This window comes from Delphinapterus leucas, chromosome 15 (assembly GCF_059928025.1).
Source record: "Delphinapterus leucas isolate spDelLeu-1000000601 "Yukka" chromosome 15, BTC_Dleu_Yukka2, whole genome shotgun sequence".
NCBI lineage: Eukaryota > Metazoa > Chordata > Mammalia > Artiodactyla > Monodontidae > Delphinapterus > Delphinapterus leucas.
Window position 1 is genome coordinate 54,503,347 of NC_143143.1, and position 144,179 is coordinate 54,647,525.

The window sequence follows — 144,179 nt, forward strand, 5'->3', positions numbered from 1 at the left end:
AATGTTACCTGAACCACTAAGCAATGTTACTTCCCCCAAAATGTGGTAATCCTTTTCCTTTCCCCTTCAGGCAAAAAGAAAAATATTTCCTTTGAAAGATGAAGTGCTAAGTAAACTCCCATCCTAAGATTTCTACTCTATCTCTGTGAATCCTGCTAAAAGCAAGCATTTGCATATATATACACATATATGTGGGCACAGCTTAAGTTTCAATATAAATGGCACACACATATATTCAGTGCTCCACAGGGGACAACTGTCAGGTGCCCACTGGCCAGGAGTGTTAGAGCAGATCTGGGTGGTAGGTCCTTCCTTGCCCAGAACATCTGCATCTCCCCCAGAGCAGGAGGAGAAGGTGGATGTTTCCCAGGCAGATGGAGAAAAGCCAGCCTTTGATCAGAAGAGGCCTGTAGATAGAGTGTAACTCCTGTTGCTCATGATGCTCAGATTATAACTGAGAACATGTACAAGAGGCCAGGAGACTCCAGGAGTTGAGACAGTTGAGGCCAAACGCTCAGTGAGGCTCTGGGCAGAAAACGCAGAAAACCAGGAGAGGACCTGCCATTGCTAGGTGTGGTACATTGTTTGCAAAAATGGCCCTGGTAATTCCTCCCATCCCTGTAGACACACCCCTTAGCAATGTACTTTACAGCTCCTCCCATCAGGAAGTAGAGTCTGTTCTCTACCCCTTGAAGCTGGGCGTGGCCATGTGACTTCTTTAGGCCAGAGGGACATTAGCAAATGTTATATAAGCAGAGACAAAAGCAGATGAGCAAGTTGGGGCTCGCCCTCTCTTGCTGGTGGGGACTGGTCCACCACCATGTGCACAAGCCTGAGCTAGCCTCCTGGGTGATGAGAGACACATGGAGAGTGGTCCCGGCAAACCCAGCTGAGGCTCCATATATGGGAGGCCATCCTAGATCTTTCAGGCCCAGCTGAGCTGGCCCAGACCATAAAAATCACTGAGTCAACCCACAGAATCATGAAAAAGAATAAATATTTATTATTTTAAGCTAAGTTAGCAAGCACTAACTGATACACTTCAGTGAGGCATCTTCCAAAGGACTGGTATTGAGTGCCATCAGATGCAGTTCAACTGCAATAGTATACGTTCAAGAGTGTTCTCACTGGGCTTCCCTGGTGGGGCAGTGGGTAAGAGTCCGCCTGCCGAGGCAGGGGACGTGGGTTCGTGCCCGGGAAGATCCCACATGCCGCGGAGCGGCTGGGCGCATGAGCCATGGCCGCTGAGTCTGCACGTCTAGAGCCTGTGCTCCGCAACAGGAGAGGCCACAACAGTGAAAGGCCCTCGTACCACAAAAAAAAAAAAAAAGTGCTCTCACTAATTAAGAACTTCTGCCATTTCTTGTGACTGGTCTATGATAACAATATCTTACTTTTTAAAAAAAAAACATTTTATTTTATTACTTATTTATTTTGGCTGTGTTGGGTCTTTGTTGCTGTGGGCGGGCTTTCTCTAGTTGCGGCCGGCAGGGCTGCTTTTCCTTGCAGTGTGTGGGCTTCTCATTGTGGTGGCTTCTCTTGTTGTGGAGCACGGGCTCTAGAGCACAGGCTCAGTAGTTGTGGCGCACGGGCTTAGTTACTCTGCAGCATGTGGGATCTCCTTGGACCAGGGCTCGAACCCGTGTCCCCTGCATTGGCAGGCAGATTCTTAACCACTGTGCCACCAGGGAAATTCAACAATATCTTACTTGTGTAGAGATTTATATTTATAAACACTTTCATCATCACAGACTCTTTTTGATATAACCAGCAGGGAGGATTGTCTCCATTTGTTATGAGGGGTGATACTGACTGGGTTAGGTTTTATATCCCTACAGATGAAAAAAAAAAAAATCCAAGGTTATTAAGAGTTTGCTCAAAGCAATATCATCTAGCACCTAACAGAATGGATTTCCCATAACACCACCGTGGCTCTCTGGGTATAGTTTTGACCTGACTGTAAAAGACTGACTTAATAGATTTTTGTGCATTTCAGCTGCAACTTGAGTTCCTTCCCTCCTTGGAACCTGCATTCCTCCCAGGTCCTGTCCATCAACCTCTTTGGTAATCCCCTCACTTGCAGCTGTGAGTTGTCCTGGCTCCTCATGGATGCAAAGAGGATTGTCCTAAACAGGTAACACATTTACAAAGCAGATGACTGAGGGGTGAGGGCCTGCCCTCCGGAGCTGAAGTTCTCACAGTTCATATCTTGCTCACGTAACCATGCTGGACAGGTTGGCAGTGCTGGGTGGGGCGGCCATTCCCCGTGTAGTCACACTCAAGAACCCAGGACAAAGAGGCTCTACTTCCCTTCCCGTCAGCCAGAGGGGCAGAGAGCGTGGAGGACCCCCGACTCAGGAGGTTTTAATGGGCCAGGCCAGGAGGTGGAGCTCACTACCGTCACTCACATCCCATTGGCCAGATGTCTCTTAGCAGGTCACGCCTACTACAAGGGAGGCTGGGAAATGTAGTCTAGCTGTGTGCCCGCTAGGAAAAGAAAGGCGAAGTAAAGAGCTAGCTTGTCTCTGCTAAAGCGGAGTTATCATTGCTTATTTTACAAACGAGCGAATTGGGGCCCAAGGAAGAGAGGTACTTGCTTAGATTCACGTAGCCGCTGGGTGGAGGAGGCAGGATCTATACCGTCTTCCAAAACTGTGCTCTTAACCACTGGGCCCCACTGAGTCCCCAAAACGGGGCCTGGCCTCTAAGTCCAGGGCCAGTGGGCTTATAGAGCTCTCTCGTGAGACAGGAGAAAAAGAATTCCTATGGAGACTTCCCACTGGCTGCTGGCTGGAAGAGTTGTTTTGCAGTGGGGAGCCACGCCCAGGCTGGCCACCAGGAGAGGATGGGGGCTAGGGACACCTCTGGTCTTGAGCACCCTCAAACCACCTCCACCAGCTAATCTGTTCTCCTTGCAGCTCACTTTGAGAGCCCTGTCCTGTGGGGTTCTCTTCTCACCTCTCACACAAGCCTGGATATCAAGTGGGGCTCAGTCTGCCCCCCTGACCCCTTCATGTTGCCTCTGGCACCCAGGCCCTTTGCAGTGACGGGTCTTGCTCTGGTATGAATGAAAAGGTTGAGAGTACTTACTACTGTTGATTTTGGCTGTTACTTAACCTCTTTGTGTTTCTACCTCCTCATCTGTAAAATGGGGATAATAGTGCCTACCTCATGAGGTAGTGCAGACTAGATTGGTTTATACAGTGAAGTGTTAGCAATAGTCCCTAGCATGCAGCAAGCACTCAAAAAATGTTAGCTAGTATGAGTATTGTTACTAGTACTCACCACTAGGAAGCAGACAGGTGAGAATAAAATGGCAGACCACACTTAGAGCATCTGGACTGCCCTTCACCGGGCTCACCCTGGGTTTTGGCTCTGCGTTTACTAGCTTGGGCAGTTAGTCCCTCTTTCTGAGTTCCCATTTTCTTCTCTGCACAATGGGAGTGATGAGGGGAGCCTCCTACACAGGTTGCCCTGAAGGTCACTGGCATGACCCACGTTGCATGTGTACCACATGGTACCTTTCAGATGTGTCACAAGGCTTAGGAGAGGGATTATCTGCACTGGGGACTCAAAGCCCAGCACAGAAGCAGCCCTGATGCCAAATACCTTCTAACCAATTGGCCTCCCCTCTAGGGCAGCAGACACTGTGTGCACACCAGCTGCAGGATCCAGTGGCACCTTCTCAGCCCCTCTTTTGCTGTCCCAGCTGCCAAGTGTGTGCCATTCGGACCAAAACACCACCTTCCTTGATTCCAACCCACCCTCCTCAGTCTTCTCCACCCACACACCATCTACACAGGGTCCCTCCACCCTGCGGAGAACAGTCCCCTCTACCCAATCTGCGGGAGGCCGACAGAGTGTCACCAAGGTGCCCTCCCTCCCTGTGGATTCCCCCACACGAGCGGCGGGGCCACGGCACAGCCTTGCCGAGGACGGGGCCGTTCCCTCCACTACTGTCTCTCCAGCAGGTTCCAGCAACTCTGGCAACCCACCTAGGGCTGCGAGCACAGCTGGGACAGAGCACCAAGAAGAACATGCTGCTCGGCTTGTCCTGGAACCTACTGTCTCAGCTGCCTCCACCCCATGGGCCAGCAAACACCCTGGTCTCTCCCCTACCTCCCGGAACCCAGGGAGCACGCCTCAGCCCGCCCGGGGGACACGGGCCACCCCGCGGGCTCCCCACCCGCCTCCTTCCGAGGGCGGGATTCCGGTCCTGCTGCTGGAAGACTCCAGTGAAGAGGAGGAAGAGAGCGGGAAGGAGGAGGTGGGGGCGCCGGCCCGGGATGAGCCCTGCGATTACCACCCCTGCAGGCACCTCCAGACGCCGTGCGCAGAGCTGCAGCGGCGCTGGCGGTGCCGGTGCCCCGGCCTCAGCGGGGAAGACACCCTCCCGGACCCCCCCAAGCTGCAGGCGGTGGCCGAGACCACTGACACGTCGGCGCTAGTGCGCTGGTGCGCCCCCAACTCGGTGGTGCGCGCCTACCAGATTCGCTACGCGCCCGAGGGCCGGCCAGGGAACCAGTCGGTGGTGGGGGACGTCTGCGCCACCGCGCGCCAGCACGCCCTGCACGGACTGTCGCCGGCCACCGCCTATCGCGTGTGCGTCCTGGCGGCCAACGGCGCGGGCCTGAGCCGGCGCGGGGCGTGCGCCGCCTTCAGCACCGGGCGCAGCCCAGCGCTCCTCGTGGCCGGGCTGGGTGCCGCGGGCGGCCTGCTGCTAGTCAGCACCGCGCTGCTGGCCGCCGGCCTCTGCCGCCGGGGCCGGACGCCACGCTCTCCGAACCGCCGCACGCAGCTGCTGGCCTACCGCAACCCCGCCTTCGCCGCCGAACCCGCGCCGCCGACCCCGGCCTCGCTCCCGCGGGCGCGCGATCGCTGAGCACCCGCCGCGTGCGCGAGGAGAAGGCGGTACCCGGTCCCGAATGGCCGGTCGGTCCCGAATGGCCGGTTGGCCCCGAGCGTCTCTCCCTCGGGCGAGACCCGCACTCCTCAGGCACACGTGGCACTCCCCGCGCTGAGTTCCTCATTCCCGGGAACCTCTCTGCCTTCCCTTCCTGCTGCTTCTCTCTGTTCCCAGAAACGTGATGGTTCATGCTGCCGGGCATCCCTGTGTGTGGCTTTATTGGGGTTTTTCAGCAGTCAGTGCCCCTCAACGTCCGGTAGAATAATTAGAATTGTGCGTGGAAGTAGGAAGAGAGAAAACAAATGGCGCAATGCGGCCGCTTTTCTCATATTGGAAGCGACATCCTCAGGTCATTTCAGAGAAGTTCCCTCATGGTCAAGCTCTGGCTAAGGGTCCTGTTATTAAAGGGAACGACTCCAGTGGATTCTCAACCTGAGAACCGGTTATGTTCCCTGAGGCTTTGCGGGTTCATTAGTTCATTTCAGGGTACAGTAGCAGGTGTGCTTCTAGCTTTAAACTGCAGTCTTTAGGGAACATCTGTGAAACACGGGGAAGGCTGGCCTTTCAAACTCGGTTTTTGCTGCATTTCACCTATGTGAACTCCTTTTTTAAGGAAGCATAATTAATAAGCTCACTTTCAGGAAACTTTTTTTTTTTTTTTTCCGGTACGCAGGCCTCTCACTGTTGTGGCCTCTCCAGTTGCGGAGCACCGGCTCCGGACGCGCAGGCTCAGCGGCCATGGCTCACGGGCCTAGCCGCTCCGCGGCATGTGGGATCTTCCGGGGCAGGAACCCCCGTCCCCTGCATCGGCAGGCGGACTCTCAACCACTGCGCCACCAGGGAAGCCCCAGGAAACTTTTTTTTTTTAAGAGAGAGAAGAAATAAAAGGAAAACCTCAAGGCTCTGGCAAGAGGCCAAAGCATTTCTCTGCTCAAATTGCATCAAACCTTTTTTGTATGATTCGTATCTGACTGGGCTATGTCTCACTACACCTTTTTTTTTACTTCTATACAAACTTAGGGGGGAAAGTGACTTTATTAAATTAAAATGGGGGTCATATACCTAGATTTTAATTTTCTACGTTAGCATTATGTCAGAAATCCGCAGTCAAGGTATTAGCAGGGTTGGTTCCTTCTGGAGACTGAGGGAGAACTATTCCACGCCGGCCCCCCTCCCCCCACTGCCCCCACCCCTCCGCCCGTGTCTGGTGGAAGCCAGCAATCCTTGGGTTCCTGGGCTTACAGGTGCATCACTCATCCATGCCTCCTTGTCTTGTGACAGTCTCTGTCTCATGTGTCTAAACACCTCCCCGCTTTTTCCATTCTTTTCTCCAGGCTTATTGAGATATAACTGACATATAACATTGTTTAAGGTATACAATGCAATGATTTGATACTCCTATATATCGAGAAATAATTAAAATAAGGTTAGTGAACACGTCTGTCACCTCATATAGTTATCTTGTGTGTGTATATGAGTGTATGTGTGGTGAGAACTTTTAAGATCTTAGCTACTTTCTAATAGTACGGTATTGTTAACTGTAGTTATCATGAACTTGTAACTGGAAGTTTGTACCATTTGACCACCTTCACCCATTCCCCACCCCACCTCCCACCCTTAGGGACCACCAATCAACTCTGAGTTGCGTTTTTTAGATTTCACATATGAGATCCTACTGAATTTGTCTTTCTCTTTTTTCCATTAGTATAATGCCCTCAGGGTCCATCCATGTTGTTCCAAATTGCAAGATCTCTTTCTTTTTTATGGTTGAATAATATTCCATTGTATATTTATTTTTTCTTTATCCATTCATCCAGTGACACTTAGGTTGTTTCCATGTCTTGATTACTGTAAATAATGCTACAATGAACATGGAGGTGAAAATATCTCTTCAAGATAATGATCTTATTTCCTTTGGATATGTACCCAGAAGTCAAATTTCCCTCTTCATATAAGGACACTAGGCAGTGGCTTAAGGCTCACCCAAATCCAGTATGACCATCCTAACTTGATTACGTCTGCAAAAACCCTATATCCAAATAAGGTCACATTCACAGGTATTGGGGTTAGAACTCGAGCAATATCTTTGAGGCACAATTCAACCCACAACAGCATTTTACTTCTATTCCAAGAAAAAAAATCAAGTTTGATTCCCATGTATCTTTTGTTTCCATGACATGCTGCAGCACAAAAACCATGCTGCAGAAACTAAGCATATCCCAAGTTTGACCTGAATAACTGAACTGTATTTCTAGGTGAAGTTTTGAAAAGGCTTCCCAAAATTCTGAGGTGGATCCCTAGTTTCATCAAATATGTAACCAAGAGAAATAAGACTGATTTAAAAGATACCTACCAGCTCCAAATTTAAAATTGCAAGGCAGAAGTCCTAAATGTGACTAACATAAAAGCCCTCAGGAATGTAATTAAATTATCCCAATGCCTTTTTTAGTTTAATATCAAGATTGAGGGACCTTCCCTGGTGGTCCAGTGGTTAAGACTCCACACTCCCAATGCAGGGGGCCCAGGTTCGATCCCTGGTCAGCGAACTATGATCCCACATACCGCAACTAAGCCCGCATGCCGCAACTTCTGAGCCCATGCGCTCTAGTTGCCTGAGTACTGCAACTAGAGAAGCCTGCGAGCCGCATCCAGAGAGCCTGTGCACCGCAAGGAAGACCAAAAACAGACTTAATTAATTAATTAATTTAAACAATATTCCTTAAAAAAAAAAAGATTGAGTCTGTTATGTGGAGGCATCAAAATGAATTTGTCTTGCTTGGAGTCTGTATGCATGAATATACACTCAAACATACCTAATACAATTTCAATGTTTTATAGACCAGCAGAATTTATGTCTTATAGCAATTCAGTATCCAAAAACATACAGGTTGACGTGGAAAAAGTCTATTAACCAGAACCAGATTAAGACTTTGATACTAAAGAGACTAGGGACCCAACCCGTAAGTCACTCCAAATAGTATCAACACTAGACCATAAATAAGCATAACAAGACACAAAATTCTAATTTTTCCCCTACTTTATTTCAAGTTCTCCCTTTTTTAAACATCATTTTTGTGTGCTCATACTTTGCTAGTGCTGAGACATGGTCAACGTGCCTCTTGGGTGGTCCAGCAATGGGACTTCCACCTCAAGCCTCACTGCACCCCAGGCCGTTATGAGACATTACAGGAGGTTCCCAAAGGGGAGAATGGCCAGCCTCACACCACCCTTCTCTCACCCCCTTCCACTGGATTCCTTAGCAGTGTCCCTGGCCGCAGGCTTCAGTGTTTTCCAAGCCAAGGATGGCTCAGCAGCTAATCTGGGAACAAGGAAGCCAGGACCAGCAGGCAACAAGGGGCACACCGATCCAAGGATGTCACAACCAAGAGGCATGAATTTTGCTTATAACTTCTCATTTTAACACAGCTCAATAGGCTATGTTTAGATAATCTCACTGTATGAGTCCATGTTACACTTAGGTTAGACCTCAGGACAATGAGCAGCAACAGGCTTCCACTGTTGAAAGGAGGCAACCGGCACCAGCCACTTGTCTTCCTCTCCCCTCTCCCTGCATCTTGCATTCTCTTAAACATGACAGTGTAGCAAGAATAGGGCTTTTAAGTCAGATGATCACAAACCAATTATTTTTACAATGTTAAGTGCAAGTGATATATCTGAATGGACTTTATGAATCAGAAAACTTCCACAACAGCAGACGACCGTGGAACACAGACAACCCAAATTGAAGGTCACTTTTTCCCAGCTCTTTTATTCCTTTAACATCTTAACAAAAGAAGATTCCCCAAAGCTTAAAAAAACCTTTGAAAAATATAATTTCATATTATTTACATAACATATGAGTACAGGTCCCAATATCATACAAACATTGTTATGTTAGAGATACAGTGGGAAGGCATGATGTAACTCACTGCCTCTTGGATGGCTAGGGTAACAGACATATTTTCATTTTCCAACGACCTTTGTCACTTATTATCCTGATGCATAAACTATTAGGCACCTGAGAGGTTGGAAGACTTCTGAACATGAACTTCAGTACCTTCTATTTTGATCTTATTTATTATTTTCAAAATTTACTGCATTTTAAATCTCTTTACAAGTTTAATTCATCCACAACTAAGCTACCTTTATAGTCATTATCCTAAACAATTAAATATTAACCACATGTACTGTTAATGTGTGCACAGATCTAAAAGTCAAACAAACAACTGTGCAGCCAAGTTGTACAGGATGTATATTTAAACCCAGGAAATTCCCTAGTGCTTTGTGAGCAATCTAAATTCTATTAAAGTGACAACTCTTCAGTTTCCATGCTCTAGATTGTTTTTTGTTTTACATATCAAAAAATGACTGACAATAATTGCTACTTATAAATTAATCAAGAAACCTAAGATAAAAAAATTCTAAATTATAGTTTTATTTGTATTTAAAAATACATTGGAAATTCTGCATATGCCCATGATCAAGCTTATTTTCAATGCACATTACTTAAATTTTGATGACATGGTTTGTTCTGACAAGTCCTTTTTCAAGCTGAACACCAAAAAAGGAAACTCCCTTAGATTTCCACTGGCCCTGCCGCCGATGATGTATATTGCTTCCTTGCTAATGATGATGGATGACTTTCATCTGCCTTTTATCACCTGAACAGTTTTCCGACCATAATGATAATAACTGTAAGCTGATGCAGCTGTGGTAAAAGCTGTAAGACACCTTTTATGGAAGGAAAGAAAGAAAATTTAGTCTAAACTCTAAAAAATGCTAACTGTAAGAACCATAAAGAATACATTTAAAAGAGTTGTTTCAAAGTAAAAATGCCTGTGTCGGTGTAATTTTTTTTTAACAAGAATTTAAATATACTGCTTTTCTTTAAGACTTCATTTGAATCAGTAATGTCAAACAATTAATCTAGTTAATCAGTCTGAAAAAAATAATAATAGCAATTGTCATTTTTTACCCAGACATTATTCTAGGTAGTTTTATTTTCACAGCAACCTCATCTTACAGAGGAAACAGTGCCCCAGAGAGCTTGCTCAGGGCCACAGAACTATGAGTCTGGCTTGGTTCCAACTCTAGAGTCCTTGTGCTCCTCCCACTGTTCCATGCTGCTTAGAGTGTTAGTTTTAGAAGCTATTTCTTACAGATCTTGGGAATTCTAATATCTGAGTCATTTTAAATAAAATTCAGCTTTCTTTACTGATATTTCCTTAAAATTAAGGAGAATTAATCAGATTCTCTTTGAAATGACACGAGTGACACTCAGGGCTTGCTGAGTGCTCGCAGCTAACATGTTCCTTTTTGGTGCACACATGTGCTTCTGTTTCCACCAGGTGAGGTGTAGGCTCATCAAGACTCTGTTTGATCTCAAACCTGTTTATGCCAGTTTGATATCCTAAATTCACACATAATGAAACACACAGGTAGGAAGAGTCGCTATTTCTGAGAACTAAGCTGGAGGCTTTGGAAAGGCTTGACATCACAGCGAGTTGCTAAAAATTACTGTCAAAGTAAGTAGACAATGTAATTGTTAAAATACTAGAGAAAATGGTAAAAATCTAGAAAGTTTCTATACTCTGATTGCTTCATAAATGTCTTACATTCTTGTATCACTTTAAAAGCAGAACATGAAAATCAGAGAGGTTGTATTATGGATGCAGTTTTTTGCAAGAAAGAAAAAAATCCCACTGATGAGCCTATAATCAAAGAAAAGGCATTGAGCCTTTATCAGAAGACGTAGGACAAATCAGAATGAATGTACGATTATATATTTTAGAAAATAAAATGTCTAGCGTGTGTATCATTTTTAAAGCTTTTTAGCTTAACTGACTTTAGTTAACCAACTATTTTCTGGCTCAGACTGCATCAAGCAATGTTTTAATTATCGAGTTAAAAGTAGAGTAAAAATACAGTGCTTTAGTATCAGTGTGGCATAAAGTATGAATGTGACACATTTTCAAGGCTATACATAACCTTAATAAAATAAAACTCAAACTCCTTTCTCCAAGTTTCTCTCCCACTCTGCCCCCTTCACTAGGCTGGGTGCACTTTCCACTTATCCACTCTCCTGCACGTCTGACTTTGCTCAGGGTCTGCCCTTCACCAGAATGGCCTCCCCTCAGTCTCTCTCCACCTAGACCTCATGGCTCAAATGCTACTTCTTCCCTGAAGCTTTCCCTCTTCTTCCTACCTGGAAGTATTTTTCTCTACTCCAAAACCCCAACACATTATCTGTACCTCTCATCCCTTCTAACTTGCATGAAACCCCCTATAACTTCTATATCCTACACTTGATAGTAAGCTTCTTAAAAATGGTATCAATCAAAAAATACAGCCCACAGCTTTACCCAGTGTTTAATAAACATGATTAAGAACAAAGTAATTCTAGGATTGTCAAAATAAGCCATTTTGTTGACATTCTCAGAGAGTAATTCTAAGTTTAGCTTACCACAGGATCTGAAGATAAATGCTGTCAGCATAATTGAAAACCGGAGCTGCCAAAGAAGCTGCCACCAAGATTAACTGGACTGCTGTGTTAACCTAAAAATAAGAAGTCATAAATGAACAGTGCCAACCCAATCATGTTTCAAGCTCACAAGAGAAAGGCATAACCCACCACAGTGTAACACAACAGACCCTCAGGGATGTTGTAATATCCCTGCCAAAGAAGCTGGCATTCACACAAAAGGCTGAATTTCACTAACAGGCCCATCTGTCTCCACAGCTGCCCTATATAGTGAGGGGAAGGGCAACTATCAGAAAACACCACTATCTTGAATTTCCATAGCAATAATGTTGCAATAATGTTGCAAAGTTCTTTGCCTTTTTCTCAGTTGCCTATTAAAACAGCCCTGTGAATATGGAAATAATGAAGCTACTCTTCACAGGTAAAAAGGTAATGAGTTAAGTGACTTGCCTGCAGTCATAGCAGGTTACAGATCCATACCCAGAACCCAGATTTCCCAGTACTCCATTCAATGCTCCTTTCACTTGCCTACCACCTGTAAAACCTATGAAGTTAGAAAACTGAAATGCACTAATCTCCATGAGAGAGGCTCTAAGTTCGGAAATGAGTAGGTTTCCCTACCCTAAAAGACAGCGTGGTGGAGAAAAGGAAGACAACAAAACCACTGGAGACTTCCTGTACTCATTGAGAGAAGCATTCTGGGGAAGCGGGTGATGTATGAATCCGTGGGTGATGTGTCTAGAGAAGCACCTACGTTCTCTCATCCATTCTGCAGCCAAATTACAAGGATTCGACTCCGTTTTAAAAATAAGTAATAAAAATTGTCTGGAGACTCCCTGCAAGCCCAAGGAATTGAGGCATTTGTCCCTGGTACCTCTTTAAGCCACCTTCTGTACAGTGCTATACTCCAATTACTGTACTTAATACATATGTAAGTCACAAAAATAAATAGATAAAATAGACAGATAGATAAATAAATAACGCATATTTGTAGGTAAAAATTCACCCCAGGGAGTCTCTGGTTTAAGAGTAATCATCCCTCTGTCCCAAAGATGATCAGCATCCCTAACCTGTTAAACCTCTGTCACAAGGCATGGAGCAAAAGAATAATTACAGCAAACTTACCAAGGCTACTAGTAAAACAAATGTGCCTTCAGTGGCATTAATAGTGTCCTCTCTGTGTGCAAAGACTGGCATACAGTTATTATCCTGAAAAGGGCTCAGGAAAACAGATGGACAACTAAGAGTAGGAGTTGTTTATTAGTGAATAAAACTTTCTCCTGTCCCTTTCCATGTTAACAATCGATCTTGCAAATGAAAGGACCTTGTTATATGGTGTTTTCACTACAGGGAGGGGTGGGTAGTGAAACCAGAAAGAAATTTTCACACTCTCTTTGTGTCAATATGCAATTACATTTCCACCTCCCCTAAGTGGTGGCCCTAATACCTCATTTGGAGACTTAAATTCTTACACCACCAACACAAAACACAACATATATACTAAAGATCCAGAAAGCCTGGAGGACAAAAGAACTGGGCTAATGACCCCACTCTCTATTCTCTATGATCAATACATTAAAATGTGTCTCATTTTCAGCTGCTCCAGACTGAGGTTTATAGTCATCAAAATAAAATCCTCAACGGTTTTTAACTTAAAAGGATGTTGTGTGTCTCTTACCTTGCTGATGAAGGTTGGTTTTAACCTAGCAGTGGCATAACAAGGATTGAAATACTTAGAAAGTGTTCTCTGGCAGAGGACAAAAAAAACATAAAGTTTATTCATCATTCAAGTTTAAGATAAATATTTTGTTATTATATGCAACAGTTACTGAGTGTATAACACACGCCTGGCTATATGCTAGATAAACCCTTTATCTGCATCTGCTTTTATTATACTATATAAGCAACACCTACATTCTTCATAAATCACCTACAGTTTATTGAAAATAGATTTTTTAATTTATAGATTTCTCAATTTCTATAAATTTCTAACACAATAACTATCATAAAGTCTGCTTAACTATGTCTTTCTACTAAATAGATTCAACAAATCTCCCTCATCACTGTTTTCTTTATAGGCTAAAAAGAACCAAAATGAATAAAATACTGCCATTTTCACTGGACTGGGAATCAAAAGATGAGGTTGTTACATTCATGAGGTGGTTATAAGCTATGCTATGCTTATGTGCTCAAATATTTGTAGAACCAATGAACAAATGTGCGAACAAACCACTCCATGCTCATAAAACTGTGATTTTAAAAACCAGTTCTAGATAATCCATAGTAGAAGCTAAATTAGACAGGGAAGGGTACTTAGTTATACAAAACACTCCTAACAGAGTTTGCTGCTAGGGATGGGGCTAGCTGGCCTGAGTTTTATGGACTATCAACTAAAACAATATTGACTTATAACAAAAACATCCTTTTAAAAACTGATTATTCATATGTTCACTGAACAGCTACCATAATGGGTGATTCAAATAGCAAGATGACAGTTATGTCTGTTTTCTTTAAATTCCTAGTAAATGGATTGAATACATAATTGTCATAAATTATTCCCATAAGGTGAAACTCAGTACGCAATAGTGATTTTTTTCTTTTGCCTTAAGTTACAAGTAATACTAAAAGAACATTTTTTTGAAACAAACTCACCGGTGTTGGAAGAGTTCGATATCTGATATAAAAAACAGCAGCAATCAACATTACATCTCTTGAAATTATCATATAAGTAAGTGGAACTGAAAATCAAATATAAAATAATTTTGATTGGGATTTTGAAAATTATTAAGACATTATACATACAATGAAGCCTTACCATAAACTGGTGTTTCACCTAAGCAAAAATTTTAAAATAAACACTTATTGATGCCTGTTTAGGGTCCCTACAGTGAACCACTGATTTTTATATTTTTTTAACCTGCCTTCAAAACAAGGTGAAAGACAGACTATGGCTTTTAAAGTCACATTTCAGAATGTTGATCCTCTCACCCCTTTCTGTATTTTTTTTTCCTTGCATACGTTTTTAAATTGCAGTTAATCAGTGTCAGCTCTACTCAACCCTATTTCCTTTGTTACTTCCCACCTTTGTAAATTTAGAAAAAAGATCACCAAGCTCACTATAATTACATGGAATGAGATGGTAAAAAGATTGGAAAGGATGCCGGGACTCAAGGCATTCTTTTTTTTTTTTTTTTTTAATAAATTTATTTATTTATTTTTGGCTATCTTGGGTCTTCATTGCTCACGCGGGCTTTCTCTAGTTGCGGCGAGCGGGGGCTACTCTTTGTTGTGGTGCACAGGCTTCTCATTGCAGTGGATTCTCTTGTTGTGGAGCACGGGCTCTAGGCACGTGGGCTCAGTATTTGTGGCTCGCTGGCTCTAGAGCACAGGCTCAGTAGTTGTGGTGCATGGGCTTAGTTGCTGCGTGGCACGTGGGATCTCCTGGGACCAGGGCTCAAACCCGTGTCCCCTGCATTGGCAGGTGGATTCTTAACCACTGTGCCACCAGGGAAGTCCTAACTCAAGCCCTTCTGACTTTTAAGAACTCTGACTGCTTGCTTCTGCATTCTAGATTATTTTATGAACAGTAAAATTTGCTATGTGTACCACTTGTGGAGAACCAAAATATCTTCATTTTTGCCTGGCCAGTTCCTATCCAGGCAATTGCTATTTTTTCTTCTGCTCATTCATTCAATGAATTCTAGTTAAACATGAATTCAACTTGTTGATAGTTTTCTCATTATTCCTAAGATCCTACAGGACGGTCCCAGTGCCAGCAGAAGGGCATTTTAAGTGGATACCCAAGGAACTCCTGCTCCCTTGTCGAATGAGAATGGGAGGGCAGAGGTCCTGTTTCATTTTACATCCTTCCACGTTGAAGGAAGTTTTAACCATGAATATATGTCATGTTATTAGAAAAAAATATTTATTTAAAAAGGAAAAAATCTTGAGGCTAACACTCATTTCAAATTGTTTCAATTACTAAAATAAAAGAATCATGCACATCCCTTCCATAATACTTTCAAACAGTTCTTTGTGAATTACTTTTAAGGCTATACTTAGGGTCCTCTATTGGTTCAGAAACTTATGAAAAATCTCAGTAATTAATTACAGATTTAAAATTTAAATCTCTGCTGGTTGTGGCTGTGATGTAAGTGTTGATCCTTGGCCTAGTACTCAATGACAAGACGATTCCAAAGAGAAAATGCTTATCCACTCAAGTCATGGCATTTGGAGCACAAAGAAGACTCGACCGTATGAACCAAGTAACAAAACAAGGCAGTCATGATTTTTAGGAGGATTTTTGTGCCTGTAAACCAAACTTTTCTATAGTAATAATCAGCTGGCAAAATCAAATAACTATCAGATTTTATTTATTTTTAAATCAGATTTTAAAATGCAGCAAACTCATGTGAATTATATACAGTAAACACAACAGTAGAGGAAAATAAACACCTGTTATTGTAGTTCATCACCACAGGGGAAAAAGAATATAATTTAATTCTAAATAAGGTTTCTGCAGAAGAACAGATGAAGCAATTCAATACACTGCAAAGCCTTGGGCTCTAGTTCTATTAACTACTAAAATTACCATTTATTGGGCATCTGGCACCATTTAAGTATTTTATACATATTATGTCATTTAATCTACATATCAACTCCATGATATGGGAACCATCATTACCCCATTTTACAAATATTGAAAACAAGCCTCAGGCAGATTATAAAACCTGGCCAAGGTCACCAGTTAGTCAGTACTACTGCAGAATGCATCTCTGGGCTCAGTTTACCATCTGTTAACAGTCTGGTGGAAGACAGGACTGTTTACAAAATCCAGTGTTCCCCAAACTGACTACTCATCACAGAATCACCTCGTGAAAGCTTCATAAAAGCAAAGGTGAATGCTCCCTGGGGGTTCACAAGCACAGCCAGACTGGGACCAGGCTGCACTGGGTGATCTCTAAAGCCTCTGCCAACTGAGAGCCTGTATACATACATGCTCTTACTGTGATTTTGGGGGCAATTTTGTCCAGTTCCCTGGCTTTTGAATCTTCTAACTGTTCCTGCTTTCTCTCCTGGCCTTCCTTTCCCTTTTCTTCCAGGGCTAAAGCAGCTTTCCTTTGTCTATTAGAGTATGATAGTGTGTTAGGGAGGTGTAAAATGTGTCAGGGAGTGCTCCAAGGTTTTCCTATTTGCTAACTCTGTCTGAAATACAGTTTCTGCAACAAAGAAGTACATCATGGGCAAATTTATTAGTGTTAAAGGGAAATAATAAAATCAAGTCACTTTTACATAGTAGAAGTTTGCATTGAAAATAGTAGTTAACACACAGCCACAGTCATTTGTTATATATTTTCTATGGCTGTTTTCACACTACAATAGCAGACTTGAGTAGTTACAACAAAGACCACATGGCCCATAAAGTCAGAAACATTTACCATTCTGGCCTTTACAGAAAAAGTCTGTAGAACATTGTTCTACATGTTAATCTCTAAACCAGGACCTCTGCAATCTCTAAGGAGCAAATGGAGAGCTCTTACCTACAGAATAGAGCTAAAGGTACTGAGAATTCAGGGCCATGCCTGGTCTCTCACTGCCTGTTCACCCTAGAGGGTAGTACACCACCCAACAAATTCCACCAATGCCCAGGGAGCACCCAGTTAAACATTTATGAAGTAAGCAGCCAAGAATCACCAGACATTTTAGCAAAGTCTCCATCATGAAAGAGATACCAAAACAAACAGAAAAAAAAAAAAAAAGAAGAAAAGAAATAGATACAATACAGGGGTTTAAAACCACCCCCACACACGTACAAAAACAGATAGAAGATGTCCTGAAATGATGATACTCACCTATGAAGTAAGAAAAAGACATTTTTTAAAATTTATTTATTTATTTATTTATTTTTTGGCTGTGTTGGGTCGTCACTGCTGTGCATGGGCTTTCTCTAGTTGCAGCGAGCGGGGGCTACTCTTCGTTGCAGTGCACAGGCTTCTCATTGCAGTGTATTCTCTTGTTGTGGAGCATGGGCTCTAAGCACACAGGCTTCAGTAGTTGTGGCACATGGGCTCAGTAGTTGTGGCTTGCAGGCTCTTGAGCGCAGGTTCAGTAGTTGTGGTGCACGGGCTTAGTTGCTCCGCGGCATGTGGGATCTTCCCCGGCCAGGGCTCGAACCCGTGTCCCTTGCATTGGCGGGCAGATTCTTAACCAATGCACCACCAGGGAAGCCCCTTGTTTTGTTTTGAAAGAACATACAGAGCAAGAGCTCTTTATTTCCTCTTAGAAATTAAAAATGATAGCAATAAAAATGTCAATCGAGGGACTTCCTTGGCAGTCCAGTGGTTAAGATTGCACGCTTCCACTACAGGGATTGAGGGTTCAATCCCTGGTCAGGGAACTAAGATCCCACATGCCACGTGGCACAGCCAAAAATCAATTTTTTTAATTAAATAAATAAATAAACTAAAATGTCAGTAGAAGGGGTAAATGACAAAGTTGGGGAAATCTCCCAGAAAGAGAACAAAAAGTGTTTCCAGTAAGAAAAGAACCTAGGGAAAAATGTTCAGAACTGATGGATAAGTTTTCAGACTGAAGGGGCCTTCTTAGTACCCAGCACAATGGAAGAAAGATTTACTACAAACTCTAGTAGGATCTAGAACATATAACATTGCAAAATTTCAGACCTATAGGTAAATGAAAAGATCCTCAGGTTCAGCTCCATTAATATCTGAGTAGGTAATAATTCTCCTGCTAAGACAGTTAAAGAAGAACATCAAACAAAAAAATCTTGAAAGTGAAAAGCTTGTAAGATGCTAATAAAGTATCAGAATGAGAACTCAGGAAAATAAGCCTAGGTACTCAAAGCCACTCAAAGCCACTGTCCCTGACCCTAGGGAAGTAAGCCACAAAGCTGAATAGGGGTTTTGGCAGCCTTAAAGGGTGGGGGAACAGTAGTCAAAGCCCAGAGCCCTCAGGTTGGGCAGTGACAAACCACCTCCTAGCTTTAAGCTGGGATCTGAACAACTATTCCCACAGGGTTGGGAGAGGAGATGGCCCTAGGCAAACTAAGCCTTAAAAAAGAATGTCTTATCATCTGGCCATCTAGGTGGTCCCAGACTGTTAGCATGCCTAGATACCTGGCAGAACTGAACAAAAAATCTCCTCTGGAGAGTGATGCCATCATCCTACACATCAAGATATTCCTCCAAATTATTTTTTAAATATTAGTACAGTGTCTAAACAGTCAAAAATAACCAAAGACATAAGATACCATGAGTAAGACTCAATAGAAACAGACACATGAAAGAGACCCTCAAAAGATATTTCAGAATTACCAGTGTTTATAAAACAACTAAAGCTTACTATGTTCAAAGGGATACAAAAATCAAGATTGAAAATTTCAGCAGGGAACCGCACACTATAAAAGTTGATTTACTAAGTTTGCAGAAGAATGAAATAGAAATTTTATAACTAAAAAATATAATGGAAGACTTAAATGAATTTGGCACAGCTGAAGAGAGAGTTAGTGAAATGAAAGAGCAAGCTTCATTAGTAATCATCTAGAATGGAGTCAGAAAGATAAAATGAGGTATCATGCAGAAAAGAGGCTCAGACACTTAAAGGATACAGTGAAATCTAACACAGGTATACTGCAGTCCCAAAAGAAGGAGAAACACAGACAACAATACTTGAAGATTGTGGCTCAGAATTTTCTAGAACTGATTAAAGATATCAATCCACAGATTAAAAAGCCCAACAAATCACGAGCAGGATAAATAAAAAAGAAAATCACACCAAATATTGTGAAACTACAGAAAACCAAAGAGAAAGAGTAAATCTTAAAAGCAGACAGAGTAAAAGTACCTTTGAAAAAGAAATGGGTTAACAATTTCTTATTACCAACAATGGAAGTGAGTAGACAATTGCATGGTACTTTAAATGTACTGAAAGAAAATTAACTACCAGCCCAGAATTCTATACCCAACAAAAATATCCTTCAAGAATAAAAGCAAAATCAGACAGAGAAAGACAAATACTGCGTGATATCACTTATATGTAGAATCTAAAAAAAAAAAGAGAGAAATAGAAAGAGGTTGGTAAAAAGACACAAACTTTCAATTTTAAGATGAAACAAAAGATGAATAAGGTCTGAGGATCTAATGTATAACAAACACACTGACTAGTTGGTAACACTGTATTGTATAATTAAAATCTGCTAAGAGAGTAGAATTTAAATGTCCTCACACACACAAAGAATAAAGGCAAAATAAAAATATTTTCAGAGAAACAAAGAAAAGAATGTACCACCAGTAGACCTGTATTAATAGAATTTCTAAAGATATACTTTAGAGAAAAGAAAAATGATTCCAGGTGGAAGGTCTGAAATACACCAAACATAAACCAGAAAAAAGTATGAAGATACATCTAAATGAACACTGACTTAATAAACAATATCATGTGGGTTGAACACATAAATAAAATTAAAGTATGAGAATAACCTAAATTGAGAAAGGAATAAATGGAGTTGAAGTATTCTAAGGCCCTTCCAGTGCCCAGAAGGCATATAGGCATCCCTCGGTATCCATGGGGGATTGGTCTGAGGATCCACCCTGCTTCCCCCAACATACACCAAAATCCACAAATTCTCAAGTCCCTTATATAAAATGGTGGAGTATTTGCATATAACCAATGCACACCCTGCCATATGCTTTAAGTCATCTCTATATTACTTAATACCTAATACAATGTAAATACCCTCAGTTTCCAGTTTGCAGCAGTTTGGTTGGAACTTTCTAGATTTTCTTCCCCCCAATCTGAGGTTGGTTGAATCCGTGGATGGAGAACTCCCAGATACAGAAGGCCAAATGTATAGATTTGTCAACATTAAACTTTGATAAGGTAAAGATGAATTATAATTTTGAGACTAGCTAAATGTTAACAGAGTGTAAAACTTTCCAATTGGTACAGGAAAACAGTGATAATTATAGAATATAGAATATAGACAAAAGTAGAATAGAACATACAGGCCAAATAAAACACAAAATAAAATGGAAGACTGCTACACAAATATTAGTAATCATAGTAAATGGATTAAATGTTTCAGCTGAAAGATAAAATATTTTTAGACTGGATAAAGTAAAGAAAAACCATCTATCTATATGTTATTTTTAAGGAATATCTAAAATATAAAGATGTGGACAAGTTGAAAGTAAAAGATTGGTTTATCATGTAAGCACTGACCAAAAGTAAGCTAGTGTAGCTATAGTAATAGTCAACAAAAGAGACTTCAAGGCAGGGACTTCCCTGGCGGTCCAGTGGTTTAAGACTCCGCCTTTCCACTGCAGGGGGCACAGGTTCAATCCCTGGTCAGGGAACTAAGATCTCACATGCCGGATGGTGCGGTCAAAATAAAAAGAGAGAGAGAGAGAGACTTCAAGGCAAAAATCATTTCTAAAGATATAGAGGGTCACTTCAAAATAAAACATTCAATTCACCAAAAAGACACAACAATTCTACTTTATATGCACTTATTAATAGCATGACTTCAAAAGACATGAAGCAAAAATCAGAGCTAAAAAGAAAAAATAATGGAAAATTGGACACAGCAGGAAACTTTACTCTCTCAGTAACTGACAGAAAAGCAGACCAAATGTAAAAAATAAGTCCGTAAAGAAGGAGATTTAGCCACCAGGATTAAAAACTTGACCAGGGACTTCCCTGGTGGCACAGTAGTTAAGAATCTGCCTGCCAATGCAGGGGACACAGGTTCAATCCCTGGTCCAGGAAGGTCCCACATGCCGCGGAGCAACTAAGCCTGTGCACCACAACTACTGAGCCTGCGCTCTAGAGCCCACGAACAAGCCACAACTACTGAGCCTTCATACCACAACTACTGAAGCCCACGTGCCTAGAGCCCATGCTCTGCAACAAGAGAAGCTACCACAATGAGAAACCCATGCACCACAACGAAGAGTAACCCCTGCTCGCCACAACGAAGAGTAACCCCTGCTCGCCACAACTAGAGAAAGGCTGCGTGCAGCAATGAAGACCCAACACAGCCCAAGATAAAGAAATAATTTACTTAAAAAAAAAAAATTGACCAAATGGACATATGTAGAACATCATACCCAATGACTGCAGAATACATATTCATTTGAAAAACGCATAAAATGTTTATAAAATTTGACTGTATACTGGGCTGAAGGGCTAAAATCACAGAGCATGTTCTCTGAACACAAGGTAATTATGCTTGAAATCAATAACAAAAAGATACCTAGAAAATCCCACAAATTAAGAAATAATTTTTATTAACACCATAGGCCAAAGAAATATCATAATGGAAACAGATTACTTTGAACTCGATAATGACAAGAACACTAGTACCAACATATGAGATACAGTGAAAGGGATACTTAGAGGAAATATATAGCCTTAAATGCAAACTTTAAAAAAGAAAAGCTCAGGGAATTCCCTGGTGGTCCAGTGGTTACAACTTCACGCTTCCACTGCAGGGGGCACAGGTTCAATCCCTGGTTGAAGAACTAAGATCCCACAACGGCACAGCCAAAAAAACAAACAAAAAAGGAACGAGTTAAACATTCATCTACAGCTGTGTTGTTCAATACAATAGCCATGAGCAACATGTAAAGATAAAGCACTTGAAATGTGGCTAGTCTGAAGTGAGAGGTGCTGTAAGTGCAAACAGCACACTGGCTTTTGAAGACAGAGTATGAAAAAACAACCTCATTAATGATTTTTTATTGATTATATAATGAAATGACAATATTTTCCATCTAGTGGGTTAAATAAAATGTTATTAAAATGGGGGGTGGCCTGGCACAGGCAGCAGTGCATGCACAGAGCACTCAGTCTCCACTGTAGCAGAAGTGCAAGCACACACACACACTTCACCTGTTTCTTCTCACTTTGAACATAACTACTAGAAAAATTTAAATTAGATCTATGGTTCCCATTATATTTCTACTAGACAGGACTGATCTATAGAATTTAGAAAAAGAACAGCAGAGAAAAACCAAAGGAGGAGACAGAAATAAAAGAGCAAGATTTAATGAAGTAGTAAACATATCAGAGAAGTTTGGCAAAGTTCAAAGTTGGTTCTTTGAAGATTCATAAAACAGACAAACTTCTGGCAAGACAAGTCAAAGAAAAAAAGGGACAAATAACTAATAATTAGGATGAAAAGGGGGACATCGCTACATAGCCTACAGACATCAAAACGTTAATGTCGATACTATAAATAGCTTATGGTAAATTTTTTTAAATGTAGCTGAAATGGACAAGTCCCTAGAAAAACATCACAACTTACAAAACAGACAAAAGATGAACCAGAAAAACTGAATCACCCTGTAACCATTTTTTTAAAAAATGAATCAACTATTTTAAAACTTTTTCCCAAAGAAAACTCCAGGCTTCAATGGCTTCAACAAGTTCTATCAACATTCCAAGAAGGAATAATTGCAATCTCACACAAACATCTCCCAAGAATGGGGTGGGGTGTGTGTGCACTCCCTAAATTCATTTTATGAGATTATTATAAACTTGATATTAAAACCTAACAAAGGTAGGGGACTTCCTTGGTGGTCCAGTGGCTAAGACTCCACGCTCCCAATGCAGGGTGCCTGGGTTCGATCCCTAGTCAGGGAACTAGATCCCACATGCTGCAACTAAGAATTCACATCCCACAACTAAAGATCCCGCATGCTGCAACTAAGACCCAGCACAGCCAAATAAATAAATATTAAAAAAAAAAAACCTAACAAGGGTATTTGTAGAAAAGAATTCCAGGCCAATCTTCTGAATCTAGATGTGAAATCTTCAACAAAATATCAGTAAACCAAATAGCAATATCTTCATAATATATCATAACCAAGTTAGATTTGTAACAGGAATGTCATCAGGTTGATTTAACTTAGAAAATCAATAACGTAATTCACCACACATTAAGCTTAAAGGGAAAAAATATGACTATCATAATACATGAAGAAAAAAATTTTCATAAAATTCCATATCCAATGTAAAAAAATTTCTGCGCAAACTGCCAGTAGAAGTGAACTTCTTTAACCTGAAAAAGGGGTATCTACAAAACCCTACAGGACATGTCATATTTAATACTGAAAGACTGAAAGCTTTCCTTCTTAGACTGGAAATAAGACACAGATACCACTCCTATTCAACATTGCACTGTGCACTATTGTGAGGCAAATTTTTAAAAAGGTAAAAGGACTGGAGAAGAAGAAACACACTGTCATTAATTATAGATAATACATAATCAAGGATACAGAAAATCCAAGAGAATATACATTTATATTATTAGCATAAGAGTTCAGCAAGTTTTGCTAGACACAAAAATCACTGTCAGAGATGGAACTGATTTCATCCTATCAACATCAGCTACTACAAAATGAAATATTAAAAAAGCTACCATTTACAAAAGCATCAAGAACTATCAGTCACCTAGGAATAAATCTAATAAAAAAGTTTTATTACCTCTCTAGAGAAAACTGTAACATTTTGACATTTTAACAGACCTAAATAGAGTAAATACAAGATGTATGTGGACTGGAAGACAATATTGTAAAAATACCAATTCTTCCAAATAAATCTGTAAATTCAGTGCAACTCCAATAAAATCCCAACAGGTTTTTCTGGGGAACTTGAAAGCTGATTCTAAAATTCACACACAAATGAAAACAGGTAAGAATATCAAGGTGGAAGAACGTGCTCTATCATGTATCAAGACTTTTGGGGGACTTGCCTGGTGGCACAGTGGTTAAGAATCCGCCTGGCAATGCAGGGGACACGGGTTTGAGCCCTCATCCAGGAAGATCCCACATGCAGCTGAGCAACTAAGCCCGTGCGCCACAACTACTGAGCCTGCACTCTAGAGCCCACGAGCCAAAACTAATGAGCCCACGTGCCACAACTACTGAAGCCCGTGCATCTAGAGCCCGTGCTCTGCAGCAAGTGAAACCACTGCAACAAGAAGCCTGCGCACAACGAAGAGTAGCCTCTGCTCACCGCAACTAGAGAAAGCCCGTGCACAGCAACAAAGACCCAACACAGCCAAAAATAAATAAATAAATAATAAAACAAATTTTTAAAAAAAAAGACTTTTGGCAAAGTAATAATAATTAGGGATGGTACTGGTGCAAAGATAGACAAATCAATGGGGAATAAACTAGACAACCCAGAAATGGACCCATGTATATATGAACATGGCAGTGAGTCTGGAAAGTATAGAATTTTCAATAAAAAGTGCTGGGATAATTGGGTGTCCCAAGAAGCAGTTAGAAAATTAACTTTTAAGAGAGAGAATTTTTTAAACCATCAACTAGGAATTATGCAAAGAAATCTTAAAAGCTTTCTAATACAAAACATAATCACACGTAAAGGAAAAGGTATCAGAATGGCAGGAGACTTCTCAACAGCAAGATGGAATCTGGAAATCTATAATCAGGGTCTTGAAAATTCTGAGTGAAAATAACCTGCAATTGAAAATTATGCCCCAATCAAGTATGGAGGGTAGAACAAATACATTTTAGATGTCTGTAGAATAAAGACATTGTACACCTCTAAAAACCTTGCTGCCAGGCTGCATCCTAGCTAGGAAACAACTGGAGATTCTACTCCACAAAAAGAAGGACCCTAACAAGGAAGCCATGGGAGCCTGGAAAAACAAACCCAACACAGAAGAGAGACAATGGAAGTTCCCAGAATGATAATGAAGGGAAGTTGCAGTTCCAAAAGCGACCTACATCAATTGTATCAACAATATCCATAATACCAAAACCTGGAAACAATTTCTGTGTTCACCACGGAAATACCTGGGCTGGCCAACCGTTGTAAAACAATACAACAACATACAAAATAACTCTGAAAAATGGGAAGCATGAAAATACACACACACACACACACAAATTTTAATTGTGAATGTTAACAGAATGCTCCTTAGGATCTTTTCTCCTACAAATTATCTATATTACTTATAGCATACCCCTGCCCCTTCAATACCCCCAACCATTCACACACCATAATTCTGACTTTCAAAGAAGCACATGAACAGCAGTCTAATTCATTTTTAAATTTGGTATGTGGATTTAAAAGCCTAAAGGTAGGGACTTCCCTGGTGGCACAGTGGTTAAGAATCCGCTTGCCGGGGCTTCCCTGGTGGCGCAGTGGTTGAGAGTCCGCCTGCCAATGCAGGGGACACGGGTTCGTGCCCCGGTCCGGGAAGATCCCACATGCCGCGGAGCAGCTGGGCCCGTGAGCCAGGGCCGCTGAGCCTGCAGGTCAAGAACCTGTGCTCCGCAATGGGAGAGGTCACAACAGTGAGAGGCCCGCGTACCGCAAAAAAAAAAAAAAAAAAAAAAAAAAAGAATCTGCTTGCCAATGCAGGGGACAAGGGTTCGAGCCCTGATCAGGGAATATCCCACATGCCGTGGAGCAACTAAGCCCATGTGCCACAACTACTGAGCCTGTGCTCTAGAGAAGCCACCGCAATGAGAAGCCCCCACACCGCAACGAAGAGTAGTAGCCCCCACTCGCCACAACTAGAGAAAGCCCGCGCACAGCAACGAAGACCCAACGCAGCCAAAAATAAAAATAAATAAATAAATTTATTTAAAAAAAAAAAAAAGCCTAAAGGTAGAGGAGAAAAAGAATCTCTAGATTGGGAGACTATACTAGACTGAAACACCAGTAAACTTCTTCCTATCAAATGTCAGTAATAACATGGTATTGAAGGACCAAGTACCAGCTTCTTTGTTCTCAGATTCTAACTCTTGGAAATAAACAGTTTAATCTGAACCAAAGGATTAAAAACTGAGAAACACAGCTGAAGTAGAAAATGAACAACCAAAAAAGCACATACAAAATACAAAAGATCATAAAATTTTGTTACAAAGAGTATTCAGGGGCTTCCCTGGTGGTGCAGTAGTTGAGAATCCGCCTGCCAATGCAGGGGACACGGGTTCGAGCCCTGGTCGGGAAGATCCCACGTGCCACGGAGCAACTAAGCCCATGCACCACAACTACTGAGCCTGCACTCTACAGCCCACGAGCCACAACTACTGAAGGCCGTGCACCTAGAGCCCGTGCTCCCCAACAAGAGAAGCCACTGAAATGAGAAGCCTGCACACCGCAACAAAGAGTAGCCCCCGCTCACCACAACTAGAGAAAGCCCACGCACAGCAACAAAGACCCAACGCAGCCAAAAATAATTAAAAAAAAGAGTATTCAGACAATGTACAAACTATATGTATAATTTAAAATTGCGTAATACCATCTAAGTAATAATAATAACAATGTGAATTTTTATAGACATCTTTAGGATTTCAGAGCTCTCACTTATTAAATTGTACTTAATAAATAATAAGACTTAGGAAAATTTTAAATTGCTTTCAAAAGCTAGGCACAAAGAAAATAATAGTTTCAAAAGATTCTAGGATAATATGAATTAGCTCAATTTTTTTGAAATATTTGTTTAATTTTAAACAATTTTACTAAGAAAACAATGCATTCTATAGTATACACAAGGTCATAAATTCTAAAGTAAAACAAATAGCTTGGAAAGCAAAACAGTTCAATAGTTTAAATTTAGGAAAACACTTTAAAGTTGAAAACATATTTTTGGAACAAAAATTATTTGTCTCTCAATCAAGAGAAATCCTAAGCTGATAAATGGGATTCTTCCCTGTACTATTTAAAAGTACGCATGACGGCGTTCTTACCTGGAATAAGATCTGCATAGGTCAAGCTAACATATAAGATGCTGATAAGTATTTTATCAGCAAGTGGATCAAGAGCACTTCCCAAAGCTGATTTTTGACTGGCCCAGTTTCGAGCAATAAATCCATCCAACTGAAAATAGAAGTTTTTTTTTTTTTAATAAATGTCATAATAGGTACAGAGTAGATATCTTGAAGGTTAAGAGATACCAGAATAACCGCTATACTTGCATAAAATGTAGATAAAACCTCTTCTGTCTCTTACCCCCAAACCTTCTGTTTTACTGGTATACACTTAGCTTTTAAATTACCAACTGGTCAGAAAATGATTTCACTTTTCTACAGAAAAAAATTTTCACTTTTCTTTCTCAAGGCCTTCAGCTATTTTGCAATGTTTTCACAATGCCCCTTTGTGGGATGAACCCAGACACAAATTTAGAGATGTAAAGAACCCAAATAAAACTCAAAGAAAGCAGGACTGACAGAGCTTGGACTAGGCACCCCACCCCAACCCACCCCTCCCATCCCCCACCCTTTGAGCCCTGAGCTATTTCACTACAGCCAAAATAGCTGCTTTTACTTGCAAGGACTACTGTTTAACTGAGAGATTTTCTAACTTCCATTCCTACCTACTCTTCTATAATATGACCCAACTCCCTATGTTTTAGCTGTTATTATTTTTATTTTATTCTATTTTAACTGTTATTATCAATATTTTTTATCTAGTGCCACTGTTAATTCCATGTCTGACTGTATTGCATGACCTGTATTTGAATACAAAACTCAGTCCTCTGTACCTGGCCTACTTAAAATTTTTGATATGAAAATTACTTATTCACTACTCCTGGAAACAAATTATATTTTAAAGCAGAGGTCATACTTGGGTTACCAGGGGGCCAAAGAGGCCTGCAGGCTGGTTTTGTTTGACCTGCCCAGTGATTTTTTAAATATAAATTAGTTGCCAATATTTAAATATTCAAAGTCTTAACTCAAAAAAATCCAGATCTCCAGGCTCACTTGAGAAATGGGAAGATCTGGCCACCCTGGGGCCACAAAATTGACTGAAACCAAGTACTGCCTATTTTCATTAAACGAGGCAGATATTTTCTGGTTTTCCAAGTCCCTACCCTGGCTTTTACTCATTTTATTTAACTTCAAACTTCAACAAATATTTGAATTTTCCAGTCCTAGTTCCAAGGAAAAAGATCAAATTAATCTAGACGTAATTTAACATGGTACATTTTAAAAGATAAATAAGTCCTCCATATCTCAAGTACTCCAATGACTTAGAGCAGTCGTACAGGACAATGGTTAAGAACTTACTCTTCGTAGCAGAGCAGAAGTGGTTCAAGCACTGGCTCTCCCACTCACTTAACTGTGTGACTCTGGGCAAGTTATTTGGCCTAAGCCTCAGTTTCCTCATCTGTAAAACAGAGATAGTGCTACCTACCTCGCAGGGTGGGTTGTCTCAGTACGTAATGTGATTAATACTTGTCTAGCACTCAGCGCTTAGTAAATCCTCAAAAAAAGCAGTTACTAGCTATTACTACCTCAACTGAAAAAATCTATTTTCTTAAGTATACTATAGGTAACACTAACAGAGTGCCTAGAACTGGGAGTTGGGGCCTTGGAAGATTCAGGTGTCAGTTCAGTTTCTGATCTCGGGGAACTTAACCTCCCATTTTATCACCATCATCACCCTCTTGTCCTCATTGTTCCTCTACTCACACTGGATTCCAAGGTCATCAACATCATCTCTTCTTTGTAAACCTCTATAACTCCCTACTCCACTCTCCCTCAACCCTGCTTAAATACAACTACCATGTACTATAGGCCTGCACCCAAGCAGCTGAACACTGATCAAGAAAAACACATAAATGGGCTGATTGATCTCACTTTTTCATGACCACAAATCTCCTGTGGGCACTCAAAACTGCCTGGCAAACCCACACCTGCTTACTGTGTTTACCTTCTCTATTCATAGTCTGCTCATCCTTCCCAAAGCCTCTCTCTCTAGCTCATGACCATGTCTATATTTGCTCAAAAAACAGAAACAGAGTGTCAGCCCTCCCTTGTATTCCCACCTCCAAGTCCACCACCTACTAGTGTCCATGCACATTCTCTCTGCGGTCCCTGATCCCAAGTCCTCTTACCTTCTGAGTTTTCCCCACCTCCCCTGCATCATCAATCTCTCTCTTCCTACCCAGTCATTTAATTAATTAGTTAATTAACAACAAAAATTTCCCCAGTATGCATCTCTTTATAAACTACCCTTCCTTGACTATCTCTCTATCCCCCTATGAAGCAAAACTTCCCCAATGTGACATCTATTGTCATCACCACCTCATTTATGCTCGCCAACCCATTCTGACTGCCCCACCCTCTAGAGATTGTACCCATAAAAGTCACCAATGAATTCTACATTCTTAGCTTACTTGACCCCAACACAATTAAAGCACTTTCTTCACTTAACATCTGGGACACCTTATTGCCCAATTTTCTTTCTTTCTCACCAGCTATTCCTTCTCAGTGTCCTTTTTTGGCTCCTTCTCCATTGCTCCATTATTGTTCTTTTCTCTGACCTCTTCTCTTCTTTTACCACAGCCTAGATGATTTCATCCAGACTTGACCATCTATATGATGATAACTCTTAAATCTATCTCTAACCATGATTTTCTCGAACTCCAAACTACTGTATTCAACTACCCAATGTTACCTCTATCTGAACAGGCGTAACAACTCTTTTCCCACAAACCCTGTCCTACCCTGAGTGTTGACCGTCACAGAAAATGTAAACCTCCATGCATCTGCTTGTTGAAAAGGAAAAAAAAAAAAAGTAACAGCCTAGCACTCCTATTTAATTCTTTTCTCTCACCCCACATATCCAATCCATTAACATATCAACTCTATCTTCAAAACATATTTCCCAACCCTCTTCCCTAGATTACTATAAGCCTCATAACCAGCCTCTCTGCTTCTATTCTTGCATTCCCGTAATCCACTTCCCATATACAACATTCCCCTACCTAAACCCTCCATGAGTCCAGCCATCTGCCCAGCAGCCATTCTAGAGGCATCAAAACCTACATGAAGTAAATGTAATATGATGCCAGTTAACTCAAGTTTCTGTACACATTGTCTTACATATTTAGAAAAGTGTAAATGAGACCTCTCACATTCGATGAATATTGCAATCTCATGTGGCAACTAAAAAAACCTACAAACCAAAAAAGAGCAAATCCAGTAACTGAAAAAGATCTTGCCTATTATGAAAAAGAAATTCCATTATCAATATAATGGCCTTTGACAGAGTTGGAGACTATATTAATAAGTGGAGGGCTTCAGGCTTCACAGATAAAAGCAGGGACAAAAGAAGAGATTGTGAGAATGAGAAGTTGTGACAAACAGGAGCTAAACTCGGGAAAAAGAGGCGGTAACCATTTCAAGAAACTGTATTTGATGCATATTTGGAAATGCCATATAACAGTGCAAATGTCCTCATTATTTATCCTGCAGAATCTTCAGCTAACTCTGTATTGCTCAACAATGCTACTGGGCAGGTGTAATTTTGTTTCTATGAACCTCAAAGGGAACAGCTGATGTTACAAAGAAAGATGCTATGTGACTTTTATTAACAGAAAATTAGTTTCTCTTTATTCTCACTGAATACTGAGCAAAGCTTTTCAAACATACATCAGTTTAAAGAGGCACCAAATTATTATTGCCTGTCTGGGTACTCACTTGGATCTCAGACCAGCCTTGTACAAGAATATACAATTTATATACATAATGTCTATTTCTACATGCTTTTGTCCTGATTTAAAATCTTTCCTCTACCTTTCCCCCACTTCCTTCAATTGTGTTTTTGCAGGACATATAGTTTTACAAGCCATTTCAAATCCTTTATGCAACAGGGTGGGTGATAAATACAAATAATGTCACACAAGATGATGACTGGCCAGTCCACAAAAGCCTATATAACACATAGTGTGGCTTTCTGTTAGAAAATTATTTTCCAAGTTCTAATTGGAGATAACCTGAATAAATCTTTCCCTCCCTATAAACTGACACAGTGGTGTCAAGGTGCTCTTTTCTCCTTGGTCCATCTGCTGGGAGAGTGGAAGAAGGAAGGATGTCTAATGCCCACCTAGGGCAGGGTCTTCTGGAAGGTGGTCAGAGGGGTGTAGAGAAGGAATCAAGGACCAAATCTGTGGGGTGCCTATGGCCTCCTGCCAGCATAAACCTGAGCAGAGATCCGGCCTCTGCAAGCTCCCTGATCACAACAACTGGCCCACTGTTTCCCTCTCCACCAGTAAAACCAACTGTTGTTGCAGATCAGATATTTCTCTCTACTATGTAAGTAGAAAAAAAGTCTCACAGCTTCTCTCCTTTATTTCTATCCCTAAAGCAAGTACTTGGCCCTTTGAGAATTTCTAAGGTTTTTTCTTCTTTGAAGAAGTTAAAAACCAAGAGTAAAGAGCTCCCTCTCCCATGCCTCCCTACAACCTCCACTTCCTTCCTTAGATCATATAAAGAATAACAGAGTCCCACATAGATGTTAAAGACAAGCCTTTACACAAAGTACTAGGTGAAATTCATCTTGAGGATTTCCTTCCAAAGAAAAGCAGACTGAGTCTGTGCTATTTCAGTGTAGTAGAGACCCTGGGATTTAGAAGGGGAGCAAAACAGGGGGACTGCCGGTACAACTTACCAAATCAGTTAGCCCAGCTAAAGCAAAAACTCCTAGTGCAATATTAAAATCTTCTTCAATAATCAAATAGCCCAAAACTGGGGCCAAGCCAATTCTCGTCATTGACAACATATTTGGGATTGTCCATGGGTTTTCATACTGAAACAAAGACAACAAAATTTAAATACTATAAATTCATACTTTAAATAACTATATACATTGGGAAAATACACTCCATCAACTTAAAGGTTAGAAGCTACATAAACCTTAAAATTAGTACTTTCAGTTTTAAAATCCATTCCGTTATTTTTACACACATCTAAAACTGTTAAGAATGCAGAAGATGAAGATATGTCATATACCAAAACACAGACTAAAATGTTGGCTGTATATAGAGTAGGTTTTCTCACTAAAGAGAGAAGAAATAAACATGTATTATCTATCATATAAGTCAAGCCTTTAATGTATTACTTCACCATCAGAATTCAAAAGTAAAAACATACTGCTTTTAAAAGTGAAAATTCAACAACATTGTAAATCAACTATATTCAATAAAATTTTTTTTAAAAAAAGAATTACTTTCCCATTATACAAAATTAAAAAAAAGATCTTCAGGAAGATCTTATACCTCAAGTAGACAAACGGTCTAGAAAGTGTCAGAAAAAAGCCGAATTATCAACCATGGGCATTTTGGCTAAAAAACATTTATTGCAAAATAACCTCTCCTCACTCCTCTACACATACCCATCAAAAGAATGCTAAATGCCATACACAGTGTTGGAGATACGAATGAAGAGGAATAAAACATTTAATTCCATAACCTCATCACTAAACTGGAGAACTGCTAGAAGAAAATGGAACAAGGAAAAGGTATTGAGATACTTAGGAAATAAAGAGATTTTGTAAATTTGTTCAAAATAGCCACAGAAATGTTAAGATCCTCAACCAGAAGCTGAGGGCTTTCACAGCTCCCCTGTGGGGGCTTTATGATTCCTTGAAACTTCATTTGGAGCCAAGGTGTTTGAAGTTGGCACCAACAAAAGGGCACCTCAGCAGCTGCTCTGAAAACCATTCCTTCCTGGCCAAAGTCTGTTTCATGAGAGGGTATTTCAACTTTAAAAAGCCCCAGCCTAGTGGAACTAAGATACACTGCACAGAGCAGGGTACAGAAATAATACAGAGAAAATGTCATTCCCTAAAGGCTGGATTTTTTTTCTCCACTGAGTCAAGACTGCCAGCTCTACCCCATGGGACTATCTCCTCACAAGATAACCCTACTTAACCTCTTTATCAATCAGTAACCTATTTGCCTGAACCTTAATTTTGACATTTCCACTTCTAAATACCTCTTTTAAAATACCTTCAGCCATTCTGTAAGAAAAGCCAGTTCTCTAAAGATACTAAGTTTGTGTTTATAAACAGAACCCAGCAAGAAATGTTCACCTCAGTTTGAAGGAATAATGAAGTTATTGGGGCCCACTGGCAGAATACTGTCATTAAAGATACAGAAAAATTCAAATTCTGCAGGAAACAATCACCAAACAAGCAGCACTCCAAACCTCTACTCAAGGACCTTCTGTTGAACTAATCCACATTATATTAATTAAATGGAATCATTCTTGGAACATATTCCAAATTCAAGTTCAAAGGTCCAAGTGTTTCAGAGTCCAGAGAAAAAAAAAAGTCTGTTGACCATACTGCGATACAGAGTAAGTCAAATACTGATCCAGCATTACAGTGACTCATTGAGGGGGGTGAGGAGGTACAGTTCATGATTGAGAGAAAGGAAAAACAAAGCAAAAGGTCAGAATACAGAGGCCCAAAATTAAACTCAGAGAGGCCCACGGGGAAAAATTAAAGACACAGTTGTAAACAGCCAGATCATTTCATTTGGTGAATTAATAAACCAGACTGAATGTTCTTAGAACAATGAAAGGGATTCCTTTTAGCTCCACATAAGATATTTCAGTTAAAATAAAATACCTCAATTTATAATCATTAAATTCGTAAACGTTTCTAAGTTAAAATTAAGTGAGCTAATCTCAGATTACCCAACCAGATAACCTGTGGCATACTCGACCAACTACTGCCGTTCTGGGAAGGACTTCAGCCAGGATATGGCAACCTCAAAGCATCCAGCATTCATTCAAACCCCAACATGCTCTAGCTATTAATGTGGCCGAGACTCCTGCCAGGATGTGGCCACCCCAACCCATGCCGTATAACTGATGAAAGCAGCACAGGGGCCCACTGAAGACATAACAATTGAAGATGTAATAATTGCATGAGTCTTGCTACATGACATCAAAAGCTCTCCCACACTCATGCTCTCATGTCTTCTGTTTGGTCAGTATTTCAACAGGTAAGCAGACAAATATTTTCCTCCGTTACCTCAGGAAGAGAGGTTTAATCTTTTCCTATAATTAAAGGTTAAAGGATCTTTTAATTACGATTTAAATTACTTAGCTATCCTTCATCCTACAATATGTAAAGTCACCAAAGGTCAAATTATAGTTAACCAAACCTGCACAAGCAAACAGAAAGGCCTGTATATCATTCTGAAGACGCCCAGAGACTTGCCCTAAACATTGGGGATTCGCTTCAAAAAATTTAAAATGGGCTTTTAATAAGACAGGTGAAGGGTATTTTTACCAATGCAATATCCAGAGGCGCGTCCAGCTACCGGTGCGGATAGACGGGAAGGAGAGAGCTCTAACTTGACCACCGAGACAGGAGGACGCGGCTGATACCCCTGACACTCACCCCGACCCAATGATCTGCCCATAACTTCTCTTCGGGGAACGCTTTAAAAGTTCTGAAACGGAAGCATCGGACCTCACCGGCCACGGCACGTTATTTGCGTCCGGGACCGAGCGCCGCCGCAGCAGTCGACCCCGACCCAGAGTCGCCCCTCCGCCTCCTCCTCGGTACGTACCAGACTGGCGGCGCTCGCCGGGCCCCACCGGCCGCCCCGGGCCTCGGTGGCGGCGTCCTCTTGCACTGCGGGCCCGGGGGCTGCCTTCCCCGCGCCCGAGCAGTGGGCCCGCGGGCTGGCCCCAGGCAGCCGCAGGCCGAGCGCAGCCGGGCGCAGCCACCAGCGCTCCGCCAGGCACCCCAGGCAGCACGGCACTGGCGGCAGCAAGGCCCCGCGGGCGCGCCCCTTGCCCGGCCGCGCTCCCGGCGCCCACACGGCTACACGCAAGGCACCCCACGAGGTGCGCGCCACCCGCGACGCCAGCATGGCCCTGCGGGCGAGCCGCGGGGACGCAGGCGGCGAGAGCTCAGCAGCCCGGGGCACCGGCGAGTAGCTTCCCCATCGAAGCCCAGCAATATCGGAGAAACTCGACAGCCTCCATACTGGTTCTCAAGCCTCAGCACGTTCGGTTATACCAGTGGCCTGGGCCGCCAAGAACGGACGCCGTCGCGACGCTTTTGCGACACCGTCGCCGCTGGCCTTCCCAGCGCCGGCGGCGACGGCGCAGGCGGCGAGAGTCACGTGCCGTTAGGCCCAGTGGGTGCCGGGTAGCTGTCCGGCACGGCGCCGCAATCCGCCCACAGGCGGGCTCCGGGCTCCGTGGGGAGGCGAGGAGAGGAACGCGCAGGGCAGGACTACGGCGCGGCGGCTGTGGCCGGGAGAGGGCGGGAGACATCTCGCGCCCCGGCCGGAAACCCGAGGTGTGCGCGGCTCTGGGCACAATCGCGAGAGTTTTACATATTACTAAAATGTCTGATACAGAAGAAGTATTTAATACTAGCTCTCTGTTCTTTTCCCTCTTTTGAGCGTTGCATATGCCCAAAAATATGGGTGTTAGAAAATGTCAGTACTAGCAATTACTGATCGTTTACCTGAAAAAAGTGTTTACTGTAGCCAGGCTAGAGTGCATCATCCCGTTTAATCTTCCCAGCAACTCTAGGATGGGTTCCATTAGTATCTTACTTTTACAGATAAGGAAATTTAGGCTTAGAGAGGTTAAGAAACGTGTTTATTAGAGGAATATCTAAAATAAGAATCGTTAATTAACTGACAAATTTTATACATTAATGATTAATATAGAAGTTATAAATTATATTGATTATTGCTATATTGTTGTTATTAATATTTATTAATATTGCAATGTTGCAGACCTGTTTTCTTGTAGAGTCTATGTCAGTGAATTTGAATGGTTCTTGTGGCCTCTGCACCATCCCCCTCAGCCGTGTCTGTGATGACAGACCCACATTGAAGTTGATCTTAAACTTAGTTCAGGTAGCTTAGGAAAGACCAATTGAATTTGAACGTCATTGTAGAGCTGAGTATTTATCAAAAGAAATCTTCAACTTCTTACACACATATTGAAATGCTGATATTGAGAGAAAAATTAAGTGTTTGTACTAGCAATGTAAAAAGGATAATTCTTTTAAAAAACAATGATATTGGAACCAAATACCTACAACTGACACATAGACTTTCTGGATAATCCTGTCAAGGGGGAATGGGCAGTATTTCAGTCTCTTATCCCTTCCACTCAGGGACCTGCGTTTACTCTTTCCGTTTACTCACTCTTTCCACCTTCTCCTAATTTAGGACACGTTCTCATTGTCTCTTGGGATTTTTTCTTCTCTGTGCTCCGTAAGCTGTCAGTCCTGCTGCATCTGCCTCTAATAGTTGCTATGAGGGCATGATCTTACTTGCTTTTCTCTTCATGTTTTTTTCATATCTTGCTCTGATAGTTTTTTATTTCTTTTCCTTTTGGTATTTAATCTTGTTTTTTCTAAATTCTAGTTTAATGTTTAATTATTTATTCAATTTATGTACTATCAATTTATGGTAATCTAGTTTTATCCAGGGCCATCAAGAATGATACTATCAAGAATAACACCTGAGCTCTTCACTTAGTTGCTTTATTGCTTGGAGATAGCCTTTTGGCTAATAGGCAAAAAATAGTCACAGAAATTAAACCATGAAATATAATTTATGGTTTTCTGTTTAAAATACAATTTTAGTTGTATGTATTTTTTGTATATTTCTGTGTATGGAATTACATTATACTAAACTGTAAATTTTTAAAATAAAACTTTTGTCTGTTGTCTGTGTAGTGATTTCATTATGTTCTTCTGTTTCTCACTTCAGTATAAAATCAGAGAAAAAATTAACCCCCAACTAAAACAAAGCTCACACTTTAAATATAGTAAACTGGGAAATGGGGAGGTGTTGGTTAAATGGTACAAATTTCCAGTTATAAGTTCTGGGGCACTAATATACAGCATGGTGACTATAGTTAACAGTACTGTATTATATACTTCAAAGTTACTCAGAGAGTAGAGCTTAAATATTCTCACCACATACACACATACACAAATAATTATGTGCGGTGATGGAGGTGTTAACTAACATTACTGTGGTAAACAATTCCCAATATATACATGTATCAAATCATCATATTAAATTTACACAACGTTATATGTCAATTATATCTCAATAAAGCTGGAAAATGTTTAATAAAATAAAATATAGGAAACTATTATATATATGTATATATATGTAATACAGAAAGTCAGCTTTACTACGGACTACTGATATTACTACTAAGTCTTTATAAAGTAGGGCAGTTAAGTGTCTGGCATTTTGGCCTAAAGGTCAATGACAGCTCAATACATAGAACTAAAAAGTAACAGTGCTTCCAACAGACCATTTCCTTAACATTTTAAGACAGGAGAACATGCAGCTATCAGTCTTTGATCTCATTTTCTAGAACATGACAGGTGTCAACAAATGAACAGATTAATCTGGGATGAAGGGTGGAGAAAATGCAGAAACCCAGTAAAACATCAATCCCAGATATAAGCTGTTAGGATACACATAGTAAATAGTAGTGAAGCATATTTGCTAACATATTCAGCTAGGGGAGGGCAGGGGGCAGAGGAAACCTAAAAGTTCTACAGTTAGTATTTGATTTATAATAAGTTAATTCCCTGTTTTATAAATTGTATAAGTTAATTTCTATCCAATAAGATTAACTAAATAGGTGGGCAGCTCATATGTCTGAGGGATTGGGAATCTCTGTCACTGGACTTTTTCCCAAAATTAGGAAAAAATAATTGGAAAAGTAAGCCTGTAACAAGAATCCAAGTAAGTATCCGTCTATGAGCCCTAAGTCTCTTGCCTGAAATTAATTCCAATTTTTATCTCTTCACCCTTTTTATTAGAATTATTTTTTTTAAAAAACTAGTCAGGTGTCTTATCCCAACTTCTGCAGTCAATCATGTAAATTCTAACAGAACAAAACAGGAAAAGAAAGGATTGTAAATACCTTGAATAATTAGCCAGTTGACAGTGTGCTTAAGTTACTTCTTTGAAAGCATAAATGCTAACAACAATAGCTACTAATATCTACTGTGCAGTCACAGCGGAGCTATGGAGCTATACCGTGTATGGCTTTTTTTTTTTTATAATAAATTTATTTATTTTTGGCTGTGTTGGGTCTCTGTTGCTGCACGCGGGCTTTCTTTAGTTGCGGTGAGCGGGGTCCACTCTTCATTGCGGTGCACGGGACTCTCATTGCGGTGGCCTCTTCTGTTGCGGAGCACGGGCTCCAGGCACACGGGCCTCACCAGCTGTGGCATGTGGGCTCAGTTGTGGGTCACAGGCTCAGCAGTTGTGGAACACAGCCCGTGGCAGCTGTGGCACACAGTTGCTCCACGACATGTGGGATCTTCCCGGACCAGGGCTCGAATCCGTGTCCCCTGCACTGGCAGGCGGATTCCCAACTACTGGGCCACCAGGGAAGCCCCTGTGTATGGCTTCTTATCTTTTGATTGATCCTTTGCTGTGGAAGTTGTGAAAGTAAAAATGTTGCCCCTAGAGGGTAGTATTGTCTCGCCACTCAGGCTTTCCTTGGTTAGTTGCAAAGCGGTGCAGGTCGGGCTGTGCTGAAAATAGGCACATCCTACCTCTGCTAAAGATTCCTGGATCCTGGTTTTAGGCTTTTGAAAATTCTGCAACCCATTCATTCTTTCCCACTTGTCTCTTCTATTTGAAGCACAAGCTTTTTGAAAAGAAAACTATCCCAAATCTATTTGTTAATATTTTCTGTTAATAGTCTATTGATAAACATAGAGATATGTTTACCCTCTTCTTATATTAGACATACAATAAGGTATAGTGTTTGTTACTTATATTAAGTTGTTCGATATGGGATACAATAAACTTGAGCCACTTTCTGTTTCCTGGGACCAGAAGAAAATAATTATAGTGCAAAGAAAATAGCTCTGCCAGTGGATGGGTCTTATATAAATAATAATTGGAAGTTAAAGCCAAATCAGGAAAATGAAATTATTTCTCTCCTCAGGAATCAAGGAGAGTTAAGTTTTGTAGGAGTGAGCTTTAATTACTCATCCTAACCCCAAAGGTATTTTGAATACTTAGTAACACAAATAAGGTACAGGTTTAAACCATTGTAATAACTACATGAACTAACAGTCTAAACAGGAAGGAATGAAGTGATCGGGTTTAGATTTGAAACACGTGTACCCAAGGGAGGGCATTAGTGGTAGGGTCAAGCTCTTCAGGGCCTGCAGAGATGAACTCTATATAAATTCTATAATTTAGATTGCTCTTTAAATTATTAAGAGATCTAAACTAAATTCTTTTTTTGTCAATTTCTAGTGCCAGCCTTTGATTATTCCTTTCTGAGAATATGTGAACAAGTCTTTAGCTAAGAGTTTATAAAAACTCATATAAATGGTTCATTTCTTGTAGGAAGCTTCAAAGGAAGTAAAAACAGTCACATAGGCAGGCATTATCTACAAACAAGGAAGTGAAAGAGTTGGTTTTAATACTTTTGTCCTATTTTCCCTTAGTAATAAAAAAAATTTTTTTTTGGCCGCGCCACACATCCTGTGGGACCTTAGTTCCCTGACCAGGGATTGAACCTGGTCCCACAGAAGTGAAAGCACCGAGTCCTAACCACTGGACCACCAGGGAATTCCCAGTAGTAAAATATTTTTAAAGTAACAGCAGGATTTTTAACATTATTTAGTATATGACTTGATTTATTTTTTGTTCCATTTCTCCTTGTCAAAAATTTAAGAATCTTGTTTGCTATAGCTTAGAGAGACCTATTTTAATGTTATCATCTAACTATCCAATCCATTTCAGGACAAGTGACTGAATTTGAAAGATGATAAACACTTCCTTCACACCCCCCTCCCCAATGGAAAAAATTTAAAGCAATACTGTGGATTCTTTCAGTGGTTTACTTCTGAGAGAAACCTTCAAATGTGAGCACAAGATAATTTTTTTCCTCCACAGAATACTCAGCACTTTAGTTAATTTTAAAGGGGTTATATAATACCTGCAAAGTGAATACAAATTTGAGAATTTTGTTTTTTAAAGTGTTTTTGAATGTAATAAATATTCTTCAGCTACTGATTTCCTATACATACCTCATATTCCTCGAAAACTTAATAGTTTGTTAGTCCTCATATTTTTAGAAACCACGTCTCCACACAGCTCAGCATTATTATTATTTTTTTTTCTTTTGGCTGTACTGCGCAGCTTGCAGAAGCTTAATTCCCTGACCAGGGATGGAACCCCGGGCTCTGGCAGTGAAAGCACCAAGTCCTAACCCCTGGATCACCAGGGAATTCCCAGCATTAATTTTTTTTTCAGTTAAATCAGGTTGTTTAATAACTTTAATTCTGGAGCACGTGTTCATATCTAGGAAAAGGTGGTGTAGGGCTGAGAGGCTCAGTACTAGTAGAGAAAACAGTTGTGTTTCTTGGCGAAATTTGAGTTAAACTATGACTCTTCTTATATTTTGAACAAAATACAGGGCTAGATCCCTTTTGAAATATTTTTCAGTCTTTACCCACTCACTAAAACTGAGATTTTTACCCAGTAAAACTGGCTGTTACCAAAGTATATCAACTTGTATACAAATCAGCCACAGTTTGGAATAGGTTTTCTGATACTAAAACCACCCTCTGATATTTGGTTACCGCCACCTCTTCTATGTTTTGTCAATTCCAAGCCCATTTCCCAGGAAGCAAATTAAACTAAACATATTATTTCCTTTCTTCCACAATTAGAAAATTCTTCTATACCACTCATGTTTAGATTCTAGGGAATCTACATGTCTCTGTTCTCAGAGAGCTTACATTGCAAGCTGTCTGGACTCCAGCCCCTAAAAGATCAAAAGCATCTTCCATGGAATGTTTTGCAGACTTCCTATATAATCCAATGAAAGCTATAAAAAATAAGCAATACAAATTTTGGTAAAATTTCAAGGGATTTCTATAGCCCAGGAGACCCACTCACCAACCCCATGGTCATAACCATTGTGGGCAATGCTCACTCACACCTCTGTGTTCAGAGCTCAGGTTGTGAGTTCAGATGTGAATTCTTTGCCACGTTCACATCTTGTGCTTGTTCTCTATGGCCCCTAATTTAACATATTAAGCAGAGAAGAAAAGGGGATAACACCTCAGCTTTTAAAGGTGTCAATCTAGCAACCAAGAAATTTCAGTGCCTCACTCTTCTTTATTCATCACCTTGGTGAAGGGGTGTGTCCTTCATCCCAGACCTTTCACTGAGAACCTCTCATAGTCCAGCTGCTGTTTGGGTAACCTCTGATGATACAGAAACTATAGCAAAAAAGGCATCTTTCTTACTGTCTCACAGTGAAGGTGTCAATGACAAAATGTGAAAAACTTCCACAACCGAAATGTTAGCTAAGAGTCTTTTTCACTGAGAGGTTCTCCAAACATTCAGTGGGTAGGAGACAACAAAATGCATGACTTGCCTCTTTTTTTTTTTTACAGCTGGTTTTCAGTGTCATGACTAGATATCAGCTCCTTTTGCTAGAATACTGTTTATACGATGTTGTATCGCTGTCCTATTGCTATTGCAACACCTTACCACAAACTTAGTGCCTTAACACAAATCTATTATCTTACAGGTCTGAAGGTCAGAAGCCTAACACGGATCTCACTGGGCTAAAATCAAGGCATTGACAGGGCTGTGATCCTTTCTAGAGGCTCTGGGTAGCATCTGTTTCCTTGCCTTTCCCAGGTTCTAGAGGCCACCCACATTCCTTGCCTGATGCCCCTCTTCCTCCATCTAAAAAGCCATCAGGATTGCTTCTCTTTGTGCCTTTTCTCCATAGTCACATCTTCCTCTGACTGACTCCATCTGCCTCCTTCTTCTACTTTTAAATTCCTTCTGATTATGTTGAGCCTACCTAAATAATTCAGAATAATCAATCTCCCAATTTTAAGACCAGCTGATTAACAATCTTAATTTTCCTTTGCTGTATAACCTAACATATTCACAGATTTTGGGGACTAGGATGTGGATGTCATCGGAGGGGGGATGACATTTCGCCTGCCAAACCTGTGAATACAGTGCTTCTCAGGACTGAGAAGGAGAGCCATTTCCAATACTTTAGATAATAGACCTTCTTTGAGAAAGAGAAGTTTTCAGGCTATCCAGTGTTTTCAATATATCTAGAAGAAGTCTGTTGAAATTATTATTTGTATATGGAAGTAAGGCTAAGGTTCTCGTCTTAATGGATTATTCAGTGACTTTGCAAGTCTGTGTATTAAAAATAGTTTCAAGTTAAATGTCAAAATCTCACTCAATTTTTTTAACCTTTTCATTTATTTTTATGTCTATCTTATCAAGTTTTATATATATATATAGTTATATATATACAGTAACTAATTCCATTGTGTAGAAAAGCTGACAATGAAAACAAATATGTACACTCTACCTTTCCACCCCTAGGCCCGTGCTCCAGAGCAAACCTGGTGTAGCTGTTTTTAGTTCTTCTGATAGTGACCTCTATAACTTCAAATAAAACTAGTATGTAGTTTTTATGAATTAATATTGCCTCATAACTTTTTAAGTATGTAGTAGGTGAGCTGGGTAGAGTGCTTTGGATAAAGGTATATCAGTGAGGATTTAGTTACGGGAAATGCAGACCATTCTCGGCACATTAAAAAGAAGGATTGTAAAACAGAGATGATTGTAATATTGTTGGAAGGGCTGGAGGAATGGGCTGCATGCTGGGTCTCCAGGGCTGACTCCCAGAAAAACACTACAGGCCTGGCTTGCCAGGGGAGCTTCTACCTCCACAACAAGAAAGGTGGAGAACTGGGGCCTGCCAACATCACACAACTGCCTCTTAACAACTGCCAGAATGTTGCTGCAGAGAAGTTAAATTAAATGTCTCCTCAACTACATGTGCCAGCAGAAAACAGCAAGCAGGAGGAAGACGGCTCTCCAATTCTACCTTCCAAATCTAATCAGTGGACTCCAATTCACACTCAGAATTCAAGTGGCAAAAGGACTTTGGGAGGGAATTCCCTGGCGGTCCAGTGGTTAGGACTCCGTGCTTTCACTGCCATGGGCCTGGGGTTCCATCCCTGGTGGGAAAACTAAGATCCCAAAAGCCACGCGGCACAGCCAAAAAAAAAAAAAAAAAAAAAACTTTGGGAAACGTTTCTTTGCTTTCCAACCTCTGCATTATAGGAAGGCACACTAGGAGGATGGATTGGGTGTCGGGTATCAAAATCACTTTATTTACTACCATCCACCTCTTTGGCTAGTCAATATGCATACATGTTCATTCTACCCATTCATAAACATCTGTATAACAACGGCAACTTAACATGACAACGTAAAAAACATATTTCCCTTCTTTATAAAAGGAAGCTATAAAGATCTATCACTCACTGTGTGGTGCTTATTCCTACACTCTGCTTGATAACCTCTATCCAAAGGACTAAATTATCAAGTTGACTACTACCAATACATTTTATTTCAAATAATAGGGGAAGTAAGGGGGGAGGCAAGTTGCTTCAGGTACAGATACAGGCCTTCTTTCTGCAACTGGTCTTGAGGTTCTAGTTAATATTTAGAACTATCTTTCTCCATTCCCATTCTGTATTCCCTTTTTACTCGGTCAGCATCTCAGCTGGTCTGGATTCTCTACCTGGTAGGATGACTCAAAGCTTCATCCTGAGGTGTCTGAGCCCATAATGATCCTGCCTATAGTTTCCACCACCTTCTATTAGTGGATGTGAACATATTACGAACTGCCCTAGAAGACGCTCTAAGTTCTGGAAATGTCTTCCATGCCCCAATTTATATCAGTGACCCAGTTTTCTCCTAATTATCAAGTGGAAGCCCACTAATCCTCTTTATGTTTTCTACATCATAGGCACAAGAGCCAAAATGTTTAGGTGGTAGTTTCAACATCCAGTTCAATGGATTCATTGTCCTGTCTTCTGGTAGAAGTATTCCTCCTTTGGATAGTAAGACCTCTAGCTAGTAAAGCCCAATTTTATGGGCATGCAAAGCAAAAACTTTATGAAGGGATCATTAGAAGTAACAGTGACAAGGTGTTACTCTTACACCTTGGTTCCTAGACCCATGTGTTCTGGCTGTGTAAGAAACAGCACCATAAAGTGGTCACTGGCTTGGAGAAAATAATTCATCCTGTAGGACAGTACCCCAGACTTGCTAGATATTATCAACTAGCTGGCATCGTAACTGATTTTTCATTGTCCATTCCAGTGTTCCCTCAGGCCAGATGCTCTTAGGTGATGGGGTACATGGTAAAGACAGTACCCATGAACTTCAACCCATTGCCTTACTTCTTCAGTTGTAAAATGACTTCCTTAGTGAGAAGTAATACGTGTGATATCATGACAGTAAATAAGTTTAATAAATTCACATATGGCATTGCTGAAAGAAGTAAGGCAGCAAGAGCAGACCTATCCAAAATAAGCTCACTTCTTCCAGAGAAAACAAATTGCTGCCCTCTTGCGGCCCAAAGTAATTGATCTGCCACCAAGTGGCAAGCTCATCCCCCTGAAGTTTGGCACTGTGTTGTCTCAGATAAGCTGCTCTGCTGTCAACTTAGACCCTCAGCAATGGTGATAGTCTAGGTCAGTCTTGGTGAAGTTCATGTTGTTGAGCACATGCCTAACTGCAACCCCAGGCCCCATGGTCACTTTGTTTATGAACTCATTGGCCAAGGGCTGAGGTGGCTGTAGAAAGAGACTAGCTGACATCCACAGAATAGGTGATATCTGTTTAGTTGCAAAGCTCCTTTGGTGCGCGTTCATGTGGACCCAGGTGTACAGAGTACACCCAGACTCAGAGTACATTCTTAGAAACTTATTCACAAGCCTCTTCCCCAGACTGATGTTCATTCATTCAGCAAATACTTATTGAGTGCCTGTCAGTGCCAGGTACTATTATAGGAAAAGGGGACTTAACAGTGAAGATAATAGTTAAAAATTCCTATCCCCATGGAACTTACATTCTAGTGGGATGAGGAAACAGACATAAACAAGATGAATAAACTATATAGTATATTAGATTGTCAACAGAGAAACAGAGATGGAAGATAGGGTTGGGGAAGTGCAATTTTAAACAATGTCCAGGGAAGATGTCACTAAGAAGGTGATACTTGAGTAATGACCCAAAGGAGTTGAGGGGATGACCCATGTGGCCCTTTGATTGAAAAGCAGATCAGAGAGGAGAAACAGCATGTGCAAAGACTCGCTGGTAGAATGTGCCTGGTTTGTACAAGGGCCAGCAAGGAGACAATGTGGCTGAAACAGAGTGAGTGAGAGGAATGAGCGCAGTAGGAGCTGAGGTTAGAGTGTGAACATGGGGCAAGATATGAAAGGCATTGTAAGCCATTTCATGTATTTTTGCTTTTATTCTAAGTTAAGCACAGGCTTGACCATCTTGTTTCTTATACGTCCTGACTGGCTAAGCCACATGATGTATGCTTGAAGTTATGCCCACTGGGGAAAAAATCCTTTTCCCAGTGTTCTTCAGAACACTGTGTTCTCCTTAGAGATTCTGTAATATAGCAGCACGCCACTTTTCGCTAGTGCCAGATGTCATGCAGAACCACCTGTAAGCCAGGTTCAAAATGTTTCTTTCTCAGCTGAACTACCCTATGAGGCCTCAGATATGGAAGGGAGAGAGCAGTATGACAGGACCAGACTCACTGGGAGTGTGAGTCACATTCCTGAAAACATACTGGGCCTTTGGGACCAACTCAAGCCTGTTCTTCCATACACCCCTTTCACTTTATGATGAATGCCGCTACACCCACTCAACATTACGGCTTGGTGGATCGGAGAATACCTCTTAGTGTCCTGTGGCCAGTAGATGAGGGCTCAGTAGAGGGCTTGGAGCTGTTTCTGAAGAGGAGGAGTAGTTATTGGCTGAAGAGAACCAGGACTTCTGCCAATCCTGGAGGCCTATGTCGTGATTGGCCTATGAGGACCTGCCGGGACCAGGTTCCATCGAGTAATCTGACACAGAAACTTAGAGCACCAACATCAGTAAGATGTTTGCACTGCAGCCTGAACCAACTGGCGAGCCTTCTCTTGCTCTGAGCCTATTTGGGTCCTGGATCAAATTCCAGTGTGGGGGGTGGAATTTTCCCACACAACAAAGCAAGTCTCTGGACACCAGCTGGGTATCCTACAACTTGGCTCAATTCTGACACTATCAACCTGGAGATAGTATCAGATTCCACAGGTGAAGTCCCATAAGACTGCCCTCTACCTCAGATACAAATCCCAAGCCCAGGTTGTTACCTGTGCTTCTAGTTGGCTATAAATCAGAGGTTCCCACAAATCCCTTCCTTGGGTGTGAATAATTAGCTAAAGCCGCTCACAGAACTCCAGAAACCCATTTACTCACTAGATAACTGGTTTATTATAAAAGGATATAACTCAGGGACAGCCAGATGGACGAGATGCATAGGGCAAGGTACGGTGAAAGGATGTGGAGCTTCCATGTCCTCACCCCAAATCTCCACATGTTCGCCAATCCAGAAGCGCCCCTAACCCTCTCCTTTTGGACTTTTATAAAAGGCTTCATTACATAGTCGTGATTGATTAAATCATTAGCCGTTGGCCATTGATTCAACCCCCAGTCTCCCTCCCCTCTTTGGAAATCAGGGGGTAGGACTGAAAGTTCCAACCCCCGATTGTGTAGTTGCTTCCCTAGTAACCCTTAGGTGCTTTCCAAAAGTCCCTTCAGTAACATAAACCCCGTAGTGATGGAAAGGTGATAAGACACCCATTCCACTTTTATGGCTCTGAAGTGATTTCAGGAACTGAGGACAAGAGACCAAGTATTATGACAAAAAAAATGCTCCCATTTTTTTGCTTATTGCTCAGGAAATTCCAAAGGTTTGGGAAACTCTGTGCCAGAAACAGGGATGAATATATAATTCATAAATCACAGTATCCCTGAGCCACACTCAAAACTAAAAGTATTATGGATTATACTTATTGTATAAGTCGCACACCTAGTGTGTTGTATCTGGCTTCCAAAATCCAAAGAAGCAGGACAAGTATTGTGACTCTTTCAGAGTGTAACGGGGTGCAAAGTACAGCAACTTGTCTTTCACTTTGCAGGGTATATTCTGATATGCTCCTAAGTACTGGAATCCAGAAGCTTCACTGAGGAGACAGACCCCTAAATTTTTGTGGGATTTACCTCCAAGGTTATGGTATGGATGACCTGCCAAGGTATCTAGGGTAGCCAGTATAGTCTGCTCACTTATCATTCTATCAGCATGACGTCATCAGTGTATGGACAAGAATTGGCATCCCATGGGATGGGGAGATGGTCCAAGTCTCTGTACACTAAATTATGACAGAGAGTCAGAGTTGTCATGGACCTGAGATAAGACAATGAAGAAATATTGTTCTTGACAGGTGAAAGCAAACTGCTGCCAGTGTTCTCTTATTAATGGGATAGAGAAAATAGCATTTGCCAAATGTATAGCTTCCTGCCAAGTTCTAGGGGCTACGCTGATTTGCTCTAGTAAAGAGGTTACAATTGGAATTGCAGCTGCAATTAGAGTAACTTAAAACATTCTACTGCTGTCTTTCTAAGACATCTTCTATAATAAAATGAATTAAATAGTGCACTTTATCTTCCAAAAGAAATGGTGGCAGTAATCTCTGTGATTCCTCCAGCAATGCAGCGTTGCCTTTGGTTTACTATTTTGGCCTTACGATACTATGATAATAATATATGGCCTTCCTATCAGAATAGCCTTGATCCACAAATTAGGGAGCCAAGTGGAGATTTTTTAAGTTAAGTATGTCTGCTCCAATTAGGCATTCAGGAACTGAAGTAACTATAGGGTAGGTTCAGGGACCCACTGGTCCACTGTAAGATGGACTTGGGCCCAAAATCTATTTATTACCTGACTCCAATAGCTACACCCCACCCTCCACTCAACTGTAATCTACAGTGATATTCTGCTTAATATCCTCGAAGTTCATCCATTTTGTTGCAAATGGCAAATTTTCATTCTTTTTTATGGCTAGGTAGTATTCCATTATATATACATATATATTTTTGGCCTCCCCATGGGGCATGCAGGATCCCATTTCCCTGATCAGGGATTGAACCCGCATTCCCGCTCCCCGCACTGGGAACATGGTGTCCCAACAACTGGGCTGCCAGGGAAGTCCCTATTTTTATTTAGTTATTTATATATATATATTTTGGCCACACTGCACCACATGCGGGATCTTAGTTTCCTGACCAGGGATCAAACCTGTGATCCCTGCATTGGGAGTGTGGAGTCTTAACCACTGGACCACCGGGGAAGTCCCTAGGTCCCATTTATTTATTTGTTCTTTTATTTCCTTTGCTTTAGGAAACATCCAAAAAAAAATACCACTACGATTTATGTCAGAGTGTACTGCCTATGTTTTCTTCTAGGAGTTTTATGGTTTCCAGTCTTATATTTAGGTCTTTAATCCATTTTGAGTTTATTTTTGTATATGGTGTTATCAGAGAATATCTTCTTTACTCTTAATTTTTATCCACTTGACTACCATGAACTGAGAGAAGTAAACCAGAGTCTCTTACTACTTGACTTCTGCATTTCCTGGTCTCTCTTATAGTTTCTGCTTCCTAACGCTATTTGCAACATATCCATAATTATTATATAATTTTATGAACTGCTCTGCCTAGAATTATAGAAAATATTCTTTGTTTAATAAAGCTTTGCCTTGACTTCAGTCTCCTTTTATATTAAGATGACACCCTTGCTTTCTGTTTGTATTTTCCTGGTACACCTTTGTCCATACTTTTATTTTCAACTTTCTAGTTGACTTTAGGTGTATCTTGCATACAAGAGTTTGTGATACCATCTGAAAGACTTTTGTTTCAATAGGCGAGTTTAGCCCATTTGCATTTATTGATTTGACATATTTAGGTTTAGGTTTACTTCTGTCATGAATATGTTAGGCTCTTTTCTTACTTCTAAAACTTTCCACGGTATGTTTTCTTGTTTTGCTTTGTATGTTTCTGTTCTAAAATTTGTACCTGGGATTTATTTTAATCAGGAATGGTAAGCTAACAGACATGAGGCAACTGCCTTTGAATGAATTTATTACTTACCCTTCCCAAGAGAAGTGGGCAATCAATACCACACCACAAAGGGCCACAGGGGTTAGCATCAAGGCTGGTCAGAAGGCGGGAGCAAGGGGGAAGCCTAAGTGTTTATTGCTGTGGTTGTGGGAACTGGTGAGGTGAGGATGTCCCCTACTGGGCAAGAAGTGAAACATAGATACTGGCATTTGTTGTTGGAAGGTTTGTAATCAGAGAAAGCTGGATCCCAGCAGAGATGTAAACAACTTTGGACATTAGTTTGGCCTTGCGATTAATGGATGCCAAGTAGACAACAGAGGATCTAAGAAACACAGAAGAGTTTCTTCTGATAATTTAGGTTTATAATTTCATCTAATAGTTTTAACATCTGACCTTTTAAACAGTATCTGTTATTTTCCTCTTTGAACAATGTATGTTAACGTAGTATATTTATACTACATAAGTATATATTATATAAACATATAGTAGATGTGTACACTATTTATGTAGTATATTTCCTCTTCCTTCTCTCTCGCGTCTATCACCTTACTTTGTTTGATGTTATCTGTGCTGACTTTTGTGAAATGTACTTTTTATACTATTAATAGATTTATCATCTTTAAATACCTTTTAACCCTCTATCCCACAAAGACATCATATTTACACTACTATCTACCTTCTCCTTCCTTCCTTTCTTAATATCAGGACTTAATATTTACATTCTGTTCTATGGCAATAATCACATTTATTGGTCCTACAGTTAAACGTTCAGTGTACATTGCCTTTTTTTTTTTTGGTTTTAATTTTCCAGTCATCTAGTTTGCTGTAAGTTGTATTTTGGTTTCCCCATGTCCCTGGTACAGAAGTGGCATCCATGGGACATGAAGGCAACAGCACTTTCCTCTAGTGCCTTGTGAGGCAGTAGGGTGGTAGCAGCTTCCTCTTAAGGCCAATTTTAGAAAGTGCTCCTTGAAGCTTATCCTCTTAACTCACCAGCCTTCCAACAATCCTGTGAGCTAACGAAAATTCTTTCAAAAACCTCCTTTTTCTGCTTAATCAAGTGAGTCAGTTTCTACTGTTTGCAACCAAGAGTCTGCAAACCACAGTTCATGGGCCAAATTGGACCCACTATCTGTCATTATTCAATGGATTAAAAAAATTAAAGATTATCATTCTAGACACATGAAAATTTTACGAAATTAAAATTTCAGTGTCTATTAATAAAGTTTTATTGGCACACAGCCACACTCATTTGTTTATGTAGTGTAACAATGGCAGAGTTGAATAGCTGTGACAGAGGTCATATGACCCAGAAAGCCTAAAGTTTTTCCTATCTGGCCCCTTACAGAAAAAGTTTGTTGACTCCTGGTTTGCAACTAAGAAACCTGATCTAAACATCTGGGTATAAAATTATTTTTTATAAGTTTTTGTGGGCTTCCCTGGTGGCGCAGTGGTTAAGAATCCGCCTGCCAATGCAGGGGACACGGGTTCGAGCCCCGGTCCGGGAAGATCCCACATGCCACGGAGCAACTAAGCCCGTGCGCCACAACTACTGAGCCTGCGCTCTAGAGCCCGCAAGCCACAACTACTGAGCCCACGTGCTGCAACTACTGAAGCCCGTGCGCCTAGAGCCTGTGCTCCACAAGAGAAGCCACTGCAATGAAGCCCGTGCACCGCAACGAAGAGTAGCCACCTCTCACTGCAACCAGAGAAAGCCTGCGCGCAGCAACAAAGACCCAATGCAGCCAGAACTTAAAAAAAAAAAAGAAAAAAACTTTTTTTTTGTGGGCATTGCTCTACATGTTTCAGTGATGAGTGTTGTTTTGGAGAAATTTGAGGACAGCCAGATTTTTTTTTCTCCTTCAAAGTGGCATCTGTATAACTTCTCATTTAACCTCTCCTTAGAAGCTGCTGCCGCCAATCTGTATGCCATATTCACACTATTGCAACGGTGGGGTTTTACATTTTTCTCCAAGAGGTGTGCAAAGTACACTCTGAGAAACACTTCGTTGCTTCCTTTGGAAATCTTCAGCCATAGGCATCATCTCTGCCTCCTCCCTCATGCAAGGCTGCCTGGGTCATCCTGACAGCTCTTGAGAGTCCTTCCTAGTGTTGGGGTTTGGGGTCTCAAGTTGTTTCCTAGTTCACAGAAGATGAACTATATAAATATAAATATATATATATATAATAGAGGCCACGATAGTGAGAGGCCCGCGCACCGTGATGAAGAGTGGCCCTGGCTTCCCACAACTAGAGAAAGCCCTCGCACAGAAACGAAGACCCAACACAGCAAAAATAAATAAATTAATTAATAAACTCCTATCCCCAACATCTTCTTTTTTTTGTGGTACGCGGGCCTCTCACTGTTGTGGCCTCTCCCGTTGTGGAGCACAGGCTCTGGATGCGCAGGCTCAGCGGCCATGGCTCAGGGGCCCAGCCGCTCCACGGCCATGTGGGATCTTCCTGGACCGGGGCACGAACCCGTGTCCCCTGCATCGGCAGGCGGACTCTCAACCACTGCACCACCAGGGAAGCCCTGGACTATATATTTTTGTTCTTCAGTTTCCTCATTGCTTTTGAGCAACTTCCCAGAGAGAAACGGGAGAATGCCTCCTTCTTGTAACTAGAAACTCCTTTCTCATTTATTCTCTTATTTTTTCTATATTCTTAAATCAAGTTGCTTAACCACTCTGATTAAGTTCTGTATCACTCTGTGTCCTCATTTATAAGTGGTATAATCACCCACTTCATGTGTGTTTACCTCATAGGGGTATGTGGTCAAAATCTGTTTTACATGCTAGGGCAGTAGTGGTGAATAAAGCAAAGTCCTTGTCCTTATGAAGCTGAACAACAGATGATGGCTTGGGCCAGAATAGTGGAACTGGCAGTAACAAAAAGTAATCAGATTTCAGGCATTTTGAAGATAGTGCTGAGAGGATTTGTTGATGGATTGATTAGGGGATAAGAGAGAGAGTTAAGATAACTCCAACATTTTTGGCATAAGAAACCAGCAGCATAGAGTTTTTAAACACTATAAAATTTCAGAACACCATGGAAAAGGGAAGGTACAAATAGCCTGTCAGAGAAAGTAAAGGTCACATACCAAGATCAAAATCAGAATGGCTTTGGATTTCCAAACAGCAAAACTGAAAACTAAAAGCAACAGAGTAATATCTAAAATTCTGAGTGAAAATGATTTCCAAACTAAAATTCTATGCCCAAACTATCAATCCATGACTAAGGATAGAAGGTGCCTTATAAAATCTTCCTCAGGAAGCTACTAGAAAATGGATTCCACCAAAATAAAGGAGTAAAACAAGAAAGAGAAAGACATAGGAGCCAGGAAATGGGAGAGAAAATGAGACATCTCATGATGACAGATGTGTAGTTCAGAATGGAAAAGGCTGGAGAACTCCAGAAGAGATGTCTCCAAGAAGTTAAAATAGACTATTTGATTTGTCTGTGTATTCTGAGAGGAGATTCAGACTTACAGTGGGGCCTTGGGGTCAAAGCTAAGTGGTTGAGAAACAAATTATTAATTCTAAGGAAAACAAAATTTGTACAAGAAAGGAGATGAATATATTCAACAGTCATAATAAGATTAAAGCCAAATACAGATTTAACTAAAAATTATGATATACAACTAAATTGGAAAGAAATGGGGAAGTGTGTATGTATGCATTTATGTATGTATGTAGAAGGATTTAAGAGAACCACGTTCTTATCTTCTAAGGTAAAAAGTCAATATAATTTTTGAAACTGAAAACTAAAGAATGAGCATTACTATAAATAGATAACAAGAATTTACTGTATAGCACAGGGAACTATATTCGTATCTTATAATATACTATAATGTAAAAGAATAGAAAAAAGAATATAATAAAAAAAGAATATATACATATATATGTATAACCGAATCACTTTGCTGTACACCTGAAATTAATACAATATTGTAAAACAGCTATACTTCAATTAAAAAAAAAAAGAATTAGCATTACTAGCATGTCCTTTAGAAAAATGGAGGTAAATGCGAGAACAGTTGAGACTGAACAGAAAAATAGGGCATGTGGAAGAGTGGAACAGATGCTGCCAGGTTTTAATATTAGTCTTGCACAACAGGCATCCCTGGCAGTCCAGTGGTCAGTGGTTAAGACTCCACCTTCCACTGCAGGGGGCATGAGTTTGATCCCTGGTAGGGTAACTAAGATCCCGCAAGATGCACAGCATGGCCAAAAAAAAAACAACTAAAAAAACATATATATATAAATAAATAAATAAAATATACTTTGAAAAAAATATTAGTCTCGCACAGCTATTTATTTAAAATTTTTTTCAGTAGCTAAGATGTTAAGCTTAGTATGTCAATATATGGATGGAAACTAGACTTTTGGTGAGCTTGCAGTAGTATATACAGAAGTCTAATTGTAATATTGTATACATGAGACTTATATAATGTTATAAACCAAAGGCAAAAAAAAGTCAATATAAAAATTTCCAAATTATGGGCTTCCCTGGTGGCGCAGTGGTTGAGAGTCCACCTGTCGATGCAGAGGACACGAGTTTGTGTCCTGGTCTGGGAAGATCCCATATGCCGCGGAGCGGCTGGGCCCGTAAGCCATGGCCCCTGAGCCTGTGCGTCCGGAGCCTGTGCTCCGCAACGGGAGAGGCCACAACAGTGAGAGGCCCGCGTACTGCAGGAAAAAAAAAAAAAAAATTTCCAAATATTTTGGGAATTGAAAGTTGGTTTCAATTTATTTCTAAAAGATATTCAATTTTGTGTGTCAGAACTATTTAAACATTTAAATGTAACTTTGTAAATGCTTAGCCAGATGCACATGTGATATGCAAGACTATGAAATATTTATAAGAATGAAAGACAGGTCAAAAATAAAACTATAAATAATTTCTAATTACATCATTTAGATAAAATATAAACAATTTATTTTTAGCCTTTTGGAGAAGTAAAAAATTAACACATGACTTTATCACTTCTTAAATTAGTTCAACACTCTTTTCCTATTACATTACTTTTGGGATGTCATTTTTCAGATAACACTTTTTTTTTTTTTTTTTGGTGCATATTCTTCATAATAAACCCAGGAGGGCCTGGCTTGGTAGCTCTTTTACATAGTTTGAAGCTGGTAAACCTTTGGGCCTTTTTTCAAGAGGTAACCTTGGTCATTTAGTGATCCAATAAAACTTTCGAAATCAGCTACCTGGAAGAAAATATCAAAAGAGTTATTAGCTCATTAAGTAATATACAAAAATATGATTTTTAAAATGAATCTCTCAAACAGTAATATACAATTGTCAAGTTTCTTATGCAAATAAAATTATTTGTACTTCTTACAGAAAAAACTGCCTACATATAAACCTTGGATTCTATAATGCCTAGCTAGTCAAAAATAATTCCAGTGGGGCTTCCCTAGTGGCGCAGTGGTTAAGAATCTGCCCGCTAATGCAGGGGACACGGGTTTGAGCCCTGATGTGGGAGGATCCCACATGTTGCAGAGCAACTAGGCCCGTGAACCACAACTACTGAGCCTGCGCGTCTGGAGCCTGTGCTCCGCAACAATAGAGGCCGCGATAGTGAGAGGCCCGCGCACCGCGGTGAAGAGTGGCCCTGGCTTCCCACAACTAGAGAAAGCCCTCGCACAGAAACGAAGACCCAACACAGCAAAAATAAATAAATTAATTAATAAACTCCTACCCCCAACATCTTTTTTTTTTTTTTTTTTTTTTTTTGTGGTACGCGGGCCTCTCACTGTTGTGGCCTCTCCCGTTGCGGAGCACAGGCTCCAGACACGCAGGCTCAGCGGCCATGGCTCACGGGCCCAGCCGCTCCGCAGCATGTGGGATCTTCCCGGACCGGGGCACGAATCCGTGTCCCCTGCATCGGCAGGCGGACCCTCAACCACTGCACCACCAGGGAAGCCCCCCAACATCTTCTTAAAAAAAAAAAAAAAGGATTACAGGCTGTACATTTAAAAATAAATAACTCCAGTTTGCAGAGAATCTTCTATATTTGTTTTAGCTTAGCTTCAAAACAAAAATTAGACTAACTTCTGAAATTGAGTGAGCAATTTTCTGTATAAACTGTTTTACGTGTTTAAAGTGCTATTACACCTATTTTCACTAAAACTTTTAAGTAGGTAGAGCAGGTGGAATCATGTCCATTTAACAAATGAGAAAACTGAGGTTCAACGATTTATAAGGATGATGACTTGCCCACAGGGATTGCCAGGAAAACATGGAAACTGAGTCCTGCTATGATGTTTTCCCCTATCAAGATGTTGAAAACTCTTTAGTAGGTATGAATTTTAGATAAAAACTGTTTTTCTGAAGCTCTAAGCAGCTAATTTTATATCTTAAAGAAAACAAGCCTGTATTTTTAAGTACTCCAAAGACACCTATTCTGTTCTTTTAATCCAAATCTTTTGATATTTAAATATTCTACTATATTAATAAAGGCCTCCTGAAATTATTATAAAAAGATTTACTAATTATTTGGTTTATCATACCTGAATGTTTAGCTCTTTGGCAATCTGCCGAAGTTGATGAAATTGAAATAAATTATTGTAAGTTCTTTCAGCAATGTTGTTGAGAGCGGAAATAAATCTTTTTGCTGTTGACCTGTTGCTCATTCCAGAACCATGCTGGGATCGTTCAAAATCTAGGTTCCCAAATTCATCAGAGTAAGTTCCTAACATGCTTATGGGAAGGAAGAAAAACAAAGTTACCCAGTGTGGCACAGCTAAAGAAATTTTTGTCCCAGGCCTCCAGGTTATAAGAAGAAAAATATGGGGCTTCCCTGGTGGCGCAGTGGTTGAGAGTTCGCCTGCCGATGCAAGGGACACGGGTTTGTGCCCCGGTCCGGGAAGATCTCACATGCCGCGGAGCGGCTGGGCCCATGAGCCATGGCCGCTGAGCCTGCGCGTCCGGAGCCTGTGCCCCGCAACGGGAGAGGCCCCAACAGTGAGAGGCCCGTGTACCGCAAAAACAAAAAAAAATTGTGGAAGTAGCCCTGAGGCTCACGTAACAAAGATTTAAACATGTATATTTATTGAGTGGCCACTGTGTAATTCACTATGTATTAACAGTTTGGGGATAAAAATATTTTGGACAGTTACCACTTTTAAGAAACTCCCTATATTTGCAAAGAGAAATGCATAAAAATACAAAGTTGATAGGCTACAATATAAATACCTGGAACATTCTTTTTTTTTTTTTTTTTTTTTGCGGTACGCGGTCCTCTCACTGTTGTGGCTTCTCCAGTTGTGGAGCACAGGCTCCGGACGCGCAGGCTCAGCAGCCATGGCTCACGGGCCCAGCCGCTCTGCGGCATGTGGGATACTCCCAGACCGGGGCACGAACCCATGTCCCCTGCATCGGCAGGAGGACTCTCGACCACTGCGCCACCAGGGAAGCCCTGGAACATTCTTTTTGATTCATGAAAAAAGAAATTCTAAACATACTAAATTTAGGCTTCACTTGGTAAAGATGTGTTCCAGCTCCTAATGCAGCATCTGGCAAATAAAAGGTGTTGAAAAATACTCTGGATAATGAACTAGAAAGGTTCTGCTGAGTTGCAGTAATGATAGATATTAAAGGATATGCCTATTACTCCAGCTCTCTGCTGCTTTCCTCCTATTTTCACAGTATCATCAAGGAAAGAAATATGTACTTGACAGTAAATTTTAGTCAGAAGTCTGAAAGTACTGGTTAGACATACAATTAGCCAGCCCTGTTGCTGATTCCCTGCCTGAATTCTCTGCCTATAAATGAGACATATGTAGTCTCACAGCCAGGCTCATAGGCAAAGATGTTATTTAATCAGGAATTAATTAGTCAAATATACATTGGTCACTTCCGAGGCAGTAGGCTTATCGTGGTGAACAAAATAGGTGCAATCCCTGCCTTTAAGGAGCTCACAGGAATGAGTTTAAAGGGTTACTAAAAACACAGCTTCATTTTGTTCCCTGAATAGATAGGAGCCCACATGAAAGAGAATGAACTGTACAAATAGGAATATGAGTCATCCAAGATTGTAATAATTGATAAAACAATTTGATGAATGTGTTTCCCCTAGATATATAGTATAATCTTATTTATGATTAACTACTTTACCATATACTTATTTCTCATAAAACAGTTATCACAAATGCTTTAGGCTACTATGTTAATTATAATAGCTAATATTTACCTTAATTATATTTATTTACCATGTGCTATCCTACTTAGTCCTTCCAGCAACCCTATGACTTAGGGACTATTTTTTTTTTCTTTTTTTTTTTTTGGGGGGGGACTATTCTTATTCCCATTTTATAGATGAAGAAACAAAGCCTTGGAAGGTTAAGTGACTTGCCAAAGTTACACAGCTAATGAGTGGCATATCTGTGATTTGAAGAAAAGTATGTAAAATATGAGTTACTTTCCTTAAATAGAAAAAACTCTCACAATGATCTCTTAACCTTTGAAGGTGGCTCTGTTCTCTTCTGCTTCCTAGTTTATTTCCAATTTTAAGAGAAAGCTTATGTGAACTGTTGCCCATAAATATGTGGTTTTTATAGCTATGTGCTCTGATAATTGTGATGTATTGTCACAGTTTAGATTTTTCTTATTTAGGCTTCTGCTTCCCAGTTAAAATGTAATTTTACAGGTTCCAAACCACGTTAAGGGCAAACATTCAAAAGTTGAGGAGACAGAAACTCTGAAATGGGGACTTCCCTGGTGGTCTAGGGGTTAAGACTCTATGCTTCCACTGCAGGCGGCACATGTTCCATCCCTGGTCAGGGAACTAAGATCCCACATGCCACACAGTGCAGCCAAAAAACAAAACAAAAACAAAAGAAACTCTCAAATGGAAGATTTAATGAATGAAAAATGATTACTAAGATCAACCTTACCATTAATGCAGTACATTTACTGAGGGCCTACTGTGTGCTAGGCATCAGTCTGGGCCCTGGGAGTACATGGTAAATGCGACAGATAAGGTGCCTTCTCTCAGAGTTTAGACTGAGAACAGAAAGCATGTTAAGTATCACAAAGCAGATAATTCACGATCTAGTCTCAATGTGTTTAACTGGGTCTTGATCTCTACCATGGAAATAATGCCAGGTAACTCCAATCATTTGGAATCAAACTAGCCTCTTTTTTCCCTGAAAATTTTTATAAAAGTTAATAAACACTCAAGCAATTCAGGGAAACAAACTGGAAATCTCATGTGGGTGCTATTTACACTTAATAATGAGAACTCTTTTTTCAGGAGCCCTGAAGAAAACTAACAGCCTGATGCTAATTCAGTTTTACCAGCAAGGCAACTTTGAGAAGTAGAAACAAATACAAGTTCCACAAGGAAAAGCACATGTAAATACTGTCTGACATGAGTATTCAGACATGCATAACTATTCATAAATGAGCACTGTAGTATTTTTATTGAAAAGGCAATTAGAACATAATATACCTTGCTTAAGTATAATGCTCAGATATGAGAACTAATCCATGTTGTCCACAGACCTGTGGATTTACTGTAGAGAAACACCAGATTGGCTGCTTGAGGCAAAGTTTGGGGTCTGAGGCCTTGAGGGTGACAAAGGGTAAAGCCTCAAAAACCAAATGCTACAGGTGAAGGAGAGTGGCTGGGGTAGTCTGACCCTTGATTTGCTTGACTGCCAACAGTCTGTGAAGTAGAAGCACATGATACTCTTCAGTAGAGCCAGGCACCAGAAAACCCAAAGAAAGGGCGAGAGAGCATTAAAAAGAAAAGAAAACCAGGAGCGGCAATCTTGGCTCCACTCCCAAAGGTGAAGCACTTAAGGGTACGATGCACAGAAAGAGAAAGACACACATACTCAAGATTGTGAGCAAAGAGGCAGCTTCTTGTCATTAAAAGAGAAGTCCCTGTTGTTGGTGCTTGTTTTCAATTAGGAAAAAATTTTAGAATCCAAGATTTCTAGAATTTTGGTTGGGTTCAGTGACTTACTTTCCTAGTGAAAAAAGGATCTCTATTAGGACTCTCAGTTTCTTATTGGTCTCGTCTCCCAGGAAGTTAGGCCTACTAGAAGTCAGGCAGGCAGCTGGTTTTTGTGGCCATTCCTTTACTTCATATGCTGGTACACTGAGCCCTGGCAGCATGTTGTATGAGAAAGTCTAGTAATTCCTATCTGTTTGCTTATAAATGATCAACTGGAGGGTCTCCAGCACAATGAAGCCAGCCTGGTAAAATTTTCACCTACAAGACCCCTCGAACCCTAGTAGTGAGTCACGTAAAAGAGAAAATTGATGGTTCAAGTGCTGTGTGATGCTAAACCAGTAAGATATTAAGATATATGTTAGGAATTGGTCGAAAGCATTGGTAGTCATTAATTGTTAATAATTTTATTCATTATGAGGCAGTTAGTTACTCTGGGGCCAGCAATAAAAAATTATAAGCTGTCAATTCTTTTTTTTTTTTTTTAGCCACACCACGCAACATGTGGGATCTTAGTTCCCTGACCAGGGATGGAACCTGCGCCCCCTGCATTGACAGCTGTCTTAACCACTGGACTACCAGGGAAGTCTCCAGAGAGGAGGTCTTTAAAGTTGTCATCACAAGAAAATAAATTGTAACTGTGCAGTGATGAATGTTACCTAGACTTACTGTGGTGATCATTTTGATATACGTATATCACATACATATATAATATCATTATGTTGTACACCTGAAACTAATAATGGTCTATGTCAATTATATCTCAATTGAAAAACAAAGGTACAGAACAGAGTAAGTTATATGCTATTTACAAGAAAGTAATGGGTGTCCTGGTAAAGAGGAAGGGTGGATGGTAAACAGGATGGAGGCAAGCCTTCTCAAAGTATGTTTTTGAATTGATTTTAGAACTATGTGAATGTATTACCCATTCAAAAAAACCTTGTTTTTTAATGTAAAGATTATTTACACAGGAATATTTTAAACCAGTAAAGTACAATTTGTTCCGAGGAAAATAAGTGATCAAATGGGCTAAATAAAAATAATATTGCTTGTCCCAGTTAAATATATAATTTGAGATGGAAAGATGACTGGTATTTCACTTAAAACAGCATTTAAAATGTAATCTTACCTATATTTCATAATTTCAACTATGTCCTCAGCATCTTCTTTGGTTGCTTCCTCTCTCAATTCCAACCTTGCTCGTGCCTTTGAAAGAAAACAACCATCTTCAGATAACAAAAGATAAATATATTTAGCATTGATTGAGCAGGTATAGTATGTCTAAGTTTATTTCATTTATTCATTTTACACAAAACTTTTTTGGGAAGAGGGGCTGTAGTATGAAAAGTCACAATTTAAAAAAATTATCTGAAAACTTGAGTATGAAAATTATCACTCATTTTAAAATCTATTGTTATCTACTAAAATAGATTTTAGTAGATAAAAATTTTTTGAACATCTTTCTGAATGCTCATTCTAGAAGATTTGATTATGAAATAGACTTGCCTTGAACTTTCAGGAAATCATGCCTAACTAATTTGTTAAAACAACAAAGATGAGTTACTCAGATTCTAGGAGCAAAAAAGCTCAAACTCTGATCCAGCTAATTTTAACTGCCAGAGTTCTCTCAGCATTCCATAATTGTGAATAGGTGTTACTGCCGTTAGAAAAACAGGCACTTACAGACCTGTTGTATATAAAATCAAATACTCCTAAGATATTTGACACATTCCATGTTCCCATATGCTCACTTTTGAATCCCCAAATCCTTAGTTAACCTAAGCAATCTTCAAACTTCAAGAGTCTCCTAAGTGTCATTAAAGGAAAAAAAAACCCATTGCATAAGTAACTGGTCCTGCTTCGAAAAAAGTGGTTAAACTTTGATTGTTAAGTATATGACAACCCTTTTAAAAAAAATGTATCCACCCATTTCTAATGTCTCTCAGTAGGAAGAAAAGCAAATCATTACACAGAAAATTGAGAGAAATCTTATCACCCTCTACTCCCTTTTTAAGCCAAAAGAATGTGAACTTAAAATCAACGAACCTCTGTTAGACGAATCAAAGATTCCAGCTGCCTAGTAGTGATTGGTGAGCTATTTAACCGCTGGCTCTGTTTCCGGAGCTCAAGGTAAAAATCCTGAAGAATTTGAGTAGCTTCTGTGGATAGCTTTGGAGAGACATACTGCCGAGCATAACCAATGTACTTTCTCAATAGCTGGTGGGGAATTGGATCTATTGTTTCTCCAGGAACCACCTAAAGCATGATAAAAAGGCCCAAGATTACAAAGATAAGTAGCAAATAAAATCTTTCTGCTAAAATAACTTGTTTAGATAAATAGACCAAATAAGCCAAACACTGTAGTTCTAGCTCTCAGTCTAGTTGACTCAGATTATTTCAACTGAACTTTATATAAACTCTAGTATTATAATATAAAAGGTATTTGCTATGAAAGTTTACATACTACTGCTCTACAACAAGCAACACACTGAACTCTGACATTCAAACAAAACTGAACTGAATGATTAAGAAGCAGCATACCTTTAGTCTTTCTGATAGTGGTTTATCAGAAACCACTTCAAGTATAGAAGTATTTGAATCTTGACTATTCATACGAGCTACTGTGGCACTGCTAACAGCTCTCTGCTTTCCAGCCCTTATTGCAATCACATGTTCAGAGAGTAAATGATCATGATCCTCATTTGGGGTGTCTAACAGGATAAAGACTAAATCAAATCTGGATAGTAGGGCACTCCCCATTCTAAAGGTGTGAAAGAAAGAAGAAACAGTGATCGGAATTAAAACAAACAGAAAACCTAGAAAACTGTTTACTCACTTGCTTACTAATCAAGTTCCAGGTAGAACTTAAAAAAAAGAAAATGAAGCTTTAGGTTAAAGAAACAAGCAATAGCTTCTGGATTCAATATACCCACCAACTCGAGAGACACACCAGGTCACATGTGCACAGCCTTATATGTACCTACATCGGTATGTTGAGGATGCAGTCTTTTCTCACACCAGCAAAACCACTAAATTCTTCTCTATATCACTCCCTATGATTTAGGACCATTGAACTTGTAAGCTAGAATGCTACATGATACATCGAAGGTTATCTGGATGAGTAGTTCTTAATCTTTTATATTTCCTGTCTCACCAAAACATTGAGTCTCTCAAAGTACCTATGCCCATTTAGAAGCAAAAATACCACTTTTTCTTAAAGGGGCATTTATATGTCTATTAATCATTATAGTAAAAGTGCTGTGTTTTACTTAGTCATTTCTAAATTTACCAACCAGATAACTCCTTTATTTGAGACCAACAAACTGAAATCCAGAGAGGTTAAAGAATTGGACCAACATCCTAGTGGTACCACTAAAAACCAGAATCCAAGTTCCCTGGATCCTTGTTCAATAAGATCTTTCCAATTACAGGACTTGGTCATTTTATTAAGAAACACTAACAGACGGCTTTTTTGGTGGTAGTACAGAAATACCCAGGATCTAAAAGTACAATTGTGTTTTTTACTATGTACCATTCCTACAATAAGAGTATTTATTATTAAATATTAGAAAATTAGCTTTTTGTTTCCCACTAGAATTTAAAGTTCCAATTTTTTACATGAGGCATCTTTTTGTCTTTTTCTCACTTATGCAACACTTGAGGCTATTTTCCCCTCCCCATACATTTTGTCCAACCTGTACAGAACAAGAGAAAGCATACACACACCCAGATATAAACACTGGTTTTGGAAAAAAGTGGGATCCACATATACAGATAAGTGTGTAATGTGCTCCTGTCACTTAACCATAAAGCACAGACATGTTCCCCTATCACAGTACATACAAAGCTACCTTCATTCTCCTAACTGCTACTTTCCACAGTACAGTCTTATTATCTAGTTCAAGCACTTCCCTACCGATGGGGGCACTTCAAGTTATTTCCAATCTTTGGCGTGATAAACAATGCCATAAGACCCACCCTGTCAACATATCTTTGTGCACTCTTGTGCCTATTTCTGTGAGTATAATTCCTAAAAGAATTGGCTGGAACAAACAGAATATATTTAAAATAGTGATAAACATGTCAAGCTGTCCTTCAAAATGCTAAACTATGTATGTGAGAACCCATTTCGCCACCCCATTGCCAATAATGATTAATATTTAAAATATCTGCCAATCTGGTAGATGTCAATAGCACTTCATTGTTTTATTCTTTTATTTTATTTTGGGCTTGCCATGTGGCATGCAGGATCTTAGTTCCCTGATAAGGGATCGAACCCGTGCCCCCTGCATTGGGAGCGTGGAGTCTTAACCATTGGACTGCCAGGGAGGTCCAGCACTTCACTGTTTTAATGTGCAGTGTTCTAATACATTTTTGTCCATTTATTGGAAACTTGCAACTTCTGTGAACTCTCCATTTATGCCCTCAGTTATCTTCTTCATATCTATAGGCATTCAATATATTAAAGTATAAATATTTGAAGAGGCTTACTTTAAATTCTCAGAAACTGTTTTGGCTTTATTGTAGTGTCCTCCTACTGGATTGGCAGCAGCAATAATGGAAGTTCTTGCAGGAAGGCTGCAAACTACGCCAGCCTTAGCGAGACTAATACATTGCTGTTCCATGGCTTCTAACAAGGCTTGATGTTGATTCCCCATCTTATCAAATTCATCTATTCCACAGATACCTACAACCACAGTAAAATAATTCAGACAAAATATATTCCTTTCGTCAAGTTTCAAACCTGACAAGATAGAAATTATTCCACAATAAAGCATATTTCCATTAGTTTCCAACAGTTAAGATTATAAAATGTCATACAGTACAAACTTTGTGCTTGTTCTACAGCAAATAAAATATTTATCTTATTTAACTGTTATATAATATTTAGTCATTTAGCATTTTCCTTGGGCAAGGCACTATGTGGTGAGGGTTACAAAAATGAAGATATGAGAGTGACCCTCAAAAAGCTTAAAGGCTTAAATTTGAACAGATAAGATATATATACACATTTAAGATAGCATATTTTAACAACTATAATATATACGCATAATCATATGAATTTTCTGGGGGTGGGGTGGAGTTAAAAGAGGAAGGAGAATCTGGAAAGGTTTCAAGAAAAAGGTGCTATTTGAGCTGGGTCCTTTGGGAACAGTGGACAGCATGATTTGGGAAGGAACACAAAGCCTCTAAAGTCAGAATCTGTCTAGAGTGCAGTTCTCAGCAATGCCAGGTGTTGACTGTACAACTGTAGAGTTAACTGTACACTTAACCTCTTTAAACACCATATGAAGACCCACCACTGAACGGGGAGGAGCGGCAGTAAGGAGTATCAGTTTTTAGATTCTACCTATAAGTGATCATACGATAAGTCTCCTTCTCTGTCTGACTTACGTCACTTAGTATGATCGTACCTAGGTCCATTCTAGATAAAACTCTTTTTTTTTTTTTTGCGGTACGCGGGCCTGTCACTGTTGTGGCCTCTCCCGTTGCGGAGCACAGGCTCCAGACGCGCAGGCTCAGCGGCCATGGCTCACGGGCCCAGCCGCTCTGCGGCATGTGGAATCCTCCCGGACCGGGGCACGAACCCGTGTCCCCTGCATCGGCAGGCGGACTCTCAACCACTGCGCCACCAGGGAAGCCCGATAAAACATTTTATGTGCCAGGTGTATTACGTATAAACCACAGGTTTCTGGAGGCCCTCTAACATTACCTTGTAATATTTTTCCTCTGCTTCTCCCCATACCATGAGCAATTTGGTGGTCATGTCCTGAGGGCTTTGCTATGGTTAAATGTCTCTATATCTACTTTATGATCAGTAGGTCCAGGACTCTCTGGAATTGATGGTATTACTGGAAATTCTCAAGATTACTAGTACAGTTCCTCAGAGGTGTGGACAGGGTAGGAACAAAGTCAGGCTACCTCTTTGCCACTTTTCAAAGTTTAACGCAGGAGCTGGCAAACTTTTCCTATAAACGGGCAGATGAAATTTTTTATGTTTTGTGGGCCACATATAGTCTGTCACATATTCTTGGGTTTTTGTTTGTCCTTTACAATCCTTTAAAATAGCTTGTGGACTACACTAAAATAGGCTGAAGGGTGGGTTGACTTGTGGACTAAACTTTGCCAACCCCTGGTTTTAAAGCATAAAGTTTAAGTTGTGAAAATTTTACTCTTTTTCTTGTTTGGCTACAATTGGTATATCTTGTTGCTTTTTTTTCAAACAACTTTTTGGTCATTTCATTAGATATTGAAGAAGGGAAATATTATAAAACAGCTCTATTTCTCGTTTTCTCCCCTGAAAGTCTTCTGTAAATATTTTAGTAGGATCCTATTTTTTAGTAGGATTCTATTTGTTTCTAGAATCTGGTCTCGGCTAATATTCTTTTGTATTTTAACAGTGATATTTTTACCATCATAGTGCTTGGCTCATCTACATAGATTTGAAAGAGAAGGCCATTGGCTTTTTTTTTCTTTTTTTACTTTATTTATTTTATTATTTTTGGCTGCGTTGGGTCTTCATTGCTGCACGCGGGCTTTTCTCTGGTTGCAGCAAGCGGGGGCTACTCTTCGTTGCAGTTCACGGGCTTCTCATTGCAGTGGCTTCTCTTGTTGCAGAGCACGGGCTCTAGGAGCACAGGCTTCAGTAGTTGTGGCTCGCAGGCTCTAGAGCGCAGGCTCAGTAGTTGTGGTGCACGGGCTTAGTTGCTCCGCGGCATGTGGGATCTTCCTGGACCAGGGCTCGAAGCCGTGTTCCCTGCATTGGCAGGCGGATTCTTAACCACTGCGCCACCAGGGAAGCCCCGGCCATGGACTTTTAACGCTGTGCATCTTAAATCACATTAGCTATCTGCACAGCTAAATCCTGTATCACCTTCAACTTCTATTTAATGGAAAGTCTGACAGCTTAATAATGAGTAACCTCTTCCTAGTTATTATTTTCTTCACCTGGTAACCTAGCAAAAATACTGTCACTTCTAATGAGCTATATAATAACCAGATATATGTTTGTTGAATTTATGCATTCATCAAATATTTACTGAATGCTTTTTATATATCAATACTATGTTCTAGGCATGCGGGATATAGCACTGTGAAGACAATATTCTCTGTCCTTGTGAAGGTTACATTCTATTCAGTGTTGGGAGCAAGACAATTAAAAAAGTAGACCATATGGTATATTAGAAGGTAAGAAATGCTCTGGAAAGAAAGGTAGAGTAGGGTAGGAGAACAGGGTCTGCTGGTGGGGGTGGTGGGGGTGGTTACAGTGTAAAATGTGGTGTTAAGGGAAGGCCTCACTGGGGTCAGGACTTCTGAACAAAAATTTGAAGGAGGAAAGGAAATAAGCCTTGCAGACTATCTGGGGTAAGAAGGTTCCAAAGTACAAAGGCTGCGATGCAGGAATGTGATGTGCCTGGAGTGCTGATCGTATTCAAGGTATAGCAAGGGGGCCAGTGTAGCTGGGGAAGAGGAAACAAGAGGAAAGTAGCAGGTAATAAGGCAAAAGAGGTGATTAAAGGGTGCCTGGGCCACTATCAAACTTGGGCTTTCACTGTGTGAGATGGGAAGGCACTGGAGGGTTTTGAATAGAAGAATAATGTGGTCTAAGTTTTAATGGGATTGCTCTGCTTTATTAAAAACAATAGGAAGGGCAAAGGTGGTCACAGGTATGCCAACTAGGAGATCACAGTAATAATCCATGTGAGAGATGATGGCGTCTTGGATTGGGGTAGCAGCAGTGGAGAGGTGGTTGGATACTGGTTATATCTGGAAGGTAGAGCCAAAAAGATTTGCTGACAGACTGGATGTGAGGTATGAGAAAAAGTCAAGAATGTCTTCACGTTTTCTGATATGAGCAAATAAAAGGATGGAAGTGTTATTTACTAAGATGGGAAACACTGTAAGAAGAATAGGTTGAAAGGGAAGATCAAGATTTTGGTTTTGGACACACTAAGTTTGAGAAAGCTGTAGAGATACTGCATAGGCAAGGGGAAATGTGTGCCTGGAGTTCAAGGGGGAGGAAACATAAATTTGGAAAATTTCAGGATATATGTAGGTAAAGAGCTATGAAGCTAGATAAGATCATCAAGAAGGTAAGTACAGACTGAGAAGAAAATAGTACAAAAACTAAGTTATCCTGAGGAGCCAACCAGTTAAAACGTTGGGGAGACGAAGAACAAGTAAAGACTGAGACTGAACAGTGAATAAAAGTAAGAGGAAAACCAGAAGAGTGCAGTGTCCTTGAAACCAAGGAGATACAGTATTCACTGAGGCAGCAGTGATCAGCTATGTCAAACATGGCTGACAGGTACTAGATTTAGAAATGTGATGTCACTGGCAAACTGGAAGGAATGAATGACCTCAGCTGGACTGGAACCTGGGCACTGCCTGATACATGCACAGGAATATGTTTTCCCAATAGGGTTAAAGCATCACAAAGAGAAATTTAGGTAGCAAAGGCCAACTGGCGATCTCTTCCTGCTGAGCCTTCCAACTAGATTTCTTATAAACTATCCATCATATCCTAAAAAAACAAACAAACAAAATGATGAGATGTGTATTTCTAGTTTTTCTGGCACTATTCTCAACTCACTGGTTGGGATGGTGCTGTCCAAATGACTCTTGGAACAGACTGTAAAGAAATTAATTGAAAAGGAAAGGGCTTAAAAAAAAAAGCCCCAAAATTATTATTTGCTTTGGCCTCTTACCTTGATCACCAAGTACCAGGGCACCAGCTTCCAAAGCAAAATCTCCAGAGGAACTATCTTTTGAAAGAGTTACAGTCAACCCAGAGGTGGTTGTGGTATTACCACAAACATACACGCCACGTGGAGCAACACTGCACACTGCCTAATGAAACAAAGAGTTTAAGAGAATCAACCAAAGTAAAAGGGAAATAATAGCTATAGTAGTTGCTCACAAATATTAGCTATATGCCAGGTATTCTTCTAAGAGCTTTACTGTACAATCTTCACCACCACAGTAAGACGAAGGTAACACTCCTATTACTGTAGAAACTAAGGTCTGAAGAGAGTAACTTACACAGCTATGAAGGTGTGACGTCAGGATTCAATCAAACCCAGGCAGCCTGATTCTGAAGTCTGTGGTCATGTGAATACTCTACACAATTCCATTTTATGCTTCATTTTCAAGTTCAAATAGCAAAAATGTAAGTACTAAGTTTAGTTTCAGAGACTCCAATGCTTCTTTAAACATCAGGTAATAAAATGGCTCAACAGTGCTCACCTTCTGAGTAAATAAGATACGGCACGACAGAAAAGTAGTTAAATGACACAACAGCTAAAAGTATGGATCTCTGGAGTCAGACAGACCTGTTTAAATCCTGGCTCTACCATGCATCTACTGGTGGTGCTGCTCTTGAACCTCTCGGAGCCTCAGCTTCCTTATAGTTTATCACATACTGCCTTGAGGAATAAATGAGATCGTATATGCAAGGCACTTAACCTGGTACCTGGCATACAATACATGCCCCGTGCAAGGCTGCTGTCCACAGCTGTGCACCCCACAACCTTAGGAGACAGCACTTACACTGCTATCTATGTCAATAGCGCGCTCTGGACTTGCGTAGCATACAACCCAAGTGATGCTTCGGTGCCTAGCTAAATAAATGGTAGCTATCATTATTTTTGTTACTTGTAATTCCTTAGTTGTTAGTTTGAGAGTATGATGGCTTGCTAAATGGTCAAAGGAAAACATAATTTAAAAATATAAACAACTCATAACTGTTAGTGTTAGCCTAATTTTCAAAAACCTTGGCTTAGTGGGGCTAGCAGACTTACATGCAATTCAGATCCCCACATGCACTTTTACATGCATATTCTACCTAAGTATATACTGTTTTCATTTTTACTATCAACTCTGTTTCAGCTATAACTGGGTACTCTATGCCTCAGTTGTCAGGCTTATAGCATGTGTTCAGAACAGAATTAAAAAAAAAAAGTTGACCCAACTGGCCAAAATGAACAAAACTAGGAAACACAGGATTAAATAAATATCAGATTAGGAATTAAAATGATAACTGATTTAACACTCAGCCATAGGGAATAAATAATGACTCTGACATGAAGGACAGTAGGTTTATAATACAATGAGATCAAGAGTTTTCAATCCTGGCTGCACTTCAGAATCTAGGACCCTAACCCAGAGATTCTTAATTCTTAATACCGGGGACGGCCACGGTATTTTCGAAAATCTCCAAAGGTGATAGTGATATGCATTGCTGGCTTACCAGGTGTCACTCCAAGGAAACCAGAAGCACTCCAACCAGCTGCATTTTCTAGGGCCAGCATAAGCCCTGGAGGGGAGAACTACGCTCTGATTGGCACAGCCAAAATCATCTTGGGGACCAACAACAGACTGGTCATAGAAGTTTCCTTGTTTTAGACTCAGAAAGAAGCAGTGGAGGTGGATAGGACAGATCTCTTACTTTTATCAGACTATTCTTAAAGCCCAATACAGTGTTTATGTAGCTGTATGAAGAGATAACGGGTTACCCTGCTTTACTTTCTTGAACTATTCTTTTCATAGGTGAGGTCACAACAACAAAGACTAGCAAAGCAACGCTGGATACAAAAAAGGGGGTTAGGGGAATAGTTAATATTTCACAATAGTTGACATCTTAACAGAGCAGCATGCTTGTGCAGCCTGAGTGACAGGAGACTGGCTCAATTTGAAAAGATGGCCAGATACAAGTTATATATTATTCACACAAACCCCAACTCACTCACACTACCTGACAAATAATACCCTCTGGAACACAAACACTGTATGTTTTAAGAAAATTCACTTGTGAATTAGTCATGCATTTTATAAGCAAAAGGTCAAATACTAAATGTCTGATTTCCTACCTGTAGCATCTGACTCTTTCCCAAGCCTGGGTCTCCAACAACAAGGACATGTGGGTCTCCTCGAATTGGAATTCTGTTTTTGTCATCTGCATATTTCTGGCTTCCTCCAAAGAGTGCTAACGCCAAACCTGCTTTAACAAGCTCAGATGTGAAAGAAGAGAGAGAAAAAACAAGTGAGAAAAACATAAAGATGACTAGCAAAAGGGGTGCTCCTCTGATGTTTACATTTGTGTGTGGATTCTCTTTTTTTAAAGCATGATTGAACTTTGTTTTTTTTTCTTTTCCTAAGAAAAGTAAGTCTAAAAATATAAACTTCTTTAATGTAAATGATTAAAAAGCTTAGGGCTTCCCTGATGACACAGTGGTTGAGAGACCGCCTGCCGATGCAGGGGACATGGGTTCGTGCCCCGGTCCAGGAAGATCCCACATGCCGCCGAGCGGCTGGGCCCGTGAGCCATGGCCGCTGAGCCTGCGCGTCCGGAGCCTGTGCTCCGCAACGGGAGAGGCCACAACGGTGAGAGGCCCGCGTACCGCAAAACAAAAACAAAAACAATAAAAAGCCTAAATTAGAAAGCATATAAAATCAGGTATCTTAAAAGTCACTGAGTGAAGACCTACCTTGCCAGGCATTGAATCCATTCCACAAAACTGAGAAATCTTTGTTAATTTCTGCTTTAACATTTACAGTGTCCAGAGTCACTTTAAAAAAAGATCATTCCTATTGACTCTAATTGGTAAGCAGCTCTGTCTTACAAGGGACTGTAGTTTATCTTTCATATCATCCATTTATGGAGAATAATGATTCATATTAAAATATGAGGGACCTCCTTGGTGGCGCAGTGGTTAAGAATCCACCTGCCAATGCAGGGGACACAGGTTTGAGCCCTGGTCCGGGAAGATCCCACATGCTACGGAGCAACTAAGCGTGTGCGCCACAACTACTGAGCCTGCATTCCAGAGCCTGCAAGCAACAACTACTGAGCCCACACGCCACAACTACTGAAGTCCGCACACCTAGAGCCCACACTCTGCAACAGGAGAAGCCACCGCAATGAGAAGCCCGCACATGGCAACAAAGAGTAGCCTCTGCTTGCCGCAACCGGAGAAAAGCCCATGCACATCAATGAAGACCCAACAGAGACAAAGAAAATAAATTAATTTAAAAAAATACTAAACTTAATTGCTTTAAATAAATAAAATATAAATAACTGTCCAACAGAAATGACTATTATTTGTGATATCTCTATATACTATTTTTGCCAAATTTATGTATTTTTGAGCAAAGAGGAAGTAAAATACTTACTTCATGACCAAAAATGACAGGGCAAAGCGAGCTGAAAAACAGAATATGACTTATAAATTCTAACTTACATTTCAGTGATACACTAGAAGATCTACTTTACAATTTGCTTAACTTGCTTTATTTAGCATCAAAAGAAAATAGTAAAAAATAAAAATTTACATCTCCTCAAACAACTCAAGAAATTTTATTCTAACAGTAAATTTATCAAAATTCTTGGTGAATCTATAAAGGGAAGAATGTTTTAAAAAGTGTGCCTGTGTAAGGGAGGCAGGACACTTGTAAAGCATTTATATTACTAGCCTTTAAAATGCATCATAGGGACCTCCCTAGCGGTCCAGTGGTTAAGACTCCGCGCTTCCAATGCAGGGGGCGAGGGTTCTATCCCTGGTCAGGTAACTAAGATCCCTCATGCCACATGGAGTGCCACAAAAAAAAAAAAAAAAAAAAAAAAAAAAGATCATAATCATGGTCTTCTACTTTAGGCTTTAGGATACCAAATTACATTCTATTTTACATGAATAGACATCTTTAGACCTGTGCAGCCAAGTCACTGAATGAAGGAGACTAAAGGGTGAACTGAGTACATAATAAAGGGATAAAATTTCATTTTTTCAGTTCAAAGAATCAGAATAAATAAGGCCATATATGAATATATAAAGTATTATGTTGAATATCAAGAAGTAGTTCCCATTTATCAATTATATAAACAGGAACAAAAAGGACAGGGAGGAAGAGATATAATCAGTTAACTGTGAATCATTATCCCTGTTAATACATGTCAACACAGAAGTTGGTGCCCTGCCACTTCCCCTTGGCAATCATTGTTCAGCGTGCTCCTGCATGATCACTGCTGGCCTCTTACCAAGCACCTGCACCTGTCTGCCAAAGGGCTTTCTGTGGCTGCAGAAGCACCATCAGCAGGCAGGCTGGGCAGGCCAGAAGTGCTCGGGTGTCTAATATTCTCAGGAGCAGCCCCAAATCTAGGCCCTTAGATGGAAAAGTACTGAGGCTAGCTCTATAGTCAAGTGTCCCAGAGGCCTCAGAAGGATTAGCCTTTATTAAGCCTCCATTAAGGTACCATACACTAACTGCCCTCCCTTCTCTGTCTCACTTCCTCATTCTCCTCCCAGTATTTCTGGGGATCACCTCCCAAAGAAACTACATTTATGCAAATCATTGCTTCTGAAGGAACCTAAACTAAAACAGCCTTCTATTGTCTTCTCCATTCTCTTTTCATAGGCCTCAATTTGTTAATCTAGCAAGGGTTGACAACATTTTTTCCTAAAGGGCCAGAAAGTAAATAGTTTCAGTTTTACTGTCTGGGTCACAACTACCCAACTTTTGTCAAAGCCAACAATTTGTAAATAAATGGGTGGGGCTGTGCTCTAATAAAAACTTTATTTACCAAAACAAGCAGCCTGCCTAGTTTGCCAACCCCTGCAAGATTCACAAATGGAGGACCATGAAAAATTCAAGTTTTGATGTTGGAATCACAAACTTAGAACTAAAAGGTAAAAGCAAACTGTAGGAAGGAAACCCAGGTTTTTCATACTAACTTATCGTCCTTAAGTATGACAGAAGAAGGACCACTGCAAATGTTCATTTTTATTTATAACTGGTAAGAGGTACCAATCAAAGAGGTGTTTTGGTCCTCAACCAGGGTGTTCCTTGGCCACCTGCTACAGACCACTCACCACCCCAACATTTATCACCAGATCACATCGCCACCCTAGCTCAGAGCACCCTCTCTCCCAGGGTGGGTTTGGATGGCCATCTATTCAAAGGACATCTCTAAGGGTTTAAGGACAAAGAACTCCTGAGGAACTCTATACTTTTCCCAGCTTTCTAATTAACATATTAAAGGCAGAAAGAAAAACTGTTAAATTCTCCTAGAGCCCAAAGCCTAGGTGAAGAGAAAAGCGTGACAAGATCAATTTTTCTAATACAATGCACTTCAAAACCTCAGTTCTTTACCTCTGTTTGGTACAGCTACTATTCGGTCTCTCACATTTTCTCCTATTTCTTCAAAGTTATCCAAAAATTTGTCAAAATATTTCAAAATAACAGCACATTGTGTTAACTGTGTTAAGTACATAATGAAATCTCATTTAGTCTTCAGAACAACATTCTGAGGCAGGTATTATTATTTCTACTTTAAGAAGATAAAAATGAAGGAGAAATTAACATGCCCCAGATCACATTGGAAGTGGCTGAAGCAAGATTCTAACTCAGGTTTATCTTCTAGAAAAGGCTCGTAATCACTAAAGCAAAAATGCCTCTACACTGCTTCTTCTCTACTGCAGGGCAATAACACGGAAATAAAAAAATATTATGAAATACTTATCAATAGTAAGTGACTTCGATGTGAATCTATTTCTTGCTTTTTAAAAGTAAACAAACAACCCCCTACATACAAGTAGTTGAAATGACTTTGTAATTCACTGTCCCATGACTCTTCAGTTGAGTAACCAGATTGTGTAATATAGTAAATTTTCCTTATTGTTTCAACTAGAGATCAGCAAACTTATCTGTAAAGGTACAAACACATAAATATCTGTGAGCCATTCTCTATTGCATCTACTCAACTCTGCCCCTGTAGCTCAAAAGCAGTCAGATACTATGTAAATGAACAAGTGTGGCTGTGTTCCAATAAAAGTTTACTTATGGATAGCAAAATTTGAACTTCATGTAGCTTTGTGTGTCATGAAATATTCTTTTAATTTTTTTCAGCTATGAAAAAATGTAAAAACCACTCAGCTTATGGGCTGTACAAAGATGGGTGATTAGCTGGATTATATCTCTTCCACTCTGTCCTTTTTGTTTGTTCCGATTTATACAATTGACAAATGTAAAATACTTCTTTATATTCAACATAATACTTCATATATTCATATATGGCCTTATTTATTCTGATTCTTTGAATTGAACTGAAAAAATGAAATTTTATCCCTTCTTTAAATATTATGTACACAGTTCACCCTTTAGTCTCCTTCTTTCAATGACTTGGCTGCACAGGTCTAAAGATGTCTAATGAATTGTAATTTGCAAACATTTTGACTAGTTTTCAGTTACTGGTAGCCAAGAGCACCCCCAACATGCACACGATAAAGTAAAACTTGAGATAACCTCATACATACTTGACAATGAGTTTAAACAGGTTTTCTTCAGATTGAATCTCCTGGATGGCATAAAGGTCCTTAAGTGAGAACTCCATCAAAGTTCCATGCTTATACCCATCCTCAGAAGCCTTAGTTTTCTGTCCTTTGCTATTGCTAACAGAATTTGCTTCAATGTACAAAAGGAACATGCATTTGTCATTCTTATTTCGAGAACCTGTAAATTTCAAAGTATGATATACAATAATTGGTATCTTCATTTTCCCTACAAAGATTCAAGTAGACTGTAAAAGAAAGGCATGGTGAGCTATAAATAAACTTTTATTTTAGAGGAAAAGTTTCACCTATATAAGAATCAAGTTCTTTAAATTAATGGAAATTCAGAAGTATCTTAAAAAGGGAAAAGATGAATGCTGACAAACTACTGAGGGACAATTGAATTGAGGAAAGTTATACCACACCTTCCTCAGCATTTGAGACTTTGACAACTCCAGTGATAGTCACTGTGTCTCCTGGGACACAGCTATCCACAAGATCGTGAACAAGCTCACATTCTATTGTTCGTGGAATCCGACCTGCTTCTCGCTGATCATCAGACATCGACTCCTGGATTCTAAAAAGTTAAACAATTTTCAGTCAGTACCTGTACTGACTTTGGGTTATTTGGTCAACACAGTAACTATTCCGGGTCCACATGATGCTGAGCTAGATAAAGGGCAGTTAGTTTAAAAAAAAAAAAGAAAAGGTTCAATGGTATATTTAAAACTACTTCAGCAATTTCCAATTAAAGATGGCAGAATGGCCACATGCATTTGCCTACCTTCCCTCTAAAGTGTCCACCAAAACAACAGTCACTAAAAGAGTGAAGAGAAGTTTTGGGGCATGCAGAGGTGCCATCATCAAATAAGAGATATTAATGAAATTTTATAAAACAGCAAATGGGAAAGTACTGATGGATAAAATAAAATGAATTCCAGAATACACACAGGAAAAATTTACAAGGGTACAAGAGAAGTGGGAGCCAATGTTCTCAGCCCTAGAGAGGCTTGTAAGTTGGAGGTGGCAGGAATGGCGAGTGGGAGCAGATGGCTGAAACAAAACAGGATAATCAACTGAAAGACAAGTCACAGAATAGCTGTTCAGAAATTATTTGGAAGGTGGGGGCATAGGTGGGTAGAAGAAGAAGGAGGGCATCCCAGGAAAGCCATCAGGCTTCCCCACCTGGCAAAAGCCAGAGCACTGTTTTAAGGAAACAGAGCCATCTACTCTATGAGGGGAACTAAGGTGCCGAGAGATGATATCAGAGCTCCAGCATAAGCCTCCTCATTCTGGCATTTGAGGAGCCCAAGCCAAATTCAAAAACACATTCATAAAGCAAAATCTGGTCGTCAAAACCCTACCCTCTATCGAGGGATGAGGCTTTTTGAAGAAAAGCTCCTACCTAAAAAATAGCAAAGGAAACTTATCCTACCTACTCCAAATAATTTCTCATTCCTCATCAGATATTTGAGGATGAAATGGCAATAATTTAAGAAGGAGAAAAGCATTAAAAACAAAGAAAAAACTGCTTAAGAGTTTCTGAGAAAATGTTACCATCATAAAACAAGAATGAGCTGCTATGAAAAAGAAACTATTGGAAAACAAGTGTGAGATCAGAAAAATTAAAGATATGTATATAAAAATCAAACACTTATAGAAAGGATACAAGCAAAAGCCAAAGAAATCTAGAAAAGAGCATAAAGAAAACAAAGGGTGAAGGACAAACAATTGAATGGATACACCTGATAAGAAGCCCAAAGAGAAAAAATAGAAAATAGATATTCTAGAGTTGAAGACAACTCTAGAAGAAAAGGGCCAATCAGTATCAAGCAGGATGAAGCACAATTAGATAGACTCAGACATTTTCAGAACACCATGGATAAAAAGATTACGAAGAGTAGGAAAAGTGCTAAACGACAGTTATAGTCCAAATATGAAGCATATTAAAATATGGGCTAACTCAGTGGAGTATAAGAAAAGAATCCTTTTTGATTTTGATGCTTGGATCATTTTCCTTTAAGGGGCAAAAAACCCCAACAAAACAAAACAACCCAGTGACACAAATTACATTTCTTTCTCTTGGCATCTGATCACCTGACTTGATTCTCTGTTGAACAATATTTACGTTATCATAAAAATGTAAGTGCTGTTTGTTGGTTTCATTAGATATGACCTATGAATAAAACATGGAAGATAATTCTCATTAGAAAACAGAAGTAAACCTTGACAATTTAAAAGTAACATCATACTGAAAAAAGGTGGAAGAGGGAGCAGGGACAGCAGGTACCATGTCTCTAACATTCTCAGCTCACAGACTGGATAAGTAAAGTGAAGGAAGAGACATAAGAATGCTATCTAGAATTACGTATAAGGCAACAAGAAGTTGTGGGAACTGTGGCCTTCTATGCTGATTGAGTTTTTAAAAACATACACATTATTTTAAAACTTCTTAATTTAATCACTTAAATGATGAATGTAAGCACAAACCCTGCTCCATGGTTACCCACTACTTTCACCCTCAATGCATATTTAAACACTGGCGAACTGCAATGAGAAGTGTCAGAGTGACACAACATGCTAAGGTCACCTTGCTTTAAAAAAGTGTATTTTTTGGGACTTCCCTGGTGGTGCAGTGGTTAAGAATCCACCTGCCAATGCAGGGGACACGGGTTTGATCCCTGGTCTGGGAAGATCCCACGTGCCATGGAGCTACTAAGCCCGTGCGCCACAACTACTGAGCCTGCGCTCTAGAGCCTGCGAGCCACAGCTACTGAAGCCCGCATGCCTAGAGCCTGTGCTCCACAACAAGACAAGCCACTGCAATAAGAAGCCGGCACACTGCAACAAAGAGTAGTCCCCACTCGCCAGAACTAGAGAAAGCCTGCACGCAGCAACAAAGACCCAAAGCAGCCAAAAAAAAAAGAAAAAAAGAAAGAAAAACAGTATATTTTTACACTTATTAAAAGAACACATATTTCTATGTGTCACCTTTGTAAAAATTTAAAAACACAGATAAACAGAAAGAAAAAAATAACAATTACTTTCATCTGACCTCCCAGACAGTATACTCTTAACATGTTTTTGTATTTACCAGTGGTTTTTTTTTTTTTAATCAAGTCAGTATTGTACAGTAGAGAACATTCTGTGACCTGCTTTATCACTAAATTCATTGTAAACATTTTTGGATGTCATTTCAAAACACTCTCCTACATCATCATAATTAGTGGCTACACAATAATTCATAGTATCCTTTTTATAATATTTTCTTCAGATGTTTAGGTTATTCTCCATTTTTGGTTATCGACACTGTGAAAACATACTTTCGGCAAGCTATTTCTGCACATATTGTGACTGTCTTCATCAGATGAACTTCTAGAAGTGGGACTGCTGCAACTGTAAGGCTTCGATTCTGATATACACAATAAAGCTGTCACCTTGACTCATCCAAACATTTCAATGCACTAGTTAAGAAACAATAACTTAATTCCTTATGGCCATCCAAGCTAAGGCTCAGAAAAAATTGAAACTGAGTTTACTATATATGGCAGGAAGGAGGCCTTTCTTCTAGGGCAAAAAATCATTTTATATACCTATAGAGCAATAGAATAAAACAATTAATTATGTAAGCTAATATTGCATTAACAAAGTTTTACTATAACTAACTCATTTAAAATGAACCTGAGCAATACCTTACTTTTAAAAACTCAAGAAAAGGACTTAAATGTCCTCCTTTTCTCAATCATCTACCCCTAAGTTTGATTTCCTAATATTAGGAGATGATCATTCAAACCCAGTTAAAATATTTAAGCCTATTTTTAGTCTATTTTTACCTGAAAACAAAGAAATTTTGTTCAAATAATTAAATCACTCTGAATCTTCTATGCATGTACTGTGAACCTTATAGCACCTTTGAGGCCCTCACCACCCCCTTCAGTGGTGAAAGTGCTATAGACATGGGCTGGAAACCAGGCTCCCCCACATGATCATACTCAAAGAGTTTTAAACATTTCATCTTTTATAAAATGGAGTGTCTGTAAAGATCTCAGCATAGTGCACAGTTAATTACTGTATATATTGGTCTTGGTTTTTATAGGGCATTAGGAGGTCAAGCTAGGACAGGGCTTGGTAGAAATCTACTTCACTTTTCCCCTATGTTCTTAGTTTTTAAAGACCATTTGTTTCAGCCAAGTTTCCTGGATAGCACCCTGACTTCAAAACTACCCATTATTTTATATTTAGGGATGAGTTATGGGACTACAGCCAGAAAAAAATGGAATAAATTGTCAAAAATATACACACATAGAGAAAACTATCTAACTTTAAAAAAAAAGTTTTTTTTAATCACCTATAGAAAATGCCTCATGGATATTGTGAACATAAAATGAAACGTATCTATTTCTAAGGGATTCTCTATTTTAAAACTTCAAACCAATATTATTTCTAGGATATCACATTATGGAATGAAACACAGAGCTTTGCTTATATATACATCCAATTCAATGAGTCACATAAATGAGATATAAAATGATTTCTCAATAGCAAAAGGACATAATACTTGTACGTTAAATCCTTTCTGGAATCTGATAGAAAACAAATCTCAAATAAAGACAATTATCACTCCAACACATAACTCTGCAGCAAGTAAACCTTTTATTATATACTTTACCACAATCTACAGAGAAGCATCAAAGTATAATACAGGAATACTGTAGATTTACTTGGCAGTATGAGGGCTCTAAAACCTGCCTTTTATTTAATAGTCTGATGGCTTACTTGATTGACTGCCAGTCCATCGTAACTGTGAGAGGAGAGCTTCGGAGTGCAGTAAATGACTTCCCTCGACATGCAGGCACAGGACACTGCAACAAGATTAATTCGCACTTAAATTTTGATATACTACAATCATATCTCAGGAAAATTCAAGTTAAAATGCTTCATTTAGTATTGGCTTAAAAGTTGGTCCCAGAATGGTATTAAAGTAAGATGAACTAAAAGCTGCAATGACTTTCTATTTTCTTCTGTATTGATTTTGTTTTTGAGGCACTTTTTCAGCTGGTCCCTCTTGATGACTGCTCTTATTCTTTCTGCTGTGGGTATGCAAGTCTCTTTACACACCTGTCACACCAAGCACTTATTCCTTCCTTTGTGCCTAAGTAGTCTCCCAATCCTTGACCATCTCCTTGTATCCAGTCCCACATACCCAGCTCCAATCCTCCCCTTTTCAAAAGCCTTTCCTGGGTCTTCTTTAATCCCCAATTCTCCTATCTAACCTCCTTTTGCACTGCTTGTATAGTATAATGTTTATTGTACCACACAGGCAGTCCTCAACATGTAAGTCAGTTGTGTTCAAGTTTTCGTAAGTCATTTGTTTGCTGTTTGTACCTCAAGATGCATTTATAAGTAGAGAGACTGTGGCAGACTGTGTTTTCCAAATACGGTTGTAATTGTATCACCCTTCAAACCTTTCTAGAACCTTGCCACTCCCCTATAAAGAGCTGGAGTCTAATTTCCCCCTCCTGGGATGTGGACAGGCTTGTGACTCACTTTGTAACCAACCGAATGTGACAGAAGTAATGCTGCCTGACCTCTGAGGCTGCCTCAAAAGAGGCAAAGCCATTTCTGCCAGTCAGCTGGACCTCTGTCTCTTGAAGCTATTGGCAGTCATGTGAGCAGAATGAGTGTCCTGAGCTGCCATACTGTGGGCAAGAAGCCAAAACCAGACCACACAGAAAGACGACGTGGAAGAGAGATACTGGCCAGTGCCCAGTGAGTCCAGTCACTTGCTATTCCAGCTCCCTAAGAGACCAAGAGCCAGAAGTACCCAGCCAACCAGTCCTTCCAAACTCCTGACCCACAGACACCATATGAAATAATAAAATGATTGTTGTTATTTTGAGCCACTATGCTGTAGGGTGATTAGTTATGCAGCAATAGTGACTGGAACAGAGATCAGCTGGAACAACTGTCTTTCTGATCACTTGGATTCACTGAAGTTCAGACACGAGTAATGAAGTCAGCGTTACTACCTACTGTATTAGAGGGCATGGAAATACCCTGACAAAATAATGTTTACAGAAAATATCCAATTTAAATCAGGATTTAAATTCTGGCCTCTCCAGGGAATCCCCTGGAGGTCCAGTTGTTAAGACTGTGCTTTCACTGCTGAGGTCACAGGTTCAATCCCTGGTCGGGGAACTAAGATTCCACAAAATGAGCCAAAGGAAAAAAAAAAAAAAATCTGGCCTCTCTGACCTAAAAGCAGTCCTGAATCTTAAGCCCAAATAGTAGGTGACACCCATTTACCAACACCATTGATTATTCAGAACCAATAGCTGAATCTAACATACTCTGTTCTTCCTACAAGAGAAGGAAGCCTTAAGAATTTCAATCTGAGTAAAAATGTAATAAATGTTAAACTTATTAAAGTCTAAGGATGATAAAGGCAACTCTGGAAAAGAAGAATCGGTATGGCAAGTCTGCCTACCTTAACAAAAGTTTTAATAAGGTCAATGCAAATAGGATTGTGTAGACCTGGTACAGGACCAGTGAAATAAAACAGACTCACATGTCTACAGCAGCACAGTGTACTACAGATGATGTATTACACATCAGTAGAAACAGAGGGCTTAATTAATAAATGGCGACAACTGGCTTTCCACCTAAAAGAATAATATTAGATCCTTAGCTTTATGCCATTCACAAAATTAAATTTCAGATGGACAAAAGATCTAAATAGAAAAAACAAGACTTAAAAGTATTGAAAGAAAATGTAAGAGAGATGTTTATAACGAGTGAGTGAGGGAGGCCTTCTTAAGCCATGCAGAAAATGTAAAAGTCATAGGAAAAAGACTGATCAATTTAACCATGTCAAAATGTATTGATAAAACTCTAAAGCAAAAAATGTACCACAAAGTTAAAAGATAAACTAAAGACTGGGAGAAAATATCTATAATGTAAGAAATCAATGCTCAGTATCTAGACTTCATAAAGAACTCCTATCAATAGTATAAACAGAAAATTCAATAAAGAAACTGAATGGCCAATAAAGATGTGAAAAGATGCTCAAACATAACAGAAATCACAGAAATTCATATTAAAAATGAAATACCATTTTACACCCATCAGTCTGGCAAAAATTTAAAAACCTAACAATACCAAGTGTTAATGAAAATATGGGGAAATGGTAATCACTTAACACCACCAGCAGGGGTGTAAGTTGGGACCAACATTCTGGAAAGTACTTTGGCAACATCTAAAAATGTTAAAAATAAGCATAGCATATAACTGAGAAATTCCTCTGCTAAGGAGACATGTACAAGAATGTTCTCTGCAGCATTATTTGAAATTGTGAAAAACTGGAAACAGCACAATGTCTGCCAAGACTATGGATAAACAGTGGCTATTCATTTACTCCACACAATAAATGAAAGAATTAGATATGTATTAAGATAGGTAGAACTCCAAAATAACCAAATGAAAAAATGCTGTAATTTGCTACATTCAGTATATCATTTACGTAAACATAAACAAAACAAATCCTACATATATAGTCAAGTATGAAAATGCAGACTTGAGGAATACATGCTGATTTCAGAATAGTGGCTCTAGGGGTGGAACAAAGTTAATGGAACTGAGGAGGGAAACAAAGAGACTTTACCTTTATAACACTTAATATTTTTTGTAAAAAAATTAGCTAAATATTTGCCAACCCATAATGGTAGTACACAGATATTAGTTACATTATTCTCTACACTTTTCTATAGTTTTTAAATTTATAGTTTTAAAAAAAAGTTAACAAAAAAAGGAATGCATCACTTTCCAACAGCAGAATAAAGGAAAGAAAACAATATGTGTACCTATTAAGCCAGAATATAAAAATATGAACGGCAAGAATACAAATTAACTTCAGGATAATGACTGTCTCTGGGAATGGTACAAGCAAGGGGTAAAAAAGAGACAAAAGCTGTACCAGTAATGCTTTACCTTTTTCAAGATACAGCTGGAGCTGGCAAAATGTAAATTCTGAGTGGTGAGTAGAGGTGTTTTGTTTATTTTCTGTACCCTGAAGTATTTTATAATTTAAAAACTGAAAATAAACAATAAAAATAAGCTCTGTATTTAGAAACACTGGGAAATGTTTTCTGTAAATTGATTTGCCTTCTTTACCAAGATAAAGAAAGAAGTAGTTAAAGAACATGGTATAACCTTTGTGGGAAGATTATATTTTCCATCTGGAAGAGAAAAACTCTGAATTTCTCCACATGCAGCACAAAGAAAAGCCATCTTGGTACAGAGAGGCTTTATATTACTGACGCGAACCACTGTCCCTCTCAGAGCAACGTATTTTCCGTAGTAATTTGCTCGGACATTCTTGAGCTGTGTTAAGGGCTCATAGTTGTATACCCTAAAAACAAAAACAGGAACATATTTATCTATACATTTAAAATGAGCAGAAAGCTGAGGTTGTCTGCATTTTCACAAGTCCCTTTAAGAAACTATGGAATTCTCAAACCATATCATCCCCATATATATCAGGAATTTTACAAGTATTAAATCATTCTTAAAAATAAAAAAAGTTAAATCTTTACTTTTCCTCTTGTCTCATTGGCTGTTCTCTAGGGAAAAAGGAAAAAAATAATGCCAAAAGGAAAGTCTCAAATTCAGCAACTTCTGAGTCTCCAACTTCTTTTTCAAGAAAGTTAGGAAATGTCTTTTTTTAAATTCTAAGGAAAAAAAAACAAAGAAACAACCTTGATGATTACCTTATTCATCTCTTCTAATGAGAATTTAAAATCTTATAATGCAATAAAAAGTTGAATTCAAGAAAAAATTCCATTTGTTCTCTGTGTTTAATAGAAATCTAATAATTTTAACAAAATTTAATCACACCACTTAGTGTATCACATGGATTATTAAATGTAAATAGCAGGGTCTTGATAAGCATACATCCAAAATCAATGCTTACAAAAATTTGCAGGTTCACAAATCAACTTATTTAGGCAGAAAAAGCTTATTTCTATCATGATCTCTTCAAATTCAGCAGGTTCACTTGGGTGTGATGACCAATGAGTTAGCAAGAAACTCATATACTTTTTACTGATTTCTTTGGCTTTATAAAATAAGGTTCTCACTCTTAAATAGTCTTTAATGCCTGTTTCTGAATAATACTTCAATACCAGCAAATTCCTCACCTTGTATGAATGTGTGGCACATTTACCATTGTCTCCCCATTTCTAGACAATCCTTCTTGGGCTTGTAACTCAGCTGCATGCCTTTCAAGATCCTTAGTTAACACCTAGACAAGACAGACATTTACTCAAAAGTTTGAAAACAAGATACCCTCTTGAAGCAGAACTCTTTTATAGAGAATATGAAGTTAAGAATATAAACAGTTCAGAAGAGCATATTAACAGAACTCTAACTGCCCTTTAAAATTATGATATTTAGGGCTTCCCTGGTGGTGCAGTGGTTGAGAGTTCGCCTGCTGATGCAGGGGGCGCAGGTTCGTGCCCCGGTCCGGGAAGATCCTACGTGCCGCAGAGCGGCTGGGCCCGTGAGCAATAGCCGCTGAGCCTGTGCGTCCGGAGCCTGTGCTCCACAACGGGAGAGGCCACAACAGTGAGAGGCCCGCGTACCGTAAAAAAAAAAAAAAAAATTCTGATATTTTATTATGATTACTTATTTTATAGTGGATTATGTTTTACCTGGGGTTCTGCTGTCCTTGGGCTGGAAAACTCCAGCAGCCCTGTCTGCTACTTTCTGCCTCAACTAAACCTAGTATTAAAAGTCCTTACAGTAGCCCCCTAAAGATATTCTGGATGGATTCTGGAAAAAAAATATTTTCTACTTCTCCAAATTCAGTGATTAAGATAAAGAAAATAAAGATTACCTTTGAAATAACCAATATTTACTTCCTGGGCATTTGACATTAAGTAAAATAAATATTTAACATCTACTTGTGTACAAAGCAGTATGCTGCCAGTCTGAAAAAATGAGATGCAAATATGCAGCTATAATTGCTACCATAAAGATTTACAGACAAAAAAACCATGTGAGTTTTGAAAAGGGGTCATGAGAAAGGTTTCAGAGTGACAACTGAGTTAGGCCCAAGACATTTGGACATGTGAGGCAAGGGGCATTCTATGCCAAATGGACAGCACGTGTAAGAATCCTAGAGGGAGCTTAGTTTAGCTGGATGGCAGTGAATGAAGGGGAGCAGGGAGAGGAAGTTGAACCAGGTTATGGAAGGCTTTCAATGCCACACAAAGGGTTTGGATATCATCTGGCAGAAAAGAGTCACCACAGTTTCCAAGGACAAATCGTGTTTTACCACGTATGGCAACAGTTAAGGAAAGATAATGAAGTCTTATGACAGAGGCTGTAAGGATGGAAAAGAGGTGGATTTAAGAGATATTTTAGAAATAGAAGTGAAAGGATGTGGTAATTTAGACATGAAGAACTAATGAGAGGGACTTCCCTGGTGGCACAGTGGTTAAAAATCTACCTGCCAACGCAGGGGACGCAGGTTCAAGCCCTGGTCTGGGAAGATCCCACACGCCGCGGAGCAACTAAGCCTGTGCGCCACAACTACTGAATCTGCGCTCTAGAGCCTGTGAGCCACAAGTACTGAGCCCGTGCACCACAACTACTGAAGCCCTTGCGCCTAGAGCCTGTGCTCCGCAACAAGAGAAGCCACCGCAGAGAAGTTCACGCACCGCAACGAAGAGTAGCCCCTGCTCACCGCAACTAGAGGAAGCCCGTGCGCAGAACAAAAGACCCAACACAGCCAAAAATAAATAAATTAATTAATTAATTTAAAAAAAGAACTAATGAGCAAGAGGAGTCTGAAGACAACAGCCAAGGTTCCCAGCCTTGGGTCACTAGCAGTGTATACATCTTTGCAACGAATCTTTTTAATGAACCCTCACCTGGATACCCTGACCTCCTCTGCTCTATGTCCAGTCCTCAGTACCACTTTAAGACCCACTCTAAACCCCACCACGCCTATGAAGTCTTCCTCTGACAGGATAGCAACCTTTCATTTCTAGCAAAGGTCTGTTGGTAAAAACTAAGAATCTTTTAGAGAAGGTACTGTGACTGTGAAATCTTCCTTTAAAATTTTGACAAAAGTCTCACAAAATCAACACTTACCTGATGTATTGCCAGACCCATGCAAGCCAGGGTTTTGTCAGGTGTATCCCTTAATTCATTTGCTATATTTGGTATCAATTTAGCTATTTCGTCATCTTTTGTCAGTTCTTTAAAATCCACCAAAATACTTCCCTTTCTTTCTATTTCATCCTACAAAATATTAAGGTATGAAAATAATGATTGCTTTTTTACCATATATGAGCATTCAATCACATACTTTGAGAAAGCATATAATGTTAATATAGTGATAATATCAGCTCATGCAACTCAATATTAAAAAAATACACCCAATCAAAAAATGGGCATAAGACCTAAATAGACATTTCTCCAAAGAAGACATACAGATGGGCAAGAAGCACGTGAAAAGCTGCTCAACATCACTAATTATTAGAGAAATGCAAATCAAAACTACAGTGAGGTATCACCTCACACCGGTTAGAATGGGCATCATCAGAAAATCTACAAACAACAAATGCTGGAGAGGCTGGGGAGAAAAGGGAACCCTCTTGCACTGTTGGTGGGAATGTAAATTGATACAGCCACTATGGAGAACAGTATGGAGGTTTCTTAAAAAATAAAAATAAAATTACCAGGGCTTCCCTGGTGGTGCAGTGGTTGAGAGTCCGCCTGCCAATGCAGGGGACGCGGGTTCGTGCCCCGGTCTGGGAAGATCCCACATGCCGCGGAGCAGCTAGGCCCGTGAGTCATGGCCACTGAGCCTGCGTGTCCAGAGCCTGTGCTCCACAATGGGAGAGGCCACAGCAGTGAGAGGCCCATGTACCGCAAAAATAAATAAATAAATAAAATAGAATTACCATATGACCCAGCAATCCCACTACTGGGCATATACCCAGAGAAAACCATAATTCAAATAGACACATGCACCCCAATGTTCACTGCAGCACTATTTACAATAGCCAGGTCATGGAAGTAACCTAAATGCCCGTTGACAGATGAATGGATAAAGAAGATGTGGTACATATATACAATGGAATATTACTCAGCCATAAAAAGGAATGAAACTGGGTCATTTGTAGAGACATGGATGAATTTAGAGACTGTCATACAGAGTAAAGTAAGTCAGAAAGAGAAAAACAAATATCGTATATTAACGCATACATTTGAAACCCAGAAAAATGGTACAGATGAACCAGTTTGCAGGGCAGAAATAGAGACACGGGTGTAGAGAACAAACATATGGACACCAAGGGGGGAAGGTGGTGGGGGGGTGGGGGTGGGATGAATTGGGAGATTGGGATTGACATGTATACACTAATATGCATAAAATAGATAACTAATAAGAACCTGCTATATAAAAAATAAATAAAATAAAATTAAAAATATATATGGTGATAATAAGTACTATAAGTTTTGTGCCAAGCACAGTTCTAATATTTAAAATGTATTAACTTATTTATGTCTCTTAACAACCCTTTGTGGTAGGTATTAATAATACTCTCATACTCTAATGATAGACGAGAAAACACACAAAAGAAAGTAATTCACCAAAGTCCATATTGCTGGTAAGTGGGAAGCTAGCAGCTGGACCAAGGCAGTCCAGTGTCTATAATCACAATCACTAGCACCTCAAATACATTGTTCAATAAGATGACACATAAAGGTGGACTAGTAGCTTTGTTATGCAAGAACCTTACCTTATCGTATAAATCGATACGCCTTGCAAAAAAATTTTCAAATGCTTGAATCTTCTCAATAAAAGGAGAGCTGTCACTGTAAACTAATCCAACAAATATGGCATCAGCACTAATAAAAATTACACATGTACAATCATATTTTTCATGAGACAGAAGAAATACTATATACATGGTAGATGACTTCTAATTGCTGTACATTCTGATTACATTTAGATTAAGAACTGGTATAGAATGTAAACATAAGATTCTAAAACAAGTTTAGGTCTGCATAATCTGAAAGGCAGATAGGAAGTGTCTCTCTCTAAAAGCACCAATATCTGAAAATCTTTACATTGAGCTGTGATACCTAGTAAGATCTACTAGTTCAAACAGCTTACATAATAAAGCGAAAACTTAAGCCGCATAGCACAGGGAGATCAGCTCCAAGCTCTGTGACCACCTAGAGGGGTGGGATAGGGAGGGTGGGAGGGAGACGCAAGAGGGAGGGGATATGGTGATATATGTATACGTATAGCTGATTCAGTTTGTTATACAGCAGAAACTAACACAACGTTGTAAAGCAACTATACTCCAACAAAGACGTTAAAAAATAAATATGTTGAGGTTTAAAAAAATTTTTTTAAAGCCAAAGCTTAGCACACTAACTAAACTCTTATTTCTTTGCAAAGAATATCCTACTAGCCCAAATAGCCATTTGTCAAATCCCTTCCTGAGATCAGGAGAGGCAGACTACCACTCGGCTCTGGTCCCAAAACGGTAAAGTTATCTTCCACACTGTAAAGTTCTATAACATTTTTGAATTGGTCTCCCACAGAGAAACAGTACAATGAAGCAGTTCGGAAGTACAACTGGCCAAAGGCAACTAGTGAACTCCATTTTTAGGACCAGTCCAAAGATCACTTCTAGTATTCTCTAGTATTCTGAGCTAACTGCTAGGGAAATACTGTGGGTGTTGGTGGCTAATGTATCCTAAAGCAACAAAAGATACATCAACTATGAAACATAACATTTCTATATACCAGAGAAAAACAGACTCTCAACACAGCAAACATTTGTAAAGCACTTCATTCATTCACAAAATGAATAATGAGTGCCTGGTATGGGGCAAGATCCTTGCCCTTAAGCAGTACAGTCCAGTGGGTAAAAAAAACACAGATATACATAAACACAAAACCCATATCTCATAACAAGCATATGATACTATCAGAGCACAGGAAAGATGATTCTCCAAACCCATACAGACAGATGTATGATGTTAACTGATGTTCTGGATTACAAAAAGGAGATTCCTTAACTATGTTTCTACACAAACTGTGTTGGCTCTTGTGTCTTGATTCCAAGCCTATTCTTCTATTTTCAGCTTTGTGATTCTTTGATCAAGATCTGCACATGGAATTTCCCAGACTCCTGTAAGATTCTGACAATTAGAGGCAACTTTAGAGGCTGGCAGGTGGCAGGAAGGAAGGAATTTATTCTTGTTTCTAATTCTTTTCAGCATCTCTCCAGCTACAGAGGATAGCTACAGTTCTAGCCTCCAGCTCTAAGCACCAACCATGCCACTCTCCTGCCAGAATTACCAGCAGCAACCTGCTTAATTCGCCTCGGTGGTCTGAGCACAGCTCTGAAAGATATCCTTCAGAGGTCCAAGCACAGCTTTGTGGGGTGCCCCTCAAAGGTCAAAGCCACAGCTATGCTGTGGCTCCTCCTTTCAATTCTTAAGTTCTGATAACCTCAGCACTACTTATCTTTTGTTCCCTTAGGCATAAGGGTGGTTGTTGCTTTCCAAAGTTAACACTATCTGGGAGTTTACCTCAGTGTTCCCTTTTTGCTCTTTCAGTCTTCTATCTGTATACCCAATTCCCTGTATTAACTCCTCTTTCTGAAATACCTAGTGTGGTTTGTTTTTCTGACTTAGAGAAAAATGAAAAATTATGCTCTTGAAACATAAACATAATTCAATCGTTTGGGTGAACTAAGATTAAAGAAAAGGGGAGATATATATATATATAAGCCAAATGAGCAGTAGTATGAGATGTAGCATCCAAAAAATGTTAAAGAAAATAAGACTTATGGTACTTTTTGCACTTTTAACTCTACCTTCTGACAAATAAAGCTTCCAGCCTTTATATGGTATGAATTGATCCAACGTTGATTGTAGTAGCAAAGACTGTGGGGTTTGTTCTGAAAAAACAAAAGAAACAAAACCACAAAAACAGAATACTAGGTTAATAGAAGCAGAACATTTTTTTTTCCTATTTGCTTCTCCTTACAACAATGAGACCCTGACATGTTATTAACAGAATATCTAAGTTACAGATTTCAATAAGAATTTTGGATATTAACATCCAAATATTACCTTAAGGGTAATGTCAAATAAAAGACAGACAAATTTGAGTTAAACTGCTCTTCATGACAGGCATGAACAGATTCCTTCACGAAGGAAAAAAATATTGCACTACCGTTGGCCTCCCCTACCAGGATGTTTTCCTGTGGCTTTATTCAGGTCAGGTCTGTGCTTTAGTTCTCTCCATTTTCCTAAGAAGCTCCCACCACCTCTTCCTCTTTTCCAGCTTTGAAATCTTCCCCGTCCAAATCCTCTGCCTCTGTACTCTCCATTCATGTCTTTTAAAAGATAGAGATTAGGAAGTCCTCATCAAAACTGTAGGAGAAACAGTGCTCCTAAAAATGTATTAACATAGAAAATAAGAAAAATTAATATATATTCTAGTTTGAGACCAGCAATGTTGCACAGCATGGTACAAACCCCAAACACTCTGCAGTAATTCTTCTAATCCTCATCTCCTTTTAAGGCCTACCACAGATGTTTAACCAAGTATACTGAGTGCTTATGCCTTTTCTTACTTTTGTCATGGGATTTGTCATGGGATAAAAATAAGAAAAGGTACCATACCTGTTTCCATGGAACTCTCACAATAGAAATGAAAATAAGACAGGTAATTAACTCTAAGATACCTCTGTAGTGTGGTGAGACTTATTACAGGGCAGCACTGTCTGAACATTATCCTGACCTGTGACATTAGGAATATATCATCATAGCTCCTTATATATAGACAATCCAGCTGTGCCATATCCACTTTTATCAGAGATACATGGATATCCTTTTTTTTTAATTAATTTATTTTTTTTATTTTGGCCACACTGCATGGCTTGTGGGATTTCAGTTTCCCGACCCAGGCCACGGCAGTGAAAGCACCAAATCCTAACAACTAGACCACCAGGGAACTCCCTGGATATTCTTACATAGGTATCTAAGACAGATCTTTCTGGGGAAGCACAGGAGTGGGACGGGTACATACATGTTTCAACCTTTCTTGTCCTGTAGGGGCCAAAATGGAAAAGAAGTTAATTTTCCAGATTTAGAACGACTGTGTTAAAACGACAATGAAAGCAAGATCATTTCTAGGCCAATACTGATAGATGGGTTATTTGCAATTTTTAGATAAATTTGTTGAAATGCAATAAAGTTTTTCTGAAAGCATATCCATATTTGTTAATATCATTTTGGGGGCTAATTATCCCTTCCTGCTTTTTTCTACTTTGTACGTGGTGAGATACTCATTTTAAAAAAAAATTTATTTTATTTTTTGCCACGCCGTGCGGCTTGCAGGATCTTAGTTCCCTGATCAGGGATCGAACCCGGGCCCACAGCAGTGAAAACGCTGAGTCCTAACCACTGGACCACCAGGGAATTCCCAAGACTCATTTTTATTAAACTCAAACCCATAAAGATAGTTCCTTGTTGAAAAGCAATAAATCAATACATAAGTGATCTTTAAAAATGGGTTTTAAGGGGCTTCCCTGGTAGCGCAGTGGTTGAGAGTCCGCCTGCCAATGCAGGGGACACGAGTTCGAGCCCTGGTCCAGGAAGATCCCACCTGCTGCGGAGCAACTAAGCCTGTGTGCCACAACTACTGAGCCTGCACTCTGGAGCCCACAAGCCACAACTACTGAGCCCATGCGCCACAAGTAGTGAAGCCCACACGCCTAGAGCCTGTGCTCTACAAGAGAAGCCACCGCAATGAGAAGCCTGCACACCACAATGGTCGCTGCAACTAGAGAATGCCTGCACACTGCAACGAAGACCCAACACAGCCAAAAAAAGTTTTTAAATGGGTTTTAAAATAATTCATATAAGTAGAGCACAGGGCAGTGAAACCATACTGTATGATACTGAAATCATGCATCTGTCAAATCCCACGAAATTATACAACAAAAAGAGTGAATCCTAATGTAACTATGGATTTTAATAACAATGTATCAATTTGGGTCCATCAATTGCAACAAATGTATCACACTAATGCAATATGCTAATAATGGGGGAAATGGGGGTGGGGGAAGGGAAGAGGACCTATATGGGAACTCTGTACTTTCTGTGCAATTTTTACAACAATAGTTGTAAACCTACAACTATTCTAAAAAATAAAGTCTGCTGAAGAAAATAGTTTACTCGTACAACTCAATATCCAAAAAATGAACAGAGGACTTGAACAGGCATTTTTCCAAAGAAGACTTAGAGATGGCCAAGAGGCACATGAAAAGATGCTCAACATCGTTAATCATCAGAGAAATGCAAATCAAAACCACACTGAGATATCACCTCACACCTGTCATAATGGCTATCGTCAAAAACACAACAAATAATAAATGTAGGGGAGGATGTGGAGAAAAGGGAACCCTAGTACACTGTTAGTGGGAATGCAAATTGGTGTAGGCAGTATGGAAAACAGTGTGGAGCTTCCTCAAGAAATTAAAAATAGGGACTTCCCTGGTGGCCCAGTGGTAAAGAATCTGCCTTCCAAGGCAGGGGACGCGGGTTCGATCCCTGGTCAGGGAACTAAGATTCCACATGGCGCAGGGCAACTAAGCCCCCACGCCACAACTACTGAGCTCACACACCTCAACTAGAGAGCCTGCATGCCACGAACTACACAGCCCACACGCTCTGGAACCCGCGCGCCACAACTGAAAAGAAGAGAAAACACGCACGCCACAACTAGAGAGAAGCCTGGGCACCACAACGAAGAGCGGTCGCACCGCAACTAAGACCCAACACAGCCCCCCCAAAAAAAATTTAAATAAAGTATAACCTATAAAAATTGAATCACTATGTTGTACACCTGTAACTAACATAACATTATAAATCAACTATACCTCAATAAAAGAAAATAGTTCATATCCTAAGAATAAAAATAAATAAGAATATATCCATAGACTGTAGTGCAATTCATTACAAGACAGCGTATCCGCATCTTTATTTAAAGCGATTTAAATTAGTAAATAAGTTAATAACAAGTTCATGTTATGGGCACTAACAGGGCTTTGGTAATCATCTAGACCACACCATACGTTAAGAAACTGAAGACCAGAGAAATTAAGCGAACTGATCAAGATCAAAGTTGTCTGTTGACAGTACTGAGCTCAAACTTCATCTCCACATTCCCAAGTTGAAGTGCTCCTTCGACAATGCTACGTGCCGTATCTTTTTCAAACGAGGTAATATGGTGAGAACAACTAGTAAAAATTCCAACATAAATGCAAGAGGTAGGACTGGAGAATGGGTAAACGCCACCCGTCGGGCTTCTATGCCTGGTTAAATACCTCACTTCATTTACGTCTCCTCAAGACTAAGTTCTTACTTGCAAAAGATGAAGGTCCCAAAACTCTCTTAGTTCATGGCTAGGCTGGTTCTCCCTTCCTCTCGGGGGGAAGCACGACGGGGCGGAGAGGAGACTCCGCGGTCCGAGCTCCTCAGGTGTCCCTGCCCAAGCCCCGCAGACTCTTCACCCTCAGCTCTCCTGACGTCCCCGCGCGGGATCGAAGCTCGTCTGTAGCAGCGGCCTGGGGACCTCAGCTTCTCCACCGAGGCCGCACAGCGGAGCCGGAAAATGTCTAGAGCACGGCGCCACAACAGCACGGCTAACCAAATCCCAGTTTTCCAAGTTCTTTTTTGGCGCTTCTGTGACGCAACTTCCGCCCGAAGCTGCGGCGAGACCGGAGGGGCGTGACGGAGGGCAGCCAATCAAGGAGATCGGCCTGACGGAAGCCTTGAGGCTCCCGGAAGCTGTCCTGAGGTTCTTATCGGAAAGCGGAAGCGGCGCGCAGCACGTGGGGGCGGTGCCGGTCAGAGGGCTTTGAGTCCTCTTGGTTTGTGGGAGGTGAGGCTGCCAGCGGCTACAGCCCAGGGCCAGGGGCAGAGCGCGGGGAACTGGAGAGACGCTGCGGAGCTCGGAGACCGGCTGAGCGTCATGGAGGGCTCTGAGGAGCAACCGGGCCCACGACCACCGCATCCCGGGGACCACCGCATCCGCGACGGCGACTTCGTGGTGCTGAAACGGGAAGATGTGTTTAAAGCAGTGCAGGTCCAGCGGAGAAAGTAAGTCGGGCCGCTGGCCTTAGGGGTTCTCCGCCCCCATCTTCTAGACACCCTCTCCCTCCAGGGTACCATTCTTGGATTCCCAATCCATTCTGGATTCCCAATCCTGTCCCTCGTTATCTCCTCTGGGATCTTCCCACAGAGGCCTTTGCCCCCAGGATCCCATCCTTGGCCCTCGAGATCTCCCTCACTCCTTCTGTCTTCCTACCGAACTTCCCTCCGTGATCTCATACTGGCCCTCCATCTTAAGCATCTCACTTTTTCCAGGGTCCTTTTCCAATTCTTGGCCCTCAGATGCTCTGCCCCTCTCTCCAGGCCCCCACCCCACCCCCTGTCCTGTGGTTCTTTCCCCAGGTTTTGAGTTCTTCTCTCCTGTCTTCTCACAGAACCCACCCTTCACCCTCTAGTCTCATTCTTGCCTCCCAGAGCCCCCCTCATCACAACTTTATTTTGTATTCTTGAAACCAGTGCTCTTTTCTTTCCAGAATTTCTGATTAGAAATGTGTAAAGTGCTAATACTAATTATTTAAGCTTTTTAATTTAAGTATAGCAGTGCAGCGAAGTCCTTAGGGTTATACGTTCGATGAACGATTCCATGTGCAGATGAACCTTTGGTTTTTCTTTCTAGTATTGTCCTTTTAAGTTGCTTTATCGTGAGATGTGGTTGTTTGAGTTTGCTTCTTACAGATGTGCTTTTTTAGATAAGAGCTTTTCATTCCCAAGGAGACAGACAGTAACATCTTTATTTCTAAAAAGTATTCTTTAGACATTTATTTTGAAACACTTTTCATCAGTTTTCTTGGCAGAAGCCATAGCATTAGTTTCCATTTTGTTTAGAAGATGACTCTTTGAGTTCAACTACATCCCAGGCCAGACTCTCCCTTCACTCTTTCCTCGGGGCTGCACTCATCTGGTTAGGCAGAAGCAGTCCTGCCTCTGTGAGCAGACTCTGCACATCCCCCTCTTACCCAAGGAAGGTGTGGCTCCATGTCCTTCTGACTGGGTCCCACTTTCCTGACTAGGGCAGTGACCTCTTGTCAGGCCAGTCAGTTTGAGTGACACACCCTTCTTTGCATATCAGACCAGCTGCCAGGGGGTAAACCCAACCCAGCTCAGACACAGTGTTTTGCTAGCACTGGGCTACTCAAAGGATGAGGTGGGGGAGGGTACACATCTGGGCTGAGCTGAGTTTCAGCTTCTCTGAGGGGATTCATGTCAGCAAATATTTAGAGTGTCTGTTATGTGTTAATCACTGAGGACCCAGCAACGAGCAAGAATTGGCCCTGTCTGGATACTTAGGATCGTGGAGAAACTCACTCAGGTGGTTCAAGTAAGGAGACTTAATGAAGATGTGACACATACACATACAGAGATGTGACAAGGTTTAGAGAACCAGTAGAGACTGGTGATGCATCCAAGGGTCTAGAATTGTGGGAAGCCTTCAGCAAGGGAGGCTGTGTGATGTGGTCTGTGGATTCTGTCATGGTTGGCCTCTTGGGGCACAGAGAAAGAAAGAGAAGGTGTAGGATGGGGCATAAAGAAAATTAACCAGTGTACATCTTTCAGAATTCAGAGTTCTGTTGATATGGGCCATGTCCTGAAGCTAAGCAGGCCTTCCTGAGATCCATTTGCTCTTTGCTGGATAGACCGTGTGGTGCAGTGGAAAGAACCAGGCTTTTAAGTCAGGCAGACTTGGATTTGAATCCCAATTCCTACTGTGTAACTGAATCTTGGGCAAGACACTTTTCCCTCAGTCTCAAGTTTGCTCACCTGGAAAGAGCTGTGTCCCAGGATTACTTAATTGAGAATTAAATCAAAAAGTATGAAACACCTGGCACATACTACCTAACCCCTGATCGACACTCAGTGGGTGTTAGTTTTTGTCTTTTGAAAGGAAAGTTTTTTGTTTTTGTGGGATTTCCCTTTTACATTGTTAAGAAGATAAAAATCTGGGTAATGGGAAAAGCTAAGATTGCCTGGGCCTCAGTAGAGCCTCATCAGTGTTAGGCACTGTTTACAAATGTGTAGATTGTCAATAATGTTCATATGTAAATATCATTTGCTTTTACTGGATGATTTTCAAAGAAAATGGCCAGTTAGGCCAGGGAATTTGTTAAATCCCTGTCATCTCAATGATTGTTCAGTTTTGAGATTTTCTTGTGTAAGTTACAAGAGGCGTCACAGTGTGTGTCTCAGTGGCATGGCAGTCTTGCTACTCAGGAAATCCAAAGTCTGCGAGTTTGGACATCCTGTCAGACAGTGCAAATTGGAGCCAGACCAATGCCTCAGAAGAGGAATGTCTTCTGTCCTTGTTTCTCATTCCAAATTCAGTGTTTTTGTGGCTTCTTTATTAATTTTGTGCAGTGTTTTATGTTTCTGACCCCAACCCAATCCTCTCTAGTTCATTTGTCAGTTCATGGTCAGAGATAATGCTGCTAATCATCCTTTAAGGAGACTGATTATGAAATAACCTAGATTGAATAAATCTTTCCTATACTGAATACAAATGAGATTCAGCTAATTGATTGCATTTCTTCCCCAGAAAAGTAACTTTTGAAAAACAGTGGTTCTATCTGGATAACGTCATTGGCCATAGTTATGGAACCACATTTGAAGTGACCAGTGGAGGAAGTCTTCAGCCTAAGAAGAAGAAAGAAGAGCCTACTTCAGGTGCACTGTACTATTTAGGATGTATGAAATAGTTGCTCTTGAGCTGGCTACTCAGAAACCTGTCAACTCGAATTAATTCTAGAATGCTAGCCCAGGCTGTCCCCAAAGAAATCTAAACTCATAATCTAAGAACTGTAGCTTGGTGGAATGCATTAGGGTCTGCCTTTGGCTTTGAGATACCTGGGTTCTGACTCCTGCCCATCATTAACCAGCTCTTCGACCTTGGGCCAGGTATTTGATGCCATGAATCCTTGCAGCTTCATTGTAAGAGTGGGTGTGGAGCCCTGTTGGTGTCTAGAAGTTACCAGCTCTTGAGGTAGTTAGCATATAGGGTAAGGATAATAGGTCTGGCTTTGAATTCAGCTGACTAGGTTTAAGTTCCAGCTTCATGACTTACTTTATAACCTTGACCTAGTTACTTGGTTTCTCTAAGTTTTATATTCTCATCAGTAAAATAGGGCCATAAACACATTTAATGCCCAAGCTGTAGTTGTCTTCTCACAGAGAAGTTCTTAACAGTGCCTTGCCTGTTAGAGTAACGACCCCATAATTTTAGTATTATTGTTAATTAAAATTAAATACTTAAATTTTTATCAAAATAAATGTGCTTAAATATTAATAAAATTAAAATACTTAATTATTAAAATTAAATAATTAAAACACTATTGAAGTTCTGGTTCAAACCAGTTTATTAAATACTTTTAAATCAACCTTCATGTTTTTATTAAGCACCAGGTATGTTCTAGACATGATTAAGCAGTGCAATTTCAGCAGTTCCTTAGATAGACTATCCCATAAAATTTATTTAGCAGTGGGGAACACCAAAAATAAGCAAACAGCATAATTTCAGATGGTGATATGTGCTGTGCAGATGGTAGAGTAGGGAGGTGTACTGAAGGCTGATTTGAAAGATGTGAAACTTGGCTGAGATGGTGAGCTCAGCCCTGAGTGATGGAAAGGATCCACCCACTTGGAGATGTCACAAGAGCATTCCAGACAGAGGGAGCAGCAAGTGCCAAAGCCCCGCATTGAGACCATGCTGCTCTGTGTCTAAGGAACAGAAAGAAGGGCAATGTGGCTGAGTACAGGGGTTGAGAAATGAGCCCTGGAAAGGTAGCCAGGGGCCAGGTCATATAACAACCGTGCAGGTCGTCTTTGAATTGCTACTGGAAGCCACTGTAGTTTTGTGCGTTGGAATAGATGAGCCAATTTGCATTTTAAAAAGAGAACTTTGGTGTCACGTAGATTGTAAGGGGACAAGAGTGGGAACAAGAATATGAATGAGTGGCTTGGAGTAGTCGTGACAAGAAAGGATAGTGGATTGGGGTGGGGGCAGTGGAACTGGAAGGCCAGATTTAAGTGGCTGATGGGCTGGATGTGGATACGAACTTAGAATAGGAAAGATTTTTAAATAATTTCAGATCATACATGTCATAGAGCAATTTTCTTCCTTAGAGACCAAAGAAGCGGGCACTGATAATCGAAATATAATTGATGATGGGAAATCTCAGAAACTTACTCAAGATGACATAAAAGCTTTAAAGGACAAAGGCATTAAAGGCGAGGTAAAATTCAAAGGATTTTTTGTTTTGTTTTCATTTGGTATTTAGGAAATTGCTTGCATTTTAAAGCAGACTTCTCCTAAGGTAAAATGTAAAAATACTGTACACTTCTGTTAAAAATAGCTTGAAGTGTATATGCAATTCAGTATATCAAAGATTTTGTTTCTTATAGGCAGGAATGTAAGTGAATAGCATTACTAATAGTGTTAGCAAAAGAGAATTTGATAACTTAGTTCATCTCAGAGCTTAAGTTTGTTCATTTTCAGTAATGTTTTCAGCCAGTGTCTTCAGGACTGACAGTTTTCTTTACTTCTTTTCTTCCTTTATTGTATATGTCTGTTCTTTTACTTTGATTTAAATGGAGTTTAAAGTACTTATATTTTAATACAAATTCTAGATAGAGTATAAAAATACAAGGTTCACCCATTTGGACTTCTGTGGAAAAGGGCCTGGAGAATCAGACATTTGGATACATTCTGGGGTAAGAAACCTTTGAAGTTATCTGTGCTGTGAAAATAAAGTTTCAGGAAATCTGCTTGCTCCTTTTCTTATAGGAAATAGTTCAGCAATTAATTGAAAATAGTACAACATTCCGAGACAAGACAGAATTTGCTCAAGATAAATATATAAAAAAGAAGAAAAAGAAGTAAGTAATTTTTGTTTTTAAAAGGATGAAAATATAAAATCTTTTTATAGATTTATAAAATATATTATTAAAAATAAAATATTTTAAACTAGCTTTTTAAAATTGATGTTCTGCTTTTCCTTCCCCCAGATATGAAGCCATGATTACTGTTGTGAAGCCATCCACCCGCATTCTTTCAGTTATGTATTATGCAAGAGAACCTGGAAAAATTAAGTACGCTTTGTTTCCTTTCAAAAGTATAATTGGGGGAAAGTATATCTTTAAGAAAGTCATGATTTTAAGTAAAATGAAAATCTTGCTCATCTGCATAAAGTGTCCTCCTACTTCATAAATTGTAAGTCCTTTTTTACTATTGCCTCCAAAGCAATCGATAATCTTATCAACATCATTTTTATGAAACAAACAAAACTTGAAAAATTATGATTAAAATAGCAGACTTTGCTTAGCTATAAATGAATGAATCATTTTTTTTCCTTAGCCACATGAGATACGATACGCTAGCCCAGATGCTGACGTTGGGAAATATCCGTGCTGGCAATAAAATGATTGTGATGGAAACATGTGCAGGCTTGGTGCTGGGTGCAATGATGGAACGAATGGGAGGTAAGATTTAACGTTTTCAAGTTCATTAAAACCCTACCATGATTTGAGTCGAGGGGTCTAAAAAACTCAAAAGTCGGGGACCTTGAAGATGGCGGAAGAGTAAGACGCGGAGATCGCCTTCCTCCCCACGGATACACCAGAAATACATCTACACGTGGAACAACTCCTACAGAACACCTACTGAAGGCTGGCAGAAGACCTCAGACCTCCCAAAAGGCAAGAAACTCCCCACGTACCTGGGTAGGGCAAAAGAAAAAAAGAAAAAACAGAGACAAAAGAATAAGGACGGCACCTGCGCCAGTGGGAGGGAGCTGTGAAGGAGGAAAAGTTTCCACACACTAGGAAGCCCCTCCGCGGGCGGAGACTGCGGGAGGCGGAGGGGGGGGCTTCGGGACCGAGGAGTAGTGCACAGCGACGGGTGCGGAGGGCAAAGCGGGGAGATTCCCGCACAGAGGATCGGTGCCGACCGGCACTCACCAGCCCGAGAGGCTTGTCTGCTCACCCGCCCGGGCGGGCGGGGCTGCGAGCTGAAGCTCGGGTTTCGGTTTTGGACGGAGCGCAGGGAGAGGACTGGGGTTGGCGGCTTGAACATAGCCTGAAGGGGTTAGTGCACCACGACTAGCCGGGAGGGAGTTCGGGGAAAAGCCTGCACCTGCCGAAGAGGCAAGAGACTTTTTCTTCCCTCTTTGTTTCCTGGTGCGCGAGGAGAGGGGTTTAAGAGCGCTGCTTAAAGGAACTCCAGAGACGGGCGCGAGCCGCGGCTAAAAGCGCGAACCCCAGAGACGGGCGCGAGCCGCGGCAAAAAGCGCGAACCCCAGAGACGGGCGCGAGCCGCGGCTAAAAGCGCGGACCCAGAGACGGGCGGGAGACGCTAAGGCTGCTGCTGCCGCCACCAAGGGGCCTGTGTGCGAGCACAGGTCACTCTCCACACCCCTCTTCTGCGGAGCCTGTGCAGCCCGCCACTGCCAGGTTCCCGGGAACCAGGGACAACTTCCCCGGGAGAACGCACGGCGGGCCTCAGGCTGGTGCAACGTCACGCCGGCCTCTGCCGCAACGTCACGCCGCCTCTGACGCCGCAGGCCCGCCCCGCACGCAGTGCCCCTCCTTCCCCCCCCTCACCCCCGGCCTGAGTAAGCCTGAGCCCCCGAATCAGCGGCTCCTTTAACCCCGTCCTGTCTGAGCAAAAAACAGACGCCCTCCAGCGACCTACACGCAGAGGCAGGGCCAAATCCAAAGCTGAGCTCCTGTGAGCTGTGAGAACAAAGAAGAGAAAGGGAAATCTTTCCCAGCAGCCTCAGAAGCAGAGGATTAAAGCTCCACAATCAACTTGATATACCCTGCATCTGTGGAATACCTGAATAGACAAGGAATGATCCCAAATTGAAGAGGTGGAATTTAGGAGCGAGATCTATGATTTTTTTCCCTTCTCCTCTTTTTGTGAATATGTACATGTATGCTTATGTGTGACATCTTGTCTGTATACTCTTGCTTCCACCATTTGTCCTAGGGCTCTATCCGTCCATGGTTTTTAAAAAAAAAAAAAATTTTTTTCTCAATAATTAATTTTAATTGTAATAACTTTATTATACTTTACCGTCGTTCCTTCTTTCTTTCTTTCTTTCTTTCCGTCCTTCCCTCCTTTAGACAACGAATCACCCCAAATTGAGGAGGTGGTCTCTGAGAGCAAGATTTATGATTTTTCCCCCTTTACCTCTTTTTGTGAAGGTGTATGTGTATGCTTCTGTATAAGATTTTCTCTGTATAGCTTTGCTTCCAACATTTGTCCTAAGGTTCTATCCGTCCCTCTTTTTTTTTTTTCTAAATATTTTTTAATTCAATAACTATATTATACTTTATTTTATTTTTACTGTATCTTCTTTCTTTCTGTCTTTTTTCCTTCTTTCCCTCTTTCCTTCCTTCCTTCCTTCCTCCCTCCCTCCCTCCTTTCTTTCCTTCTTTGCTTCTTTCTTCCTTCCTTCCTTTCCTCCTTTCCTTCTTTCTTTCCTCATACTTCTACTAATTCTCTCTACTTTTTCTCCCTTTTATTCTGAGCCGTGTGGATGAAAGGCTCTTGGTGCTCCAGCCAGGAGTCAGGGCTCTGCCTCTGAGGTAGGAGAGCCAACTTCAGGACACTGGTCAACAAGAGACCTCCCAGCTCCACATAATATTAAACGGTGGAAATCTCCCAGTGACCTCCATCTTAACACCAGCACCCAGCTTCACTCAACGACCAGCAAGCCACAGTGCTAGACAACCTATGCCAAACAACTAGCAAAACAGGAACACAACCCCACCCATTAGCAGAGAGGCTGCCTAAAATCATAATAAGGCCACAGACACCCCAAAACACACCACCAGACGTGAACCTGCCCACTAGAGAGACAAGATCCAGCCTCATCCACCACAACACAGGCACTAGTCCCCTCCACCAGGAAGCCTACACAACCCACTGAAACAACCTTAGCCACTGGAGACAGACATCAAAAACAACGGGAACTACGAACGTGCAGCCTGCAAAAAGGAGACCCCAAACACAGTAAGATAAGCAAAATGAGAAGACAGAAAAACACACAGCAGATGAAGGAGCAAGATAAAAATGCACCAGACCTAACAAATGAAGAGGAAATAGGCAGTCTACCTGAAAAAGAATTCAGAATAATGATAGTAAGGATGATCCGAAATCTTGGAAGTAGAATGGACAAAATGCAAGAAGCAGTTAACAAGGACCTAGAAGAAATAAAGATGAAACAAGCAATGATGAACAACGCAATAAATGAAATTAAAAGTACTCTAGATGGGATCAATAACAGAATAACTGAGGCAGAAGAACGGATAAGTGACCTGGAAGATAAAATAGTGGAAATAACTACTGCAGAGCAGAATAAAGAAAAAAGAATGAAAAGAACTGAGGACAGTCTCAGAGAACTCTGGGACAACATTAAACGCACCAACATTCGAATTATAGGGGTTCCAGAAGAAGAAGAGAAAAAGAAAGGGACTGAGAAAATATTTGAAGAGATTATAGTTGAAAACTTCCCTAATATGGGAAAGGAAATAGTTAATCAAGTCCAGGAAGCACAGAGAGTCCCATACAGGATAAATACAAAGAGAAATACACCAAGACACATATTAATCAAACTGTCAAAAATTAAATACAAAGAAAGCATATTAAAAGCAGCAAGGGAAAAACAGCAAATAACACACAAGGGAATCCCCATAAGGTTAACAGCTGATCTCTCAGCAGAAACCCTACAAGCCAGAAGGGAGTGGCAGGACATACTGAAAGTGATGAAGGAGAAAAACCTGCAACCAAGGCTACTCTACCCAGCAAGGATCTCATTCAGATTTGATGGAGAAATTAAAACCTTTACAGACAAGCAAAAGCTGAGAGAGTTTAGCACCACCAAACCAGCTTTACAGCAAATGCTAAAGGAACTTCTCTAGACAAGGAACACAAGAGAAGGAAAAGACCTATAATAACGAACCCAAAACAATACAGAAAATGGGAATAGGAACATACATATCGATAATTACCTTAAATGTAAATGGACTAAATGCTCCCACCAAAAGACACAGATTGGCTGAATGGATACAAAAACAAGACCCTTATATATGCTGTCTACAAGAGACCCACTTCAGACCTAGAGACACATACAGACTGAAAATAAGGGGATGGAAAAAGATATTCCATGCAAATGGAAACCAAAAGAAAGCTGGAGTAGCAATTCTCATATCAGACAAAATAGACTTTAAAATAAGGACTATTACAAGAGACAAAGAAGGACACTACATAATGATAAAGGGATCGATCCAAGAAGAAGATATAACAATTGTAAATATTTATGCACCCAACATAGGAGCACCTCAATACATAAGGCAAATACTAACAGCCATAAAAGGGGAGATTGACAGTAACACATTCATAGTAGGGGACTTTAACACCCCACTTTCACCCATGGACAGATCATCCAAAATGAAAATAAATAAGGAAACACAAGCTTTAAATGATACATTAAACAAGATGGACTTAATTGATATTTATAGGACACTCCATCCAAAAACAACAGAATACACATTTTTCTCAAGTGCTCATGGAACATTCTCCAGGATAGACCATATCTTGGGTCACAAATCAAGCCTTGGTAAATTTAAGAAAATTGAAATTGTATCAAGTATCTTTTCTGACCACAACGCCATGAGACTAGATATCAATTACAGGAAAAGATCTGTAAAAAATACAAACACATGGAAGCTAAACAATACACTACTTAATAATGAAGTGATCACTGAAGAAATCAAAGAGGAAATAAAAAAATACCTAGAAACAAATGACAATGGAGACACAACGACCCAAAACCTATGGGATGCAGCAAAAGCAGTTCTAAGGGGGAAGTTTATAGCAATACAAGCCCACCTTAAGAAGCAGGAAACATCTCGAATAAACAACCTAACCTTGCACCTCAAGCAATTAGAGAAAGAAGAACAAAAAAACCCCAAAGCTAGCAGAAGGAAAGAAATCATAAAAATCAGATCAGAAATAAATGAAAAAGAAATGAAGGAAACGATAGCAAAGATCAATAAAACTAAAAGCTGGTTCTTTGAGAAGATAAACAAAATAGATAAACCACTAGCCAGACTCATCAAGAAAAAAAGGGAGAAGACTCAAATCAATAGAATTAGAAATGAAAAAGGAGAAGTAACAACTGACGCTGCAGAAATAAAAAAAATCATAAGAGATTACTACAAGCAACTCTATGCCAATAAAATGGACAATCTGGAAGAAATGGACAAATTCTTAGAAATGCACAACCTGCCAAGACTGAATCAGGAAGAAATAGAAAATATGAACAGACCAATCACAAGCACTGAAATTGAAACTGTCATTAAAAATCTTCCAACAAACAAAAGCCCAGGACCAGATGGCTTCACAGGTGAATTCTATCAAACGTTTAGAGAAGAGCTAACACCTATCCTTCTCAAACTCTTCCAAAATATAGCAGAGGGAGGAACACTCCCAAATTCCTTCTACGAGGCCACCATCACCTTGATACCAAAACCAGACAAGGATGTCACAAAGAAAGAAAACTACAGGCCAATATCACTGATGAACATAGATGCAAAAATCCTCAACAAAATACTAGCAAACAGAATCCAACAGCACATTAAAAGGATCATACACCATGATCAAGTGGGGTTTATTCCAGGAATGCAAGGATTCTTCAATATACGCAAATCTATCAATGTGATAAACCATATTAACAAATTGAAAGAGAAAAACCATATGATCATCTCAATAGATGCAGAGAAAGCTTTTGACAAAATTCAACACCCATTTATGCTAAAAACCCTGCAGAAAGTAGGCATAGAGGGAACTTTCCTCAACATAATAAAGGCCATATATGACAAGCCCACAGCAAACATCATCCTCAATGGTGAAAAACTGAAAGCATTTCCACTAAGATCAGGAACAAGACAAGGTTGCCCACTCTCACCACTCTTATTCAACATAGTTTTGGAAGTTTTAGCCACAGCAATCAGAGAAGAAAAGGAAATAAAAGGAATCCAAATCGGAAAAGAAGAAGTAAAGCTGTCACTGTTTGCAGATGACATGATACTATACATAGAGAATCCTAAAGATGCTACCAGAAAACTACTAGAGCTAATCAATGAATTTGGTAAAGTAGCAGGATACAAAGTTAATGCACAGAAATCTCTGGCATTCCTATATACTAATGATGAAAAATCTGAAAGTGAAATCAAGAAAACACTCCCATTTACCATTGCAACAAAAAGAATAAAATATCTAGGAATAAACCTACCTAAGGAGACGAAAGACCTGTATGCAGAAAATTATAAGACACTGATGAAAGAAATTAAAGATGATACAAATAGATGGAGAGATATACCATGTTCTTGGATGGGAAGAATCAACATTGTGAAAATGACTCTACTACCCAAAGCAATCTACAGATTCAATGCAATCCCTATCAAACTACCACTGGCATTTTTCACAGAACTAGAACAAAAAATTTCACAATTTGTATGGAAACACAAAAGACCCCGAATAGCCAAAGCAATCTTGAGAACGAAAAAAGGAGCTGGAGGAATCAGGCTCCCTGACTTCAGACTATACTACAAAGCTACAGTAATCAAGACAGTATGGTACTGGCACAAAAACAGAAATATAGATCAATGGAACAGGATAGAAAGCCCAGCGATAAACCCACGCACATATGGACACCTTATCTTTGATAAAGGTGGCAGGAATGTACAGTGGAGAAAGGACAGCCTCTTCAATAAATGGTGCTGGGAAAACTGGACAGGTACATGTAAAAGTATGAGATTAGATCACTCCCTAACACCATACACAAAAATAAGCTCAAAATGGATTAAAGACCTAAATGTAAGGCCAGAAACTATCAAACTCTTAGAGGAAAACATAGGCAGAACACTCTATGACATAAATCACAGCAAGATCCTTTCTGACCCACCTCCTAGAGTAATGGAAATAAAAACAAAAATAAACAAATGGGACCTAATGAAACTTCAAAGCTTTTGCACAGCAAAGGAAACCATAATCAAGACCAGAAGACAACCCTCAGAATGGGAGAAAATATTTGCAAATGAAGCAACTGACAAAGGTTTAATCTCCAAAATTTACAAGCAGCTCATGCAGCTCAATAACAAAAAAACAAACAACCCAATCCAAAAATGGGCAGAAGACCTAAATAGACATTTCTCCAAAGAAGATATACAGAATGCCAACAAACACATGAAAGAATGCTCAACATCATTAATCATTAGAGAAATGCAAATCAAAACTACAATGAGATATCATCTCACACCAGTCAGAATGGCCATCATCAAAAAATCTAGAAACAATAAATGCTGGAGAGGGTGTGGAGAAAAGGGAACACTCTTGCACTGCTGGTGGGAATGTGAATTGGTTCAGCCACTATGGAGAACAGTATGGAGGTTCCTTAAAAAACTACAAATAGAATTACCATATGACCCAGCAATCCCACTACTGGGCATATACCCTGAGAAAACCAAAATTCAAAAAGAGTCATGTACCAAAATGTTCATTGCAGCTCTATTTACAATAGCCCGGAGATGGAAACAACCTAAGCGCCCATCATCGGATGAATGGATAAAGAAGATGTGGCACATATATACAATGGAATATTACTCAGCCATAAAAAGAAACGAAATTGAGCTATTTGTAATGAGGTGGATAGACCTAGAGTCTGTCATACAGAGTGAAGTAAGTCAGAAAGAAAAAGACAAATACCGTATGCTAACGCATATATATGGAATTTAAGGGGAAAAAAAAATGTCATGAAGAACCTAGGGGTAAGACAGGAATAAAGACGCAGACCTACTGGAGAACGGACTTGAGGATATGGGGAGGGGGAAGGGTGAGCTTTGACAGGGTGAGAGAGAGTCATGGACATATACACACTAACAAACGTAGTAAGGTAGATAGCTAGGGGGAAGCAGCCGCAAGGCACAGGGATATTAGCTCGGTGCTTTGTGACAGCCTGGAGGGGTGGGATAGGGAGAGTGGGAGGGAGGGAGACGCAAGAGGGAAGACATATGGGAACATATGTATATGTATAACTGATTCACTTTGTTATAAAGCAGAAACTAACACACAATTGTAAAGCAATTATACCCCAATAAAGATGTTTAAAAAAAAAAAAAAAAAAAAAAAAAAAAAAAACTCAAAAGTCATAGAAAGTGAGTTTGAGTTACTGGAAGCGAATGAAATGACTTGGGTGTGCCTGCACAGCTCCAGTCTCTGGGACCTTTCTCCGTAGCCCACATCTCCCAGCCTGAGCTGTGCTGGCACTCCCGACACAGTGTCCTTTCCAGCTTCTGTGTCAGTGGGGATGGTTCTGAAGCCTGTGACTGGCTAGGACCTCCAGGACCATGATTTCAGTTAAACTCTTGGATAGTTGGTGCTCATTTTATTGGCCTGAATTGAGAGTATAGGGTGGGAAGAATACTAGGGATGTATTCTGTACTAGAAGAGTACAACACAGCCTGATTTGTCTGCCCTTTTTATGACCCTGTTGAAGATAAGAACTTCTAACTGTCCTGTTTAAAGATTGGACTTGGGGGATGCTGAGAACCAATCACCAATCATGTAACATACAAAATTTGTATGATCACAGGGTTTTACTGTAGTGTCAAGGGGGGTACACTTCTTTAAGACTTCCTGTGTACCTGTTTGGAATTCTGTTACCCCCATTGGGAATATGCATGGACTCCAGATGGACCCCAGAGGAGCTGCATCACCTTCAACCTCTGAACAGCGTAAAGCAGAGAGACCTTCAGTCTCCTTACTGTGTAGTACCCCGAGGGTTGCATAGTCTAGAGCCGCCTCCATTGAGCAGATATTTGTTTCTTTTGTCTGTTCAGGTTTTGGCTCCATTATTCAGCTGTACCCTGGAGGTGGACCTGTTCGGGCAGCAACAGCATGTTTTGGATTTCCAAAATCTTTCCTCAGTGGTCTTTATGAATTCCCCCTCAACCAAGTGGACAGTCTTTTAAATGGAACATTTTCTGCTGAGATGTTATCTTCAGAGCCAAAAGACAGTGCTTCGGTTGAAGAAAGTAATGGCACACTGGAGGAAAAACAGACTTCAGAACAAGAGAATGAAGACAGCATGCCAGAAGCCCCAGAGAGCAATCACCCAGAAGAACAAGAAACAATGGAAATTGTCTCTCAAGATCCAGACTATAAGGAGCCTAAAGAGAGAGGAAGCAAAAAGGATTATGTAAGAATGTTAAGAGTTCCCACTACCCTCAGTATCTTCCTCAGGCTTCATTTAACTTCATGTAAGCCCTGAGATTTGATTTGGCTTTGGAGCATCAGCTCCCAAGATAACAAATATCAAAACAGACAGATAAAAAATGTGTGTGAGTGTACACACGTGTGATTTAATCTTTGGGATGGAGCTTTAGGATACAGAAGCATTGTATAGGTGGCTGCATGGTGGTTTTATAACCAAAGGGCTCTCTTATGTGTTTCCAGCTTCCTTATAAATGATCTCCTTCTGTTGCCTTAGTTCAAGTTGATAAATATTGTTAAAATGTTTTGACAGACCAGTGTTTCCATAAACCCGACTGAATGACCTCAGTATGTTGGTATCTTATTTTTCTTCTTGAAGATTCAGGAAAAGCAGAGGAGACAAGAAGAGCAGAAGAAAAGACATTTAGAGGCTGCTGCTCTGCTGAGTGAAAGAAACGCAGACGGGTGTGTTGCTGAAAGAACACAGGAGACATCTTGGTGCTCGTGGGCTCTGCTTCAAGCAGATTAGCATTCTCTGTCTGCTTGTCTATTTTGGTTGTAGTGAGGGCAAACATGATGATTCTGTCTTGGGTTTTTAAAGAAAGGAGGCTGCATCTGGCAGAGATGGGAAATTGATTATGCTGGTTTCAGAGTTTTAGAAGAAATTGAAATTTCTCCAATGATGTCACATCAAGTTGGGTTGTGTAGTCCCACTAGGTGCGGGTTGGGGGACATTCCAGTTGATATGTTACTGACTAAGGGCATGGGCTAAGGAAAACCTGACAGGAAAGGCAGATTCAGGTATCTGCAAAGCCAGTATTACAATGTTGGATTTTCTTCCAGATTTTTTTTTTTTAAATCAAGACTGTCATTAGAGTTGCCAACTCTAAGTTGGCCGCATAGAGTTGCCAGTCACCATGAGAGTTTATTATCCAGTTTGTGTTTCCTAGAAAGTAATAGCTCATGATTTTATTGTTGGAATCTCTAGAATGTTGTATTTAAAGTGCTTCCTTGTGTGAGTCATGCAAATAAATACGTGATATTTTAAAACCTGTGCTCTGGTTTGGGGACATAGAGAAATAATTTGTGTAACATTTACCTTGCAGTTTAATTGTAGCTAGTCGTTTCCATCCCACTCCACTGCTGCTGTCTTTGCTGGACTTTGTGGCTCCTTCAAGGCCATTCGTGGTGTACTGTCAATATAAAGAGGTAATACTGAAACAGAGTGGACAGGAATTCTTCCATCTGAATGTTGATTCTCAAATTGCACCCTCAAAATAATTATTAACAGAACTCTGTTTATGCCTTTAGCCTCTGTTGGAATGCTACACAAAACTGCGGGAAAGAGGAGGGGTCATCAATCTCAGGCTGTCTGAAACCTGGCTCAGAAATTACCAGGTATGTGTTCTCACAGCCAGTCCCTGGGAGCTGCTCTCCTGGGTCGCTGGCTCTGCACAGTAGTACCAGAAGCTGTTAAATAGGGATCTCCCTGTTTCTATCTATAGATATGGTGGAGTCTCACGTCTATAACTCAGAGAAAGTGCCCTGACCTTTCCGGACCCTTTTTTCTTTTTTCACGTCATGGTCTATTACTCAGATACCCGAGTCCAGAGACATTTAAAATGCAAACGACTATGGTTTGTGTTTCCCCAAGGCCTTGAGATCACTGTAGAGGGAATAACTGATAATAGCAAAATCCCTAGGCTAACAAGAAAGTGACCCTTTCCTTTCTGCTGGCATGTCTTTGCAGCAAGTGTTCGAGAGTTCCTGGTGGGCTCTGTGTCAGTTCAGGTCCTCTGGAACGTATATGCGAAGATAGAATTAAAAGTGTAAGAGAAATGCCTGTGAAAGATAAGACAAAAGGGAGCAGGATTAGGCAGGGAGAGCTGTCAGACCATGATACAGGTCTGATGCCTGTGACAAGTGGGAGGAAGGAGGGGAGGAAGAGCATGCAGTGCTGCTCTGAAAAAGTCTCAGCCAGGATGACGAGGAACCACAGAGCAAAAATTGCCCATTAAAGGAGGGAGAAAAACCAGGCCCAGAGCACTACACAAACCAGTTGCCCTTTCACCACCAGAAACTTGCTTCAGGTTTAAGAGAAATGGTTTCAGTTTTATATTTCAAAAGAAAATCACTTAAACCAATTTCTACGCTTTTATCTGCACTGTCATGTGAAAGATGGACCTCCTTAGGAATTGGTCTGATTAAATTGGTCTCTCTTCAGGCGAATCTGTCGTTTAAATTCTCATTTCTGGCATGTGTATTGTTAACGTGGCTTTATCTGCTTAGGAAAACATGAATGTCTGTCTTTCTGTCTTGATTAGGTTTTGCCAGATCGAAGTCATCCCAAACTACTGATGAGCGGAGGTGGGGGGTACCTTCTCTCAGGCTTCACTGTTGCCATGGACAACCTTAAAGCAGACCCCAGTCTCAAATCTAGCACCAGCACTTTAGAATCACACAAGACTGAAGAGCCAGCAGCTAAGAAACGGAAGTGCCCAGAGTCTGACTCAACCTTTCAAAAATTGCTTTGATTTTTGTTCTCAGACATTATGCAGTTAGTAAGTAAACTTTAAATGCCATTACTAATTGTGTTTTCATATCCTAAGAATGAGAACATGTCTATACCCCTGTTCGTGGGAAGGACAAGTAAGCCTTTTGTCCACCTCTGACACAGATTGGTTCTGTCAAAACCTCGAGCCAGAATACCCAAGCCTGGGGTAAGCAGTAAACTGGTATATGGCCAGTTGTGTTTATTTCACAAAAATCCTCTAAGTACTTTTAGTGCTCTGTGCAAATATCTTGAGAATTTAGAGATCAAAGAAATATATTTATACAAAACTTTGTTTATATGTTAAGCCAAGTGGAATAACACACCATCAGTGAAACTTGGGTACTGAAACGAAAGAATTTGTGGAAGACATTTCCTCTATTCATTATGTTCTCTTCAACCTAAGCAATATGAATGTGTGTGAGACTTACAGTACCAAAAATGTCCACCCTTTTCCCTCCAATGGAATAAACTTTTAATAATTTTGTATTTTATTATTTTAATAGGTGATGACCTAGAAAAGATCTGAGTATTTATTTTACTGCTGTTTTTGTCAGTAGAAAGGTGTTTTAGGGTACTTTTTTGAATTAATTTGCCAATCCTCTCATTCTTTGTTCTAAATAAAGTGACTAGAATTTTTGTGTACTATTAAATGAAACAGAAATGGTTTTTTCCCTCCCCAGAGACTTATGGAGATAGATAGATACATGTATATGGATGTTGGTAGATGCGCATACATACATATATGTGCACACACATCCACATGGAGACAGAGAGAACACACTGTCCATATGAACTGTAACAAAGTTTAGTGCAGGGCTTAGACCAGTCCTCATTGCATTAGTGTCACTCCTTGTCAAATGTATTTTAAAGTGCCTTTTTTTGGTGGTTATTAATGCTGGTTTGTTGAGCTCTGGCATGACTAGGTGGTTAGCCTTTCTAAGCTCTGAAAAAGTGTAATTAAATTATTTGGTCATCTGCAGCCAAGAAAAGTGTTTAGAGGAAGCCACAGCTCTTGCCCATTGAGAGTCTGAGTCTTGCTCACTAAACATGCTCATCGTGTGTATTGTTCATGTCGTTATAGAATAGATGCAATCATCCAGCAAGGGGCATCTCAGAAAAAAAAAAGAAATTGCTTTTTCCTAATAGCATGTACTATTCTAAAAATGGCCAGTGTGGTTACCAACAACTACAGTTCTGATTCCTTTTTCTTAAAACAATTGCTTTTAAAGAATAAAAGCATTTCCTACTGTGATCCGTCTGACTTACATGAATGATGCTGTCAGTGATGCCGCATTCATTGGCTTTCAGCTGATTGTGACACATGGTCTTTGTAAGAAAACATACCTGGATTGGCATGTCACTGAACATGTCCTTGCAAACAGTTGTCACTCACATGCAACCAGTCAAGTTTGGTCGAAGAGAACACAGTATATGCACAGACTAGATTCAGTAGTGGCTGGTCTCCACTGGTCACTGTTGTTAGAACCATCTCTTACTTGAAACTCAACCAGTTTTCAAGTCCCATCTCATTCCATTCAGTGTGGGGGTCTGCACTGCCAAGGACGTGTGCGCCCATATAGCTGCCCCTGGAGTTGACTTGTGGACTTTTGCACCAGGTTAACTTAAAGTTAACCTTTACTTGTTAATGTTTTCTCATTCATGTAATTTATTTCATCTTTGAGTACTGATGATTTAATTCAGTGGTTTGAAAATTTAGTGTGCACCAGAATCCCCTGGGGGGCTTATTAAAACACTGATTGCTGGGCTCCACTGAGTTTCTAAGTATTAAGTCTGCAATGGGGTCGGAAATTTGCATTTCTAAGTTTCCAGGTGACACTAGTGCTGCTGGGCCGGAACCCACTCCTTGAGAAACACTTCTGTGTATACACACATATCAAGAGTGTCTTGTTTATAAAGTGGACATCCACCTTTGGAGCACATGAGTGGGTAATTCTATGACTACTAGACATCCAGTCACCAGGAGAGCTATGTGAAATAGCAGTTTAATGAGTGGCCATCAAAAAGTAAAGACAAAATCATTATGTGATGTCCATCTTACTTCTCCATTGGATTAGGGTACTTGGGAATATACAGTGGTGCCAGTTAGAAGATTTTTTAGCATAAAGGTACATTAAAATTGTATGACGTTTTATTGAGTTGTAATTGACATAATAACATTGTGTAAATTTAAGGTGTTCAGTGTTGATTTGATGCAGTTATGTATTGCAGAATTAGCTAACACCACCACCTGTGACATACCATTTGGGTTGGGGGCGAGAACATTAAAAATGTACTCTCTTAGCAACTTTCCAGTATATAATTATGGTTAATTATAATCACTATGCTCTACATTAAATCGCCAGAATGTATACATTCTTAAATCGCCAGAATGTATTCATCTTATAACTGAAAGTTTGTGCCTTGTGACCAGTATCTCCCCATTTCCCCCACCGCCCAGCCCCTGGCAGTCACCATTTTACTTTGTTTCTATGAGTTTGATTTTTTTAGATTCCTCATATAAGTGACATCATACAGTATTTGGCTTATTTCACTTAGCATAATGCCCTCAGAGTCTATCCATGTTGTCACAAGTGTCAGGATTTCCCTCTTTCTTGTGGCTGAATAATATTCCATTGTATATATGTGCCACATCTTTATCCATTCATCTGTTGGTGGACACTTAGGTTGTTTCCATATCTTGTCTATTGTGAATAATGCTGCAATGAACATGGGAGTGCAAATATCTCTTCAAGATACTGATTTCATTTTCTTTGGATATATATTCACATACAAAAAGTCTACGCTTTTACACTCCCCCTACATTTTGTATTTTTGATGTTTTGTCTTTTTCATGTTGTGTGTCCATTAATAAATTATTGTAGTTATATTTTAATACTTTTGTCTTTATAAATGACTTACCCACCACTATTACAATATTAGCATATTCTGAATTTAACTCTATATTTTACCTTTGTAAGTGAATTTTATACTTTCATATGTTCTCATGTTACTAAATAGCTTATTAGTAGCTTTCATTTCAGCTTGAAAAACTCCCTTTAGCATTTCTTGTAAGGCTGATCTAGTGGTGATAAACTTCAGCTTTTGTTTGTTTGGAAAATTCTATCCTTCAATTCTGAAGGACAACTTTGCTGCATATAGTATTCTTGGTTGGCAGTTTTTTCTTTCAGCACTTTGAATATATCATCCCACTTGTTTCTGGCCTGTAAAGTTTCTGCTGAAAAATCTACTTGTAGTCTTATGGGGGTTCTCTTGTACGTAACAAGTTGCTTTTCTCTTGTTGCTTTTAAGTCTCTCTCCTTGCCTTTAACTTTTGACAATTTAATCGTAATGTGTGTCAGTATAGGTTCATCTAATTTGGTACTCTTTGAGTTTCCTTTATCTGGATGTCTGGTTTTTTTTCCTCCAAGTTAGGGAACTTTTCATCCATTATTTCTTTGAATAAGCTTTCTGCTCCTTTCTCTCTCTCTTCTCCTAGAACCTCTATAATGTGTATATTGGTCCACTTGATGGTATCTCAGGTCTCCTAAGATATGTTCACTCTTTTTCATTCTTATTTTCTTTTTGTTGCTCTGACTGGATGAATTCCACCGGACTGTCTTTGAGTTCATTGCTCCTTTCTTCTGTTTGATTGAGTCTGCTATGAACCCCTCTGTTGAATTTTTCAGTTTAGTTATTGTATTATTCAATATTCAATTATTCTGTTTGGTAGTTATATTTTCTGTCTGTTTTGAAGTTCTCACTTTATTTATGAATTGCTCTCCTGACCTTGGTGGGCATCTTTATGACCATTATTTTGAACTCTATCAGGTAAAATCACTTATCTCTTTCATGAAGATCTGTTTCTGGAGATTTTGTGTGTTCTTTTGTTTAGAACATATTCCTCTGTTTATTTTCTTTCACTCTCAGTCTTGGTGCCTGCACATTAGATACAATAGCCACCTCTCACAGTCTTGACAGAATGATCTCATATAGGAGATAAACCTCATCAATTAGCCCAGTCTGAGCTCTTGGTTGTCTCTCAAGGCTTTCTGATCTCCAAGCTACTTGAAGAGCAACTGATAAGCTGTTAAGTACCCCTGACTTTGTTCTTAGTGGCTCCCAATAATTGAGGGTGTGCCATGACCCATCAATATCCCAAAGGGTAGAATTGCTGTCAACACCTAGATGCAGGCTGATTAGAAGTGGATCCTCAGGCAGCAGCTGGGAAAGTATGTAGTTAAGCCCTTTCCAGGGAGAAACTGGGAGGTGAGCATTTTTTGCCTGCTCCCTCTACACTGAACCCAGATATATAGCTGCAGGGGGTGCTCCTGCACCCATATAAAAACTTCTTTGCTAAAGTCCTGTGGGACTCGTGAATGCAGTTCTCATTGGCTATTAGATTTGGGGTTTTATTCCTTGGGTGGCAGCTGGGATGCCAGACATGCATACAAGCTCCTTCCAGAGAGGTTGGCAATCGGATAATGTTGGGGCAAACCAGAGGTGGAAAGTAGGGAAAGTGCTCATAGACTCTGGTGGCCCTGGATCACAGCCAGTCCCTAAATGTGTGCTAAATTGAAGCCTAGCGCTCAAGCAGCAGCTTGTAAAGTGTGTAGTCACACCCTCAGGGAAAGGCTGGGAGATGGGTATTGTTCTCTGCTACTTCTGCACTGAGCCCTGGGGGGTGGCCACAGCAGCAAGTGTTTGGTTGCCATTAAGAACTGCTACTTTGTTTGCTACAGTCCTGTGGGCCTCATGGACCTAAACCGCCTTGGATTTCAGAGCTAGGTCTTTAGCAGGCCCGTTGGTTCCTTGAGTGGGACTCTTAAATGTTGGGGTGCTATGTTGTGGTCCAAACCCTGTGGCCCTCAGGGAGAGGCTGGGAGTTGGGGTTGGCATTTCCCTCTCAACTGTACAGTACCGTGGCAAGGATGAAGTTGAGAACATTCATTGTATCCGAATGAGGGATGAGGGAGTTCAGGACCCTTCTATGTTGCCATCTTGGTCCCCTCTCATATGAAGCAGATTTTTTTGTTTTCTGTTTTTTGTTTTTGGCCGCACTGCGTGGCTTGAGGTATCTTAATTCACCGACCAGGGATCAAACCCAGGCCCCCTGCAGTGGAAGCTAGGAGCCCTAACCACTGGACCACCAGGGAATTCCCTCATATGAACCAGATCTTAATGGGTAATCATTCATTTATTGGTTGTATATGGAAAAGCCAAAAATATATTCTTTTTTAATATGTATAAACTTTTGAAGAAAAAGGGTGTGTACATTTTGTTTTAAAGCATTTGTTGTTGGAGATTGTCATGCTGAGTGAAATAAATCAGACAGAGAAAGACAAGTATCATACGATGCTGCTTGTATGTGGAATCTAAGAAAATGGTACAGGTGAACTTGTTTGCAGGACAAGAGAGAGAGTCACAGACGTAGGGGGCCAACTCATGGTTGCCAGGGGGGAAAAGGGCAAGGGGGAGTGAATTGGGAGATTGGGACTGACATATGCACACTACTATATATAAGGTGGATGACTAATAGGAACCTACTCTATGGCACAGGGAGCTCTACTCAGTGCTTTGTGGTGACCTGTATGGGAAAAGAACCTAAAAAAGAGTGGCTTATATGTATATGTGTGACTGGTTCACTTTGCTGTGCAGCAGAAACTGGCACAACATTGTAAAACAACTATGCTACAATAAAAATTAATTTTAAAAAATAAAGCATTGATTGTAAATATTAACAATAGCAATAGTAAATACTAAGAAGCATGTCCTAAAAATCTGATTATTAAAATTCATGTTGTTCTAAATGGTCCTGATTTTGGACTCTATTTAACTAGTGCTAGAAAGGATCCAATTACATCTGATATCTTTACTAGAAATAGAATCTTGCCTCTGGGCTAGTATTAATTTTTGTAAAATAAATTACAGATTTTTCTTGGCCTTACGTAATACAGGTCAGATGGCAAGAAATGTGAGTACCTGAAGAGCAACTGATAAGCTGTTAATTACCCCCATTAACATTTATTAGGCACCCACTGTTTTTTGACCCTTTCTGAGGAAGTGCAAAATCTTCGAAGCATAGGAAATTAATGTGATGTACTCCCCCCTCCTTTTATTTTTGCCTCTTACAGTTCATTAGTAGCCTGGGCTTCTGGCATTTAAATGAGATATTAAAACAGGACTGGAAAGATTTAGACATTTCATTTTCACATTGCCAGAAAGTTAACAAGGTACTAAAGAAAACTTGTTTCAAAATGTGGGTGGCCTCAATATGTTGTATGTTGTTATCATTCTAAACCAGCACACTTGGAAAAGTAGAGAAATTAATCCAGAGGGCGGAGGAAGTGAGAGTGAAAAGTTATTTGCCTTCTGGGAGTATTTTCCACAAACAAATACGTGTAAGTGAGGTGGCCTCTCACAGTTCTTTTCCATCACCTGTGAGTGACACAAAGTAGCTGTAGGGCGACAGACTCAAGGAATAGAGGAGACAAAAATAAGAAAGAATATGCCTGCTTTAAACCAAGTGTCAGCAAGCCACAGCCCACAGACCCAATCTGGTGCACCGCCAGTTTTTTTGTATGGCCTCAAGATAAAAACAGTTTTTTCCATTTTTAAATGTTGGGATGGAGGCAAAAGAAGAATAATTTTGTGATATGTGAAAATTACATGAAATTCAAATTGCAGTGCCCATAAATGAAGTTTTATTGGAACACGGCTAGGCTAATTTGTTCAAGTATTGTCTGTCCATGGCTGCTTCCTGCTATGGCCAAGCTGAATAGTTGTGACAGAGACCATATGGCCTTCAAAGCCTAAAATATGTTCCATCTGGCCCTCTAAGGAAAAGTGTGCTGACCACAGATTTAAGTGAAGCGATGAATGGAACAGGAGGGCAGCATTTCGGAGCGTGGTGGGAACAAACAGAGCAGTGGCGCTGGGGCCCCAGGCACAGTCAGAGGGGCAGTCCCAGAGGGGATGGCTTCGTCCCAATGGCTGGGGACCCAAGAGCACTGGGATGCTATTATCTGTGAGAGAGAACTGCAAACTCTCCAAGAATATGGAGATACAGGATTAATCTCATTTGTAGAAGCGGGTATAGCTCGACTAAGGTAGATGCAAAAACACAAGATTCTACTGGATGGTTCAGTACTTGATAGTGAAACTGGAAATGGCAGAATTTGGTTTCCCTAACATTACTGGAATTGATACAGCTTTCCAGAAATATTATAGAGAAAGAAGGTTTATTAAGTTGAAGGTAGAAGACTTTTTGAATCTTTCTGCAAAGCTGCCTCGATTTCATACTAGTATTGCCAAAGGGACTATTGATGCCATAAGCCTTAATCCTAACAGTGCAATTGAGAAGGTGAAGCATTATGTGAAATCTCTTTCCAGAATGTTGAAAAGTGAAAGACTTTTTTCTAATAACCTAATATAATTTAACCAAGGAAACATTGCTAAATGAATTCAGTGAAGGATCTTAACTTCTCAAAGAGCTACCAACATCCAAGTTCAGCTTTGGAGGCAGATCTGGAAACAATGTTGCATCACTGGTTTTCCAAAAAATGTGAGACTTTTTATTGGACAAATTCACTTAGCTTTTTAAAGAAACTCCACAACAAAGTAAACCTGACACAGAAAATCCAAGGGTAATAAATGCTTAGTAATCACACAGGATGCACACGTTGTATAGATAGAATAGGTTAGTAAAAAAAAACAAACAAAAAAAACAAAACCATGAGCATGTAAGTGGTTGGTTTTTAGAGGTAAACCAAGAATAAAATTTTTCTTTTGTATTTAAAATGTAAATATTTTTCTTTCTGATTTAAAAAAAAATTCCTGTAACTGCTGAAACAGTTAAAAACTTTAAAGCAGTAAGTGAATTTACAGGAAAAAAAAAAGATGTAAAGTGAAATCCAAAGCTCTTTCTCAGTCCTCTAAACCTATTGGCAGCATTTGACCCCTCTCCGTGTGACAGTTTTCCTCTCCTGGTTCCCTGCTTCCTTTTTAGCCTTTTTTCCTCCATCTCTGTGGCTGGTTCCTCTTCATCTCTGAGATGAATGTTTAGGAAAATATCAGTGTGCCCCAGGGCTCAGCAACTGCACCTCTTCCTTTTTTTTGTCTATACTTGCTCCTGGGTGTAGGATGTTCAAGGGATTTGGGAACTGATAAAAGAAAAAGATAGAACCATGAGGTGGCAGGAGCGCATACCTACTTTATTGGGTGATGATGATGCTCTGACAGGTTTGCAAGGGCGGGGAGGGAGAGATGTTCCTCATAGCAGGAATCTGTCCAGAAGCTACACCAAGGGGGTTGCTACTCAAGGGGAGGAGGGCAAGAGAACTCCCAGGGAGAGGGGAGTCGGGGTGGTGCCTTTGGTGTCTAGGTAATGCCGCTCGGCACGGCAGGGAGTCGCTGAGTCAGAGAGGTCCAAGGGGCAGGAGTCTCACAGCTTATAAGGACTGAGGTCTGTCTTGTAGCCACATGGCTCTATCTTATCAATGGCCAGCAGATGCTAAGTATAGTTTGGCAGGGATATGCAAAGCAGATGGGCCCTGAATATCAAAAAATGTGCTCCTTTGGGCTATGTTTAAAATGAATGAATGTATAAAATTTGAGTCCGGCACTGACGGGCTTTTGAGCTAACAGTTCGCAGCCTACAGTGAAGAAATAAACAACTTTGGGGCAGATATACAGAGGTCATCTTTGGCTCATTTATATAACACTAGGTGATCTCACCCCATTTTGAGGCTTTATACGCCATCTTTGTGATGGTGACTCCCACACTGTCTTTAGCCGCCCTCTTCCTTGAGCTCCAGGCCCATACAACCTACTCAACACTTCCACTGGGCGTCTAGTCACATCTCAAACTTAACAAATCCCAACCTGAGTTCCGCATACCTCCCCTCTAAGCCAGTCCCTCCTGTAACCTTCCCCACCTCCCTTCTTCCCAGTTGCTCAGGACTGAAACCTTGGAATCATCCTTGATGCCTGTCTTTCCCTCCTGCCACACCAAATCCATCGGCCCTGCCTGTCATCTGCCTCCAAACTAGATCCTGAGTGTGACTACTTTTCCCCACCCCCAGTGCCACCACCCTGGTCCAAGCCATCACAATGACCCGCCAGGATGTTTTGCAGTGGCCTCCTTGCTGGTTTCTGTGTTTCTGCCCTCACTTCCCCTACAGCCTTCTCTCAACCCAGCAGCCACAGTGTTTTTATCATGTAAAGCAAATCATGTCAGTCCTCCAGAGAACTCTCCAATAGCTAAAGCAAAAGTCCTTACCAGGACCTACAAAGCCCTGCATGATCTGGACCCTTCCACCCTCTCTACCCTCATCCCCTATGACTGTCCCCCACGCTGCCTGCTTGTTCTTCTTCAAACGTGCCAACCACATTCCTGTTTCAGGGCCTTTGCATCTGCTGTTCCCTCCGCCTGAAGTGTCCTTCCCCAGGTGTCCATGTGGCTCATCCTGCTTCCTTTTGGTCTTCACTTTCTCACTGAGGCCTGTTATGTGTCCAAGTGACTAGCTCCTGAGCTAAAAATAGTAATTGTTGCATTTAGTTAATTATTTAGCACCTGAGATCTCCCAATTATATATATGTTACAATGATATGTTGTGGATTTTCATTTTGTAATGATAGGACACTTTCTCCCCTCCTGTCCCATCACTTGATAAAATATTAGAGACTGTGACAATTAAATACTCAAGTAAGAAAAAAAACTGTAAAGTAACTATAGATGGCTGCATCTGCAGAAGGATTTGGGAGGAGGGGCAGAGGCCATTTGTTTCTCATTATATCAGGTACATAGGGTGCCCTAACAAAGTACCACACGTGGGTGACTTAAAACAGAAATTTATTTCACAATTCTAGAGGCCAGAAGTTCCAAATCAAGGTGTCAGCAGGGCCACACTCCCCCTGACAGTTCTAGGGGGCAATCCTTCCTAGCCTCTTCCAGCTTCTGGTGACCCCAGGCGTTTCTTGGCTGGTGGCAGCATAATTCCAGCCTCTGCCACTGTCTTCACATGGACTTCTTCCCTGTATGTCTGTCTTCACATGGCATTCTTCTCTGTATGTGTCTGTATCTAAATTTCCCTCTTCATATTGGATATGGGCCCACCCTAATGACCCCATCGTAACTATTATAGATCGCATCTGCAGAAGCTCTATTTCCAAATAAGGTCACATTCACTGGTGCTGGGGGTTAGAACTTCAACATATCATTTTGAGGCACACAATTCAACTCATAACACTCACTCAATGTTTTGCCATCAACATATATTATTTTGATTAAAGGGGGAAAAAACAGTAACCCGGTCAGTCCTTGACTCTTTCTCAAAGAAATGGTGGCACCCAGAGGTCCTAACTGCACTCTGCTGGGCACCACGGCTCAGGTGGGATTCTCTTGGATGTCTCCTGCAACTTTGATAGGTCATTCATGCCTGCACATTCCCCTGCCCTGAAGTGTCAGCAAACTAAGATGAAAAGCTGTGCTAGAGCACAGGGCCTCACCAGGCAGTGGGCCAGGAGGAAGCTGTGTGAACCATTTCCAAGCCTGGGGCACCATGCAGAGCTGTGCTCCATATGCCAGCAGCTTCTCCTCATGAGCAGTGCCCACCGTGTGTGTGTGTGTGTGTGTGAGTATATGTGTGACTTGCCAGGCTGGTATTTGATGCATTGCAGTGTTTCTCTCATCCAGTAAGTAAATCCCTATTCATTTTGAGCCCCTTGAATTCTCTTTATTTAGGAAATGATTTTGTTTTCTACTGGACTGCAGTAGAGAAGGGGAGAGACATATTGCTTTGCATGTATTGTAACGTGTTAAGCATTTCCCAGTATCTTCTGTCAAGACACAGTAACACAAGAGATTATAAGTGCAATGTATTACAACGTGTGGTTACATTATTTACCATAAGACGAGTTTGAGCTTGCTGTTGAATGGTTTCTTAGGCTGGGCTTTCCCAGAAGCAATCCCTGAGATGAGAAGTTGAGGACAATCGGTTTATCTGAGAGGTGATCCCAGGAAACACCAGTAGGGTCACCAGTAGGAGCAGGACAGGGAGGTAAAGAGAGCCCATAAAGGGTGCACTAGAGAGCAGGCCACCTGTGGCACCTGGGGCTCAATCCCCCGGGGAGTTCTAGGAGGCACAGAATATGCGGCTCAGAGTTAATCCACCTGAGGGGTGTGGGAGCTGGCCTGCTTGGGTTGAATTTTGCCCCCAGGAAAAGATATGTTGAAGTTCCAACCCCTAGTTCCTCCAAATGCGACCTTATTTGGAAATAGGATTGATGCAGAGGTAATTACTCATACTGGAGTAGGGTGGGCCCTTAATCCAGCATGACTGGTATCTTTATAAAAGGAACATTGTGTGAAGAGAAGAGGGTCATAGAAAGAAGATGGTCATGAGAAGATGGAGGCAGAGATTGGAATGATGCTGCCACAAGCCAAGGAACGCCTGGGGCCACCAGAAGCTGGAAGAGGCAGGAAGGACATTCTTCTACTGACTTTGGAGGGAGTGTAGCCCTGCCAACACCTTAATTTTGAACTTCTGGCCTCCAGAACTGTGAGAGAGTAAATTTCTGTTGTTTTAAACTACCCAGTTTGTGGTACTTTGTTATGGCAGCCCCCAGAAACCAGAACGATATTTGTATCCTAACTCCTTGTCCCACGAGGACTGCCTCCAGCAGCCATGACCCCCAGCGCTTCCCACTCGCCTTTGTGAGCAGCCCGTCATGATCCCATGGCTGGAAAAAATACCTAGAGAGACAATAAGCAGCCTTTTAGGAGTGTGTGTGCCCAGATTTAGAACAATTTTCTGTCAGATTCATCACACTGATTCATCACACTGGCTTGCTCTCTATATGATAAACTGACACTCTCCTGGAGAAGTATGTCACCAAGAGTTAACCTGACAAGAATCTGGCTAAATCATCACAGGCAAGTCTTAACTTAGTTAAGAGGAGGAGAACCAGGCCTTCCAGATGAATAAAAGTCATGGGTGATGCCCAGAGGACAACGCTTTACCTGAACTGCCAAAACAGGAGTAATCAACCAAGTAGAAGCCACCATCTGTGAGGAATGAAATGCCAAGTAGAAGAAGGGAGAAGGGCTATTGTCCGTTGGTCTTGCTGTGAGAAGCTGCAGCCATAAAAATCGTAGCAGCCACTGTTTTCTGCACCATTGCCTTATACTGGGCACTACTCCGAGTGTTTTGCTTAAATTCAGTCATCCTCACAACAACCCAATGGAACAGATATCCTTGTTTTACTGATGAATCTGAAGCCCAGAGAGGGAAAGTAACTTGCCCAAAGTCACACAGTTACTTAGAGTCAGAGCCCTGTCTTCTTATAGAGCAGATATGAGACAGGCCATGAAGGTCCAAGGATCTGTCTGGCCTACCCCAGATGTTGTGATTCCCAGTCTGGAGTTCTTCCCACTATCCAGGCTTTCTCCTCAGCCCTGAAAAATGACCCTTGGCCAGCTATTCCCAGAGCTCTCCAGATAATCGGATTCTAAAAGTAATGGCTTATAATAATTTTTGAAACAGGTTCTTCAAGCCTATTTATCTTTCTCCGGCCTGGGGGAGCAATGTCTTTTCCTGATCTCTTTCTCTTTATATCCTCCACATTCTTTTATTTATTTTTTTTTTTTTTTGGCTGCGTTGGGTCTTTGTTGCTATGCGCGGGCTTTCTCTAGTTGCCGTGAGTGGGGGCTACTCTTCGTTGCGGTGCACAGGCTTCTCATTGTGGTGGCTTCTCTTGTTGTGGAGCATGGGCTCTAGGCACGCGAGCTCAGTAGTTGTGGCACACAGACTTAGTTGCTCTGCGGCATGTGGGATCTTCCCAGGTCAGGGTTCGAACCCGCGTCCCCTGCCTTGGCAGGAGGATTCTTAGCCACTGCGCCACCAGGGAAGCCCCCTCCACATTCTTTTATTTCAGATGTTTGCTCTTTTCCTTTTTTTTTTTTTCATTTCTGTATCCAAACACCAACAAACCAACAAATCTTAGTGCTATATTTTAGAATTTACTTTGAAGAATGGATCTGAAAGTCACACTCCTCCCTATTAGCCCAAAGGAAGCTGAGAACATGACACTTTTGGCCTTAGGTGAATCTTTTATTACTTCAAACTGAGACATTTTTTCAAGGACAGTAGCACAGTCATTGTCACAAGCATGTTAATATATCTATTATTTGATAAAGAATATGCTACAAGTCATGCTATTCATATTTTCAATAACATTCTGGCAAAAATTAAGGACATTTCCAATCATGTCAAACATTTGATGAACAGTAAATTCTACTTTCTGCCTTTGGGTAAATAAATGGGGTCTTTCAGTGAAGTGGTGGAAAACAGATCATGTGAAGGCTGCTTTTAAAATCTGCCCTTTGCTCCAACGACCATCAGCCCCTTCGGTTACCACTGAATTTCTCAGCTATTTTCTGTAGTTCCAAATCCATCGCAGCCAAGTTTTCAAGTTCTTTTTCCTAGAAAATACAGAAAAGTAGAGGCATGAGGTCTCAGATCAATTTAGTTCTTTGCAGTTTTAGGGAGTCTGAACAGAAAGGGGAATTTTTGATATGTTAGAGGCTATAGGAGATACCCGGCATCAGTGGTTTTCAAAGTGTGGTTCCTTGACCAGCAGCATCAGTATCACCAGGGAACTCGTCAGAAATACAGGTTCTTGGACCCCACCTGGGGCCTACCTACTGAATCAGAAACTCTAAGGCTAGAAATCCCACATGATTCTGAGGCACGTTCAAGCCTGAGAAGCACCAACCTACATAATCAATATTGGGGGAAAAAAACATTGTTAAGGAAGGTAAAGCTCTGGTAATGTTACTTCCCCTACACGTAGATGTCTGACTGTTATAGGCCAAGAGATGACAGAGATAGAAACTAAGCAACTAACTTCTGTATCACCTGTTCTTTCCTACCCTGGGAAATAGTGATGAAAAGTCAAATGACCAAGGAGAAGACACTAGACCAGTGGCTTTCAACCTTCGCTGAACATTGAAACCACCTGGGAGCTTTAAAACATCCTGATGCCCAGGCAGCATCCAGTACCAAACAATCTCTGGGTGTGGGTCCCAGATGTCAGTAATTTTTCAAGCTCTCCAGGTGATTACAACGTGCAGCCGAGGTTGAGAAGCACTGCAGCAATGCAGTGGGAGGAATTGGACAGGGCTGTGGACAATGGCTAGATGCCAGGTGGAAATCAAACCCAGAGGTTGTCTCCGCTCCATTATTAGGCGTACGGTCCCATGGTGATTAGTCCCCATCCATATCTCCCCATAGTATCAGATAGTCTTGTATATAACATATTAAAATTAACCACCTGAAGTTAGTTTTAAGCAAAAGCCCCACAGCATACCTCTTCCTCCGTCAGAACTCCTTGGCCAGCTCTCTCCTCTTCATTTTCTGCTGCGTGGCGACGGCGCATCTGCTCCTCCGAACCATAGAAGTCCGGGAACTCAGCTGACTTCTTCCTGTAGTGAAGGAGCCGGTCCAGTTCGGCCACTCTGTCATACTGCCTTTTCAGATCCAGTTTGGGGGCCAGGTTTCTCTTCTCATACCCCCAGTTTACATCCTCCTCAAAGGGCTTTTTCTCCCACCAGTCATAGTTGTATTCTGGGAAGAAATTCTTCTCATTCAAGGTCAGCCCATTCTCCTCTTCACCCTCAAGAGAATTGTCATCCAGTTGGTCTTTTCTCTCAAACCGGCTGCTCTTCCACTGGGGAGGGTCATAGTATGGACTGACAAGCTCTGCTAATCTCTCCTTTTCGGCGATGTGAGGGGGAGCATACTGTTTGCCTCGAAGCCTAGCTTCTTCCCTGTTCTCTTCAGAGTCTTGCGGGTCCCCCAGCTGCGGCCACTTCCCTCGGGCCCCTTCCTCACCCCTTTCCTCATCATAGTCGAGGTAATTTCGCACCTCGCCTGGTGGATGCCGCCTCGCCTTGTCCGTCTGGCCTTCCTGAACACGGTGGTGCGCTTCACCCAAGAACTGTTTCTTTTCTGTTTGGTGTAGAGTGGAGTAGGCTCCCGGCTCCCCTCCCCGGGCTCTGTGGTGGGGTCCCCCCTCCTGGCCTCTCTCTTCCTCGCTCTCCTCGTCATAGCCGTGCGCCATGCTATTCAGCTCTAGGCTGAGGCCTTTTCTCCTGTCCTCCTGCTCTGGGCTCTCCTCACTGCGAGGCCTGGGAGCCCGGTGCTCTTCACTTCCTTTGCCCCCATATCGTGCCCCCTCCAGGTCCCCGGGAGCCCGGGCAGCCAGGTGACTCCTCACTTCCTCCCCGTATTCGGCTTCTTCCTCCGAAGCCCTGGAGAGGGTTGGATGGCGGGCTCTCTTTTCCCCTGAGCCACCTGTGCCCACGTGTGGCTCCTCCCAGGAGTACCCCCTTCCCTCAGCGGGAGGACTCCCTTCCTGAGAGGACCTGTCGGGCCTGCTCCTCCCGTGGTGGTGTCTTGGCCTCGAGCGTCGCTTGTCCGCCTCGGGGCTGACATCCTCGTCGCTCTCCTCAGGTCCTTCCTGGCGCTCGGGGTGGCTTGGCGGCACTCGGGGCCCATTCTCCTGGCTTCCGGTCTCCTCTCCACTCTCCTGGCTGCTCCTCTCCCGGCTGTGCGACTTCTCCAGGCCCCCCGCAGACTGCGTATCGTATCTGGACACTAACTCCTCTTTCTTAGCTGGAGTCTGGTTTCTGTGACTGGGAAGAGCAGTTTGTGCCTCTCCTGGCCCCCCAGGGTGTCTCTCCTCACTGCCATCTTCCATACTCTCCCTTTTCTGATATTTCTCCACCTCTTCTTCCTCCCTGTCGTGTCCCTTGCTCTTCTCAGAATGGCGTGCCTTTGCTTCTTTGGCCACTTGGCTGCCTTGGGGCTCGCCTGCCCGCTCTCGGCTGTGCCCACCGCCCTCTGTGTCTGCCACTGTCTGGCCTTGGGCGTCCTCCTCCCCTGCGTCCTCCCTACTGGAGGTCCTGGGGGCTTCTGAGGCGTCAGCTGGGTCTCTTAACAATCTCACTTCAAACCTTGTGTTTTCATTTTCACTTTTCTCTTCATCTTTGAGCTGTTTTCCACCTATAATGAAAATAAAAAAGTAAGTATACTTCAGAATTGTTTGTGGTTCGGTAAGCACAGCCTCAGTGATCACTACAAATCCTAAAGATCCTGAAAGTCCTTGGGTAATTTTTTAAGTTAATAAAGAATATACTCAGATTACTTTTAAAAGAAATGGTATGGGGACTTCCCTGGTGGTCCAGCGGTTAAGACTCCACACTCCCAGTGCAGGGGGCCAGGGTTCGATCCCTGGTCAGGGAACTAGAACCTGCCTGCTGCAACCAAGATCCCACGCGCTGCAACTAAGGTCCAGCACAGCCAAATAAATAAATAAATATTTAAAAAAAGAAAGAAAGAAATGGTATGAAAACTCCTTAGCTGTGTTTAAATCTGATAATAAATTCTCTGCATATTTATTTTTTCATAACACCCAACAAGCATCTTTCAATGACCAAATTGAAATCCAAATATAGGTTTATAAAATACTAGAATTTAGAACCAGAAGATATCTTAGAGTTTGTGTATTTCAACCTCCTCTTTTTGTGGACAGAGACACTGAGGCTCAGAGAGGTGTAATTCAGGACCATTATTTCCATGTTTGCTCTAAGTAGGGGTTTAAAAGTTAGCATTGTGTAAATGGTTCCCACTAGAATCCAGCTAAATGAAGTTAAATGCCCAAAATGGGAAATATAAGATTCAACAAAGGATTAAAAATGTGTTTAATTAGTTTACCAGACTTTTATTATCCAATCAACTGTGTAGATGCAACTTAGCAGTAAGTGACAATAAAACTTAGTAATTGGTGATAAGCAGGGTGTTTGTTTCTTCCCTGAGAAAACTGCACAGCAGTGGAAAGGACCATGTCCTTCCCTCACTCAGGTCCCATCCACCCCACATGTTCTCAAAGGTTGAGAATGAACTTCAGTAAACGGAGTTATCTTTGTATTGCACAAATCAACAGTAGACAGTATAACCGACATTTTAATTGAATGCTGTTTTTTCTCATCTTTTCCCAATGTTGACAGCATCTTCACTAAATCCTCCTTAACTCAAGGGCATCCTGTGAAAGAAGATATGCAGTTAACACTGTCTGAGTTGTTAGCTGGGAGGGCTTGGATTTCAACTGATGTCACTGAGTTCATATAGAACACCTGAAGCCAAGGCTGCTCACAGCTCTAGGCTGACGTCTGCGCCATCCATGGTGGGGGCCACCAAACCTTTGTGGCTACTGAGGACTTGAAATGTGGCTGGTCCAGACTGAGACATGTTGTAAATGTAAGAAACCACCAGATTTCAGACTTCAGATGAAAAACAAGAATGTAAAATACCTCAAATTTTCATATTGATTATATGTTGGAATGATAATATTTTGGATGTACAAGATAATATATATTATAAACATATTGTATGTACAAATTATATATTGAATAAAATAAATTGGACAAAATTAAATGTATTATTAAAATTAATTTCACCTGTCTCTTTTTACTTTTTTAATGTGGCTACTGAAAAATCTGAAATTATATTTGTGGTTCACATGATGTTTCTATTGAATGGCTCTTGATGAGTCATTTTGAACTGATATTTGCAAAATAGAAAAAATTGGTCTGTTTTGTAAAAATGTCCAAGAAATAGCAGACAGTCTATTCCTCTCTGCTTAAAAGCCCAGCCTGGCATGATAATATTTTCATGTTTTATGAGGCAACTGAAAGGTCCCTGACCTTCCACACCCAGACACCTGAGGGCTGGCCCCTCACCAGTGCCTTTGCCTTTTAAGAGCCAGTGGTGGTGTGTGTAGCACTGAGGCAGGGCTGACCAGGTAGGTATGCACAGGTAAGCAGGGAGGCTTTGAGCAGATACTGATGTCATCTGGACAGAATCTCAGCTTCCCGAGGCAGAGGCTGTGTGGCCCTTTTCCTACTGCCTGCTGGTCAAGAAGAGAAGCATTTTTATTTTTTCCAGGTTAAATGTGTGCTGCTTGTAGCAGCTTGCCTGAGGCTTAGCACTTCCTCCTAAATTTAGCTTTAAGTCCCCTCAGGTGAGATCTGAGGAAGGCTGTGATTAGCAGCATACAGTCTTGTCAATCTGTAAAACCAAGGTGTGAAGCTCACTCTTACTTCAAGTAAAAAGGAGAAAATGCACCTTCCATCCCTAACTATCATGTTGCAGAGATGAGCAGATCAAAGAAATTGTTATACCTGTTAAGAAATTGGACTATGAATTCCTAAGATCTCTTCAAGCCATGAAACAATGATTCTTCCCTGCTCCCCAAATGTTTGTTTGCTCAGTAAGCGTGTGCTAACTGAGATGTGCTGGAGAGAGTGGGAGTGGAGACAGAGATGGGCTGGGGATGGGAGGGAGGCTACATGAAGGAATCCATCCAACTTGTTGGCAGAAAGCTCCACCAGTCCTGTGATCAGCATAAGACATTTCAGCAGGAGAGAGAAAACCAGAATAGGACAGAAGTGTGGACAAAGAATGTCGCCTGCCAAATCAGTAAACAAAGGGTGTCCTGGCCATCTAGGCACTGCAGCCACACCTCACTGTGTACCCAGAGGGGATTCAGGATGGAAAAAAACAAGATAATTAAGGTGCATATGAAAGGAATGACTTCAGTAAGCCCAGACTCTTGCATCTTCCCATACATAGAAAAGTGCTAAATTCGTTAACTTAAGATGTCTGGTTTTTTTTAATTAACTATAATATTTTGATGTTCTGACTATCTGGTTTTTATTGCAAGAACGCCTATATATCCTGCCTCCTCCCTTACCTCTTCAAAACAGTCCCTCAGACTGTATCTGAGAGGTTGTCTCCTGGGCTTAAGTCCTTAGTATGTCCATGGAATAAAATATAAATCTCAAATTTTAGGTTGTGCTTCCTTTTTTTTTTTTTCAGTCGACAGAAGTTATGAACTGGTAGCCCAAAGGTGAATTCTATTTGGCCTAAATAACATTTTTAGTAAATTTGAATTCAGAGGCAATACTTAAATACTAGGAGATATTGCTTAGATATCCAAATTTTAAATTCTTTTGAAAAATCCCAAGATCTGGTAACAGAATCTATATTTCTCTCACAATAGGTTTCAAGCTGAGAAAAATCTACTCCTCCTTAGAAGAGGCCTGTATCCTCCAGTTTGTGAGTCACTTCCTGTCCTGTTTTATTCCTTTCTCTTACGTATTTTCCTGGCCCTGGCTGGTGTTTGAGTCTGCAACCCCGGAGGAGCTCAAATCTCCCTGATCTCAGTATTTAATGGCTCTCTGGGTATGATGTCTCCAAGGTCCTGATAGACATGGGTCATTTGATTTTTACCAGTTTTCCTGGGGCTTTCTCAAGAGACTCAAAAGACCCCAGGGCACAATCAGTGATGAGCAGAGGCTAGAATCCTACCTGAGAGCTAAGAATCTGATCTTGGCAGTTAGCAAAGCCCTACAATCAACAACTCTTCCTAAGCAATCTTGGTTCTTTGGTGACCTAGTATGACAGACCCAAAACTTCTGCATCCGTCTGGTAAACAAAGAAATGGGAAGGGAGATAACGAGATGGGTTTGCCCAAAGGAGCAGCATTTAGTCCCTGCCTGGAGACCCACCCTGCTCTCACTCGTTCCCTGCAATGGCTAATGAACTCATTCTGACAAGCTCATGAAAGAGGCATGTAGGCTGGGAGTGGTAGAGAAGCTTCCTTCCACTGTGCATGGGTCTCCTACAGTCTCAGGCCCCCACACCTACTATGGTTATCCTGAAGCCCCCAATAGTGGATTGAGTCCCCGCAGGTTACTCTTTTGGCTAGTCACTCATACTTGTTATAATTTTATGCATGGGCCTCATGTGCAGCAACAGGAAGAGAATATTATCTTGCAATAGGAGATTTTGAAGGTGAAAAGAAGAAAGAAAATCCACTGTTCTCAGCCTGACTCAAAATTTAAAAGCAGAGAAAGGTGTTGAAGAGAACAGAGCTTTTCGGATTTGTTTGAATCAATTTGACTTCATGCTAAAAGAGATGCATAGTTTTTGCTTTTGTTTTGGCCATGCTGTGCAGCATGCGGGATCTTAGTTCCCCAACCAGGGATCGAACCCATGCCCCCTGCACTGAGAGCACAGAGTCTTAACCACTGGACCACCAGGGAAGTCCCAGAGATGCATAGTTTTGTAAAATTTACCTCTTTATGTCAACTTCCAATGGATACTGCTCGTATCACTGTTTAAATTTTGTTTTCAACATAAGCTGTTTTGTATAGAGGAACATTCCAGTCTAGACCCAGAAGGGCATTGCTCTGACTCCTTGGATGCTCTAAGTCTACCCCCACCCCTTCCAGTTCTCAGGCCTGGAACTCCTGATACCATTTGGTAGTCCTCTCATTCTAACAAGCTATGTATTAAAATGGTTTAACTAATCTGTCATGTAAACAGGCCAGAAGTTTCCCAGTCACCTTTCCAAGCTTCTAGCTCCTCATTGTCAGAAGAGTAGAAGGTAAAGAGAAGAATAATTTTTGTCTCCTTCTATCCTTTCATCTTCCATTGCTTCCAGAACACTTTGCCTCCCTGTCTAATCACAAATGAGCACTCCCCATACCTCACTCCACCCAAATGAAAGTCTGTTTTAAAATTCCAAACTCTCAAACCAAGGAATTTAAGAACTATATAGACAGCTCACAGACTATCATTCAGTTCAACTCCCTCATTTTACTTTGAGGAAATAAGCCCAGAGAGGCAAGGGGTCTTCCCCATGGTAACACGGCTATTAAGTGGCAGAGCAGGGTTTGGAAGCCATATGTCATCTTCCCAGATACTGATCTAGCCTGTAGTCTTCCCACTGCATCATGCCCCTGGTTCATATGGAGGTAAAGTGGAAGGTGAAACAGAGGGAGCAAGAGAAAGAACTACTCAAGGGACAAAGATCTCCTGAAGTGGAGGATACTTACTCTTCTTCAGGACTTGTCGGCACTCAGGGGTGATGGGTGGAGTGCTGGACTTCGACAAGGCATTTGAGAGGACCTCGATGATGCAGCGAGTCACCTAGGGGGAAACCAGAAAGCAGGCTGGCAAAGCTGGTATCACTGGGATGCCTGACTACTTAAGCCAGAGCTGCTGTCAAAAGAGGCTTGGCTATGTGACCCGTACCGATGCAGACCCCTTGGGTCAGGAATGTAGACTTACATATAGGACTGTAATGAAACCTCCCAGGCCACCCCACAGAGCAATGCAAGAAGGCATTGGGTCAAGACTATCCAGAGAAGAGAAATAAACACCCATTTCTGAACAGATTCAAAGGAAAACAGTGTGATGACAGCTATCCTCAGGGGCACTAAAACATCCAGGAAGGAGGTAAAAGCCCAGGGCAGGAGGGACATCACTTGCTCCCATTTCCTCATTGTTGTTTGTCTATTTTTGTTTTTTATTTTGTTTAGTTTGATAAGATAAGGGGTGGGAGAATCCAGAGTCTAGATATAAGTCTAGATTCCAGACTTCCATTTCAACTTACCGTTTCTTCACTGTGGTTCCTGATGTCCACTGGCATAGAACTGACAGCTTTGAAAGAAAAAAAGAATGGGAAGTGAGTTGATTTTTGGAAGCTGTGTGTCCCCAAACTCACAAAATCACCCCACCCCCAGCATGTTACTTGGAGGGAGGGGCAAAGTCAGAGCTGAGCAGAGTGGAGATAGTTGCGGATGTCTGTCCCAGCGACAAGAATTGCCCCAGTTGCGCACACACACGCACACACACACACAGCTGTTTCCCCTAGCAATGTCATAAACACGATTTGAAAATGAATGCTATCTTATAGCCAATATAAACCAAATCCACACGGGGGGGCTTCTGGGATACTGGCAACTTTCTGTTTTTGATCTGGGTGCTGATTACACAGCTGTGCTTAAGGAGGGAAAAATTCAGTAAGCTGTGTACTTATGATCTATATGCAGTTTTCCGTACATATATTATATGTCAATAAAAAGTTTAAAACAAACCTAGTTTAACTGAAACTGGGGTGCCCTCCTCAACCCTTCTGCCTACTCAAAATGGGTAAAGATCTGTGATTCCCTTTGCCTTTTCCTGTCCCCAAGAAAATATTCTCCCTGAAACTCACTTTATTCAAAAATGTGGTTATGATTATCTTATATAATTAATTACCTCGTTTTACCCCCAAGCCTTTTCTTGGACAAGCACGCTTATGTGTCTGTATCAGTGTTGTTTCCCTTCCCCCATGTTGTCTGCAGCCATGTAAAGAATATGGGAGGTATCTAATTTTACCAGGATATTGTTGAATCCATAATATCATATGCAAATAGGTGTTTAATAGATAGTTCATGAGGATATTGCAAAAAGATAAATTTTAATTTATTTAAATTAAATTTCATGAGATTCTGCTTATTTTCAACCAGTGATTGAAGTGCCTTTGTCATCTTAGGAAATGCTTCAGGTGTTTTTAATTTTACAGTGCTTTTTTTTTTTTTTTTTTCCTTTTTCAAAGTTGCTTTGATTCTTTTATCTTTCACTTTGACTTTGTTTTATCTAAGCCCTTTCCACTGGAGAAGCTCAGAGCATTTACATATAGGCCCATCTCTACAGTTCTCCTGACACTCCCTAGAAGAGAAACTGCTATTATGGCTGGAGAGCTCAGTGCAGAAGATTCTTCCAGGTCTCTGAGACAAGTGAAGAGCTACTTGGAGCAAGAGCAAAACTCTCAGACATCAGAGATGGAAGCTGCTCAAATGCTGTTTCTTATTACCAGCAACCTGACCTTTCCTCCCCAAATATTTGCTTTCCAATCTCTTTACCTCCTCCCAATCAATTACATATCATAGGGCTCAATCTAGAAATAAAACTCCTATTTCATTTGCTCACCTTACTGAATTTTCCTTTTCAAAGCATAGCCTGGGATCTACTCCAATTGTTTCAATAGGCCCAAAGTTATGCAGCATGTTAAAATCACTGGTAAAATATTTAAGGAGTGATTAACAAGGTATGACCCCACTATCTTCCTGAAATGTAGTTCAGACAAGATCTGGATGGCCACCTTTGGTACTCAGGGTCCAATATGCTGGGCCATTATTTTATCCCCCAAATGGCTGTTATTTGAGAACATTCCCACTTTGGCACTTACTCTTTCCACCTGAGATCTGTAAAATGCTCTGAAAAGAAATAACTGAGAGAATTACTTCCGTCATAAACTAGAAAGTGCCTTTTAAAATTCTAGCTTTACTAAACTTTCTTTGGTAAATGCAGTTTCTTGCTAATAACTTTTCTTTTTCCACAAATGTTTAATAGGTGCTATTGTTAACTACTGATATTGCTAAAGTAGTAACAGTCATCTGATTTGAGGGGAGAGGAATATTTTTCTTTTGTGACTCTGAACAATTTGTAGCTCATGTTTGTTTTTACAGAACAATTCTCTTTCCTAATTGAGGCTCTTCAGACATCTTTTTGATGGAAAGGAACTAAGGTCTCCTTATGAAAGCATATTATGCATCTAGTGAGACATCTAAGTTCCATTGTATTTCTTCCAATAGAATCTGTGGCAGCAAAGTAATAACCGAAGGTATGTTGATACCCCTAAAGTACTTTAACTTACTTTTGTAAAAGTTAACATTAAGGGTGCACAAAAGAAAACCCAATAATTGTGATAAAAGTGAAGTAGTCAAATGGCAGAAAAATTTTCAAATAATATCATATGATAAATCTGAGAATAACTTCCAAAGTATTAATATTCCATAAGACTACCAAACTAAGGTTTCATCCCAGAATGAAAATACAGCTATAAAATAACATGGTACGCCAACTCTTTTTTTTTTTTTTTTTGGGCTGCGTTGGGTCTTTGTTGCTGCGTGCAGGCTTTCTCTAGTTGTGGCGAGCGGGGGCTACTCTTCGTTGCGGTGTGCAGCCTTCTCACTGCGGTAGCTTCTCCTGTTGCGGAGCACGGGCTCTAGGCGCACGGGCTTCAGTAGTTCTGGCACACGGGCTCGGTAATTGTGGCTCAAGGGCTCTAGAGCGCAGGCTCAGTAGTTGTGGCGCATGGGCTTGGTTGCTCCACGGCATGTGGGATCTTCCTGGGCCAGGGATCGAACCCGTGTCCCCTGCATTGGCAGGCGGATTCTTAACCACTGCACCACCAGGGAAGTCCCCGCTAACGCTTTTGAATGCAGAAACCATCTTACCTAGTATATATGAATAGCATGTAGCTCCTTCACTCATATTAATTTTTAGAGTGAACAACTCCTGTAGAAAGGTGTGGATCTCCTTCAGAAGCTCATAATGGTAGGAAATGAGCCAGATGGTTTCTGCAGGTTTCCTGTGATTTTGCTAAAGAACAAACTCTGCTTGAAGGCTACCATGCCTAATATCCAAGCATTTGGGGGAGGTGGGAATGGGGAATGACTGCTAATGCGTATGGAGTTCCTTTCTACCACAATGAAAATGTTCTGAAATGTGATAATCTGTGAATGTACTAAAAATCACTGAATTATGCACTTTAAAAGTATGGATTTTATGATGTGTGAATTATAGCTCAGTAAAAAAAATTTTTAAAGAACATAATATCTTGATTTTAGTTGCTGTTAAAATATAAACCCTTCTTAAAATATTATCTTGCGTAAGAGACATAAATATTTTACCACTATAGTTAAATAAGTCTCATAAAAGACATTGTTTTTGTGGTCTATAGCACAATGTATAGCACAGATTTATCTTGTTAAGCAATTCCTTTCTGAAAATATTTTTGACCAGGAAGGACTCTAAACATTCATTTGGTTTCCTTTAATTAAATCGAGAACATTTATAGACAATTTGTAAGAATGACAAGAATTTTAGAAAATTCTTCATGTATGTAGTTTGCAATAAAATAAATTACCAGTGGCTTTCATTTTCTCTTTGGGATCCCGTAACTGCTGTCAACGAAACCCTCATATTCATGGTTGGCGATGCCTCAACTCTAGTTAGGAACCTCAATCTCAGATAAGAACAATATTCTATGAGGTCATTAAGACAGCTAAAAGAACCCCTCCAATTTAATCTGGTGGTGGCATATTTACTTCTCAATGGACTCATGGATTTTACTTCAACACACACACACACACACACACACACGCACACACACACACATTTTTTCCCCAAATCTCCAAAGATCATTTCTTTGAGATTCAGAGTAGTTTGAAAGATCAATCCCACAATTTTCCACACATAAAGAGGCACTCAAATATCTACTACTTAAAATTTTATCCTCCCAAATTGACTAAAACGATTTTTTTTTTTACTACTCTAAAAATATTTTTCGTGGTTATTTTATACTCATTATTTTTCTGGAATACAAAAGTCAAAATATCTCTTGCAGTTACCATTTATAACAAAGATGGATTCATTTGAATCTGAAATTACCTCTCCCCAGAGGCAGAAATACAAAATACAGAAAAATATTACACTAAACCTGTGCATACATATACCTGAACACACATATATGAATGTGTTAAGAAAAAAGATATATCTTATCTACATATATACATAAGAGACTTACTTTTATCTAATCATGTTTAAATAATAAAATAATAAATTATACAGTTGCCAACTAATATAATACATGTATTCCTGTCTCTCCGTGGTCATCTGGCTTTAAAAAGCCAAACAAACACTTAATTACAGATACAGAATAAGACTATCACAGCATCTCTCTAAACAGGTAAAGAGGATGTGACATTTTAGAAGTGAGCACAAAATGTGGGGTTTCCTTGGAGGCGCGGGCACGTCTTCTTTATATCGATTAAAACAGACTGTTTTGGTTGGGCTAGGAAGCTCTCTGACTTTTTCCAAGTCAGACGTTGGGGCGGGGAGTTGAAGGGAAATACCCAGGGAAGAGAAGAAAGTAAGAACCTCAAGCAAGAGGGAGACACCATCCACTCAACCCTCCCCGTCTTCCAGTATCCGCCAGTCAGGATGCCCAGAGCGGCCGGAGAGGCAGAGGCTGGCGCTGTCCGCCGTTCTGAACTCCCCACAGTGCCCACTCACCCGCCATCATCGTGGCTCCCAGGAGGCCGAGAAGCACTGCAGGCTGCATGGCCCGGCTCGCCGCAATCTGCGCAGGAGAAGAGGGCGGCGGCTGACGGTGAGCAGACGTGGACGGAAGGCGAGATGAAGATACTCGGGGAAAATAGCCTTGTATCTTGGTCCCCGCGGTGTGGCGCGGTTGGCGCAGGCCCCGCTCTTTTAAAGAGCAAGCCGGGGCCGCAGGGCCGGGAGGGGCGGGCACCCAGGAGGCGGCGCCCCCTCGCTCAGCCCTGACGTCATGAGGCGGCCCCGGGGCGGTGGCGCAAGTAGGAAGAAATTTACGCCAGTCCGGTCGCCTTGGTGCTCTGGGTCTTGAGCGGGGGTGGGGAGTTAGGCAGAAGAAGGGGTGGAAGGGTGAGGGGAGGTAGTTAAAATGAGTCGGGGGGAGAGGAGCGAGGTCCTGCTTAGATTGTTCAAGCTTATTTCTCATCTCCCCCGCACCGCACCACCCTCCAACCTCCATATCTAGAAACATGTGTTTGAGGCTGTGTATGTCTTTTCACTGTTGTCAGTTGGTCGACAGCCAGTTCCTACATTCAGACTTACTTTTCTTTTTTCTCATTATTTTATAATCTTTTTATTATTTCAGATCAGCATGTACAGGGAGGGGGAGAAGCCTTTGGGAAGAACATTTCTCAGGAATTCTCTCAAAGCAGGATGACAGAGGAAATCAATATTTTCCTTAGGAAACAGGGCTTTAGACTAAACATGGTATGAGATAGGGGTACAATCACTTTTTTTTAAACCATATCACCACCTAAGTGTTCTGGGAATTTTTTTTTTTTCCTGAAATGACCATATTTCCCACCTGCTCTGTAGTTTAACTTTGAATAAAACCTGGAGTCCACATGTGTACAGGTATGTGTCTGGACTGTTCTAGAATATCAGTCCATTCCATTTCGGTGGTCTATTTGTTTATCCTTGGAGCGGTACCATACTTTCTCTATCACCATAGCTTTTAAATAAATCTTGATATCTGGTGGAAAAGGTCTTCTCACCTTGTTTTTCTTTAGGATGTTATTGGTTATTCTTGGCCCTTTGCATTTTCATATAAATTTTAGAATCAGTTTTCAATTTTCATGAAAAACTCTGAGGATTTTGATAGGAATTGCATCAAATCTATAGATCAATTTGGTAATAGCTGACATTTTTAATCTGTGGATCAATTTGGGAACACATGACATCTTTACAATAGTAGGCTGACCTAGCTTTTTGATTGCTGATGTTGTTCTGGATATAATTTTATCTTAAGTTGTACAGAATACTATTACTGTAGGAAAAGAAAAGAAGCCATAGGGAAGAACATTTCTCAGGAATGCTCTCAAAGAGGAATTAAGGAGGAAAGCATATCTCCCTTAGGAACCAGGGTTCAGAAAAAAACATAGCTTTGCACATGGCTCCTGAAATAGGTAATCCATCAGGACCCAGTCAGGAAAGTGAAACTACCAGAGGGAATTTAATACAGGAAATAATACTCAAGGATTAGAAAAGCTAAAAAGCAAATAGGAGAAAATGAGGAGACCCAGAGATTGTTAACTGCAGGCAGCTGCTACACCCCGAGGGAATGGTAGGTAAAGAAAGGATGTATCTTCGCTGGACCCCAGAAACATGGACCACCTGGTAGGAGTGGGAAGCTTTACAAGCTACAAAGGCCATGGGGCCATGGAGGAAGGGAGCTAGAACCACAGAAGAGAAGCAGCCACTGCTAGTGATGCATCCCCTTCCTCCCAAGAAGAGAAAGGGGGATAAAAACCCGACTTCTCCTTTCTTTCAGTGCAAGTACGTCTTAGTGTCTGAACATACCTGGGAAAGACTGACAGAGAAGACTGTAAAATTTAGTTTGCAAGGGCCAGTCTCTCCAGCAATACAGAACAGAGGAAGGAATCAGGAAGCAAACAGACAAAAAAATGGCATATAGTTCAAAACCACAGGTTAGCAGTACAGGTTCTGAATTTAGATTTTTCTCTCAAAATTTATGAATTCATTTCATTTGCATATATAAATGCTTATCAAGCACTGTAGTAGATACATATTCCACTGGCTGTAGCAGATTACAGGGTTAATCCCAACATTAATGGCTAAAGGAAATATACTCCTCCCCCTGCTCTAGCAGAGTTCACTAGTCAGAGAGTAAAGATGGGAGAGGTGTAGGGTAGACTCCAGGTCTACAGAGGAGGGTGAGAGAGCATGGCATGCCAGGAAAATGGCATTACCATGGAAACTGATGCCCTGCAGATGTACATCTACAGAATTCTCTGTGTTTGTGACCAATAAGATAAACATTTATCTCTGTGACTTTAAGGTTTTTTCCTAATAAAGACCATGTCAATAAGTAGTTTTCCTTAGATAATTTGATCCTACAATACATTTAGTACCTGGTTTCTTAGGTTAGATTCCTAATACACTTTGACATCATTAAGAAATCACAAAACAAATCTTCATCTTAAGAGAAGATAGAAACTATTTTTTAACCTACTAAATTATGGGTAATATAACTTCATATACCTTGCAAGAAGATATATATTAACATTTCTAAAAAGAGGTCAAGAGATGGGACTTCCCTGGTGGTCCAGTGGTTAAGACTCCTCGCTCCCAATGCAGAGGGCACAGGTTTGATCCCTGGTTGGGGAACTAAGATCCTGAATGTTGCACAACACAGCCAAATTAAAAAGAAGTCAAGAGATAGAGCTACAACCATTCAGGTGTGACAAAACAGGGAATCTTCCTCTTCAGTTTGGGGTTTGCAGAAAATTAGATGAACAGGTGCACTTATTTGTTTATATACTGGAGAGAAAGCAAGAAATAGATATTGAGAACTAGGGGAGATAACTATGATTTGGGTCTGATGGGTTGATAAGACCACTAGGTGCTTGAAAAATCTATTATAGTTAGCAACACATCACATGGTAAGGATCTAGAATGAAGGCTGCTTGCTGGTCTCTCATATGTTCCTCCTCCCAACATACACACACACACACACACACACACACACACACACACACACACACACTGCAGCAGATGCTGCTGGTTTTCTGCCCATTTCCTTAATTTCCCTCATTCTTACCATTTTGGAGCACACTGGCTTGATTTCCAATGGCCAAGATCTGCATTTCTTTGCCTGATAGCTCTCTCTGGTCACCAGAGCAAACAGAGCTGTGCAAATGGCAAGTTGGAAATGCTGAGGAATCAAGACCCTCAGGAGCAGCCCTCACCCAAACATGAGGTGTGCAAACACCCCAGATTCACAGCCCCCTCAGAGGTATGTATTCTACAAAGGCTCTGAGAGTTTCCCAGCAAGACTGAGCTTAGTTACACACAGTGGAAATTTTCTTGATAGCAAGCTCTTTATGGCTGACTTTTCTTTCCTGTTTTTCTTCTCTACTCCCCACTGCTGTTTCTTGGAATTATCTCCAGATAAATTACTTGCAGTCAAATCTTTGTCTCAAGGTCTGCTTTTTGGGAAAGTTGAACGATGACACATACATTCACAAACATATAGCAGGATGTTAAATAGAATTTTTCTTATTATGTCTGACTTTTGACTGAAGCCTCAAAGCTAGGCAACATGGGTTTTAAGTACTCACATGCTTCAAAGAGAGAAGCCAGTCACATTTCTACAAGACTTGTTAACAGGGGGCCAAACTGGCACAGTGGGTATTACTCACAAGTCTGTGTAAGGGAACACTACAGACACAAACCTAGAAATGCAAAACTATAAAAGGACTGGTTGGAGAAAGAACTTTTTTGAAGAGAGTTTGTAGGGAGCCCTGTACTGTTTCATGATGCTTCTTCCTAACTCTGCCAAGTTGGGGGCCGCAAGAAGCTAACATAAAGTGGAGTTGTCTGCAGGAAGGGAGACTGATATCTCATTTCCTTGCCAGATGCTTGCTGAGCTGCAGAAACCCATAGACTCACTCCAATGCCAATAGAGGAGAGTGGGAAGGAGATCACAAGGCAATTTAATTTGTGTCCCCAAGAGTTTGAGAGTGAAGTGAGCAAGGTGGAAGTGGGAAGGAGGTCAGCCGGAGCAGCCTCAATGGCAAGTTGAGGGGAGAGGACAGTGGCTGGAACATCTGCATGTGCAGAGTTTTCCCTGGGCTAAGTGGCCTCCACAGAATGCTACTGGTCTCAAGTCACCCCAAAAAGCCCCTGCTTGAAGGAGCAAGGGGATCCCCAAGATGTGCTGATAATGGTAGCTGAGAGGTGTTGTGAGAGGTCAGAGAGCATCACTCTTGTCAGAGACTGGGGGAGTGAAGAGGTTCCCATGGAGGACTCTAAAGAATCCACAAAGGTCCCTTGTGAAAGGGCCAGCCAGCATTTGGAGGTGTGCCACAACAGAGAGCACTGAAAACCAACAGAGGACCACAGATGACTGGCCATCTCTGAACCCTCCTCCAACTCTGTCATCCTCCTCTTTGGTCCAGACCTGAAGGAACTGAAGGGAGGGGTAGGATAGGAAAGAAAGAAACAAGGGAACAAAAGGAGAGGCCAACCCTTCCCTCTTCCCCATGACTTGACTTGTTCCAGGTCAGGCAGCAGCTGGGAGTTAGAGGGGCTTTGAATTGGGTGAAAAATAGAAGTTTGGACTACTGTAATAGTCCAGAGTTAATGAAAAGCTATTGTTTTGCCTGAGATATTGTTCAAGGGTCAGAAAAGGAGCTTTGACAGAAATGCTTGCAGACAGTTGTAAGAGAAGATTGAAGCTGCTTCCTGAGTGTACCTGCCAAGTTCATCATGTTCAAATGGGTTATGTGTAACATAGGATAGAAAAATGCTTGCACATTGTTTACAAATATGAGTACTGTAGTATAAGGGGGAATGCTCCGATAGGACCAGAAATCATGAAGAATCCTTGAGAGATAAAAGCAGATAGGTAGAGAGTGAAGGAGAAAAATCACAGCTCCTAAGATAGGACTAATGCAAAAAATCAGAGGAAGTTTGGAGTTCTGTCAAGCCCAGAAGCAGGGGAGGAATGTGGGTGTGAATGTTGAGGAGTTTGAGTGGGGTCCCTAGTGGAAGCACACACAGATGGTGTGGTCCTCCCCTTTTCCAGCACTTGTGCCAAGCAGTGAGTAGCAGAGATGTCAAGACCTGCATCCTGTTCTGTTGGGTTCTTTCCACCTCTTAGGAGCAACCTCTTTCGATCTCTGATGCCTTGATGTCCAGGGGCCTATTTCTCCTCTTTTCCTGAAAAATCCTTCTCTATATGACACTCTTCATAGGGATTTTTGAAGTTTGGTTTCATTCCAAAATATGTATCTCAATTTGTGGAATTTCTAGCAACAAGCCAGAAATAATGGTCATGACCTTGAAATCACGTAACTTCAGGCCAACATGTCTGATACTGGAAAGCAGAAGCAGTCCTGTGCTGATTGTTTTGAAGTCTCCCTTGCGTACTCTGTCTGGCCTTTTTCTCTGTGCTCATCCTCAGGAGTCATGAAATGTAAGTTGGTTCCATCTCGTGATTCTGAGAGATCTGGTGGACTTAATAAGCACTCTTTGCTCTGAGAGGAGGCATTCTTTTGGTGGTGCTGAATTTTAAATTATTTATGGCGAAGATTAGCACATACCAACTCCCAGGCAGGCCTCTCCTTTACAAAAATGTATTCTGTAGATGTAAACTCCAGAAAAACTCCATGTAGGCTAATTACAGTTTTATACCTATGAATATTTTATTTCTCAATAATTCATAATGGTCCTCAAGGAGCCATTACCATTAAGTAAATATGCATAATCAGAAACCTCCCAAGATTGTAATTGCCCGTATTTTTGTTCTGGGTAACATGTATATATACAGTGGGCCACTTATCAGTTTTATTAAAGGATTGTTCTCCATCTCTTTCTCCCACTTTCCTACCTGCTTTCCTTTCTTTTGCATTCACTCACAAAGCTCAGAAAACAGCACCGAATAATATTATCCTGCCATACAAACTCAGTACTGCCTAAAACTAAATTACCAATGGATGGGCCAGTCTCAACTTTTTTGTCTTTTAGAAGGCATATTATCCTATTACGTATGAAAATAAATATTGGAAGACTTACTGGATTTGGTCTTTCCCCCCCAGAAGTAAAGTGAAGGCAGACTTCATAGCTAACTAAGGAAAGGAGAAAGAACATTTGCAGGCATATGACCCAAGGGGCAAAGAGGTACCTGGCTCCTGCAGACTAAAGCAAAAGTCTCAGGGTTCATTGGACCTGAATCTTGGGCCAGTTTCTAGCCTAGAGATGGAAGAGGAAGTAAAGGGGCATCCAAAAGGCCCCACTGAATCTATAGCCCAAGGAGAGGTTGAAGAAAGGCCAGAGCAGCACAAAGGAAAGCAGTTGCTTCAAGGGAAATGGTTGAGTCACTGAAAAGTGAACTTGAATTACCCCCACTCCTGAATTCACCCAAAACACCATGAAATGGATAGACAATATTTCTTCAAAGCTAGAGCAATGATTTGTTTGCATAATAAGTAAATGTTTTATTGTGATACTCTGGACACTGTTTTGACAGTGGGAATGTAGAGCAGGAAAGAAAACAAGAAGAGTATATAAGAGACAGAGCGTCATACACACAAGTTCCTACCCCCTGCTCTAAGTAAACCCACACATGGGTGTTCTTGGATGCTGCTACCTCTTGATTTGAGGTAAAAGGGCACAAAGAGGGACTTCCCTGGTGGTCTAGTGGTTAAGACTCTGTGCTCCTAATGCAGGGGGCCTGGGTTCAATCCCTGGTCAGGGAACTAGATCCCGCATGCTGCAACTAAGAGCCCGCATGCCACAGCTAAAGATCCTGCATGTGGCAATGAAGATCCCACATGCCACAACTAAGACCCAGCTCAGCCAAATAAGTAAATAAATAAATTTTAAAAGGGCACAAAGAGGCAATGAAAGCCTCAGAGAAGGCACTGAAATGCCAAGTCAGTCAATGGCCCCCAAGCCTCTCATTTCCATACTCTCTTTTCCATTTCTCCCCGGCCCTCTAGACGAAAGGGAGACACCAAGAGAACTTTGGGAGGTGAGGAAGAAGTAACTTGGGGACCACGTTCTGTCTCCTTGTCATTCTGCTCTAGAGTAAGCATCCAGATGACCCAGCTTCCATCATCTTCCTGTCTCAGTATCTGATAACATCCCACCATACCAGTTCTAAAAGTGAAGTGGTAATCTGTACAAAATGTGCTATTACAAAGCACTAATGAATGCTGGGAGGCTCCAAACCAAGCCAACATTACTCCTGGAGGCATTTCAGAGCAACCTGTCCCTAGAGACCTCCAAGGGGAGAGAATCCATGAGTACAATGTCACACACAGCAAGAGGTTCCCCAGGGACCCACTTCAGTTGGGACCTTCTCAGGATCTCTCAGCTCATACCTGTGAGTTATGGCCCACTTGGTGGGCCAGCTCTGCTCTTGCTCCACACAGAAACAATAACTCCCATAATTATATTCTTGGGGTGAGGGTGGGGCTGCTGAAGTGGACATTTCTGTGAACACTGCAAAGTGGGTAGTGGGAAGCCTTTCCAGAACTCCTGGGAGGAGGGTGCAGGCCTTTTAAAATCT

At 40.8% G+C, this 144,179-nt stretch overlaps 5 protein-coding genes, 1 non-coding gene and 1 pseudogene across 11 annotated transcripts in view; 4 read left to right on the forward strand and 3 right to left on the reverse strand.

Moving 5' to 3' along the window:
* LRRN4 (leucine rich repeat neuronal 4) overlaps positions 1-5,008 on the forward strand; it is an 11,301-nt gene extending 6,293 nt beyond the window's left edge. The window contains exons 3-4 of the mRNA XM_022556515.3: positions 1,997-2,134; positions 3,637-5,008. Coding sequence (XP_022412223.3) covers positions 1,997-2,134; positions 3,637-4,882 — 1,384 coding nt within the window. The 3' untranslated portion in view covers positions 4,883-5,008. The remainder of the gene's footprint in view (positions 1-1,996; positions 2,135-3,636) is intronic.
* Positions 5,009-8,648: 3,640 nt separating this feature from the next.
* CRLS1 (cardiolipin synthase 1) lies at positions 8,649-35,251 on the reverse strand. Its single transcript, XM_022556490.3, has 7 exons — positions 34,759-35,251; positions 31,845-31,982; positions 27,137-27,266; positions 14,040-14,125; positions 13,066-13,134; positions 11,370-11,461; positions 8,649-9,637 (listed from the first exon to the last, which is right to left on the reverse strand). The coding sequence occupies exons 1-7, from the start codon at positions 35,062-35,064 to the stop codon at positions 9,550-9,552; spliced, it is 909 nt and encodes a 302-aa protein (XP_022412198.1). The 5' UTR covers positions 35,065-35,251; the 3' UTR covers positions 8,649-9,549.
* An 18,906-nt stretch (positions 35,252-54,157) lies between these two features.
* On the reverse strand, positions 54,158-93,322 carry MCM8 (minichromosome maintenance 8 homologous recombination repair factor). 5 transcript variants are annotated; one of them, XM_022556503.3, is made up of 19 exons: positions 92,999-93,321; positions 89,817-89,963; positions 89,439-89,522; positions 87,342-87,424; positions 85,687-85,836; positions 83,727-83,830; positions 82,741-82,939; positions 79,309-79,394; positions 74,958-75,109; positions 74,518-74,713; positions 71,381-71,411; positions 70,078-70,218; positions 67,918-68,059; positions 63,701-63,896; positions 61,751-61,970; positions 61,256-61,465; positions 60,339-60,415; positions 55,761-55,950; positions 54,158-54,455 (listed from the first exon to the last, which is right to left on the reverse strand). In XM_022556503.3, the coding sequence occupies exons 2-19, from the start codon at positions 89,959-89,961 to the stop codon at positions 54,363-54,365; spliced, it is 2,499 nt and encodes an 832-aa protein (XP_022412211.1). In that variant the 5' UTR covers positions 89,962-89,963; positions 92,999-93,321; the 3' UTR covers positions 54,158-54,362. The 5 variants fall into 5 exon arrangements, 3 of the variants coding, with proteins under 3 accessions (XP_022412211.1, XP_022412210.1, XP_089752710.1); XM_022556502.3 differs by having other exon boundaries at positions 89,817-90,020; XR_016387871.1 differs by lacking the exon at positions 55,761-55,950 and having other exon boundaries at positions 60,339-60,435; positions 89,817-90,020; positions 92,999-93,322.
* A 127-nt stretch (positions 93,323-93,449) lies between these two features.
* On the forward strand, positions 93,450-111,209 carry TRMT6 (tRNA methyltransferase 6 non-catalytic subunit). 2 transcript variants are annotated; one of them, XM_089896585.1, is made up of 12 exons: positions 93,450-93,735; positions 96,278-96,405; positions 97,861-97,970; positions 98,365-98,448; positions 98,522-98,613; positions 98,743-98,826; positions 99,092-99,216; positions 107,641-107,999; positions 108,393-108,478; positions 109,120-109,222; positions 109,325-109,411; positions 110,338-111,209. In XM_089896585.1, the coding sequence occupies exons 1-12, from the start codon at positions 93,608-93,610 to the stop codon at positions 110,545-110,547; spliced, it is 1,596 nt and encodes a 531-aa protein (XP_089752711.1). In that variant the 5' UTR covers positions 93,450-93,607; the 3' UTR covers positions 110,548-111,209. The 2 variants fall into 2 exon arrangements, with proteins under 2 accessions (XP_089752711.1, XP_022412209.1); XM_022556501.2 differs by lacking the exon at positions 98,365-98,448 and having other exon boundaries at positions 93,455-93,735.
* Positions 111,210-111,324: 115 nt separating this feature from the next.
* On the forward strand, positions 111,325-119,799 carry LOC149747458 (EEF1A lysine methyltransferase 2 pseudogene; annotated as a pseudogene).
* A 3,849-nt stretch (positions 119,800-123,648) lies between these two features.
* CHGB (chromogranin B) lies at positions 123,649-137,106 on the reverse strand. The gene is made up of 5 exons (XM_022556505.3): positions 136,601-137,106; positions 132,090-132,136; positions 131,530-131,623; positions 124,935-126,631; positions 123,649-124,047 (listed from the first exon to the last, which is right to left on the reverse strand). The coding sequence occupies exons 1-5, from the start codon at positions 137,100-137,102 to the stop codon at positions 123,964-123,966; spliced, it is 2,424 nt and encodes an 807-aa protein (XP_022412213.2). The 5' UTR covers positions 137,103-137,106; the 3' UTR covers positions 123,649-123,963.
* Positions 137,107-143,291: 6,185 nt separating this feature from the next.
* Positions 143,292-143,364, forward strand: TRNAR-CCU (transfer RNA arginine (anticodon CCU)). Its single transcript has one exon. It is a non-coding gene; the product is annotated as a tRNA-Arg (tRNA).
* The last annotated feature ends 815 nt before the right edge of the window (positions 143,365-144,179 follow it).

What these genes read in the sequence shown, in the direction of transcription:
- CRLS1 (XM_022556490.3), bottom strand. Translation starts at nt 35,064, where the DNA reads ATGCTGGCGTCGCGGGTGGCGCGCACCTCGTGGGGTGCCTTGCGTGTA. An exon ending in CGGCGAGCGCCGCCAGTCTG is followed by an intron (nt 31,983 to 34,758) that starts GTACGTACCGAG and finishes TCTTTGTTTCAG; the next exon opens with TATGAAAACCCATGGACAAT. An exon ending in TAGCTGGGCTAACTGATTTG is followed by an intron (nt 27,267 to 31,844) that starts GTAAGTTGTACC and finishes TTCTATTTTCAG; the next exon opens with TTGGATGGATTTATTGCTCG.
- MCM8 (XM_022556503.3), bottom strand. Translation starts at nt 89,961, where the DNA reads ATGAATGGAGAGTACAGAGGCAGAGGATTTGGACGGGGAAGATTTCAA. An exon ending in CTGTTTAAACTCATTGTCAA is followed by an intron (nt 71,412 to 74,517) that starts GTATGTATGAGG and finishes TCTGTTTTTCAG; the next exon opens with CTCGCTTTGCCCTGTCATTT. An exon ending in CACTATCAGAAAGACTAAAG is followed by an intron (nt 61,466 to 61,750) that starts GTATGCTGCTTC and finishes ATCATGCTTTAG; the next exon opens with GTGGTTCCTGGAGAAACAAT.
- TRMT6 (XM_089896585.1), top strand. Translation starts at nt 93,608, where the DNA reads ATGGAGGGCTCTGAGGAGCAACCGGGCCCACGACCACCGCATCCCGGG. An exon ending in GAAAGAAGAGCCTACTTCAG is followed by an intron (nt 96,406 to 97,860) that starts GTGCACTGTACT and finishes TTTCTTCCTTAG; the next exon opens with AGACCAAAGAAGCGGGCACT. An exon ending in AATGATGGAACGAATGGGAG is followed by an intron (nt 99,217 to 107,640) that starts GTAAGATTTAAC and finishes TTGTCTGTTCAG; the next exon opens with GTTTTGGCTCCATTATTCAG.
- CHGB (XM_022556505.3), bottom strand. Translation starts at nt 137,102, where the DNA reads ATGGAGGTTGGAGGGTGGTGCGGTGCGGGGGAGATGAGAAATAAGCTT. An exon ending in GGGAGCCACGATGATGGCGG is followed by an intron (nt 132,137 to 136,600) that starts GTGAGTGGGCAC and finishes TTTCTTTCAAAG; the next exon opens with CTGTCAGTTCTATGCCAGTG. An exon ending in GAGTTCTGACGGAGGAAGAG is followed by an intron (nt 124,048 to 124,934) that starts GTATGCTGTGGG and finishes TGTATTTTCTAG; the next exon opens with GAAAAAGAACTTGAAAACTT.